At 45.9% G+C, this 144179-nt stretch overlaps 1 protein-coding gene across 1 annotated transcript; it reads right to left on the bottom strand.

Annotated features, from left to right (window-relative positions):
- Nucleotides 1–24805: 24805 nt before the first annotated feature.
- On the bottom strand, nucleotides 24806–92613 carry LOC138300835 (DPY30 domain-containing protein 1-like). Its single transcript, XM_069240644.1, has 5 exons — nucleotides 92500–92613; nucleotides 74727–74918; nucleotides 55129–55257; nucleotides 32185–32295; nucleotides 24806–25925 (listed from the first exon to the last, which is right to left on the bottom strand). The coding sequence occupies exons 2-5, from the start codon at nucleotides 74877–74879 to the stop codon at nucleotides 25743–25745; spliced, it is 576 nt and encodes a 191-aa protein (XP_069096745.1). The 5' UTR covers nucleotides 74880–74918; nucleotides 92500–92613; the 3' UTR covers nucleotides 24806–25742.
- Nucleotides 92614–144179: the final 51566 nt, after the last annotated feature.

The raw sequence follows: 144179 nt of genomic DNA, 5'->3' as shown, positions 1-144179 counted from the left end.
TGGCTAGATTGCTGGCTGTATATTATCTGGAGAAGGCACTGTACGAACGCAAGGGGAAGCACGCCAGGAGGAAAGGGAAGGCAATCTGGGGGTCACTCCAGGACTGGATTCTTGCTCACAATGATCAATGTTTAAACTAATCAGATTATTTCCCCCCCCCCCCCCCATTGTAATTAACTCTTTGTCGGACAAAATGTATGTTTCTCTCTTTTTTCAATGTAAACTGATATTAGGGTATATTGGTATATTTGTTGTATGACTCCTTTCGAATAAAAAAAAAAAAAAAAGAAATTGATATAGGGGTATGATTATCACAGCTAGTGTGGTTAAGGATTGTTGATTTATTATTCAAAAAAATTCTTTACATCATGTGGTTTTAGTTCACCTTTGGGCTTAAAATTGATAATATTTTATTATGATAAAATAGTCCGGTGGATTACCATTGAAGCTACAACTTTTCCTTCCTCTTCTTTAAGTACGATAATTTACCCCTATATTGATTTATTTATATATTTCATTATATTTAATTATATATTTATTTATTTATATGTCTTTTGCAGTATGATAGTTTTGTATAATGGCACAGATTTTACTAGTTACTATTTATAACATTGATGTATATCCAATGAGGGTGTGATTTGATGGTTTCCATCTTTAGTTATGTGGCATCTGCTGTTTTTGTCTCATTTCTATGTTTATGAATGAATAGTATTTAGCAATGCTGGATTGGTTGTGAATATCACGTGACCAAGGCTGCTGTGTCAGCCGAAACGCGTTGTGCTTTGATTAAATATGTTTTTCACTTTCCTTGAATCCTGAGCGTGCAATAATTTTTATTTTGTTTTTTTGGATTATATATATATATATATATATATATATATATATATATATATATATATATATATCAATATAAGTGTTTGTATCCTTGCATGTATATATTTGCTGTTTATAGATTGAAGATTCTTTATACATGGTCTTACCTCATTGTTGCACATTTTAAAAGTACACTTTTTGCTATTCAAGCCTTCCTTCACGAGCCTTGCGAAAACCGATAATAAATGTCTTCTTCAGATTAAGAAGTTCATTCCAGAAAATCTTTTCGACTTCTTTCAGTGTGTATATTTTGGCTCAGTCAAAAGTACAGCAAAACAAGGTATTAGCTCCTTTGAAATATTCTCCCTCCTCTGCACTACCAATTGTCAATGGGATAGTCTGCCACCACAGGAGTGTCTCCAACTTTGAGTGACCCACAATAAAAGACAATGCAGTATCAGACGGCTCACACCTGTCTCTCAGCTTCTGTTGAAATTAGTCCCATAAAGGTTCTAAGGACTAAGCCTTCCTCTATATCTTATTGTCGTAGTTGGACTCTCGCCCCTAGACGAGACTGCTGGTTTAGAGATGACAGAACTTTTGTTTGTAGGTGACTGAGTCACTCCTACAACAAGTCGCAACTGTCCACCCAACCCTCCCAGCTCACAAGCAGTACCTCACCAAAAACCCAGACAATAAAAGGTGATTTCTGGCAGCCTTACACATAGACTCTAGAGTGTGACATCTCAGGGAGGCGTGGTAGAACAAAGTTACCCTTTTCTCACGTTTGTAATAATTCTCAGTCACACCCACAGGCAATGAAGGTGATGCAGGAATGTTTCAATAGCTTTATTGAAAAGACTGCAATCTATGGTAAAATGCATGAGCTGCAATGATTAGGATAACAAATAACAAAAGAAGCATGATTATGAAGATGAGACTCATGAATACAAAGACCCCCACCATCATACAATTACAGGAGATGTAAAAACCCTAACATGGATGAACCTAGTCTCTAACCTAATGAGACCTTGGTGTTATAAACCTAATCTGCCAGTACCATGTCCATGAGAAGCACCCCCAACCCTCGTTACCTTGGAATGAGGTCTCTAGGTCAGACTCTGTGGGGACATGAAGCTGATTTCTGTAGCAAGGTGACATGCAGCATAGATAGCGCTGATGGCATCTGGTAGGAATCCCTCTGATAACCCTGTCTGTGTGAGGCTTATTTATACAGACCATGTTGGACCCCTGACGCAGGTATGTTCCAAAACAATAGATAAGGAGGCATACTTGTGGCGGCAATTATGTAAACAATCCCCGACAAGTGTACATTATGTTCCTGTCACCCATAAGTGAGAAGGGGACAAGATGTGCCTACCTACGTAATCACCTGATTTTGACGCTGATAGTGACGCTTTCACCGAGTGGCATTGATAACGCAAAATCAAAACATTTCTCTAACAATAAACATGGCAGCCATTTTTAAAGAAATAATGAAATAAATGGGCTAAAACAGAAGAAACTAAATAAGTTAAAAGTCACTAGGTGATGGGGGCACAGACCTGCTAGCCTAAAGGCTAAGCTAATCTCCTGAGTCCCAATAAAACTAACAGGATCCACTACACCATCCTGATGGACAGAACAAGGATGACGCCATAAAGATGACGCCAAAGAAGGTGCACACGTCCAAGCTAAAAATGCTCTGCGCTAAAAACATGCTACAATCTAATTAAAAACGAGCTAAAACATACAAAGAGATAAAATGCCGACCATGACAGGCACAGCAGGTCAAAGTTATTCTAATTTAGGAAGGCAATTTGGCATAAACTTTTAAAACTTTTGAATAAAGCCAATAGTCAAATTAGTTAACAATAATCGTGATCTTGAAGAATGCCTCCGAAGTCATTGAATGGGAGCACATCCAGGAATGACTCCACATCATCAGATGTTAGCTCGATTACAGGACTGGCAGACGGATCCATAGAGCATAAGTGGGCGGAAGCCTCAAGCGCAGGACTACAGTGAAGGCAGCATCATCAATAGTGCTTTCTGGAGCCAATTAGTTCACAAGAGGTGGCTCATAGGTGGCCTTGCGAATCAGTCTCAGTCTTGTGGGGCACAACCGTAAATGAATCCTCATCAGGAACATCAGCAGTTCCTTGTCCACAGGAGGCACAGGCGGAACAGCAAGACACACCAAGGGTAGACACTCGAAGAGGCACCGGGTGCAATGAAAGACAGGTTTCACGCATCACAAGACTGGTCGGAATGACTATGACCAATCATGCTCCAATTCTTCCAGCAATGGAGCGCCGCTTAGCTGAGAAGGCACAACCACTGCAAATGATGAACAGCAGCAAAAGTATCCCACTAATTAGTGCCAAAGTCATTGGAAAGCCACCAAACACACTTGAGAAGAGTGAATGGATAGCTGATGGAATGACTCCAAAGACAGTCTGGAAGATGGAAAGGAATCTAGACCCCACAGCGTTAAAGAAATATACAGTACCAGTAGTTTTCGAAGCGCTGAATATTCTGGAAACCAGCTCTCCAAAGTGCTTGGGGAAGTTGGTATTTACTAGGCATTGTGTATCGGCTGATGATATTGCTATCTGGCCAATGTCAACACCACTTGTTTTTGGAACAGTAGCGCCTTTAGTTTGCTCAGCTTGTCATAATTTACATTAGTAGTATCAATGTGAGGCCACATTTCTGCTACTCTTATCTCTTGTGTGAGGGGAATAGAACATGTCCACAACAAGTTACAATTTGAGAGACTGAAAATGCGTAGGCAATGCCTGGCCTCATCCCAAAGCAGCTCTGTTCGTTCAGAGCCACATAACATCCACTCAAAAAGTACATAATTTCTGGACGAATCAGAGGTACAGGAGTAACCTTCAGAAAGCAGGCCAAGTTTGCAACCTCCGCATTGCAAAGGCCGTACAGTGACATCTGTTTGCGGATCATTCAATGACTAACAGTAGACTCACATTCGCTTCTGCTCAGAAAGACCTCTGTTTTGCTGTTCAGACATTTGAACTCAAAATGCAACTTACACTCTTCTTTTATGTAGCTATCTCCTAGCTGCTTATATCTGCCCACAGCAAAATGTTTCAAACATTTTGTGAAACGAAAGGTGGAAACTGGCAGATTCATGACACCATGTATGAGCCACACTGTTGAAGGACTTTCTGCCTCTGTGAAAGGCAGCTTTTCTATGTTAAGCATGGTGTAACCTGCTTCCTTTTTAGCCAGTATCTGTTGTTCCCTGGACAAATTAAAAGCAGAGAACAAGTCACTACTGTCAATGTGTTTCCATTGGACAGGGTCATTTTTCAGAATCTGCACTGCCCAACCCAACTTCATGATGGAACACCACTGACTTTGCCCATGATGTAATAGGGACGTTTTCTGTATGATATCAATTGCAGAAGAAACTATGTTATTAAGTGTGTAAATTCTGTTAGACAGGGTATTCATGCCATTATCATCAATAGCTAAAGCCTTTTCCATATTTTCCTTTTCTATCTGCCTTAAACATGCAGCCGCTTCCATTTGTGAAAGTTTCCATATTGCATATATGGCATACAGAAATTGTTTAGAGCAGGCTTTCTTGCACCTAGCAAGAAATCTTGCAAGTCTACTTCTTCTGATAGGAGATTAAGATGTTCCTTAATTGCTGCTAAGGTGTTAGTCTGTAACCATTTTTTGCACAGTTTTCCCACACTGTGGTAACTATACCCGAGTGCTGACCCAATACATAGTGATGGTCCGGGCGGCTAATCTTGAAACCCCCTGAGGAATTAACACAACATGCCTGACATTCATTTGTGTCTATTGGCCACAATAACCACCCACTGGGACTTGAAAGTGTGGAATTATAGGTATTATCTTGAACCCAATCATTCAGTTCTTCCTCAGTGACATTTAGGAATGATTGCCAATTGGTGAATTTGGCTGGTGTAGGGAAACTGAGCGCATTCATTTCTTTTATTATTGCTAGGCAGGATGTTTGTTAAACTGTGTCATTCAAGAAGATCATTTGGACGGGAATCAGGCATGCTCTAAACAAAGCTTCCCTACCCTGAATTTGCCAATCTTGTTTTCCCCATACACTTATCACATCAATTGTGCTCGTCCAGTATTCTTAACCTTCTACAGCCAGTCGGGAAACTAAGGAATCTGAATAGATTAATTTGGTGTCAGTTAGCACAATTTTCCACCTTTTGGATGGTGGTAATTTGCAATAATATGACTCTGCATTTATAGTGTCATGCCCAGAAAAGTGTGCAAAATTGTCTACATTACTTCTGGGGCTTTCCACAGGTGGAGTAGAACAGTGTTCCCACTGTGGGTAATTAAATACTGATCTTTGTCTAGTTGCTTTGTGTAGATAGTAATATCCCAAATTATTATAGCAGAACATTTCCCCATAATCTGCTATGTTAATATACACATCATCACTTTCAAATACAGTGTAATCCTGCAGCTCAGCAAGCATAAAATCATCCTAGTCATCAGAAACAACACCAGGTGTAATTACATCAGTCATTGAAATTTTGAAGACGGATGGAATTAGAATAACCTCAGAAGGCCCGTGAATATCAAATTGAACTTTACTCCAAACAATCCCATTTGGAATTGGTACTGCTGAAATGTTCACAAGGGACAAGTCTCTTCAGACCTTATGTGAGGAAAGACAGGGTATTATAACTTCATTCACTGGCTCTGCAGAAGAGCATTCAGGAAGAAAATTACCATTTATCAGGAGAAAGAAAAAAGCCACAAAACCAATCCATAACAGAATGGCAAGGCAAGTAATGTCAGAAATATCAACAGATAATGGCATGGATAAACCAAATAGTTATTTTTAAACCATATGTACAGCTTACGTGCCTTTAAAACAGTTTTAGTTGCAGATGTAGTTGAAGTTGTAGAGAAATCATCTTGGTCGCTGAAGTAACCAGAAACAGTCTATGCGAATACAGGAACCGGTGCATTACTTGGTGAGGAGGTTCATAGTTGATGGTGTTGTTTGTTTGCATTGCACTGGAGTAAAAGACAGCACATCTTGGACAGTTCTTGTCGGTGAAGTGGTAACAGGAATCAGCAGAAGCTCATTCTCTGCTCTCCCCATGCTTGAGGAGGCATTTGTAACATCATTGTACATGCTGGTATATTCAGAAGTGTTGTTGTTTCTTCTTTGAAGAGGTATATCCTGTTGGGTAGTCAGAGGGAACCGGGTACTACCCAAGGTACCTCTGAGTCTACTGTGCAGGATCGGCCACTTGATGCAATTTGATGTTGTCGATGGAGAAAAATCTGTTTCCTTTGGAACCTGGCAGCGAAGATAGGATGACAGTTCTGGTGCCTTGTATTCTCAAGACTGGAACCAGTGCTCTAAAAGATAGCCCAAATTCCATCTTCACATCAATCTTCTCATGGACCAGATTCCCAACTTTAGGAATCCAGCCTGTAGAAGTTGTTGGCAAATCCTTTATTTCCAGGGTGGCAGCAGTGGCAGATGAATTAGCATCGTACAAATGCTGAAGCTCCTGTAAGACAGTGAGACATTCTTTTATGTCAAAAGGTGTGTCTGCTGCCACTATACCAGGGCCATCTAGATCTGGGACATACAGAGATATCCCAAAGAGGACCTTGTAAGGAGTGAATCCCCCCACCCCAAGGACTGTTGTGGCAGGATATTCAGTGCTCTCTGGACCCCATATAGGTGATGAAACCAACTGCAGCCTGATCCTAATACTCTAGCTATTAAGGACTGCTTTAGGTCACAATTCCTCCTCCCCCCCAACAGAATTTCCCTCTGGATGATATGGGGAAGAGTGATGGAATTCAACACCCATCGTCCTAATGATGTTCTAGAATGCCCTGGAGGTGAAAGCAGGTCTGTGGTCCAAGTGGAATTCTGCAACCAAATACATATCGATAAAGACCAGCAAGTCTTTTATAACAGTTTGAGTGCCAGCCGACCACTGTGGCCATACCCACAGGAATTTAGAACAAGAACACACATTGTAGTGGCCTGTTAGACACTAAGAGGGATGCCTACAGTGGGTGTCTGATGTCTGAGCCCTTAATTTGCTGGCAAATGTCCCAACAAATGACATATTGCTTGGTCTGTCTGTATAGACCCGGCCACCAGAAGCGTTTCTATAAGAGTGATATTGTGGCCATGACACCAACATGAGCAGATGCAACACCCTCATGCACTGCTTTGATGAAATCTAATCTGTGGTCCTGGTTGGGTATCACTCTATCTTCAACCCCATGAATTGTCACGAAATAAACATTCTGTGCACTGATATAGTATGAAAAGTTTGTAGGGTATTTTTTGGGAAGAGGCTGGCCTTCAGCTGAAGCTTTCACAGCAGCCTGAATTTAATTATCCAATCTTGTGGGAGAATGAGTCACTGCAGCAACAGAAGCCGTAGCTACTATGGATTCATCAGCCAAGGTGTTTTCAATAACGTGTACTCCGACACGTTGGTGGCCCAATGTATGTACAACATGAGCCCCTGGTAGCTTACCCTTAAGATGAGGCCTCCTCGTCCACAGAGTTCTGTGTTTTATGGTGTTCCCCTTTGAGTCTCTGAATCTGTTCAACTGCCAATGATTGAGATAATCACTGTACGACTGGACACAATAGTATGAATCACACACAATCAATGTGAGCTGTTCTGAACCCATATGTTCCCGTGCCAGAATAAGAACTTTAAGCTCAGTCAACTGTGTTATGCAGTCCCCCAGGGTCTGTGTGTAGGTTGAGTATTGATGTTTTGTACCTATAGCTGGCTGTGCTGAACCATCAGTGTAAATGGAAGTTTGGCATCTGTCAAGTGGGAAGATGTTAAGGGGTGCAAGGCACTCCTGTTCATATTGAAAACATTCTTGTGTTTGAAGTTTTGGGTCAAAGATGTAATCAACATCAGTAGCAGTCAGGAAGGTTGCCCATTGAATTAAGCGTGGATGTAGTACTTTAGCGTTAAGAACGTTTGCTTCGGTGACAGACTCTAAAGCCGGCACGGGGGTAATGACAATAATGATTTTCCCTTGGGTAAGTGGCCTCTCCTTTATAACAGCCATCTGTACAGCCGTCAGAATGTTTTCTGTGGCAGCAAAGCATTGTTCTGCATTGGAGTACAAATGAGATTTATATGCTATGGGCACCGTGTTGCCCTCATTAAAGGTGACATAGGTGAACCCAATGGCACCAGCAATTATTCTTATGCCCAAATTTTTTTCTTATCACATGTGTAAGAGTTTTTCTTCTAGCATGTCTTGCTGCAATCCTCTAAGGATGTGCATGTGTTCAACTGTCCGGTGTCTGCTTGAGAAATATGGGCAAATCAAGTCATAGAGGGGTTTGACACGCTGTGCATAATCTGGAATGTAAGTTCTTCCAAAGTTAAAGAAACTAAGTAAAAATTGCAGTTTCTTGATAGTGTTTTGTGGTTGGAACTGAGCAAATTTTTCTAAAAAGTACCAGGCCAGGATCTTGCCCTCATCTGATAGCTCGTATCCCAGGAACAATACACTGAGACAGGCTACATTAGTTTTCCTAAGATTGAATATGTAGCCAAGGGCTGTGATCCCAAAACGATCCGGTCGACCCTGGCAGGATGAATATTGAGGTCGTCATTTTTGAGATAGGTGTCATCCACATAGGACAACGCCGTGGGATTAATATCATGTAATATGGATGTTACACGGGCAGAAAACATCTTTGGGCTGTTCTTTTAGCCCTGGGGCAAACGGCGGAACTGTTTTTTTTTAGCCAAAATAGAATGCACTCAGGTTCCGAATTTCGTGCGCTACGTTTTGGCAGAAAAAAACGTTGGAAATATCCAAGGTTGTTTTGTATTTTTTATGCACTATGTTATTGATTAGTGTGGAGCTGTGTGCATTTTGTATTGCATATATGCGTGTTTAGTTGTTTAAGTGTCTGTAGTCTGAGACTATTCTATATGAATGGTCTTGTTTTGCAATGGGGAATAACGGGTTAATCATTACAGAGAAACAGGGCTCTATTACTCCCTGGTACTAAAGCTGGGGTGAGAATCTCTCTCACAGCTTTAGCCTTGTGTTTAACAGGGTTTTGGGGCTGAGGCTAGGGTGTAGACCTGATAAGTATTTCATGGTAGAATCTCTATCACACCCTATGTGGTTGAGGCATAGCACAGGTGCCTGCGCCAAAGCCCAGTTGACAGCTTGTTTTACCGCTTCCGGAACAAGATCTAAGAAAGAAGGCAAGCATATGTTCGGGTGGCCAGTCTCTTTCTGCCAATAGGCTATCACAATTAAGTTCATCTAAAGAAATTACACTAATGGTGCGCTCATGTCTGCCTCAATTTGGATGTTTAAATCAAAAACATTGTCGGTGGGAGAACGCGCCAGTCCGCATTCTCGACTGCAAGAAAGTTGCTCGTTGCTGTCACATCCAGTTGATCTTTCAGACTCTGGGACATATTGTGACTTCTGCTGCACTGTCCAGCAGGGTCACTGCCCATGTCTTGTTCTTCAGCAATATTCTCAAGTTTGCTGGCATGTTTAATTGAAATTGCTGCCACTTTTTCCTTTTTAAATTGTGGCTTTTGTTGTGGGGATTTGTTTTCTTTCTTGTCTGAAGACTGCTGGAAGTCTTTTATCTGTTTCACGTAGTCAGGACGTTGCTCTGACCGGCCCACTCCCTCACTACGTCTATGCTGTGTGTCCATAAAGGAACGAGAGTGATGTGAATCAGTACATCTGTCAGGAGCTTTTAAATTTTCTCTATTTCTGAGATTATATCTCCATTCAGAGTTCTCCAGATGCAGAGTCTGCTCTCTGACTTTGTTTGTCTTTATTTTCTTTTCGTTTATCCCAGCATTTTTTATAGCCTTCTTGTGCCTGTTTAGTACCGTCCTAAGTGGTGGTACTCTGAATGTCAGTTTTTTTTGGGTTGACTCCCAAACTACCCCGTCCCGTCCTATACTAGTGCAGATGTCGGAAGTAATCTTTGGTAGTTGATGCTCCTGTTCCTACTGTGGAATGTCTCGGAGCAGCTGGGGTATGGCCAACGCTACTACTTTCCTTTTAATGTTTCTGAGGATGATTAAGGAGACTGTGTCGAAGTTGAGCATCAGTTTCATCCCCATATCCAGGGCTGGTGCAGCCCATGCTCATTCTAAATTTGTTGTAACACTTCCAGCAAATTAGCAAGTGTCGGGGTATCATGTTTGGTAGTGTAAATTGCAGCAAAGACTGTACCCCATGTGGTGCAGTCATTCACTGAGGGACCCCCCTGTTGTTTACCCAGGAGCAAGGATAAATATGGCAGAACTGCACTCACACCTCAGATCCCTACAAGGAAGAACATCAGAAGAAGAAGGACTGCCCTGCTAGACCCCACCTGTATCTGGACAATGCACTCTGAAGTACTGCACCAGCTGCACATGAGCTTCACCACAAAAAGAACTTTGCCTGGCTTGAATTGGTTCAAGAAGGGACTCCCTGTTAGCTACAGGTGAAAGATAGCTAACTAGAGTCCCCTGCATTAAATCCTGAAGAACCTGAACATCCGACCACTGTCCAGGGGCCATTTTGGAGTTTAAGCCGGGTGCATTCTGGTAGTCGGAGGCCGCACCCTCAAGGAGCAACTCAGAGCTTCTGGAACTTTGCGGTGAGTTGTGGACTCCTAAAGGACCTTCAAAGACCTTCTGAAAGAAGATCCAGAAGTTTGGAAAAGATTGGTGAACTTTTTGGGAAAAGCTCCATAGAGGGACCTGCCCGCTGGGGTGAGTCTACCCGGCTTGCCTCAAATGCAACCCAGCCTAACTTGCAGGTTTGTCCCGCTGAAGAAAATCTCCAAAAAAGTGACTAAATCCGAATGTAGAAAGTTGACCAGGACCTCCCGCACAGTGTATCCAAAGAGGGCTCCAGGGACGTTGGATCAAGATTCAGTTTTGGCTCGATCGAAGGATTTTCATCTTGAAAAATCATCTAAGTCCAAATGTAGAAATCTTCACTGAGGTCTCCTGCGACGTGTATCCAAGGAAGGGCTCCAGGGAGGTCGGATCGGACTGGTGACTTCGTCCCACAGAAGAAAATCTTCAAAAAAATGACTACGTCCGAAGGTGAACTTTTGACCGAGGTCTTCCACTTGCTGTAGCCGAGCAGGGCTCCATGGCAGTCGGCCTTAAACTTTGACATTGACGGGGTCTAGGTACAACCAGATTACCACATTGGTGCTATTCATTTCTATGCCGTAAAAAACACTAATTCTTTAAAAGTTCATATTTCCGGTTCCCCTTATCCAATTTCATTTGTATTGGTGTGAAATTAAAGACAAAAACTATTTCCTATTTTTTATAAATTGGTTTTGGATTTTTAAACTGTTTCCTGTGTTTTCTTTAATTACTGTTTTGTGATACTTGAATGCTTTACACACTGTCTCCTAAGTTAAGCCTTGTCGCTCATTGCCAAGCTACCAAGGGTTGAGCTGGGGTTAATTTATTCAGACCTAACTGAACCTAGTGGAGGCTAGTGGCCTATTGCTAAGTGTAGGTACTTACCTGCCCTTACCAATAATACACTTTCAAACAGTTTCCAATAAGTTTACTGAAAAGACTGCAATCTATGGTGAAATGCATGAGCTGCAATAATTAGTAAAATATAATTATTAATAAACGAAGCATGATTATGAAGATGAAAGTCATGATTACAAAGACCCCCACCATCCTATAATAACATGAGATGTAAAAACCCTAGCATGGAGAATGTAATCTCTAACCTAATGAGAACTAGGGGTGATAAACCTAATCTGCCAGTACCATGTCCATGAGAAGCACCCTCCCTACCTTTCTTACCTTGGAATGAGGTCTCTAGGTCAGGCACTGTGGGGACATGAAGCTGATTTCTGCAGCAAGGTGATGTGCAGTATAGATGGCATTGATGGCATCTGGTAGGAACCCCTCTGATAACCCTGTCTGTGTGAGGTGTATTTATACGGACCATGTAGGACCCCTGACGCAGGTATGTTCAAAACAATAGATAAGAGGCATACTTGTGGCAGCAATTATGTAAACAATCCCGGCAAGTGTACATTATTTTCCTGTCACCCATAAGTGAGAAGGGGACAGGATGTGCCTACCTACGTATATCACTTGATTATGAGGCTGATAGTGATGCCTTCAAGAAGTGGCACTGATACTGCAAAATCAAAACATTTCTCTAACTATAAACATGGCATATTACCTGGTAGTGTCAACCTTATCACTCCAACTGTCTTTCTGGAATCAAAGAGAATTTAATGTGCACAGATGATGCACTGCTCCTCTCCCTTCAGTGTATGTTAAATATCCCAGTGCCTAGGAATGTCATCAATACACATTTCCTGTCTCATGGTTGTAGTCCTCACCTCCCCAGCCTATGCAAGCCCTGTGCTTCCAAAATGGAACCCGAACCCAGTGGTCCCCATTTTAAGTATTATCCACAGGCACACACATGAAACCCAGCGCACATGTGCAAGGAATATGCGCTGTCCCAGCACGCACACAGAAGTATCAAGTGCTGTCCATCAATGTACACAATCAATACAGGCCAAGTGTGAGTTAAGTACACAGCCACAGAACATTAAAAGAATGGGCTTGTAGGCCACACTCCTATGACAGAGGTAAAAAGTCCTGTTCACCTTACTAATTCTATTGAACACAAAAATGTACTTGCTGACACTACTGTGGCCATATTTAACTCCAGGTAAAGGCAGCAGCGCCCTACCTTCAAAAGTACAGATAGCATTACAGTGAGACAGGCCTTGGACAGGGCACACACGCATATTCTGTGTTCGCCCATGCCCAACAATCAGTACCAGGGACCCACATATTGTTGCAGCTATGGCACTCCGGACAGGGTTGCACATCTATCACCGTGCAGGTGGCAGTTCCGTCCCAACACAACTGTGCCTATATTGTAACTGACTTAGATGTATTACCTGAGTAATATGTTTTTGTTACATATTACATTTTGTTACATATTTACAGTACAAAAACTTTTAAATAAAACGGTACTTAACATGTATATAAACTGTTATATAAGAGACATATGTACATATATACGTATATGATATAAATATAAATGCTGTTGAGAAACTCTGTGGAGGCTTGGTAATATATGAGATACTTTTTTCGGACCAGGATTAATTAATAAGTAGAGTATATACTTTTCCATCACATTACAGTGTTTACTGTTGTACAATCACACACAGAGTGATTCAACTGAGAAAGGTGAGTCATGACTACTTCTGTATGGTTGTAGGTTCAGACAATTGTATTTGCTCTGGGGTACCATTTCAATGACACATACCATTTTACATATTCAATGATAAAACATATCAATTTTGTGGGTAATCCTTAGGCAGTGAGTCTGTGATTAGTTACCAGAGATCTGTCACATCTGAAAGGTTTGGGGTATATACATTACACAAGCTTATTTTAGATGATGTCCAGATCATTGGCCTACGAGCAGTTCATGGAGTTTTTGCTTTTCCTACATTTCTCCGCTCCTTTACATGGTAACCTTCGAGTATTTTGTGTGAAAGTGCTTACCTTGCTTAGCGTTTCCTTGCAAGCGAATAAAAATAAATCGCATACAAAATACTTACAAAAGTCCTGCTTTTCGGGCGAAAGCCCAACTTGCCTGTAACTTTAAATTTTGCATGATATAAAACAGATTGAGGAAAAAATATTGCACTTCCCTTAGGAATATTGCTGTTCTATAGAAACAGCAGCACAGACAAGATGAAACAGAATAACAGATGGATAACAGCGATTAACGGGGATGTTTTTCACCGCGGGCTGTGAGTGACATCAAATAGACAGAGAACGAAATTCGAGTTTTCTATCACGTTCTCAGAATCCCAGTTTAACAACATCTTTTATTCAATAATTATAAAACAACATGAGTGTCCTGACAGACACCATCCTGTCTTCAAATCCTTGCTCTCTCCATGTTCAAACATAGAAATAAAAATACTAATTTCAGGCCTTCTGTCGCCCACCCGCCTTGCTCTTTCCCCGAAGAAGCCATGCTTGCCGCTCTCCGTGGTGCAACGATCCATCACCGCATTGATATTCTCTCTGGAAGGTGTGTAAATGCAAATTTAAAATCCCTGTAAACACGTGTCTGCAGAGACCTGGGGAGGATGTGGGATATGTAATAAGGACCTGGCTGAAGTAGAGTGCCCTTTCCTACTCTCCCACTTCTTTAGGATCAATGGATCTTTACGTGGCTTTGTGGAATGAAGTGTGGCTTTCAAATTACCACCATAAATGATCCCACTATATAAGTCACAGGTGGCTCATGTTGGCAAAAGATAAACATAATTGCGTCTCTGACTCCCCTTCTTCTCAAGTAAGGACACATTCTCTTTTCTCTGATTACTTTATAGTTGAAAGATCAGATGTTAATTTTCTGGATGTTTTAGATGACAGATGCAATTCTCTGTCAATGCTAGTTTCTACCTTTCCAAGTTACTAGCCACTGCCAACATGCTTCATCTTGCCTTTACCAATAGTTGTCGCTGTCAAGGGATTCAGCAGCGACTGCACATAAGGTTGTTGTAGTTATCCACCGAATAAGTAACCTGTCTCTGCAGTCGACAAAGACTACAGAGCTGCATCTCTGATTTTTCTTTGATGCAGGCAAACTGTCTGGTTTTCAGTCTTCAAAACTGAGATTTTGCTTCCATTTGTATGTAACTCGGGCAGCTTCAGGATTACCATGTTCATCGCACTGAAATCCCTCTTTAATAAACAATTGAATTCCATATGTATTTCAAGATACACAAGTTCAAGCAAAGATTTAGCGACCAAGTGGTCAGTGGCAGTTGTCATCCATATCACAGCATATATTGATGGGCTGTGCTATTTCCTTTTAGAGTTATTTTGAAAATAAGATCTGCTTCTGAAATAATTGCAATATATGGAATGGAGCTGGGTCAGATTTTGTCTTATAAACTTCTTTCACTCACTGGTAAGTTAGAGACATTGTAATCCAATCCTTAAACTTTCAACACCATATGCCAGAATGTGGCCATGCTTCACAGTCAAAACTTTGACCAGTTGCGGAGAGAGGACAATGCTATGCTTTCTGTCAAATCTGATGAAAGGGTTTTCTTCTGCTGTAACTTTTGTCAGGGACTTTAGGATGTGATGTTCCATATTTATTTGTTCGTCACTAGAAGGCCCAAACTAGGGTACACTTCACTTCTTCCAAAATGGTATAGGCCATGATGAGCTTAGTTGTAAACGTTTGTTGCTGGAATTGACCAAATAACATCACATTTTATTGTGAAATGTTTGTTTTTCAAACTTTAGTGATGGAATAAGATTCTGCAGCCCTTGGCTATGCCTGTAGTGGAGAAGGAGCGCGACACATCCTCATTTAACAGAAAAGGTACTTCAATTTGTTGGATTTTAGGCACGTCTTGCAAGGCTGCTAGCCCCCAGTATTGATTTGTTGTCAGTTCTTTGAGTCAAACCCATCTGCACTATAGGCATCCGCACTTGCGGTCTTGGAATACTGAGCCGTACTGACATTAATGAGCTTTATTTCCAAATTCATGTCCTTCAGTTTGTTCTACTGTTTGCCTTTTTCACTTAATCAAATGCAAATGAAAATGTGAATTTGAACACAGATTTGATCAATGGTATAAAGGTCTTCAAAGAAGCACCCGGGGCGTGAACATAGCATTTTTATTTTTGATTCACATCGCCAGCTAATTCAGGATTATTCTGGAATAAACCTTATAGCCTATATCAGTCAAACTGATTGTCCCATTTCATATCGAATGTTGTGTTGTGATCTTCTCATACATTGGAACAGTGGTACTATTTTTCCACCAGCTGGGGAATTCCAAAGATCCTGTGACCTTAATATAGAAGGGCTTCAAAATTGGTACCCACCATTGCTGTGAAAGAGATATACATCTGGAGAATTCATGGCAGGTCTGCGTGATTTTTTGGATGTTAGCTGATCTATTGTCTTGTTCACATTGCAATCTGTGAACAAAGTGATGCGGGCCAAAGTCGTTTCTCCAGCTTCTGCATTCAGCGTATATTTCTATAGGGAGGAAGATTCAGGTGTCTGATAGGTTTCAGAAAGGAGACAAGTTAATTATTCAATATCAATTTAAAATAGTCAGTCCACGAGTTTGCAGCTATTTTAGCTTATCGTGGTAAGTCCTTTTTAGGGCATGTTGCTATTCAGTCGTTTTCTTTGCACATTCCTCATTACACCACGTGACTGCATTTCTTAGATTCCAAAAGGCAATTGGTTGTAATGTTCCTAGCAGTGTATTTAAACATCACTGTGGGCTTTAGTCCTTCTAGAGTTGTCTTTAACACACAATCTCTCTACCAAGTCTAAAATTTGGTTGGATTTATGCCAATCCACCAATTCGGTTTGCAAATGAAGACCTCATTTCATTGTGACATGGGTAGAGGTTTTCAAGTGGCAATCCATATTTGAGATAGATAACAGCTGTGTCTCTAACTTAATTCGTCCATTCATCAGTAATGGACTGTGATCTCTTGCTATGAATTTCTTGTTTTTAAAGTTTTCAGAGGTGCTCCTATCCTCAGTTTTGATTAGTATGTAGTTAATTACAGCCGAGGTGCCCCATGTGCAGTACGTTGGAATATCTGCCTGATCTGGGTCAAAAGAGGTTTGGGCAGAATTAAGAGCTTTGATGAAGGAAAACTATTGTAAAAACTGGCCCTTTCCATCTCAAAAAGCAAATTGAAATGCCATGTTAGGAATTACTGATACAAGGTTTTTTTCATTAACCTATTGGTTCACTCCACCATAAAGCCATTTCTTTTATTAACATCACCCCATATGATGTATCAAATTTTATCAATTCAAAATGAGGGCTACAAAACATATTTTCTCACGTTCATGAGCACTTTTTTTTTAAGTTGACATATAGTTTTACAGTTCTTAGTATCCACAAATAGCACAGCATAGCTTCATCAACCACCAGAATACTATCAGTTGTAGTGTCCAGCTGGTCTATTCGTCTGTATATATTAACTGTACACAAAACCTGGAGACTGCATGAACACCTACTCTGCTCTTTGTTGTGGGTTTGCTGAAGGTTGGATTTCCATGGGTCCAGAAGCCTGGTATGTTGTAAGATTTCTGTCTCAAATAACCTAAGAAAGGAAAGTAGGTTAATGTCTCCATATGTTTGTGGTACTCCAGCACTATTTCAGGATACAACCCTGGTTAATCCCACTGGAGCCGATTGGACTCTGTCCCTCCTAATGAATGTATTTGATGATGGGTGCCTTGATGGTTGGAGGGATTGTAATTTGCGTTCAACGTCACATTCGATTGCATGTCCAAGGTCTTCAGCTCACTAAGCCTAGGGGCTTTTGGGTTATTTGGCTTGCTTACATCTTCTGGTGAGGTTTTAATGCTCGTAGAACAGACACTGAGTGACACTTTCTATTTAGATTTTGACCCCCCAAACATATATTGTGCCCATTTGAGGTGGTGCATCTCTGCGCATTTGAGTTGCCACTAAAAGTCCATCCATTCTTAGTCTCTTTTCTGTTTCAGTTGGTAAAGCTATTGGTGTTCTTGGCTGGACGCTTACAAGTGGGGCAATTGTTTTTTCACACAAGAGATCAAATTAGTTAGTCATCTTTCCACCACTATTGCACTTTTGTGGCTTGAACACTTTTTGACATGCAATCTGTTCACATACCTAATTAGGTCACATCATTATTCTATAACTGAATTTTCACGAACATCATTTGTAGATTTTTTTGTCTAAGGAGTCAAGACTCTCCTTACTTAAGTCTTTTGGGATATAGGTAATATGAAATTTGGTTTGTTGTTGAGCACTTTTAACATTATTCTCTCAATAGTCGGTTGTTCAATGACAGAAACAAACAGTTCTGTCTGCACATTCTCCTCAATGGTCAGTCGTTTACTGATAAAAATGCATAGTTCTTTCTGTTCAATCACTTTCTTGAAAGTGACTCTGCTGACTAGCCACGGACCTGACTTTATCTGTGTGTAATTTGAGATGGCTTCGGGCGATTACTCTTTATCAGTTGGGGCGTTCTCAGAAGGCCAGTTCCATATTGGGCTCGAGCTCCTGTGTCACTCCCCTCCAAAACCAAGCTATCCCGCGGAACCCCCCTATAGTATGCAGAAACGTCTAGTTCCTGGTTGAACATCTCAAACAATCGAAGCTCAGTACTCTAACCATTTTAAATAATTTGCTACGGTTGTGGTAAATCCGATGTAATATTTTCAACTGCACTAATCTCAGCTGAAATGTTATGGTAACCTCCCTTGGGTGCATGAGCGCTGCTTCTCAATCTATATCAGCCATGTCCCCTATATCTGCCTCCCATCTGGCGATTAGACCTGGAAGGCCATCTGGGGAATGATTGTCCAATTTTCTAGATGAGAGTGGTCTGTGACTTCACCTCAGTTAAGCTGTTCTGTCTGGAGTGAGTGTGTCAGCTGAATATATTTATGTCTCTGGGTGGCTGCTAATTGATAGTTGCCTTGCAGTGGTTCAAAGGTTTTCACATCTCGTTGATAAAGGATATCGCCCAGGGACTCAATGCCCACCAATTCTCACTTCTCAAAACCTGTGAGTTTATGAAATTCTCTTAAGGTCTTACCCTTCCGCTGTGGGGTGGTCACTGTTAGCTTTCCTTGCCATCTAGTTGCCCTCTGGACATCATACTACACCTTCAAGGTCACTTTCGTTGGCATGGGCAGACACTTCTTCCCTTTCGCTGTATATGTGATGAATATACATGTCTGACTCCATTCGTGCCTGCTAGACACGTGTTGCTGGTGCACTATGATGGGTTAAACCTCCATTCATTAATGACCTACATCTGTGTCGCCCTGTTGTAGGACCGAAGGTCTGCCAAGGTTATTCTCCTGTTGTACCAGGACCTATATAAGGTCCGTAGGGCTATCCTCCGGGTGCTTTCTCCCCATAGGAACCATTTTAACATATTGCCATGTTTGAGGAAGTCATCTGCCAGTATCTCAAAGGGCATGTTTGGCAAAGTTATTTCATAGGAGAGGCTCTTTCCTGAATTGATACTGGCAACAAATCCCACCTCTGATTTTTGTAACCCCTGAGGTCTTTCCCACTTTCAGGAGGTTGCCTGGGCATGCTTCTTTGGCATCGCCCACTTCCTTTGCATTCTTAGTAAACATGCACGTTTCCCCCCCACACAGACAACTTCTAATTTCTTTTGTTAGCTGGGGTATTTCTGAAGAAGTGGCTCCAGCTGAGAGGATAAGTAATATACATTTTAATCAGTTGTCAGCTGTCTCCTCCCGGATCTTCTCTCAGTAACACATCTCAATCTCATCACACCAACATTCAAAACCTTACATTCCATTCCATTTGACATTAGTAGTGAGAACTTTACAACCAGGGGAAAGGGACAGGGGATACAGGTTTGGGGCGTAGTAAAAGAGTAAAACATATTATAACACATCTTTCTCCCTTCAGAACAAAAGATAAATGCAACCGTAAGAGGACTGTTACTATGAGAGGAAAGCATGAGACTGTCAACAGTCCATAAACCACAACCTCTATAGAATTGACAAATCAGTTCATTACATAGTCTTTATACCATGAAGGGCTTTGTTGAATCCTAGAACTCCTTACAGAAGTTATGAGTCTTATTCCAAAACCCTGCTTGGATGGTCTGTTTTTCTCTTTCAGTGAGAAGTGTGGGTCACTCTGCTATTCTGTCCATGCTCCACATGTGATCATCTCCCACAACTACATTCCACATAGGATAAGAAAAAAAAACACTACACTTGTTTGTGTGTGATTTTAGCCTATTGAACTCAAACAAGATCACCCTCATTTAACCAACTTGGTGCACGTATAGGGTCTGGATATATACCCTTAAGTTAGACAAAGGGGTAATATCAGCTACATGATTAGTTGTGGTATGGTGTGGTAGAACCATAACAAGTCCTGAAGGGCATTCTGGGCTAGGTTTCTTGAAATGCTGACCCACTGAAGACATTATTTGATCACACTGTTTGTTCTTTGTACTGAGCCATTGGTTTTAGGACAATACAAGGCACTATTGAGATGGAATATAAACATGCGTAGGGAATTCTCAGATTCTACTGATGTGAATTGAACCCCATTATCCATTATCAGGGTACAGGGGACACCATCAATAAGTAATGTGTTCTTGAGGAAACTGATGAGTAGCTTAGTATTAATAATAGACACCATTTTTGTCCACGCCAAAGAGGAATGGTAATCCACTAATACAAAAATGTACTTCCCCATTGGAGATGGGGGTTTTAAGTGGTCTTATAATGTATAGCACTAAATTGTCCTAAGGTTTTTCAGGGACCTCAACAGGAGATAACAGAACTTTCCTAGCATACGTGGATTCATCATTCATCGCAGATGGAATAGTCTCTAGCTTTCTGTTCAATAATGGAAACCATACCTGGGGACAGGTATTTAGCTCTAGCTTTCCTCTTGGTAAGGTTTCTACTTAAGTGTCCCTCATGACCAAGATTTGCAATCCTTTCCCATAATCCTGTATTCTCTTTACTGTTCTTGCCATATGATTTCCCGCAATACTTAACTCTTTCCTCATCTCCCACAAAGGTTTGACCTCCTCAGGTAAATCACAATGTTTTTCAGGCCAACTTTTAACACGAGTACACTAAAAGTGGGGTGTTTACACAATCGCCAATAGTTTGATGGCACTAATGAAGCAGAAAGCATGATGAATGCGACCGGAAGTCAAGTGATAAGCATGAGAGTGACGTAGCATTAAATGGAGCAGAGTGATATTTGGATTGTATACACAGTTTAGGAATGGCAAAAAGGTGGATGTTGCCAGAATGTAGATGGAGAAGGTGCGTGACAGAAAAATGTTTTGCTATGGGGAGATATTCCATGTGTTGACTTGAAAGCTAAAATGAGACAATTTGAATAGATTTTAATGGTACTAGTAGAAATGAGTGGAGTTAGACTTTGATGGGAATTTACATAAACAAGAATGAGGAATTAAGGGAGAGGATAAAAAAGCAGATTGAAAAATTGATTATTTTGTTGGAGTGGAAGGTAGATGTATTTTGGGAACCCCATGAGAATGCTGCTACAATAATTTGTTTTCCTAACAAGTGTGTTAATAACAGATTGTGGACATTGGTAGTGGCCCATTACAAATCCCCCATGTTATGATGAATCTCCTATGGATTTTCAATAGCTGGGAGCGTGGGTAACTATAACTTGCGCCCTAAGGTATATATAACTCGCAGTTATAGTTACCCCATGCACAGTTTCTTTGTCAAAAATTCTACTGCCAATATTACATTGATATTATCAATGATGTTATCAAAGTTGTCATGAGTGATGCAATTTGTAGGTTAATTAGCAGTGCATGGCAAGGGTGTGAGTTATAGCTATCTCAGGGCACGAGTTATAGTTACTTGAGATAGCGCTAACTATAACAGGTGAATGTCTTTGGTTTTGTACCTTTAAAATGTGAGCCTAACTATAACATCCTTGTAACCTTTAGTTTTTTGAGTGCATGTCTATGTTTAAAAAAAAATCTATTTCCTAACTATAACGTCCCAGTAACCTTTTTTTTTGTGAATTTCTATGTTTTTTTTTTTTACAGTTAAGTAATTTTCATTATTATACATTAATGCAACCGCCGACGCACAAGCTTTTCGGCCATGTGCGGCAGTGGTTGGCAGGAGGGACTGGCCTGCCTCCAACACCCTATAACCACCCAAACTTGTGCCGCGCACAATCTTTGGCTGTGTGCAGTGGGATCGGCCATAGGACCTGGCCCCCAAACCACCCAACCCTGAGAGAGAGAAAGTGACAGATAAAGAGAGAGATAGACATTTAGAGAAACAAATGGACAGAAATAGAGACAGAGTTTTTTTTTAGGGTTTGATGAATTATATACTTAGAAAGAGATATTTCTAGACAAACTGAAGTGACCCTGGTCTGCTGTCCATCAAAATGTAAGTATGACATTTGAGCCAAACATCTTGCTACTTTGACGCTTTGAAGTCATTGCATGGAGTGGCCTTGAATAACAATCTCTCTCTCTTTCTTTCTCTCTCTCTATATATTTATATATATATATACACACACACACACATATACACACATACATACCAAGCAGGCACATACCCGTTCCCAGGCATTCCCATTTCACATTCCTTCTGCATTTTAGTTGCAGATTTATATAGCGTCTATTGAGCATAATCATATCTTATTGGAAATGATTGAATTTTGTTATCAAGGAAATTATTTGTCTTTGATGGGCATTTACATAAACAAGAATGAGGAACAGAGATGGGCACCTGCTTTGCCCCCAGCTATGCAAACTTGGAACTTGCATATGGGCTGGTGGAAGAAGCAGGTACTCCATGAATTCTCAGTTATTAGAAGCCGACAACTATACTATTTGGAGAGGAAGTGAAAAATCAGTCCTGGATTTTGTCCAAGAATTGAACAAGAATAATTTGAACTTAAGTCTGACCTGTGAAATAAGTGCTGAACACAGTAAATTCCTGGATATAACCATTAACATTGAAGATGGTAAATTGGTGACAGATATGCATAGAAAAGAAACATCAGGAAATAGTCTGTTACACGCAGCTAGTTGTCATCCTGAAAGTTTAAAAAAAGAGTATCCACTGCGGGGAATTTTTGAGGGCTAAGAGAATCTGTAATACAGAAGAAGGGTTCAGTAAAACATGTAATCAAATTTTCCAGAGATTCAAGCAAAGGAGATACAGTGAAATATTTTGAGGTCAGCACATGAAAAAGTAAACAGAGAAAGCCATGAGAAATACATTTTTAGAGAGAGCCCAAAAAGAGAGATACAGAAGAAAGATGTGCTCAGATTTGTTACAACTATTGGCAGAGATCTCTGCTCGGTAAGAAGGATATTGAGTAAACATTGACATCTTCTAGATAGAGGATCAGTGATAGAAAATGGGATTCCTACCAAACCACAGATATTGTTTAAAGGGGCTTGACTGGTATCAAGTGATATAAGAAGCAAGCACAATGTCTGGTTCCAACTATATATAGGCTTTTATAAGCGTAGTAAGTGCAAAGCCTGTAGACAAGGAAGAAATGTAACCTCGATTGTGACTCCACATGGACGGAAATTGAAAATTAATAAGCATTTGACCAGTAAAACTGATTATGCCACTTATATGCTCAAATGTGACTGTAATTTGATGTATATTGGTAGCACAATATTGGAACTGCACAAATGTATATTGCAGCATTTAACGGCAATTAAGAACAGGGCTAATACTTATCCTGTAGCAAGACATTTTTGGAAAGAACACGAAGGTGATGTCAATAAATTGCAATAATCGGCATTGGAAGCTATCCCAAGAAGTCCTAGTGGTGGTAATAGGGAAAATGCTTAAGAAAGCTGGAAGCAAGGTATATTCTTGAGTTAGATACATTAGAACAGAAGGAGCTAAACGTGGACAATGTATTGCATGTATTTGTATAAGATTTAGTTATTATGAAACTGCTGGTTTTTAACGTCTTGTCTCTATGCGGTTTAACATTTTTATTTTATTTTAATTTGGTTTGATGATCTTTCATTGTACTTCAGGACCAATATCATTGATAGAGAGAATAGTTAGAAAAAAGATTTTCAAAAAAAAGAAAAAAGAAAATAAGAGAAAGGAAAAAAGAAAGTGAATTACGAACAGTAAAGATGAAAGTACGTAGAAATCGGCAAGAAAGCCCACTGGGGCAAGACTGGATGTGATATTTATTTATTAATTTTCAATTAAGTCTGTAGCTCATATCTGGCTCACAAAAATGACTATGTGCCACAAAGTTTAAAAAAACATTGTAATTATTATGTTTGTAAGATGACGGTTCTCTCTGTTCTGTATGAACTGATAATCATTTTTTTGTTAGAAATCAATCTAAGATGGCTGCGGGGAAAAGCGACAATTGTAAGAATGTATTTGGTCTTTGTTAGTTTTGCTGAAGATTTTCATGTTTAAGAGGAAGTAAGACTGTTGTGATGGTAACCGGGACAAAGATCCCTTGGTGGATCCAAACACGTTGATTTCACTGAGCAATTTAAAATAAAAAATAAATTAAAAAAGAATCAACATTAAAGGTGGGAGTGCTGCTACTTCTTTAACATAAAGGGAGTTTTGTTATATATATATATATATATATATATATATATATATATAAATAAATGTATATACATATATACACACACACACACATACACTAGCGGGCACATCCCAATTTCACATTCCTTCTGCATTTTATTTGCAGATTCATATAGCGTTCCCCACCCTCCCTGCTTCCTTGCACATACACCCGCACCTCTCCCTTCGTCATCGCTTCCCCATCATTGTTTATCTTAAAAAAAAAAAAAACACTATGATGCACTCAACTCTGGCCACATCATAGAGTTTTAAAAAAACAACTTTAAGCCATGTTGCAGCTCGAACGGCTGTGCAACATATCCTAAAACATTGTCAAAGCCAATACACCTCACATGGGTGAGACTTGTTGGTTTTGCCAATGCTTGTTTCTGTGGCACCCCATAGTTGTAAGTTTTAAGCTCTGCTCCAGTCAATTTCCTTGTTACTCTGATGTCTTTCCGCTGCGCAACTATATCACCCCAGGACCCACACAGCTTTATAAACTAAGCTGGTTGGATTGAGGTGCCTACCACCTTGAACTGTTTCCATTATGGATGTGTGTGGACATGGGAGATATAAAGGGTTCCCCACAACATAAAGAAGCAGGCACCTCATAACTAATGTCAAGAAGTGAAAAGATACATGACTGGGGCGGAAGGGAACATCCAAACGTGCAAGCTGCAAGGGGAAACACAGGTTACCCTTGTTTTCTAAGTTCAATGACACATTCTAAATGTTTACAAAACATGCAAGTTTAATTTTATTACATATCACACTGAAAAATAACAAATATGATATCTGAAAGAAAATATCATTTCTAGATTTTACACAGATTTGAAAGATACCATTGATGACAATGAAGGCATACTGTCCATCAGGATGAAATATACAGGCAACAAGAAGTTGTCCAACACGGTGAAAAGCACACAAAATAGGAAGAATATATTTTTGCATTGCTACCGACTAAATTGGTGCATATGTAAATAAACAAGAAAATGCAAAAGAGCAAGCACCTGAAGAGGGAAGGTGTGATGGTGGTAAGTGTACTGTAATCCTCTAATGGGATTCTGTGATCTGAAAGATTACGTGCGGTGACCGGATTAGCACGTAAACCAACATAAATATTCACAATATTTAATTTTAAGTTTACTGTAAGGGCTTTGTACTGTAAGAAATAATTCACATTTCCTGTAACAATTCACATTTCCCACACTTTGCTACATTTTATGAACATAAGTAGGATACAAATCTAGAGCTTTAGAAACTCTGCATAAAGAGATTGGACTAATAATTATGTAAGACACAACACTGTTTTGACTGTTTACAGAACACCAACAAGTTTATTGGCTTTTCTCTAAATTAGAACCATGACAACTCTTAGTACCTGACAGTTCCTAGTTCTGTCAGATGGGATATAAAATTTTCTCTGCATTAAATCATAATATTTTTGGTTGTATTTCAACAGGCATTGCAAGATGGAGCAAACGAAAATATAACAACTAACCCACAATTTGAAAAAACATGCACACAAAAGAAAAAACGTTCTCACTCAAAAAGGTCCCGTTTACAGTACATAAACCCTTTGCTTCAATGGCTTCGCAGTGACTGCAGGTTTTTGGGCCAGCACCTCAAGTTAAAGGGTCCTGTTTAGCATCCATTTCGGTCAGTAGAGTCTACTGATTGGGGTCTTCTACAGAATGGTCCTCAGGGCCAGAAGCCATGTCTTGAACACCTGCGGGATCACTGATAAACTTCACCTTCTGAGTTTCAACTGGCTTCTCGGTATCCTGTACATTTTCTGTATGCACTGCAGGTTCATTGTCTATATCCTCATCTGTTTCATGCTGTTCCTCTCCCTGTTTAACATGAAAAACATTAATTGTACACACAGAAATGGAGTTAGAGCTGTTTAATAAAGTCATATCATACTAAGCAATTCTGATCAAAATGCATCAAATCACAAGCCAATGTACAGTGCTTTAGTGAGAAATGATGAGAAGGAAAGCTTTGTGTCAGGAACTGAGATATTTATTTGGTACGGAGTACGCCTACTAAATTAATATTTCTGGTTAAGACACAATAGCATTTTAAGAGAGTCCCTGCTCAACTCTAGGTAGCAAAGGCAAAAGCTACAGACAACTACCAGGAGAAATGTTTGCTAAGATTAAGCAGTACCAGGCAACATTAAATTTAAGAAAAATACACAATACAATTCCTAATTTAGAAAAAATGAAATAGCAAAAAGACATATACATTTATTAACACTGAAGAAGAGAACTAGATCATAGGATATTTAAGGTTTTAAGGCAAAGTGTCTAGAAAATACCTGTAGGAAAAACTGAGACCTGAAAGTCCATTTCAGACAATGCAAAATGCCCCCAAAACACCACTAGAGAATGCACCAGAAACAAACATTAGGAAAAGTTACCAGACAACTGTTTTGCCTCACAGATGTTGGGAAATCAGCTGCATAGTCAATGTTCACTGCTGGTGCACTCCAATGCTTTCAATTTCCCTGGTGCACTTCCGGTGTACTCCAGTCACATATCCAACAGACCTCATTAACCCTACTTTCTGCTACAACATTAGAGTTTGAAAAGTTTCTTGATGCCGAGAAAGCCACTCCAGAGCTTTCTACAGCCCTAAGGTCAGGCTTCTAGATACCAGGTTTGGTCACTCTAGCCAGGGCTCTCCTGGGGTCCATTCCCAATTGGTCAGTTTGGCCTTCTTTGGCTTTAGAACAGGGAGTAGGTCTGCCTTTGATGTCCCTGTAGTAGCAATAGGAGGAAACCACTTGAACCTTGGAGTACAGTGCCAGACCTTCAGTGCCTGCGGGAGACACAAGCACCTCAATTTTCTTCCTTCAGCAGCCATGTGATATCTTATTTTCTTCCAGATCTTTTTTCTCAGGTTCAGGAAGTGAGAGTTTTTATCCTGTGCACTAACCAGTGATTAGAGAATACCCTACACCCAATCCTCATAACTTTCTAGCAAAATTCTTGCCTATTTTCTGTTTTTGGCACTTCCTCTTCAGTTTACTGCAGGCCACGGTAAAACCCTTCACCAATGACGGCTTTAGCCTTCTTCCACATGCAGAAACCATGTTCTACCTACTAGCCACTCCCCTATAAAAATGAGGTTTCCACCACTCTGCCAGTGCTGAGACTGGTTTTCCTTCCTGATAGGAGTAAAGGCAAGAGAGGGCGGGCTGAGTTGATCCTTTACCTAATAGTTTAAATTCTTTAACACTGTTTACAGGGAACATTAACCAGAGTCACGTTGTATTGTCTAACCAGTAAGCACAAAACAGCTGTTTGCGACCTCTTAATGGAACACTAGGTGTTAGTGTCTCCCTTTCTGGCCTCTCTACTCAACTCTGAATTACAGATGGGGAAAATCTTGCAAACACATAATTTTATACAACAGTAGAGTTGTCTGTAGTGTTACAGATATGGCAGAGGTGTTCCATGAAATAAAAAAAAAGTTTCAGATTTGACCTATGAAATAGTTTGTTTCACCACAATTTGTGCACATTTGCTGCACCTGCAGCTAACCCCGGTTATCCAGGCACACACATAACCAGTGGGCTGTTCTTAGTAATGCTTTTTCCAATATCATCTGCACAGTCTACACTTTTCAGTAGACTATTGGGGACTAAGCAAATGCTCGATGTGTAGTTCATTCACCGTTATAGGTGTAGTAAAAACAAAAACACATGGATATTCTTTCTAAATGTACAATCCTTTGAAGGCGTCTTCAAATTGCCACAGAGGAATAATCAAAGACAGAACTTTAAAAAGCTAAGGACATTGCTGTGTAAATGAATTTCCTTTGTGCTAAATGTGACAGACAGAGCCAACCTGCACAGTTAAAAGAACAATGAACTCTTTTGAGTATATTTTGAATCAGGAAGAAAATTAGGAACATTGGCAAAGTGCGACTGGTCATTGTTCAACTAGCCTCTCTGTTCTTGCTTAGGCTAAATTTGTCAACCAAACTTTAAATAAGATCCTGTTGTTTTATGTGTCGAGAAGTTAAACAAAAAAATAAATAAATGGGATAACAAGCCCTTTCAGACCTCTCCTTTTGATGGATTTAAATGAAAAATGATAAAACAATCAGACAAGCAGCAATCCCATTGAAATCGCATATGAAAATATGTAACTTTACAAAGTAGACAACAGCACCATCCTCAATGCAGTGCTGTGACATTCTGAATCACAAGAGGAAAAATCTCTTGCTTGATATTGCTCCATTATTCTCCATTATACTTGGGAAGTAGGTACACTTTTTAAATATAGATAATAAGATACATTATGAAAAGATTAAATAATTTTAAGGCTTTGACAATGAAAGTGCAAATACAATTTTTTAATTGGTGAAATTGTTGGATGCAGAAGAGGTGTGAAAGGACTAAACAATTACCACAATGGATTTTCTTGGTAGTACTTGGTTGTGATGGACTGTAGACCTTGGCAAATAAAGGCTAGGTTGACCATGCATCCGAATTTGAATTGTTCTAATTTGGCTATTGGTGACTAGTACAAGGCCGATAAGGTAGGAGAGGTATGGTCCATTCTCTCTCAGCCCCTACAGAATTATAGTGGAAGCCTCTTGGAGTCTTAGCCTTTAAATTATGACGAAAGACAAGGCTATATAAATCTGCTGCAGTAGACAAGTCTGGACGAGACTGCAGCATTTACAAAATTACTACAAATGGCAACAGTAGATAAGTAGGCTATTTTAAGGGAAAGGAAAAGGAAGAAACAGTTGCTAATTTTGGGCTTTTCAGGAGCCAGGCAGAGAGTGTTGTCTAGACTGAAGACTAGATCCCTAATGGTGAAGGAAATCCCATTCCTCTATCTGGACTCCTAGCTGTGGCAGGGACCACCCTAGAAGGCCAGCTACATGAAAGCCCCAGTATGTACTGACATTTTTACAAATGTTTTCTCTTTTGTCAGCAAAGAGATTAAGCCAACCCCATTTCACAAAGGCATGATTTGCCACAAGGCATTTGTGCCGCTTCTGGTTGTGTGGCCATAACCTGGAAGTTGTCTGCATTGCATTGAAAGGTTACCACTAAAGAGTGTGGCAGAGAGGCAAAGGGGCATAGGCAACTGATGTTGAAAAAGAGGAAGGAGAGATAAAGAGCACTGCAAACTATAACAAAATAACTTTTAGAGTGTGAATTTGAAGGCATAAAAAAACACTGTTTGACATCTGGACAAACAAAGGTAGAAATTCAGGACAGCAACTGCAGTTTCTTGTCCTCCTGCTCAATAGAAACAGGTGAAGAGAATGTTGTTGATTTGCTCACCAACAGTTTTGAATGCAGCTTATTAGAAGAAAAATAAATATGCTAACTGCACAATCACCAGCTAGTCTTCAGTCAAGGTGGACAGAAAAACATTCACTTCCGTTTCACTTTTAAGACTTGCCTGGTGGTCCTGAAGGAGGCAGTTGGCTCTGAAATAGGATCAGACTTGGTAGGCTTACACTGTGTTTCAGGACTTTGGTGAGACCTGGGAGATTCGAAATTGGACAGTGGTTTTGGGACTGAATGATACGAGGGAGCCTTTACTAAATAGAAGTCATATGAACCCTAGTTGAAGGATGCACTATCAATTTCAAATGTGATAGAGAAATTATGATGTTTAACAGACTGAGGAAGAGGGTAGCCGGACCCTTAAAGAACAAGAGAAAGCAAGGAAACTGAATTGTTAGTGTTATTGAGGACATTTGTGAATTCAAGGTTCAATATGGAAGTTAAATCAAACCGTGGTGTAACCTAGCAGGATGGGTTGTCAATAAAATGGGGAGGGCTGTGGTGGAGCTAGTATTGAATATATCTAGCCCGATCCATTCAATTGTGTCTCTGAAGAAATTGAGAGATGCTCATACAGAGGCTTGAAGGAAGGAGTCTTGACAGCAGATGCTGGAGCTTTGCTGGCATAGACACTTCAATAAGGAACATAAAATATTCTTCGCCGACTCAGACATATAGTAGACCCTGAAGACGTACTTGCCCTTTTTCTGCTAATTTGATTAGTTTTTCATGCGAATGGTGTGCATTCAATGAGTGAGTCTGGTGTAGAGGTAGGAGGTATAACACTACCACACATTTGAGGAAAAGAAGACTGTTTGGATGGCCGCACCAAGCTCTTGGACATCATGTTAAAATACAAATTTGAATGCAGTCCTCAAATCTTTCTTGAACTTAATGGTACAGATAACGTCAAAATTCACCTTTTCAACACTGCATTGTTTCTTTTACCTACTGCACTAGAATACAGAGTTATACCTAACCACAAAAGGAACCCAGGTCCAGCCAAACCTAGCAATAGTAGTATAGCTCTCTCCAGCAGTTTTTGCAAAGTTCCTGTCCAAAGATTTTTCTTGTGCTTACGTTGGGAGCATGCAGCTTTTGGCATGCCCCTCCAACTAATAACTATGGCCCCCAACGACTAATCTGCATAAATTCAGAAAAAAATAAAACCCAGAGATGAGCAAAGATATGCTTTGGAAAATGTCATGCCTATTTATCAAAAGTTAATAGAAACCCGTGATTGGTTTTCCTATGTAAGTTCGAGGTAAACACACACAAATATATATATACACACACTCACACCAGAGTCACTACGGTTAAGTTGTACTATACATAGGAAATGGCTACTTTATTTGCTAATAACTTAGGTGCTGTGGGACCAAACGCTACAAAATTTGCCAGTCACTTGAAGCACCTATTGTATGTGTCTTTATTTCCAAGTCTGTGCACATTAGTCAAAGGGAAAAAAAATTATTAGGGGTGAACTAAATGTAGCATTTTTGATATTAAGTCCAATAGAGAAGACTATTGTACAGAATTTCATAAAACCTGGCATGAAAATAGAGCTTTGCTCATAGTTTGGTGTAAATGCGTTAAGTAGCTTTCAATATATTTTCATTACAAAAAGATGCAGGGTGGACTTCAAAGGGCTACTTTTGTGTATTTGCGTATGGGTTATTTGCAGATTAACCGCAAAGAGACATCTGAAAATTAATTGGGAACAAAATATTTTAATCTTATTGAAGTAGAGAATTTTTTCCTATTAGACTAAATTGACAGATAACAGATAAGCAAGTTGTCAGTGGCATGCAACGTCTAAAATATTTTGTGCGGTACTTGTTACCCTATGCCCAGAGAATGCTGTTTTTTACCTAAGTGGGCACTCAGTGACTCACTTGGCTATTTTATGGGGGGAGAATATATATATATATATATATATATATATCATAAACAAAGATCTGTGCAGATAGTTACGATACAATGCAAAAGAAAAAACGTTTCTTCAGCTTGTTCATGTCACAAAGTTCACTAAATTTGCAGACTACCACAAAACACAATTCGAACTAGAATTTGGTGCTGACAAAGGTCTTGTACCCAGATACATTCATGAAAAAATCTAGGACCTGTACAGAGCAGGAATGTATAGACTACATAAGATATCATGATTGCAGGCAAACGCAACTTGTATACATTGAAGCATGTGTAGTCTAGATGCTATATTCAACAATGGCTAAAACATTAATATAGCTAAAACAGACGGTAGGGCAGATGGTAGAAGTAATGCCTCTCTGTATAATTCCTCTACTCTTGGGCACAGCCTGTTGTGTTACAGTTAAATATTTTTTGTATTGAAGGTTCACTCGCGCAGTTATCTCATTTAAATAGAGAAAGTGTGCTGAACGCATGTCACATTAAACACTCTCTCGCCTGCAGCTGGTTTGTCTGAACCCTGAGGTAAGGATAAGGGATCCTGTTAACCAAAAGGTCTGGACTTATCCGGTATTCTGAACAGAACTCTGAAGCTGCACTAAGAAATGGGGGATTATGCAGTAAATCGGCAATGCTGGGAACAGTTCACCAGGTAATTATGTATTCCTCCCTGCAGATTCCCTAGAGCGGGGGGGGGGGGGTGAAAGGGGGCACAACAAGACATACCTGTAGTATTTCAAGGTCCACATACTCTACGATGGGGCTGGCAATACAGGCACTGACCTCATCGGAAATTCCAGGTCACTCGTAATAAGGCCTTCTGTTACTCACACAACACCTCAGATCCCCTTAATACTTACAGCCGCGCCTGCAATCTCGTCAGTCTCATCAACTGTGGGCAAATTGGGTGCCCCAAACTTGTCAGTGAGTTCAGCAATGGTCTTCTGAGGCACCTGCTCCAATTCAGCCATCTAGGTTTAGAAACAGATATTAACTTTAATAAAGGGCTTAATGATGAGTTTGACTTTACCTGTTAATATCACTTGGTTTGGGCATAGACGAGGGGGAAGCCACTCAGTGGAATGCAGTCATTTAGCACATATCCCACAATAAACACACCTGAAAGCTAAATAGATTGTGTTTTCGAATTAACTGTGAGGCGAAAACAGTCATACCCAGCACTTTAAATCATCGTATTGCTAACCCACTTAAAACGTTCACTAATCTTACCTACTCAGTATACATTCAACTGTTATTAGGACTAACAACCTCGCTTCGGGATGTTGTTTTAACTCCAAAATCAAGGCACACAGCCAATTCTTATCTCCAGAAATTCTTACTCGAAGAAAGTAGCATGCTGTTGAGCCACATAGAAATACATTTTTGAAAGCCTGTATTCTCAAAACGGCATGCCGCTCTGAAAAATCTACAATTTTAGAACTGAAAAGCAGACAAGGAAGAAAAAGGACTCGGGTATATTGAGCAACACTGCATAGAAAAACACGTGATACAGGATTAATGGGTAGAATGGAGCAAAAATAGTGAAAAAGCAACATGCATTTAAGAAAGATTGAGGCGCAAACAACAGCCAGGCAGTGTCAGAGAAAAGAGTGCTTCTGCATGGACCTCAGGCATTGACTCCCTCTAAGATCTTTACTGGTCTTAGATGCACAGTGGTCCTTCCTCTCTACCACAAGGAGTTACGTCGGCATGAAAAGGCATGCATTTATGAAACAAGGTCCTTGGAGAAGTGTGTAACAATTAAGCTTGGACTCTCATTTAGAACAACATGAGGAAATTGGTGACAGAAGCAGCACAGCAGCCTAAGCTTTGGCCTTCTAACTTTACAGACTTCCTTCCAGGGGCCTCCTAACCAGATATTTTTCTTCTGACTCTTGTAATTAATGTATTTCCAGGTGTATTCAAAGGAGGCTAACCATGGCTACATGAAAAGGTGAGTGTTCAAGCATCTTCTGCAGTGGAGTAAGTCATTTTTGAGTCTCACGGTGTGGCTACAGTGTATTCCATACGGAGAAGGCTTGTATGAAGTGCAATCTTCTGATACATTGGCCTACCTCGTGGTAATGATTAGCAGGCTATAGGCATCTTGATAGTTGATTTGAATAGCTATTTTGACAGGAGCAGAGGCAAATACCTTATTCAGCTTTGAAGTCGAGACAGAAAGCTTTGAATTGCAAAACACATTTTAAAAGAAGCATATTGAGAAAATTAATATTGGTGTAATGCATTCTCATTGTTTAAGGCTGAATAAGATACTGGGATACCTTTCCTCTCACCACTTCAGGAAGCCTCAACTCCAAAGGATAAGAAGCCAAGGATGGTGCCTGTTTGAGCTTACTCACACCAGGCTGCACCGCTCCTGCCATCAGTTACACGTTTCCTAATAAGCTCATGTCACAAGTCCTTATGTTTTCCCATCATTACACCACCTTTGTCAGTGAAGCAATCCTTCACTTGCTCTATATAAATACTCCTCTTATATCTACTGCAGGGCAATCATTATGTAGATACAGTGAGAACGTGCAACGAAAATGGTGGCGTATTTAATTACACCCAAGCTGTCCCTCATTTCTTGCCTGTTCAGGAGTGTGTCTATTCCTACTGAAAGAAAACAACAGGACAAGAAGGTGATCTCAGCCATCAGTTGCTGAACAATTAATCTCTCCCCAAACTAAAACTCTAGTTCTATCCTCTTTTCTCCTATATCTTTATGGCAGATCTTACCCTCCAATTAGCAGTCTTTCCTTCTGCAGTCTTCAATTCATTTTCCCACAAGCTTCTTGTGTATATTGGTGATGTGCTCCCAAACTTCATGTCAAGTTTCAAGTTTATTATTTATTATGTTACGGAACTCTACTGGAGGTCCACATAATATGATACATATTTATAAGAACAATAGAAAAAATAATGGATTCATCTTTCCTAGACAGTTGATCAAATTAATACAATGTTAAAAACACTTAAAATAATTAAAATCTCTAAGACAACACATTTCATTTGGAGGAATGAGGAGGGCTTGTAATAACTCAGAAGCACTACTAAAGGAAAAGGTGAAACAAATAGGGCGCAGCCAACTGCGACGATAAAGCAAAAGGCCGGACAAATGAAAACAACATGTTTCAAATCTTGGACGCCGTTATGGCAAAGATTACAAATGGCGGAGGAACCGAACCATCTGGCCTGTATTGTATTAAGGGGAAGCAGCCCCTGTCCCAGCAGGAGCCAGAATCTTCTCACCCCATGGGGCATGTTCCAGATGAGGTATGACTGTGTAACTCTCTGCCTTAAGGTATCGGATATTATGTGAAAGCTCTGTCTATGTATGCAAACCTGGCTGTCCTGGCGGAAACTCGCTGCCCAAGTTGCGTTCCTATGTGTGGATTTGAGCAATGCTGGGGAGAGAGTGAGAATTACAGAAGAATCTAATTGTAGATGATCAATGGCATATAGAAAATTTCTGCAGATGGTATATTTTGCTCTGTGGCCGGCTAATATTTCTTTTTTTAGCAGTGACCACAAGGAGTCATCAACTGCACGTCATTAGGCTAACCGTCCAGCTCAAGTCTTAATGTTGGTGCAGAGAAGGCAGAGTTTACAGATAAGATATTCCTCAAGACATGTCCCTCGAGTTCATTGAAAAAGACCCATTTAGAAACCGTAATACGCTTTATGTCATAGAGTAGAGAAAGGGGTGTAGGAGGCTGGCCTGGCTTGTAGTGGGTACCAGAGGTACTTACACCTTGTGCCAGGTCCAGTTATCCCTTATTAGTGTAGAAGAGGTGCTTCTAGCAGCTTAAGATGATAGAAGGTAGCTATAGCAGAGCAGCTTAGGCTGAACTAGGAGACATGCAAAGCTCCTACTATACCACTGGTGTCATATGCACAATATCATAAGAAAACACAATACACAGATATACTAAAAATAAAGGTACTTTATTTTTATGACAATATGCCAAAAGTATCTGTGAGTACCCTCAGTATGAGGATGCCAAATATACACAAGATATATGTACACAATACCAAAAATATGCAGTAATAGCAAAAGGAAGTAATGCAAGCACTGTAAAGTTACAATAGAATGCAATAGGAGCACATAGGTATAGGGGCAACACAAACCATATACTCCAAAAGTGGAATGCGAACCACAAATGGACCCCAAACCTATGTGAGCTTGTAGAGGGTCGCTGGGACTGTAAGAAAACAGTGAGGGTTAGAAAAATAGCCCACCCCAAGACCCTGATAGGTAGGTGTAAAGTGCACCTACAACCCCCAGAGAGCACAGAAGACGTGATAAGGGGATTCTGCAAGGAAACCCAACACCAGCAAAGCAACAACAGTGGATTTCCGGACCTGAGTACCTGTAAGAGAAGGGGACCAAGTCCAAGAGTCGCGACACTGTCGAGAGTGGGCAGATGCCCAGGAAATGCCGGCTGAGGGTGCAAGGAAGCTGCCACCGGATGGGAGAAGCTTGGTGTTTTGCAAGAACGAAGAGGACTAGGAACTTCCCCTTTGGAGGATGGATGTCCCACGTCGTGAAGAAGCTTGCAGAGGGGTTCCCACGCAGAAAGACCGCAAACAAGCCTTGCTAGCTGCAAGGGTCGCAGTTAGGGTTTTTGGATGCTGCTGTGGCCCAGGAGGGACCAGGATGTTACCACTTGGATGAGGAGACCAGCAAGTCAGGGAGCCCTCACAGAAGCAGGCAGCACCCGCAGAAGTACCGGATCAGGCACTTAGAAGAGGAGTGAACCGGAGTCCACCCGAAGTCACAAAAGGGAGTCCCACAACGCCGGAGGACAACTCAGAAGGTTGTGCACTGCAGATTAGAGTATCGGGGACCCAGGCTTGGTTGTGCGCGAAGGAAATCCTGGAAGAGTGCACAGGAGCCGGAGCAGCTGCAAATCACGCGGTACCCAGCAATGCAGTCTAGCGTGGGGAGGCAAGGACTTACCTCCACCAAACTTGGACTGAAGAGTCACTGGACTGTGGGAGTCACTTGAACAGAGTTGCTGAGTTCCAGGGACCACGCTCGTCGTGCTGAGAGGGGACCCAGAGGACCGGTGATGCAGTCTTTTGTTTCCTGCGGTTGCAGGGGGAAGATTCCGTCAACCCACAGGAGATTTCTTCAGAGCTCCTGGTGCAAGAAGGAGGCAGGCTACCCCCAGAGCATGCACCACCAGGAAAGAGGCGAGAAAACCGGCAGGATGAAGCGATACAAGGTTGCAGTAGTCGTCTTTGATACTTTGTTGCGGTTTTGCAGGCGTCCTGAGCAGTCAGCGGTCGACCCTTTGGCAGAAGGTGAAGAGGAACTCTGGTGAGCTCTTGCATTCGGTATCTGAAGAATTCCCCAAAGCAGAGACCCTAAATAGCCAGAAAAGGAGGTTTGGCTACCTAGGAAGGAGGCTAGGCTAGTAAGAAAGGTAAGAGCCTATCAGAAGGAGTCTCTGACGTCACCTGCTGGCACTGGCCACTCAGAGCAGTCCAGTGTGCCAGCAACACCTCTGTTTCCAATATGGCAGAGGTCTGGGGCACACTGGAGGAGCTCTGGGCACCTCCCCTGGGAGGTGCAGGTCAGGGGAGTGGTCACTCCCCTTTCCTTTGTCCAGTTTCGCGCCAGAGCAGGGCTTGGGGATCCCTAAACCGGTGTAGACTGGCTTATGCAGAGATGGGCAGCATCTGTGCCCATCAAAGCATTTCCAGAGGCTGGGGGAGGCTACTCCTCCCCAGCCTTCACACCTATTTCCAAAGGGAGAGGGTGTGACACCCTCTCTCAGAGGAAATGCTTTGCTCTGCCTTCCTGGGCCAGGGCTGCCTGGACCCCAGGGGGGGGCAGAAACCTGTCTAAGGGGTTGGCAGCAGCTGCAGTGCAAACCCTGAAAAGGCAGTTTGGCAGTACCCGGGTTCTGTGCTAGAGACCCGGGGGATCATGGAATTGTCTCCCCAATGCCAGAAAGGCATTGGGGTGACAATTCCATGATCTTAGACATGTTACGTGGCCATGTTCGGAGTTACCATTGTGACGCTGTACATAGGTAGTGACCTATGTATAGTGCACGCGTGTAATGGTGTCCCCGCACTCACAAAATCCGGGGAATTTGCCCTGAACAATGTGGGGGCACCTTGGCTAGTGCCAGGATGCCCACACACTAAGTAACTTTGCACCCAACCTTCACCAGGTGAAGGTTACACATATAGGTGACTTATAAGTTACTTAAGTGCAGTGGTAAATGGCTGTGAAATAACATGGACGTTATTTCACTCAGGCTGCACTGGCAGGCCTGTGTAAGAATTGTCAGATCTCCCTATGGGTGGCAAAAGAAATGCTGCAGCCCATAGGGATCTCCTGGAACCCCAATACCCTGGGTACCTCAGTACCATATACTAGGAACTTATATGGGTTTACCAGTATATGGGTTATATGGTTATATGGGTTTACCCAAGGGTAGGTCGCTCCCCCTGCCGCTGCAGCTCCTCCAGCTCCTCCAGGTTCCTGAGTTCCTGAGACCCACCTAACAGTAAGTACCCCCCACCTCCCAGCCCCTCGCTCTGCCCCGCGCTACTCACCCTCTCTCCTGCTCCTGCTTCTTTTCTTCTTCTCTGCTCTTCCTCCTCCCTCCTCGTCTGTAATCTTCTGCTGTACTCTTCTTTTCCCCGTCTTCTCTCTTCTTCTCTTCTTCCTCATCTTCTTCTGTGGTCTTCTGCCTTCTGTTCTTCGTTTTCTGTATCTTCTTCTGTGTTCTTCTGTGTTCTTCCGGTCTTCTGTTCCCTGTTCTTCCGGTCTTCTGTTCTTCTGTTCTTCTGTTCTTCCGGTCCTCTGGTCTTCTATCTTCTGCCTTCGGCTCTTCTGCCTCCTCCGTCTTCTTCTCCCCGCGCCTGCCCTCCTGCTCCTACCTCATCCCCCTCCCTCACTCGCATCCCCCTCTCTATCTCCCCTATCTAACCCGTTCACTATCTAACTCCCTCACTCCTCCTATCTACCTATCTCTCTATCCCACTAACTAATCTCCCTCACTCTCCACCTCCTCCTATCTTCCTATCTCTCTATCTTTTTCCCTATCTATCGATTTCTCTATCTATTTTCTCTATCTACTTCTCTATCTTTCCCCCCCTTCCCGCCACCCCCTCTATTACCTATCTTCCTATCCTCTCACTCTACCTCTCACCCTCACCCACCTCTACAACCCCCCCTCCCCTATCCTCACAACCCTACTCCTATCTTTCTCCCTGATCTCCTAAACCTCCTAACACTCACCCCCCTCTACCGTTAAACCCCCCTCCCCCAGCTCTTCTCACTCTACCTGTCACCCCCTCCCTCGCGCTTTCCCGCCGCGACCTCCTGCACGCCCCCGCCCCCCAGCTCCCATTCGCCCCCAGCTGACCCCTCCCCCCCCTCCTACCTCATATGGCGGCCGCTGCGCGACAGTGGTAGCGACCCTTGACCCAAGGGTAGGTCGCTCCCCCTGCCGCTGCAGCTCCTCCAGCTCCTCCATGTTCCTAAGTTCCTGAGACCCACCTAACAGTAAGTACCTCCCAGCCCCTCGCTCTGCCCCGCGCTACTCACCCTCTCTCCTGCTCCTGCTTCTTTTCTTCTTCTCTGCTCTTCCTCCTCGCTCCTCGTCTGTAATCTTCTGCTGTACTCTTCTTTTCCCCGTCTTCTCTCTTCTTCTCTTCTTCCTCATCTTCTTCTGTGGTCTTCTGCCTTCTATTCTTCGTTTTCTGTATCTTCTTCTGTGTTCTTCTGTGTTCTTCTGTGTTCTTCTGTGTTCTTCTGTGTTCTTCCGGTCTTCTGTTCCCTGTTCTTCTGTTCTTCTGTTCTTCCGGTCCTCTGGTCTTCTATCTTCTGCCTTCGGCTCTTCTGCCTCCTCCGTCTTCTTCTCCCCGCGCCTGCCCTCCTGCTCCTACCTCATCCCCCTCCCTCACTCGCATCCCCCTCTCTATCTCCCCTATCTAACTCGTTCACTATCTACCTCCCTCACTCCCCCTATCTACCTATCTCTCTATCTCTCTATCCCACTATCTAATCTCCCTCACTCTCCACCTCCTCCTATCTTCCTATCTCTCTATCTTTTTCCCTATCTATCGATTTCTCTATCTATCTATTTTCTCTATCTACTTCTCTATCTTTCCCCCCCTTCCCGCCACCCCCTCTATTACCTATCTTCCTATCCTCTCACTCTACCTCTCACCCTCACCCACCTCTACAACCCCCCCCTCCCCTATCTTCACAACCCTACTCCTATCTTTCTCCCTAATCTCCTAAACCTAACACTCACCCCCTCCACCCTTAAACCCCCCTCCCCCAGCTCTTCTCACTCTACCTGTCCCCCCCTCGCGCTTTCCCGCCGCGACCTCCTGCACGCCCCCGCCCCCCAGCTCCCATTCACCCCCAGCTGACCCCTCCCCCCCCTCCTACCTCATATGGCGGCCGCTGCGCGATGGCGCAGCGGGCGCACCTCTGGCGCGCCAGAGGCAAGCCCGTCTGCACCCGTCCGCGCCTGGCCCGCACCCAGCGCCACGACCCCTGGTCCCAAGCTCTCCCAAGCCCCGCTGATCCGCTACGACCCCACCACCCTCCACGCCCTCAACCCAGGACGCTCCAACACCTGCTTCCAAGCTCACCCCAAACGCACCCATGGACCCTTCGCCTGCAACTCCTGCAAACGCATCTTCCACCACGCTACTACCACGACCACAAGCCCACCCGCCATCAACCACCTCAAGTGCATCCTAGTCAACGCTCACTCCGTCCACAAACACGCCGTCCAACTCTGGGACCTCCTGGATTCCACAGCACCGGACGTCGCCTTCATCACGGAGACCTGGATGAACGCCTCCTCTGCGCCAGACATCGCCACCGCCATCCCCGAAGGCTACAAGATCTCCAGGAAAGACCGCACCAACCAAGCAGGAGGAGGTATCGCCATCGTCTTCAAAGACTCCATCAGCGTCACCACCTCCACCGAAGACACCCCTCTCGCCGCTGAACACCTGCATTTTCAGATTCGCATCGACCCGAGGACCACCCTCAGAGGATCCCTCGTCTACCGTCCTCCCGGACCACGCGCCCCTTTCAGCGACGCCATCATCTCCCCGCACGCCCTCGCCTCACCGGACTACATCCTCCTAGGCGACCTCAACTTCCATCTGGAACAAAACAACGACCCCAACACCACCACCCTGCTCGACAACCTCGCCAACCTCGGCCTCAAACAACTGGTGAACACCGCCACCCACATCGCCGGACACACGCTCGACCCTATCTTCTCCGCCAGCAAACACGTCTTCTTCAGCCACACCTCCGCCCTACACTGGACCGACCACAGCTGCATCCACTTAACATTCCGACACGAGACCCGCCACCTCCGCACTCAACCCATCCCTCATCGACAGTGGAACAAGATCCCTGAAGAGCAACTCTTCTCCGCACTAGCCGCCAACCAACCCACCCTCACCACCGACCCCAACGACGCAGCCCTCAAACTCACAAACTGGATCTCCAACTGCGCAGACAACCTTGCTCCCCTCAAACGCACGCATCGACAGACCAACACCAAAAAACCTCTCTGGTTCTCTGACACCCTCAAAGAATCAAAGAAAACTTGTCGCGCCCTTGAGAAAGCCTGGCGCAAGGACCACACCGCTGACAACATGAACGCCCTCAAGAACGCTACCCGCGAACACCACCACCTGATCTGCGCTGCCAAAAGGAACTTCTTCACCGACAGACTGGATAAAAATAGCCACAACAGCAGAGAACTCTTCAGCATCGTCAAGGAGTTCTCCAACCCCAGCGCCAACGCCAACGCCGTCACGCCCTCACAGGATCTGTGCGAATCCCTCGCCACTTTCTTCCATCGCAAGATCAGCGACCTCCACGACAGCTTCGGACACCAGACCCAACCAAACACCAACGAACCCGCACCCCCGGCCATCACCCTCAACAACTGGACCCAAATCAACACGGAAGAAACCAAATCCATCATGAACTCTATCCACTCCGGCGCCCCTTCGGACCCTTGCCCGCACTTCATCTTTAACAAAGCCGACGACATCATCGCCCCGCACCTCCAGACCGTCATCAACTCTTCTTTTTCTTCTGCTACCTTCCCCGAATGCTGGAAACACGCCGAAGTCAACGCCCTACTAAAGAAACCTACGGCTGACCCGAGCGACGTGAAAAACTTCCGCCCCATCTCTCTTCTGCCTTTCCCAGCCAAAGTAATAGAGAAGACCGTCAACAAACAGCTGACCACCTTCCTGGAAGACAACAACCTGCTCGACCCCTCACAAACCGGATTCCGAACCAACCACAGCACTGAAACCGCCCTCATCTCAGTCACAGACGACATCAGAACCCTGATGGACAACGGTGAAACAGTCGCCCTCATTCTCCTCGACCTCTCGGCTGCCTTTGACACCGTCTGCCACCGCACCCTAATCACCCGCCTCCGCTCCACCGGGATCCAAGGCCAGGCCCTGGACTGGATCGCCTCCTTCCTCGCAAACCGTTCACAAAGAGTTTACCTCCCTCCCTCCGTTTCGCTCAGAACCCACCAAGATCATCTGCGGCGTACCTCAAGGCTCATCACTCAGCCCGACACTCTTCAATGTCTACATGAGCCCCCTCGCCAACATCGTACGCAAGCATGACATCATCATCACCTCCTACGCCGATGACACCCAACTTATACTCTCCCTCACCAAGGACCCCGCCAGCGCCAAGACCAACCTACAAGAGGGTATGAAGGACGTCGCAGATTGGATGAGGCTCAGCCGCCTAAAGCTGAACTCTGAAAAAACGGAAGTCCTCATCCTCGGCAACACCCCGTCCGCCTGGGACGACTCCTGGTGGCCCACGGCCCTCGGCACCGCACCAACCCCCACAGACCACGCCCGCAACCTCGGCTTCATCTTGGACCCTCTTCTCACCATGACTAAGCAAGTCAACGCTGTGTCCTCCGCCTGCTTCCTCACCCTCCGCATGCTCCGTAAGATCTTCCGCTGGATCCCCGCCGACACCAGAAAAACCGTGACCCACGCCCTCGTCACGAACCGCCTGGACTACGGCAACACCCTCTACGCCGGGACCACAGCCAAACTCCAAAATCGCCTGCAACGCATTCAAAACGCCTCGGCCCGCCTCATCCTAGACGTACCCCGCAACAGCCACATCCCCGCACACCTGAGACACCTGCATTGGCTCCCAGTCAGCAAAAGGATCACCTTCCGACTTCTCACCCACGCACACAAAGCCCTCCACGACAAGGGACTGGAATACCTCAACAGACGCCTCAGCTTCTACGTCCCCACCCGCCACCTGCGCTCCTCTGGCCTCGCACTTGCTGCTGTCCCTCTTATCCGCCGCTCCACGGCGGGCGGGAGATCTTTCTCCTTCCTGGCAGCCAAGACCTGGAACTCCCTCCCCACCAGCCTCAGGACCACCCAGGACCACTCCGCTTTCCGGAGACTCCTAAAGACCTGGCTGTTCGAGCAGCGTTAACCCCCCCTTTTTTTCCCCTAGCGCCTTGAGACCCGCACGGGTGAGTAGCGCGCTTTATAAATGTTAATGATTTGATATGCCAATGTGAATTGGTGAAATTGGTCACTAGCCTGTTAGTGACAATTTGGAAAGCAGGGAGAGCATAACCACTGAGGTTCTGGTTAGCAGAGCCTCAGTGAGACAGTTAGGCATCACACAGGGAACACATACATATAGGCCACAAACTTATGAGCACTGGGGTCCTGGCTAGCAGGGTCCCAGTGACACATAACAAACATACTGACACATAGGGTTTTCATTATGAGCACTGGGCCCTGGCTAGCAGGATCCCAGTGAGACAGTGAAAAACCCTGACATATATTCACAAACAGGCCAAAAGTGGGGGTAACAAGGCTAGAAAGAGGCTACTTTCTCACAAGGGGTACCTTTACCCGGTAAACCTCTAAGAGATGTTTAAAGTGCCTTCTGCCCGTTGCCGTATATAGGGCGTTCAGACCATTAGCTTGGGATTGAGCCTTCCTTTGGTTGTGCTCAATATGCTTTCTATCTTTAAGGTTCCCACAGACTATTTTACCCAAAAAGGCATATGGGGTTACTCTTTGGAGGTGTTGGGCTCCCAAGGTCCAGCCAAAAATTACTGTACTTACGTTTTTTGTTCCAGTGAAAGCACATAATTTTGCTTTTAGAGCAATTTACCTTTAAAAAGTGGGCTTCGGTATATATTGCTCGAGGGCTAGAAGGCAATTATTAAGCCCCTTTGGGGTATGATCTACTATGATTATGTCATCTGCGTAAAGCAGACAGCATAACGGTCTACCTCCTAGTTTAGGGGCAAAACCCTCACACTGAGTTAATTGAGCGGGTAAGTCTGAAAGATACAGAGAAAATAGCAATGGGGCCAACATACACCTTTGTTTAAGGCCATTTTTTGTTGGATAGGCCCCGTTCACCCCCTAACAATACTCTGCACCAGGGGGAGGAGTGAAGGGTTTCCACAAGGTCAAGGAGGATACCAGGCATGCTTAGTATTAGAAGCTTCTTCCACAAAAGGACACAATCTACTTTGTCAAATGCTGTGGAGAGGTCTACAAAGGATGCATAGATCACTTCCCCTCTCAGAGAGACGTATTTCTCATTAATGACTTGCAGGGCTGAGATATTGTCAATTGTGCCATGATTTCTTCTGTAGCCTGTCTGTTCCAAGGAGATAATTGTATTCCTTTCTGCACAATCATTAATCTGCAAGAACAAAAATTTGGCAAACATTTTTCCGACTGCATCCGAAAGTGCAACCTGGCGGTAATTCCCAGGGCATCTTCGATCCCCTTTTTTATACAGGGGACAATGATGCTACCCTTCCAGGATTGAGGTACGTTCTTGGCTTTTTAGACATATTGATACACCGGGATTAAGATCCTACACCAGGAGGATATGTTGTGTTTTATTAACTGTATAGGGATTTCATACGGGCCCATTGCAGCATAACTACACATTCCTCTTATAACAGTCTAAATTTCTTTCAGATCGGGATGCGAGTATGAGGAATCGATTCTGGTTTGGGGGAATTCCACAGTGGTCCCGTTAGAGGCATAAAGGTCAGATGGGAAGGCCGACCTGCTTGATTCATTGATAGACCTTGGAAGGGGCCTGGTTCTAGTACCACATCCCTCTGCGATCAATGACCAAAACCGCCTGGTTTGGCCGGTAGAGACTGCGTCTCTTACTTCAACCCAGAATCTATCTTTAGCATCCTTTTTTAGGCGCACTCTTAACCTCCCCCTCCTTTTTTTTAAAATACCTACCTGGGATTGCCTTGCGGATGTATGTTCCCTATACTATTTACAAATAGGAGCATTGATTTCTCTATTCAATAAAAGTAAGGAGCAGGGGTTTTACTGTGTGGTTTCTCTGAGGCTTCTGCGGTGGAATCAAAATAATCTGTTGCATAAAAGCAGTAAAACTCTCTATTACTTTCCCTAACCAGCTACAGAGATCATTCAGGGTTCTTTCTAGGATACCTTTGAGCCCCTTGAAACTACCAGGGGACCAAAGTGTTCCTCCAAACGTCATGTCCTAATCACATCTTAAGTGGAAGGTAAACATAACTTAAATGGGAATTTAAACATTCATATCAATATCCTAGAAACAAATCCAAGACTAAACTTTCACCTCAAATGTGAATATTCTGCCTCTGGGAGATTGCAGTTAAATTCAATTGGATTGGATACCCCCAATTGGCATGGGCTGACTTATAAGTACCTAGTATATAGTATCGAGGGCCGGTAAGAGAGGGTCTCCACTCAGGACTGCAAAACTGTCTGTGGCATAATTCCGGTGACAAGATACACAAGGCTCCCAGCCTGCCACTGCAGACTGGAAGCACTGTGTTTTTACTGTCAGTTTGACTTTGCCATTCAAATCAATCGCAAAGCCACCTTACCCCTTTACAGTAAATGTCTCCTCTAAATAGGCCCTATAGAGTTCACCCTCAAAGCTGGTTTCATAATGGGATTAGCCCTCAGTAGCCAAACCTTGAGGGTGGGCTACCAAGCTCCTGACGACCGAGGAAGGGTTGTGCCATCGTGAAAGAGCAAGGATGTGGCATTCTGGGACAGCCAGATGCCACACATCACAGAAACCTTGTCACTAGGTAGGAGGGGACGCCAGTAGCTCATTGGCTAGTGACCACATGGTCGCCTCAGGGCATTTTCCTGGGACAAATGTGGAACCCCTCGCACCCTACCCTGGGATCAGAGAGAGGACCAAAGAAGGACTGCCCAGCTGCCCTTGGACCCGCACAAAGAAAGGGTGCACACTCTGAAGGAATGTGCCTGCTGCACTTTGTGTTAGCAAAGATTGGACTGTGCCTATGGCTCCTAACTCAGGGAAAAGTTGATTCCCGACATAAAACAACAGCAGTGACACTCTCCAACTGTCTGTGTTGCTTCTTCTCCCCTCCAACCTCTGTAGTCAGTATTGCTCCTTCCCCCTCCTTTGCCTCGTTTGCTTCTTCCCCTTACACCCCCTATTATCTGCGTTACTTCCTAACCTCCCATCCTCCAGCACACCCTCCCCCTGGTCTGTGTTGCTACTTCCCTCCCCCCCTCTTGCTGTCTGTGATGCCCACACAGCAAGAAAAAAAAAGCGCTATGAAGCGGCCAGCACTAGCGGTATCAAGCATTTTTAAAATACTTTCTTTTGCTTGTCTCTCCCTCTGTTGTTCGTGTTGCTCATTCCTTTCCACCCTCCCTCCCTCTGTCTGTGTTGCCCATACACATCTGCCATAAAACAAAAAGTGCTGTGAAACTGCCGGCACTTTGCCGGGTTATAGCGCTTTTCTTGCTAACTTTTAGCCATGCTCCAGAACAGCTGCGCTACAATAAGACTAAAAGACATCGGCAAAGCCAATAGCTCTTGCAACATCACTGAGTTAAACCTTCTCTAGGTGGGTCGCCCCTACACTCTCCATTATTCAATAATATGTAATGCATCAAATCTTGGTAAAGTTCAGCTAATAAGCTCCCACTTTACATAGAATTTGTCAACAGCATTGTCTGCCAACTATGTAATATGTGCTTTGGCTATTCATGTGGATTTTTGCAAAAGGCTTTGGGTTTATGCCACAGCCCACTTTGAAAAGTGCCTAGGTAATCCACATTAGGTGTGTTCATCCTTTACCTTGTCTAGCATCGAGTATGACTTGCACCCAGACAAGGCTCTAGTGCCCACACTATTTTCATTGTATGCACCAACATGTGTACACACAGGAATTTTCTGCTGGTTCTGACTGTAGGCTCTTTACCACTACCATTCCTTTTTTAAATGATGCAAGAGTTTATGGAGTAGTGAGAGTATCAGTACCATGTACGATGTCATCAACATGTCACGAGTGATGTAATATGTGAGTTCATAGGCAGTACATATCGTGGGAATAAGTTATAGTTTGTTCGCTTATTTATAACTGGCAAATACCAGAGTATTTGTTTTACATTTCTATTAGTTCCTATCTCATTTTAACACCGAACTATAATGTCACTTACATTTTGTCTTCCAGTGAATTACTGTTTTTGTTTTTCAAACGTATGTTAATATCTTATTACATTGGCAAACAATAATGTCACTTTAACCATTGTTTTTTTTTGGTCAATTTCTACAGGTTTTTTTGGTCATATTCTGTGTTCAGCATATGTACAAAACCTTGGGCGAACTGCACCCAAACTCCTGCAAACAGCCAACCCCTACAGTGCACTGCCTTCAGCCATGCATAGTGGTAAGTTTGCTGTTTGGCCTCGCCTCTGGTGAGGCTCTGCCACTGACCTCCCCTCACATTGATGGCCATCCACCTGCTGCACACAGCCTTTATCAATGTGCAGTGGGGTGGTGACGCTGTGCTCAACCCACTTCAGGCGGAAAATGGTGATTGCACAAAGTCTACGCTTGTACAATGGCGGTTGGCTGCAGGGTCCAGTTTAGGACCAGACACTTCTATCTTTAAAAAAAAAAATTGGTAGCACAGCACTGGGTTGAAACCCTGGTGCCACATAGGAGGGCCTTTCTGGGTGTTGCATATTTAGCTGCTGGAACTGTGGTTCCAGTGACCAAAAATAATATCTAAAAAAGTGTTAACCGAAGGGAGGATTACTGCTGGGACCCTCAAACATGGGCTGGAGGTAAGGGTGTACTCACTTTGCTCTTTTATGTGTTCTTTTTTAAATTGTTTTCAAGGCTCGGAAACCAAGTCCCCAAGAGCTGCACCGACGGCTGCAACGTTTCCTCAAATGCTGCGGCCAGCTAAAATGATTGTTTCAGTACCGCGGTTCTCTCAGGTCTGTGGTACTGGAATTGTCAAGGGGAGTAAAAGCTCTGCAGCGACTACATTTTTTAAGCTTTTGGTACTGTGGAAGAAAAGAATTAAAATGCTAATCTCACTTTTGGGACCCCCTTTTTATTGGCCCCCACTTGAAGGATCAGCTCAAAACTTCCCATGAGGGAACCAAAGTGGAATGACTTCACTTTTTTGGATAGTTTTGTGTAGATTTGTTAAATGACGTAAATGAAAGTCTGAACTTACTACAACTACAGTGGGGTTTGTGCCAGCAGTGTAATGTAGGCATCAAAATGTATAGATATACTACCTACTGGCGACTAAGAGATTTTTGTTTTGCTAATAACCTTGGCGCGGTTTTATGAATCTCCACAAAATTTCCATAACTAGTTTGCTACTTACTTTAGGTGATGTGTGGACAGTTTTGGGGTGATACACGAAGCAGAGGCTGAGAAAAATGGGGGTCCCAAACACTTATTCCCCACATAATGTCTAAGGGGATTTTGCAATTTTTAGACACTGCTACAGCCCGAACCGCTGAAAGGAATTATGTCAAATTTGGCAATAAACTAGATCTTGGTCCAGAAAGAGCCCTTTTTGTAATTTGGTGTAAATCTGTTTAGTAGTGTTGGAGTTATTAGAGGAAAAAACTCTGATATCTTCGCAAATCTGTGGGTACATCCGAACCCAGAGGCCATGATTGGCTGGCTGTAACTTGAAAGGAAAGTTGCAACCACCATTTTGTTTCTCGGCTGTTCCTCAGGGAGAAATTATAAATAAAAAAAATCACTTAAGGGATCAGGATAGAAGCATCCTGACCCCAAAGGAAACATGAAGGGGTCTCTGAGGGACCCCTTATGGGCACAAAATTGCCCAAATATTTTTTTGGGGCTGATCCATGGATCTGCGAATCTCCCACACTGCTCAGCCCGACTCCCAGTGTAAAATCGGGAAGGATCCACAGATCTGTAGGCCAATGAAAAAAAAACACCCACCTACTCACATAGCAAACCCCTGCCCCGCACAGTCAAAGGTCATGCACGGTGGTGATTGTATTATCATCTGATAATTATATTTTATTTTATGTTAAAAAACTTAGAAATTCACTGAAAAAAAAACAAAGGTCTCAGGGATGTTATAGTTAGGTTCACTGTTACCCACACAAAACCACAGACATTCCGCAGTTATAGTTATACTTATGGTTAGAGTTATCTCAAACTATAACTTGTGCTGTTATGTAACTTTAGGCCACAAGTTATAGTTTCTTAAAATAAGTATAAATATAACTGCAGAATTTTTATGGTTCTGTGTGGGCAAAATGTTAACCTAACTAGAACATCTCTATAACCTTTGTTTTTTTCCGGATTATATATATGTATATATTACTGTACGTTAAGAAAACCATAGAATTTCAATAAAAACACAAAGTTTTAAGTGACGTTATAGTTAGGAATTGTAAAAATATTTTTCTTTAAATTTAAAGAAAACATCAGAAATTAAATTAAAAAACAAAGTGTAAAAAGTTTAAGGACTTAGGAGATAGATCAAAATGTCAGAGGTGCAACTTATAGTTACTTAAGGGAACAAGTTAAACTTACTTGAGATAGCGATACCTAGTGAATTTAAGTGGTTTTGTTGGTTAAAAATTGTATGTTTTAACTAACATATTGAATTAACTATAATGTCCTGTTGACCTTAGTCTTCAGTGAATATATAAACGCATATATTATATCAAGACAATACCCTTTCAGGCTTAGACAACCGCATAAAAATATAAAACGCAAACAAGGAAGCAGGGAAATTATTATATATCTAAACATATATATACATATATAGATCTATATATCAAATATAATACAATACAATACAAAATAATATATATCCATCCCAGTGGTGGTTGCCACTGGGTAGTTATAGTTAGGATTGTCTTCTTACCATTCCATAGGAATAACACTTTCAACCTGACACCACAACATGGGTATGGCTGCACGTAGGAGTTAGGCCAAAGACCTGGATGCAGGGCCTGGTTACAGGCTAGGTTGTGCACAGCATGGTATAGGCATTATGTATGGTAAAAACATTACTTTATGCTAAAAAAAAAATAGAAATGCACTGAAAAAAACAAAGATTAAAAGAGATGTTATAGTTGGGTGGATATGTCAATTAAAATGTAATTATTCAAAAAAGAAAACCACTGAAATTCACCAGTTCTAGTTATCTCAAGTAACTATCAATCGATCAAAAATGTATAGAGTGCTGCAAATCACCTGTGGGGGTCTGGAGGCGATGGAGCTGTATGTTGCTGCATGGAGGAATAATCATTCGAACATCCAGGACTTTAGTTTTCTTCTGAAGTGCTGGAGTGACAGTGCAGTCCTGAGGTGCAGGGGGAGGTTGTTCCAAGCCTTGGTTGCCAGGTGCGAGAAGGAGCCCCCATTTTAACTGACATTTTTACCTAACTAGAAAATCTCTTTAATCTTTGTTTTTTCGTGAATTTCTATTTAAAAAAAAAAATTAAGTAATGTTATAACCATACATAACGTCTAGTCTGTGCCGGTTCAACTGATTCGTGGGGTGTCTGTGAGGGAGATGGAAGCTGATCGCAAATGTCTGGTCGGTTGGTAAAAGGTCAGACATCTGATGCAAGCTGGTGTTTCTTTGTGCAGGGTATTGTTGCCATGGGTCAGAATCTTGAACTGGCACCTCTTGTGAATCGGAAGCCAGTGTAGTTTTTTGAGAAGGGGTGTGATGTGGGTCTTTCTGGGGCGGTCGAGTACGAGTCTTGCCGCTGAGTTCTGAATTGTCTGGAGTCTCTTCAGGAGGCCTGCCGTTATTCTTATGTAGAGCGTGTTTCCCTAGTTCAGGTTGCTGGTGTTGAGGGCCTGCATGATGGTCCTTTTTGTGTCTGCTGGGAGCCACCTGAAGACATTGCGGTGCATGCAAAAGGTGCGGAAGCAGGCGAATGAGACTGTGTCGACTTTTTTCTTCATGGAGAGTTTGCTATCAAGAATGATTCCGAGGATGTGGGGTTATCTGTTAGGGCCAGGGTGTGCCGAGCTCTGCTGGCCACAATGTCTCAGTCCATGGCAAGGTGTTGTTCCCAAAGATAAGGACTTCCATTTTTTCGGTGTTGAGTTTGAGACAGATGTCCTTCATCCAGTCCGCTACGTTCATCATGCATCTGTGGAAGTTAGCTTTTGTGGTGGAGGGATCTTAAGACAGTCAGAGGATGAGCTGTGTGTCGTCAGCGTAGGAGAGGATGTTGAGTCCGTGTGATCTGATGGTGATGGTCAGGGGGTTCATGTAGGAGTTGAAGAGGGTTGGGCTGAGGGATGATCCTTACGGGACTCCACAGATTATCTTTTTGGGCTCTGGGGTGAAAGGTGGGAAACTGATCTTTTGGGTTCTGCTAGTGAGGTATAAGGCAATGCATGTGAGGGTGTTTCCTTGAATCCTAATATGGTGGAATCTGTTGATCAGGATGTGGTGGGAGACGGTGTCAAATGCAGTGGGCAGGTACAGGAGGATGAGGGCTGCTGTTTCCCCATCGTTGAGGTGGACTCTGACGTCATCTGTGGCTGCAATCAGGGCTGTCTCTGTGCTGTGGTCTGCTCCAAAACCAGATTGGGAGGGGTCCAGGAGGTTGTGTTCTTCTAAGTGATGGGTGAGTTGCTGGTTAATCCCTTTCTCGAGGACTTTTTCTGGGCAGGGGAGCAGAAAAAAGGGTCAGTAATTCTTCAGTTTGGCTGGGTCAGCGGATGGCTTTGATGCAGTTTGCTAGTGCGTTCTTCTTGGCTTCTTTTCAGGTGGCGGTAGTACTGGTTGAGGGCCGGCCTGAAGGCGGTGTGGTCTTTTGTTTTTTTACTGATGCACCACTTCCTTTCATATTGTCGGCAGTTGCATTTGGAGGAGTGAAGTTAATCAGTGAACCAGCTTGCTCTTTTGCTTTGTTGTTTGACGTTGGCTGTCTTGGCAGGGCAATGGCTTTGGTGCATTCTGTGATGTGGGAGCAGAGAGTTTTGTTCCACTGGTCTTCTGATACCTTTTTCCAATTTCTTTGCGTGGATCTGGGGGGCAGGGTGCTGGGGTATGTGGGTCCGAATTTGGTGAAGTGTACGCTGTGGTGGTCGGACCAGATGAGTGGTGTTGTGTGGATATACCCGGCTCTGTTGCTGGAGGTGAAGATGAGGTCAAGCATGTGTCCTGCGATGTGGGTAGGGCCGATGTTGCTCAAACTTTCCAGAAGGTTGGTGGAGTTGGCATAACTGGGGTCGTTGAGGTGGAAGTTTAGGCCCCCTAGGAATATTGTATGCTCGCAGTCAGTTGCTTGGGGGACGATGAGTTCCAGGATGGCAGTGCAGAAGCTGGGGTTTTGTCCAGGTGGTCTGTAGGCAAGAGTGCCTCTGATGGTGCTTTTTCCATCTGTGTGGAGTGGAAGTTGAGGTGTTCCCTTACCGATTTTGGGTTACATGGGGATGTCGTGCAGCGGATGGTGTCCTTGTAGATGACAGCGATTCCGCCTCCGTGCTTGTTGGTTCGTCCTGGTGAGTTATCTTGTAACCTTTGGGAATAGGGGAGGTGATGTCTGGTGCCGAGATGGGGTTGAGCCAGGTTTCTTGGAGGAATATGGCATCGGGGGTCAGGGTGAAGATTGTGTAGCAGACCTCAGTGACATTTTTACCTAGTGAATGTGCTCCGTAAAGATGCACTGGAGTTGTGTCATGGTGGTTTTGGCCGATGTGTCAGGTGTGTTGGCTGCTTTGGTGCTGAAGGTGAAGTGGAAGTGTCTGTAGGAGAATGGTCGTCTGTTCGTATGCAGGGCGGAGCTGCAACAGAGGTTGTTGGTGCGTCTGGAGTCCAGTGTCTGTGGCCGTGTATCTTTGTGGGGTGGAATAGCCAGGGGCCCTTCTACTGGCCATGGTTAATGCATGGACGGGCACAGATGGGCCTGCCTTTGGTGCGTAAGTGGCGCAGTGGCACTGTGACCCCTATTGAATAGGTCCTGGGATGACGGAGGGGTTCTGGGTGGTGGTAGGCGGGCTAGAAGGGTAGCAGGAAAACGAGCAGCAGGCACAAATGGAGAAAATAAGGAATGACCAGAGAAAGAAAGGGAGGCAAAAAGCAGGAGAAAGTACTCAGAAAAACGGGGTAAAGGAGGGCGAAAGCAGCAAAAAAAACAAAGCAAAGAAAGGAGAAAGCACTCAGAAAAACAGGGAAAGGAGGGAGAAAGCAGTGAAACCGAGGCAGAAAACAGGAGAAAGTACACAGAAAAACAAGGGGGAGGGGGAGAAAGCAGTGAAAATAAGGCAGAAAGCACTCAGAAAAACAAGTACAGGGGAGGAGGAGGTAGTGAGAATGAGGCAGCAAACAGGAGAAATTTATGCAGCAGCAGGAGGGAGCTGGCCTGGAACCTGGCTCAATGGAGGTTGCGCTGCAGCCTCCACTAAGTAGGTCCTGGGAGGAGGGAGTGGCCCTGGAAGCCAGTGGACGGGGCTAGGCAGGAGGTGGAAAAATGGGCAACAGGGAGGGAAATGGGGAAAAAAGGAATGAACAGAAAAATAAAGGAGGTAAAAAGCAGGAGAAAGTACTCAGAAAAAAGGGGGAAGGAAGGGTGAAAGCAGTGAAAATTAGGCAGAAAGCGTGAGAAAGCACTCAGAAAAAAGGGATGGGGAGGAGAAGGTAGTGAGAACGAGGCAGCAAACAGGAGACAGCAATGCAGCAGCAGGGGGGAGTTGGCATGGGACCTGCTCCTAAATATATCTATAACTCGTGCCCTCAATATAAATTATAACTGGAGGCTTCACCAGGAGCTGCTCTCTCCCTAAACTTGGAAACTTTCCAGATTTCATTGCCTCCTTTTTTAGCCTAATTCATGCAGCACTCTAAACCTGAAAGGGTACTGTTTTAACTTATACTGGTTGCTCCCTTGTTTCTGCACAAAACTATACCTCCCTGCTGAACTTTAGTTAGAAAGAAACTCATATATCAGGCATTGCTTTTATTCATTCTCGGTTGGCTTGAAAAGTATTTAACCAACCCAGAGCTGTAATACTGTGCCTAGAGTGGTAAAAGGCTTTTGTCATTTTTCATTTAGGGATGGATGGCACAATCTATCCTATGCTTTAAGTCTTTGCTGTAAAAATGGCTAAAGGCTTTATCACTTTGTAGCTAGGGGTAGATGGTACTGTGCTAATCCAATGCATAAACAATCTACTAGAAAAACAGACATTTAAGGTGAGGAGATTCAGAATGTTGCAGGGTTCTCCACATAAAGGATGTATTGTCCACCTAAACTACTCAAAGTTCCCTGTTTCAGTTTTTAAATAGATAGATAGATACACACAATTAAGGCATGAAGTTTATTTTTAAGGTGGCCAACTCCATGCCAGATTTTCCAACTAATTATTGGGTATATAAATGACATACATCTAAATTAATTGTACTAAATTGACCTCAGGTGGATATTCTGTAAAGACGGCATGTATTTGACCCTCTAGGACCACGGTGGACAACACTTATATACAACATACAAGCTGAACAATGTAGGCCATCCATAGAATGTGCTTCAAACGAAATCTGATTAAGCTATGGACCTTCCAACAGAAATGTCTTGATAGCCCCATAGCAATGCCATCTACTTTGAACACCATACAATGACAATACATAAACTTCAAAAAGCCCGGACCACGCTGCCCATGTAATTCTCAACTTGAGATAATCTAGTCTCATTATATCTATCTTGAATAAATAGAAAGAACTTCACGCCAGAGAAAATTTCTCTAAGAAACACTCTACTGTCTGCAAAGTACTGCACAGTGGCAACAATATTTAATTCCTAGCTGTCACCCAGGCATCCAACCTCTACTACCCACAACCTCCTAGCTGCCTGTCTGTGAAAGTCCAAACGTTTGCGGAAGAAAACCTGCCATAACCAAGACTCAATCCACTTCAATTCCTTCCCCCTTCCTGTAAGAGGACTTCATGCCATTCTATACAATTAAGGGACTGCACCGATCCAATGTAACCCATGGCTTCACAAGTTGTAAACACCGCAGAGGCGTCTTCACCGGCGTTCCTTTGATTCCATCATATCCTTTCCTCTGCGCATCCTTGTTTGCTCCAATCTTCCCTCCCTTTCCCATCAAGTGCTCTAATGCAGCTTAAAAAGGGGTATGAGAGCAGTATAAGCAGTCCACGTAAAAAAAGGAAAATATGAAAATATTAAGGAAACAGTTTCTTTTCAACTGGATATTAGATGGGTGATTTGCACTCTCCATGACAGGGAATAGAAAAATACAGTAGGAAAGTCTTTTTTCTGCATGCTTCCTAGCAATGAAGAATACAGAGGGAACCTGTTAGTCTTCAAATAAGGACTTAGAGCCAGATTATCAATGGTTTTTACCCATTCAGTGTCTATGAGAAAATGTTTTCATACATACGGCCTTAATCCAGTGTGCTCACCTGTTGCAACTTCTGCTCTTCGAGTTCCTTTTGGATTCTAATCTCTTCCTCCTTGCGTTTTTCTATCATTTCCAGCTCCGCACGAGCTTCCTCTCGCTCTCGCTTCAACTCCTCCTTCTCCAATTCCCTCTAAGCGTTGCATAAAAGCAAGGGCAGGATTATTAGACTTGGAAATTACCATGATACAATCAGGTCTACTAACAAATGCAAAGCCACAGTAGCTTTGGTAGAGAGGCTGAAAAAAACTAAATCTATAATGAATGGAGGAAAGTTGAGAAATAGTGACAGGCAAAACCAATGCATTTTTCAGGGGATGGATAGGTAATACTACAAGAGGCAAATATTCTTCAAGACGGTTGTTTTCCTATTGTAGTGATTTGAGACTGGTGGAGAAACATTGAAAAGAACAGATGCATTCAAGGAAAGGTTAGTGAATGGAAATATATTCCAGCACAATCATTGAAGAAAATTGATAGTGGATTAGAAAAGAGCCTGCTACAGACACCATGGTTTGATTTAATTCTGGACGGGAAGGAGTCTACGCAAGTATTACCAACAGATTGGTACCTCCTGCCCAGCGGTTCTTGATACTACTGCCCTATAGCGACACTGTAACAGTCACAAAAGAGGCTCCCACATGTCAAGAAATTGTCACCAACAGGCGGAGAGAGGTTCAGAAGAAGTGTTTTTGTAAATTGGGATTTGCATACATCACCACAGGCTTATAAAGCTGAATAAACATTATGTTGCCAATACTAACACGGCACAGTGCCTTTTGCTGGTATATGTTTGTGAAAAACGGCCCTCAAGTCAGAGTTACTGTTTTCTTTCCAAGTTGAGGTACATTTTGTATCCATGTGATGACAATAACAAACCCCACCAATCATTCATGGTTGGTAAGGGTATTGGGCTGCAATAAAGTATTTGAACACCAGCTCCTTTCAGCCTTCATCTACCCCAACAACAATTTCCAGCTCTCCGAGCTGATCTGCTGTGACATTTTTCTCTGATTTTCAGTGTAACAAGTCTGTTAAATAGAAAAATGATCAGGACTAAGAGGGCTTTCACCAAAATTTTAAAAAACATTGCAATGTCCATGCCATCACAAGTGTGAACAACGGAGTTTAAATAACAATGACAAGAGTTTCAAACATCATATATTTACATTACACTAGCATTGAGATTCTTTTGTCCATTTACCCACTTGTGTGGCACATTCTTGTTAAAAGTGAACACAACAAAGTAATCTCAACATCTCTGAAAGATTAATATGGCCTTTCAGAGAAATAGCATTCATCTGTTAACTTCAATGATACATACAATTGAAAATACTAATTTCCCAAGACAGGCTTTGGAATGGCCATTAAACTCATCAGGCAAAGGCCCCATTGGCTAGCAAAATTTAGGCTGCATTGTGTTTTTTAACATTCCTAAAGGCAAAGGAGAGGGTAAGCCTGAAGTGTGCATGACAACTATTATGTGTGAAAACATCACTCAACTCACCTAAGGAGGGGCGGGTCACCCTACAAAGTCTGGTCTACCAAATACCCCCTTACTATTCTCAAATCCTATTGCTATGGATGGATAACGTATCTGGATTGAATTAATAGGATGGAGTTTTGCTTGCTCCCCCTGAAAAACAGATATAACGGCAATGCGGGTGCCTTGGGGGCCCGGAGGTTATCAATAAGGATACCAAATACGGGTAGTACTCAACACCTTAATGATCTCAGGCTGCCCATGTAGGCCCATGTGGGTGTACGTGACAACTAAGACTACAATACACGTTGACAATGATGCAAGCCATATGTAGGAGGCTGGCCTGGTTTGCAGTTGGTACCTAAGGTACTTACACCTTACACCAGGTCCAGTTATCCCTTATTAGTGAAATGTAGGCAGTGTTCTAAGCTTAGGCTGTCTAGAGGTAGCTGTAGCAGAGCAGCTTAGGTTGAACTAGGGGACATGCAAGAATCCTGCAATACCACTATAGCCACACAGTACTTATACACAATAAAAGACAATACCTTAAAGGCAATACTCCTTCTGGAGGTAATTATTAGACACAATATATACACTAGAGACCAAAATCAGGTAAGTAAATAATCATCGAATAGTGAAAACAGTAGAACATACAATAGAATTTAATAGGCCTAGGGGCAACACAAACCATATACTAAGAAAGTGGAATGCGAATCACAAATTCCCCTCTAGCAAGTGTAGTGTGTAGAGGAGTGCTGGGAGTGTAAGTGGGAGTATAAGTGAAAACCAAAGGTAAGTAAAGTACCCCACCCCAGTGCCCAGGAAAGTAGGAGTAAAGTACAGCAAGTTTCCTCAGGACACACTACAAGTCGTGATAAAAGTTATTGCAAGAACCAAGCAAGACTGCCAGCAACAAACACTGGATTCCTGGACCTGAAGACCTGTGAAGAGAGTAGACCAAGTCCTGAAGTCGCAGAAGATTCCAGGAAGGACAGGAGCCGCTGCTAACCTAGAAGATGGTGCAAAAGAGGATTCTCCAGTTAGAAAAAGTCTGCAGAAGAGCACCAAAGAAGATGGCTGTAGGTTCCTGCGAAGTGCAGGAGATGTCCCACGTTGAGATGTTGGATGCAGGCTGTTTGCGTCTCTGGATTCGTCCAACAAGCCTTGGTTCATGCAAGGTCGGGGTTTTCGTAAATATGGAGGTGCATGGACCCAGGAGGGACCTGGGGGCCTCAACTCGGACTGAGGAGGCAGAGGGGGCTTCAAACACTAGAGAGAGCCCACAGATGACCAGCAGCACCCACTGGAGTCCCAGGACATAGGGACAAAGAGGTTGCAAATTGCGGTTCGTGCAGCACAACAAAAGAAGGCCCCACACCACAGGAGAGCAACTCAGCGAGTTGTGCGTCGCAGGATGGAGTGCTGGGGACCTGGGTTACACTGTGCAAGAAGGATTCTCAGAAGAAGTGCACAGAAGCCCAAGGAGCTGAAGATGACGCAGTACACAGGGGTACTGTTGCAAACCAGGAAGGCAAGCACTTACCTCCTCCAGATTTGGACAGCTGGACCTTAAGACTGTCTGGGTTGTGTTGGTCCACCACCTGTGTTCCAGGGAGCTTGCTCTTTGTCAGGAGAGGAGTCCCAGAGAACCGGTCGTCGTCGCAGAATGTGCCTGAAGGAGCAGGGAAGTGATTCCGTCACTCCACAGGAGATTCCTTCGGTTCTTCTGGTGCAGGGTGAAGACAGGGAGTCCTCAGAATGTGCACACCTTGGAAACTGTTGCAGTTGCTGGCTGGAGCTGATGTTGCAGGTCACAAGAGTCATCCTGGATACTTTGTTGCAGTACAGCAGTCTTGCAAGTTGAATTTGAAGAGACATCCACAGGAAAGACCCTGAATAGCCCTGAGAGGGGGATTGGCTACCTACCCAGGTATGCACCTATCAGGAGGGGTCTCTGATGTCACCTGCTGGCACTGGCCACTCAGAGATCTCCAGTGTATCCCCACACTTTGGAAAACAAGATGGCTAACGCCAGAAACACACTGCAGGAGCTGTGGGCATCACCTCTGTGTGGTGATGAACAGGGGAGTCGTCACTCCCCTTTCCTTTGTCCAGTTGCACACCAGAGCAGGGACTGGGGGTCCCTGAACCGGTGTAGACTGGCTTATGCAAGGAGGGCACCATCTGTGCCCTTCAAAACATTTCCAGAGGTTCTGGGAAGGTTACCCCTTCCAAGCCTGTAACACCTATTTCTAAAGGGAGAGGGTGTAACACCCTCCTCCCAAAGGAAATGCATTGTTCTGCCTTCCTGGGACTGAGCTGCTCAGACCCCAGGAGGGCAGAAACTTGTCTGTGAGGTGGCAGCAGCTGTAGCTGCAGTGTAAGTCTCAGAGAGCTGGTTTGGCAGTACCGGGGGTCCATGGTGGAGCCCCCGGGATGCATGGGATTAGCCGCCCAATACCATATTTGGAATGGGGGGGGCAATTCCATGATCTTAGACACCTTACATGGCCATATTCAGAGTTACAAATAGGTATTGACCAATATGTAGTGCACACATGTAATATCCCCGCACTCACGAAGTCCAGGGAATTGGCCTTGGACATCGTGGGGGCATTTTTGCTAGTGCAAGGGTGCCCTCATACTTAGTAACTTGGCACCTAGCCTTCAGCAAATGAAGGTTAGACATATAAGTTTCTTAAGTGCAGTGAAAATGGCTGTGAAATAGTGTGGGCACTGTTTTACTCAGGCTGCAATGGCAGTCCTGAAGAAAGGTTTGTCTGAGCTCTTTATGGGTGGCAGCCCATAAGGATCTCCTGGAACCCTAATGCCCTGGGTACCTAAGTACCAAATACAATGGGACTTATAAGTGGGGTCCAGTGTGCCAACTGGAATTGGAATATGAAGTCACTAAACTATAGTGACTAATTTGGAAGTGGAGACAACATAAGCACTGGAGTTCTGGTTAGCAGAACTTCAGTGACACAGTTAAGCACTACTGAAAACACACACATTAGGCCACAAACTATGAGCACTGGGGTCATGGCTATCAGAATCCCAGTGAGACAGACCAAACATACTGACAAACAGGAAGAAATTGGGGGTAACATGCCAAGAAAGATGGTACTTTCCTACACACCATATTCTGATAGACAATGTAATAACGTTGGTACTGCAGCTGCTGATTAACATAAAGGGCCAAGGGAAGCTTATACTGTGTAACAGAGAATGTGGTCTGTGATTTTGAAAATAGCTAAGAATGGGCAAATACGAGATTTGAAAATCTGCATACACATGGAATAAACGGTATGCAGATATACGCCAGAGATTACATTCGCAGGTTACATGTGGGAAGCCTGGGTAGGTATTTGTGGCATTTGACAGTGTGGTTAGAAGGTTCCTCTCTCTTACGACTATATATTTGTGACGCTCATATTTCCACGTGTGTGAGTACAGGTGAGACTCTACCCTTTAGTAACTGATGGTGCAGGTCTTTCACTGTTGCAGGGTAAGTGAGAGACGATTTAGTGTCTCAGTGTGCAGGCATTTAGTGCAATAGTAGGAGCACGACTATGGTCAATTTGTTTTCTTACAGAATGCTCCTTGTGTTTCACCATGTGATTTGTTTATCATGAAAAGTACAGTGTGATTCACACGGAGGTGCTTTGAGTGAGAGGCTGGTCTTATCCATAATTTCAATCCACTTCTATTTTGTGACTTTTACAGGCGACGTGAAGAGGACAAAGTGAGAGATAGTCTTACATTTTTCAAGTATGTTTGACATGTAGACTAACAGTAGAGACCTCATCGACAATTTAGCCCCAACTAAGGCCCAAAACCCAGGAACTGAAAGGGGGTTAGTACTCCAGGTAGGAGTATCCTAGTAGGGCCTGAAACTTGTTGGTAAAAGGATTAGTGTAGGTGTGAGGTTCTCACTGACGACTCAGATACACCCACCAGCAGCTGCTCTGCATTTTTAAGGCAATGAGGATTTTAACCCTGCCCTGTACAATCCACAATAAAGGAGACATCCCAGATGAGCAGAGAGGTAGTTTTAATGTAAGACTGGTGCCCTACACTACCAGGAGACACTTTGGCCCTCATTCCGACCCTGGCGGTTTGAAACCGCCATAGTGGAGGGCAACGGAAGCACCGCCAACAGGCTGGCGGTGCTTCCAGAGCTATTCTGACCGCGGCGGTAAAGCCGCGGTCAGAAAAGGGGAACCGGCGGTTTCCTGCCGGTTTTCCCCTGGCTCAGGGAATCCTCAATGGCGGCGCTGCTTGCAGCGCCGCCATGGGGATTCCGACTCCCTTCCCGCCAGCCTGTTCCTGGCGGGTTGGAACAGGTGTCGTGGGGCCCCTGGGGGCCCCACCATGATTTTCACTGTCTGCTATGCAGACAGTGAAAATCGTGACGGGTGCTACTGCACCCGTCGCACCCCTGCAACTCCGCCGGCTCCATTCGGAGCCGGCTTCCTCGTTGCAGGGGCTTTCCCGCTGGGCCGGCGGGCGATCTTCTGGAGATCGCCCGCCGGCCCAGCGGGAAAGTCAAAATGACCCCCTGGTCATTTGACCGCGGTGCGGTCTTTGGGCGGTTTCCGCCCGGTGGGCGGCGCCTGCCGCCCACCGGGCTCGGAATGAGCCCCTTTATTTTTAAGTCCCTTATCCAGGAAAAGGGACACTTTTCCTGGGTTTAAGTTGAGGCGGTCGGGTTAGTGATATCTCAACCAGGTGGAACGGACAGGCCGATGATGAAGCATGGCACAATTATGTGGGTTAGGCCTATCTGTCCATAGCAATAGGATCTGGGGGCAGTGAGGGGGTTTATGGTAGACCAGATCCTGTAGGGAGACCCGCCCCTCCTTAGGTGGATTGACCTGAGTGTGTGTTCAGGGGTCTGAAGGACTGCGGGTATTCCCTACCCTACCCCTCTATTTTGTGTAATTTTATTGTGCAGCAAAACATCACTCCCATACATTTCATTACAAAAAAGGGGGGCTTTTTTGCTTGGTAAAATGTGGGCACAGCTGTGCGGGTTGCTGCCCTACCTAATACAAATAATGAAGACTTTCTACAAGCCACTTATGTATCATTTATTGGGTTAAAAGGTACTGGTGGTACAAGAATGAGATAGCATGTCTACTTTGGATATTTCCATATTCCGTCACAGTCTAATCTATCAGCAATAGGTTCTAAAGTTGCCAATGTTTAAGAAGTGTACCGCATATACTCTAATCTAGAGCCATTTTTTAAAGGTACATATTTAAGGCCAACTCAAAGACATGCGCCATTCTCATTAACCATTCTCATTACCATTCTTTCAGAAAGAAATTCTGCATATAGAATTATTTTTCAGTGCAGTTTAAGTTAATTGTGTATATGGTTATCAATCAATCACAATTAGATCAATTATGCACCATCGTTAGGTGTCTGAAGCTGTTTGCACCACTATAATGTCACAATTTTCCTTCAATGGAGTCTATATGCTCTGGCTAGATTGCAACGGTTCCTCCAGGAAGAGGCAATAGTGTATCTAACAAGCCTCACATCTGTGTGCTTTTACCTCATACCCTGCTTTAGAAACAGGCTATTGCACATTTTCCTTTGAATCAAAAATCCAGATACCGATGAAACTTTTTGTGGTGTGCCAGGCCAAGGAAAACCCATCAAAATCCACCTTTCTTTTTGAGAGGATGTTGCCAGAAAGTTCACAATGGGTAGAAAACCTATTTGAGGCTTAACCCCTGTTTGATTCCCCTAAAAAAATCATTATATATTGGGCTCTTCATCAACTACAACAGGAAGCATGTCAGCTTAGTCTTATACTAGTGTCATAAAGATGAGAAACCGCATGTGCGGTCTAAATCCAACAGGGGCAATGATTTTCTGAAGCACTCTCTCTTTCCCAACTGGAGAGCTTGCTGTAGCAACTAAAGCAACTATAGCATGAGGTGTCAGTCCCCCTCCAAAGAATATTGATGATGCGCTAGAGAAGTACAATGGAAGTAGAATATCCAGTAGTCCTTACAACACCAACATTGATAAATGATAATGCCTGTGAGCAGATCTGGAGTACTGGACCCTATCTGGCAGTTGTGCATCACCTGAACCCATTCCTGCAAATCACACCTCAAGTCACCACCCTCCTCCAGCCTACATCCTGCTGGCTATTAACCACAGAAGTCAAGCTCATATCTCTGTTGGGCTAGGTAGATGTTCAAAGACATACAGGTGCCTGAAATACCTCTAGAAGGAAGTTCAAGGCCGATGATGCTTACCAGACGCTAAACTTGTGAATTACTCTGGCCTTTAGATACCTGCATGTTCCCCTACCCCAGGCAGGGCCAATCCAATTTACAGCAGTGCTTTGGATCTGTAGGGATCTGGTATAATATTTTCTAATATTGTGCTGTGGACATTGTTTCCAGGGATCACTGTTTGAGGTTTCGCTGGTAGGTCTCACCATCAGCCAGTCATCTCCATGAAAGTGAAATGTATGAACCACTAAAATCCATTTTGAGGGTGTGTGGCCTGACCACTTAACATTGCGGCTGCTACTTGAAACCATTCCCTGCACCCACCTATGATCCAACAAGATCCTACCTTGCATCGGTGAGGAGCACCATCAGGTGCCAGTACCCTAGCTAACATCAGTAGTGCAGTATAGGTGCCTGGAAAAGGGTAGCCAGAGCCACTTTGCTGGTAATGGGAGGAATGGCGTTGCAACCTTCGGGGACCACTGGAGTGGCATGGGCCGCCATTACAATGAGGCCTGAAATGTAACGGGCCAACCTGGACTGGGTTTGCAGCACTGGCGCAGTCGTGTAGGGACTGCCCAGTTCCGAGCTTCCCCAGCTTCCCCTATCCTCCTGTTTTGGTGCCATCAGGGGTGGGCTCAACATCTCCCAGTGGGAGCCAGTCCATCAGTAGAATCCCTGCCCTGATCTGCGGAGAACTGCTGCTGCTCAGCTGTCCAGGCCGTAACCCCAGGGCCTCTCAGGATGGCCGTTAAGCTCTGTGGTGGGATCCCAGGGGATACCCTCCATTATTCTATGGCCCAGGCCTTCCTGATCCTGGCCCCCAACCACCACTATGCAAAGACCAGGGCTGTGCAGGTGTCTGCGTTGCGGGGTGCTGCGGCCTAGTACACGCGGGGTGTGGCCCCAGGGTCAAGCAATGCTTTGTTACCCTGCTTGCACCCTTATTTTAAGTGTGCTGTCTTGCTGCTATAATCCTGCTGGTGGAGGACCAGGAGGGAGAGTGTGGGCGGCAGTGAGGACCACACTGCCTCGAAGGGGTGAAGAGGCTTAGCCAGCATATTTGTAGCTCCTGATCTACATTTACTACTGACTGGATGCTGCTGATGTACTGCTTATTGTTCCTGACGCAGATCCCCAGGTTGCCTTGGAGATGATGGCTTACCCCTTGATCGCTTTGGGGCTGTGGACCTCTGGAGTGACTCTAAGGCTGTATGAATGAAAGTGCAAACTTGGTCTGAGGACCTGGAGGATTAAACTCTGAGTGCTGACTCCACTGGACATTATTGCCTGTGCCACTTCTGTTCTCCTTGGCAATACTAAGTGTGTCCCCCTCTTCTGAAGGCACGGTCATCTAGGTGCACCTGGACATTGGTTGGTCCTCTCCCCTAGCAGGTTGCACAGGTGGTAGGTACTCCTACTGCGGAAACCGATGGACTAGGTTTGGTGTGGTTTGTGGCAGCGTACCCCCCTATTCCTTCTCCTACTTATGTTGATCCATTTTCTAAACTGTAAGGGGTGGTCTACTCTTGTTGTTCTCCTCAGGGATCCTGACTGCTCCTGCTGCCTACCACACCAGACCACAGTGAGGGTCAGGCGGGTCGACTGCGGTGCCTAGTACATTGTTAGAGGGGTTGATGCACCCGGATCTGCCACCGTCAGCTTGGGCCAAACGGAAGACTATGGATAACTCTATTCAACCAGGGGGGCCCTCTACGCTCCAGGGAGAAAGTGGCCAGGGTGAATCGATCCTGGACAACACTGTGCTCCTAGCAGCCATCGCACAATAACGGGACATGCTTGATCCTAAGATCGATGCGGTGGGCACTGAGGTTAATCTTCTGCCTTAAGACTTGTGGAAAGCCGTTGAGAGGATCACCAAGGTGGAAATTAGGGTCTCTGGGGGTGGGGGACTCAGTTAAGTCTCAGCAACAGACCGTGATTAAGTTCACAGCAGTGACTATGGAATTGTTGACAAGGATTGAGGATGCTGAAGGTAGGGTCTGATGCAAAAACCTATGGTTTGTTGCCTTCCCGAGGGTTGCGAGGGCCCTACGATGGAACACTTCCTGGATAGCTGGCTCCATACATTAATACCCTGCAGGATCTCTCCTCTTTTTTGGTGGCTGAGTGGGCCCACAGGGTCTTGGTGTGGTGTCCCCCTCCAGTGATGACACCCAGACCGGTGATTACAAATCTCCTTAACTATATGGATAGGGACACTATACTTAAGTTCACCTGGCTGCAGGACAAAATCATGCACTACTCTCAGACTATCTTGATCTTTCTGAATTATACCAGAATGGTCGAGCAGTAGTAGCAGTCATTTCAGGTGGCCAGACAAGGACTCAGGGAACTCAACCTTCATTACATGCTTCTTTACCTGGCGAAGCTCAACGTTCTGTATCAATCCCACATATTATTCTTCAAAACGCCAGAAAAGGTTTTCTAATGGACGGACGAGAGGGTGCGTGTGAAACCTCACACTCTCTCGCTGATAGACTTGGACTCATTCCAGGGAGGCAGACGTAGCAGACTGGCGTAGCAATCGATCATGTTTCCCAGGCACTGCCCACGGTGTTTTCTAAGTAACATTGCTGAAACTTTTCAATCCTGGGGGTGCTTTCTCTAAATTCAGATGAAACTCTGGTTAATGTGTGGCCATAAAACTTTGGAGTGGTTGCTTGTTTTCCTCCACTGTTTTTTCTCATGTTGGGTATTGGGAATCATTGGGTCGGATCTAACTTGGCTCCCCATTGCAGTCCGGGCTGATCTGCCTTGCAACAGATAGTTCAAGTTTCTGAAGTATGACGTGGCAGGGTGTTTGGGAGTTTTCTGTTCTTAAAAGATCGAGTATCTGTTTTAAGAGGTTCTGAATGTTTTGTTTTTTTCATTGTGTTATATGTCTGCCACATTCCTTGACTATCCACACTCTACAGCTGTTGACATACACATTCTCCTCCTTTATGAGTGACTGTTTACCTAATGGTCATATAGACCATCTGCGGGTTTTATCATGGAAATTAAATGGCCTACTTGACAAAGTTAACAGAGGGGCGGTACTGCAACATGCCAGATGGGTGGGTGCAGATGTCCTCCTCCTACAAGAGACACACCTACCCGACAAAAAAGTACCATGCCTAACTAGATTTGGTTACTCTCAGGCCTTCCGCTCTAGATTAGGAATACTGTTCCATACCAGTTTATGAAAATATGGTCAGATCACCAGGGCCGCTAGCTTTCAGTTACAGGAGCACTCTATGGCGACTATATTATGTTTATATATGTATACGCCCCTCCTCCCCTTAGTCCCACCTTCTTAGAGCAAAATATGAAGTTATGGGGAGACCTTCCTGAAGGACAGTGTTGGGTGGGGACTGGTGAACCCTACTGTGGATTGGTGGTGCCCTAGTGGAGAGCTCCGGGAGTTGAGTGTGATGCCCCTTTCATTTCCACTTTGGGCTTGGTGGACGTGTGGAGAGCCCATCACATTACTGATGGTGTTGTACATTCTTCTCAGCTCCCCATGGCTTATTTTCCAGACTGGTTATATCCTGGTCCTATAGTCTAACCAACGTAGAGTTTCCAACATCACGGTTTTGGCCAGAGGGCTGTCGAACCACTGTCCGATAGCCATGCATCTCCAAATGGGTCACTGCTGCCCAGCCTTCCTGAGATGTTGTAGGAAGCCTTGAAATCCATATTGGGGGCATCAACATTAGCTATTGCGTAGAGGTAAGGCAGCGTAAGACACGCACCTTTGTAGATCTTGAAACTCGGATGACAGTGCTTGATGAGCGCAGTCATCAGGCAGATGAACAAGTAGCTCCTAGGCAACTGGGTCTCCTGCAGCTCCAATACCAGTAAGTAATGCTAGACGAGGCCAAATAAACATAGCAGGCATCCGGGTCCCCATTTTTTAATGGGGGATAAATCTAGTAAAATGCTCCATAGACTGTGCCAGAATAATCCTCATTCCTCTCCTGTTCTGCTGGTTCGAGGTTCATTGGGTGTATTGCTCATGGAACCGCAGAAGGAAGCTAATAGGTTTGCTGCTCACTTTCAGGAAGTGTATGTCCACCATGAGGTCCTATCTTGGTAGAAGATTGTGGAGTTTGTGCAGGCCCTACCCCTCAAGTCTCTTTCTGTCATTGACCATGAGTTGCTTGACTGTGCAATAGCCGGGGATGAGTTCTCATTGGCCAAAGTGGGTTTGAACACAGGAAAGGCCCCATGACCCAATGGGTTCCCATGCAAATTTTAAAAAGACTATGGGGGTGATTCTAACTTTGGAGGAGGTGTTAATCCGTCCCAAAAGTGACGGAAAAGTGACGGATTTACCACCAGCCGTATTACGAGTCCATTATATCCTATGGAACTCGTAATACGGCTGGTGGTATATCCGTCACTTTACCGTCACTTTTGGGACGGATGAACACTCCTCCAAAGTTAGAATAACCCCCTATATGAGGGACAGCATGCTAGGAGTGATCCTCTTTGCAGACAATTCTGCAGTACTCCAACCTGACTGGTGCCACATGGAGATTGTTGTATTTCCCAAACAAGCGCCGGCTGACTGATGAGTATTCTTCATATTGCCCAATTTCTCTGCTGAACCTGGAGGTAAAGATCATGGTTAAGGCACTTGCAAACCAACTGATGCTCTTGATCCCCGGTGGGGGCGTGGTTTATGCCTCATCACCCCACTCACCACAATATTCGATGCCTCACTAATGCGCTGGCGCTCGCCGACAGACTGGGGCCCCAGTGGTGGTCCTTTGGGCTGACACTGACAAGGCCTTTGACTCCGTCAACTGAGACAACCTCTTTGCCTTACTTCAACATCTTAACTCTGGCCCTCAATTTTTCTCTTACCTCAAAATATTGTATATTGATATAACTGGATCAGTCTGAGCGGCTTTGTTCCCTGTGCAGCGGGGGACACAACAAGGTTGACCCCAGATGCCCTTGCCATTTGCTCTAGCTATAGAGCCTTTGTCCATATGGGTAAGATTGGATACCCAGGTGCAGGGCTTTGAATGGGAACAGGGGCTATCAGATGCAATAGCGTTATATGCGGACAAAATCCTTTTCTTTCTCTTTTCCCCGGCAGAATCTGGACCCCAGGTGCCGCTAATCATGCATATTTTTTCAGGAGACCTTGGGTCTGTAATCAATTTATCGAAGTCCACGGTGTTCCCAGTGGTTGGTGGGGGGGCAGGTTCTTGACTGGGCTTCTGGCCTACAGGTGGCAGTGGACAGCTTTATATATCTTGGTGTATTCATATTCCCTTATGACACCCTAGCGTGGTCACGTTATCTTGAGCCGGCTCTGGCTCATCTATGGGAGGATGTTCAAATATGGTACGTCTTGCCGCTGTCACTGACAAGCTGCTTAGCTCTTTAAGATAATGTCCCTGCCTCGGTTTCTATATCAACTACAGAACTTCCCCAACGATATTCCACAACAATGGTTCTTTTGCTTGCACGCCATCCTAACTCCTTTCCTTCGGGACTGGGGGAATCACACGTACTGCGCGGAGTAAATGCTTCCAGACCACCTGCTGTGGGCGAATCACGGCAGCGGACATAAAGTCATACTATCATGCATCACATCTTTTGACTATCAGTGAGTGGTGGTATGGTGTTCAGGGCAACCCTGCATCCAAGAGATGGGCAATGGAAGACTCACATATCCTTTCGGATCTTTATGGTAGTGGCAACAAAAATAATCTTCTCCCAGTGACGAGAGCGAGCTTTACCGTGTGGCGCTCCTCCCTCTGACAGATGGGTGGTGTAACAAATTGACGGAATTGATGCCTCTATGGAGAGGTGGCCAACTTTTGCAGGTGACCTCCCTTGGAGGGTTTCCACAAGTGGGACCTCATTGGGATTTCTACACTGGGGGGACATGATGCATGGGACAGTCTTAAAGTCATTCCAAACTCTACAAACAGAATATCAACTTCATCGTAGTCAGTTCCATCTCCAACTCTGCCATTCTCTGACTCCTTGTATATCAGACCTAATGGCCCTGCCAGAAATCAATCTACTAGTAAACTACTGATGGGTGACCTGGAGGACCATAAGGTTGCACAGATATATCAAACACTCATAAGGCATCAACCCAATGAATTTTGGGCCCTCAAAACTGCATGGGAGGCAGATGTTGGGTTTCTCAAAAATGAGGTATGGGCGGAGGCACTGGGCGGAGCCATGTATGGCTGTGATAGCTGCCAAGGCCAAATAATTCAGCCAAATAAGTCAGCTTAAATATCTTCACAGCATTTACTTTACACAACATAGACTTTGGCTCATGGGAGTGATTGCGTCACCAAAGGCACATTTATTCACACTTTTATTCACACAGTCAGAAGCTGTCCGGCACTACAGGAATATTAGTGCGGGGCAGCAGTCTGTCTGGGCTAAGTTCCCACCTGGTCGATGCCCATGGATCTAAAACTGACCCTGCTACATCTCACCAGTGATTTAGGTGGTAATAGATATTGCTTATTTATTTTGTACCTGGGCCTGAAGTTAGCAAAACGGGTCATAGCACAGGAGTGGAAGGCTGCGACCCCTCCTTCCTTAGCCGTGTGGAAGAATAGTATAGACCACTGAAGGGGGAGAGAAGTGGCAGTATATAAAGCAAGAGGGTTCCCCCAGGAGCACCCCAATATATAGCAGACATGGGCGGATTACCAGGGTATTGGATTGGAACCTGTTCGACCATTGTGCTCATTGATGGAGGATGAGACCAAAGCGTTTACAGGTTAAGGGTGGCTGGGGGGTTTGTGGGACATTGATTATTATCTGTAGATTTACATCCTGCTCAATTGATGGTTGCTGGGTTGGGTGGGGGGGGTATGTACATGCAGACATTTTTACTTTTATTTGTATTTCTGTCATTATTTGGTATACTGTTGGCCTTATTGGCTTTGTTTCCTGTTTAAAAGCATACTTAATAAAATATATCTAAAACAAAATCAATTTTGAGATATAACCTTTGAAGACTTCAATCCACGGGGGAACCCAGCTAAAAACATTATCACAACCAAGCGCTTGGCATCAACTAACCCTAATTAGGTTGCAACTGTTAAGGGTGAATCCAGGGAGCTGCTGTGGCACAGGCATCCCTTTCAAAATAATTTACAGATAAACCAGTGTGGAAAAAGCTCAACCCCTCACCCAATTTTTACTTTTCATCACCAGCTTATGGCAAACATGCTGAGCTACCATGAAAGTTTGACTAATGTGCTAAACAGGACTAGGACCTTATGCTACTGTGCAAGCCCTCCATTGATATATACTTTGAGAAGTACTCGGAAATTAGCCTTAGAGCCTTACACTATAGTATATTTTTCCTCGAGAGTGTAAAGTATGATCTTGTCTAAGGTCATAACACTATAACTGTTATTTTATAGGCCTTGTGTGATTTTATCACGGTGTTCCATTTTTTTTTAAACTCTGTTACTACTATTAGATTTGTTTCAAAGAAATACGTCTGACAGGACAATAATATTTAGTGAGAGTAACAACTAACAAGTTAGATTGCATCTGGGTGCAGTCCTCTAACCATTTCTAGAGTAAGCCTCTGCTCCTCAACCACGGCAACCACTAGAGATTCAAGGTAACTAAAGAAGTCTTGGCTAAACATTACAAGCAGTGGTAACTAGGATAAGGGATGGTGAGGAGGAATAACCATAGTAAACACTGATTCTGCTTAGTAGTCTCCATTAGCCTCATGACCGAAAGAAAAGGCCTAATATCTTCTTTATTGAACCAAATTGATCCAGGCTGTAAATAGAATATGATAATCTTCTGTTCCATGTCCCAAACTTTAACTATAAAACAAAATGATTTCACACATTGTCACTGAGTCCTTTGACAGGCAATAATCACATTCATGTGACTATGTCAGAGACTACATGTCCCTTGTTCTGCTCGATGGTAAAAGTATCTCTGGTAGCCTGATTTAGAGTTTCGTAGTAATTTAAAATTCTTAGATTTCTGGAGAAAATGCTAAATTGGAGAAACCGCCAATGGAATTTCTTACATTGAAAAATTAGTATGGTAAAGGAAATTCAAACAGTGGATTGTCCTCTAGATTCTGCCCTGTTTACAGAAATCAGAGTTTTTCATTACGAAATGACACTAAACAGTTTAAAATCTTGGCTTCTTTGTAACTTTTTAACTTATCTTTCTACCAGGCTTATAAGAGATCATTGTTAGAGTGAGGAGCTTTCCCAGCACCATCATAAGTTACTACACCCATCAATTCAAGATCATGAGAAAAAGCTGAATTGCCCTTCCACAAATGGCTAAATTTAAGAAGTTAAACATAATCTGCTATGGGGAAAGCATACAAGAATATTGTCTGTGGTACAGGTAAGGAAGAGCTCAGCTTTGTAATGCGCCGAAGCAGAGATAAGTGTAGTATGCTTCTTCAAAGGGACTGTATTATGACATATGTATGCGTTCTAATGGAATGCTAGGATTTGAGCTGGTTGTTGGTCCTGGAGATCAGTTGAGACTCCGAGGAGCTGAGGGTTACAGTAAATAAATGAGCTTATCGCTTACCTCCAGTGGTTGTAGCACTGAAGAAAAACGGGGCTTTAAGGATATGTGTGGATTTACGTAGCCCGACTAAGAAATATAGATAGGTTCCCATCCCTTATAGAGAATTGATGATATTATAATTATATTTTCAGTTGGCAACATATTTTCAAAAATAGACTTAGCTTCAGCATATCACCAAGTGGAGTTAGATATCAATTTTTGACACCTGATTGCCTTTGTGTCCTCGGTTGGCACTTTTCAATTGAAAAGAATGACATTTGGATTAGCCTCATTGGCTTCAGTATTTCAACATGTAATGGAGAATATTCTGAAAGGGCTTTGGAGGCACTGTAGTTTTTTAGGATGACATTTTAGTGTCAGGTAAAACAAAAATGGAGCATGATCAAAATCTAAATGTGGTTCAGACAAAGTTGCAGGGAGAAGATATAGTAGTTAGCAAACAGATATGTGCTTTGCAACTAGCTCCATTGAGTATTTGGGGCATGTAATTTCTCAAGATAGGGTGGAGACACACCCTGGGTTAATTTAAGCTATTATCCAAGCACCTAGTCCTACTAACAAAGACCAGGTCTTGTAGTTTTTAGGATTATGTGAATTTTATTCGAAGCTTGTACAGAATGTTACAGCTAACGAATGTTTAAGATCTTTGTTAAGAAAGGCAACGCCTATCTTATTGGATGATCAAGAATGTCAAAAAGAATTTGAACAAGTTAAGAAAGAACTTGCTTCACAGAAGATGCTAACTTTATTTGATGCTATCAAAGAGTGCATTGTGTCAGTTGTTGCACGATTGTGTGGTTTGGGAAGAATGATTACCTAAATGTGTCAAGGCAAAGAATGTACTGTAGGTTTCACTTCTTGTGATGTACGCACAGTGAAAATAATTATTCAGTGATTGAAGGAAAGCTACTAGCTTGCTGTGGGCAGTCGAAAGATTTAAGAGGTTCTTGTGGGGCATGTCATTTAGATTGAGGGCAGACCATAAGCCCCTCATCTATATCCCTAGTGGCAATGTTATTGAAAATCATACCCCAGGAAGCTCTAAATTACTATAGTACAATTTTAAGGCAGAGTATATACTGGTGGGAAAAATATTAGATCAGACATGTTGTCAAGATCAAAAATGCCCATAGTGATTGATGAAGTTGATAGGCCAGAGGAATACGAAGAGTGTTTGATTGTGGCTGTAGATGTATGTTCACGAGGAGGACTCTCTGATGAGGAATGGTTTAAAGAATCCAAATGAGTGTTGAGTGCATTGGTTGAATACATACATAGTGAAGGGATGGCCCAAGGAGTTAAGTCTTCCTAGTGAAATGCAACCTTATGTTAAAATATCTGTGGAATTATCCTTAGAAGAAAAGGACATGAAAATGCGAGGTGACAAGTTCATCCCTCCAGAGGGTTTGAGGACATGTATGATCGAATTGGGCCATGAAGGCCATCTTGACCAAACCAATACAAAAAGGATAATCCAATGGATGTTCAAATATCTGAGGTGGTTAAAAGGTGTGTAATTTTTTATATGAGTGATAAGGTGATCAACACATATACCCCTCCATGTCAACTAGTGGAATTACCGGAGGGACCATGGATGAAACTAGCAGTGGATTTCGTTGGGCCGTTCTATGTTTTGACAAGCAAATACAAATTTGCTGCTGTGGTAGTAGACTATTATAGTAAATAGTGGGAGGTTCAGTTAATGACAGAACCTAACACAGTGAGGTTGTGAAGTTTTTTCAAAACATTGCCAAGGGACGGTTTTCTAAGGGAAATAGTCTTGGATAATTTAGCACAATTTGTTTCAAAGGAAATTAGTGAATTTCTCCGGCAACCCAATATCGTTCATCAAAGAGATGCTCTTTATCATCCTCAAACAAGTGGTTTTGTAGAACGGATGAATTGTAGGTCGGTGGAGTGCATACAATGGGCAGTGAGTCGTAGAATGGATGTCATGAAGGTGATACAAAGTATGTAATGGGCACACCGCACCGCATCCATCCGCATTTCTAGAGTCTGTTTGAGATGTTGAGAGGGAGAATAGAAGCATTCAAAACATGTCCTGCTTGGCTGAAGAAGTGGGGTTTATGAGTTGCTCCTGAGGAAAATAAACACTTCAAGATCAAGCCCAAAGAGGTTTTGGACAGAAAGAAAAGGTATGATTATAGAAAAAGGTAGAGGAACAAATGACAAGTGGGTGAATGGATTAGTTCTACACACACACACACATGTAAACTATCTAAAGGTTTATTGAAATTTGGTCCTCCTATGAGAGTGAACGCTGTATCTTGCAACGCTGTCAGAGTCAAAAAGAAAGATTGGTGGAATATATTGAGTATATAAATTGCCAGAACAGGATACACTCAGATTGGAGGGTCAAGAAGGGGCCTTGGAAGATAACTGTAGTCACCAGAAAACGCCACACAGAAAAGATAGAATGGTGAAAGCTCCACAAAGGTTTGAACTGTGATTTTCGTGTCTTCTGTATTATCTCTGGACATTTGGGTGGATTGGATGCAACATGTTATAAACTTAGGTGGTAATTTTCTATATTGTTATATATATATATACTGTATACACATATTCGTTTACTATTCGTTTATAATTGTATTTGTAATGCATGTTTATATTTTTTCATGGACTGAGGCATCTATCTGTTAAATTGTTAAATAGTATTTTCTATAATGCTTTAGAGTACTACATGTTTTATGTTTGATAACTATGCATATGTTAAAAATTATTTTGTTTTGTAAAAAAAAAGGAGGTGTTGTAGTATGCTTCTTCCACAGGCCTGTAATATGACATATGTAGAGTTCCAATGGAATCTTAGAATTTGAACTGAAGATCAGCCAAAAAAACAATGAACCAATGAGCTACTTGTCCTGTTTGCAGCATTATTACCACAATAAGACATCTTCCCTAGCTTAAGATTGTACTAAAATCATTTCCTCTTTCACAGGTAGATGATATACCTAAAGCTTTCCCTTTATCTTTAAAAGGAAAGTTAGCATTGCTTAGAAACCCCCACCCGCCCCCTGCCCAGGGTATTCAGTGTTGTGCATGGATCAATTGACAAACGGTCTCAAAATCAGCTTAGAAATACTGTGTAGTGCTTTAGAAACTCTTCCATACAATCATAATAAAAATGCATGCATGTATTAATGTTTATTACCAAATATGTCAAGCAGATGGGAGAAGGCATTCACATGAATAAGTACAAGTAGTGCAATTTGTAATTTACAATCAAAGCAACACACTATTATACTGCTTACAGTTTTGTACCTGCTCTCGTTCATTTAAGTTCTTCCTGTATTTGAACAGCCAGTGTGCCAGATACTCAATGGGATCCATTGGGCGATCCTCAGCCACCTCAGCCAATCCTTCTGCCAGACATTTCCCAAGGCACTTCTTTAGGTACTCCGAATCCATCCCCATCTTTGCACCTCTACAGCAACAGCAGCACTGGAAAGGGATCTGTGAATATCAGCACACTGTGAGTGTGTGCCCTTGGCTTTTAACAAACAACAAGTTCCCTTGCCCAGACCTTGCACATTTGAGTTTCAAGCCATTCCCTGGACCAGGTGTGTAATGCAAGCCTCTGCAGCACATGAGCGCACCAGCTCCAAACCCTTCAGGGGCTGCCTGTTCAACCACAGGCCAATGAATATCTGTGAGACTCAGGAGCCCATTATCCATATTGCAGGTGGGGGGGTTACATAATTTTGCATTACCCCACTGCTCTTATCTGGGTCCTTCTGAATGCAGAAAGAGCTTCTTTTTCACTGCAGTGGCATTTTTATACACTATCCTTCAAATAACCATCGTAGGCGCTACTTCATCTCTTTCACCAAACTCTTATACATACGGCTCTGCAGGATTGTGCATCAATCACTGCCTCCCTGAAGCGTTTGTCATAAGCTGGTGTACTAGGCAGGTTTTCCTCCATCTTCTTCCCCAGTTTTCACTTGATTTTTGCTATTGCTATGGAGTCCTTGGCCTGCTTCCTATAAAATCACTATTTCCTTAAAGGCATTCCTTCCCATATAAACATTTAATTTTGTCATTGTATGAGGTCTTTATAGAGGGATGAGTTATGCTCTCCTAAAAGACAGGCCATCCATTCTAATGGCTGTTTTAGATAAGGTCTCTAGATAAACTGGGCAAGATCTCAAATCCTACTATTAACAGCACAGGCATGGGTTCAAGATTAGACATTCCACCTCAGATGGCGGAACAATTGAACTCACTACTAGGGCGATGTGTGTGAGTTCTTAGTTAGAGTTTCTGTTACTTCCTAAAGAAACGAACTTGTACGATACACAGCTTAAGAAGGATTTGCAGTCTCTTCCTAAATAATGGGCCCACTGTATAGAATGTCAGCCCCACCTTATCAACCGCCATTCCACACTGTGGAATAAAAAGCAAAACATAAGTTCCTTTAAATGGGTGCTCCCTTTTCGTGAAGACATATGGATGGTTTATATTCCCAAATAGAACTTTCCTAAATAAACTCCAGATATAGTGAGGGGAATAGACAAGCATGGTGTATGTGCCTCACAAGGGGCAACCGTTACAACTAATACAGCTAAGCAGGGTTAAGTGTGGAATTTGATTTCCATTAAGATATTACTAAATATTGGCAATGCCCACAGACAATAATTTACCTTCACCCCACTTTACCAATTTCCAGGCAGCTTCGGTATCACCACTTTAAGCAGCGGTTGCCTAGATAGAGGCACATGTGTCAATTCTCTGACTGCCTTTAGATCTGCAGAACATACATTTTCAACATATACTGGTTCTGACATAGTTCTTGCAAGTTGGAAGCCACTGGCCTGCCTTGCGGTGTTACTAAACACCACTGCTTCTACTTGGTAATAATACATGTGGGTCATTTATTTTCTGACAGACCAACACGTTTGGCAAGGCAGAGCATCTGGGTGCCAGTTTCATGAGAACCATTCATAACTGTGGATGATCTGTTATCTGGGATACGCACTTGTAGTGTTAGCATGCAGCTCAGTAAATATCTGTCATGCCAACCTGTTCCATGCCACAAAGGGCCATATGTACGAAAGCTTTTTCCCATAGACACAGAATGGGTAAAATCCTTTGGTACATCTGGCCCAAAGTTCGCTATTCCTGTTTTGTATTCCTTGTCTAGTGACTATCTTTGAACAGATCAGTTGAGTTTTAATCTGGAGAGGTTGCACTGCACTTACTTATGGCTGCAGTAAATCACTAATTTACTCTGGAGATTTGAGGGATTCGTTACAAATTTGGCCACAGGCACAGCCCTGACGATATTCCAAAAAGAACCACTTGTGCCACATCAATACCGTATTTAACAGCTACTATAACAAATTCTAGTAAGACTTTTAAAAAGATCTCCGAACTAATCGAGGATCTTAGGTCTAGCTTGGATCTGAGACAACAAAAAAAGTTTGTGATTCCGGAAAGCAAACTTTACAAGCTGATTATCTAATAGATTAACCCGTGTCGCACAGCACTGCTCACGCGCTCAAGCCTCGAGCATGGGTCTTTAACGGCCTAAGGTCCATCACGATGAGCTGCAATGGCTTGCGACATATAGGTAATAATATAGCAGCGCAGGAAATAAAGAAGAGCTGCGCAAGATCGCCTGCTTAGTGCAGCGCAAAATTACGAAGCTCATGGACCGGCAGGCAGGCTGAAGCATTTCGCAAGGCTACGAATGGATGGCCTTGCGCTTCGGCAATATTAGAAACAACATTAACAACCCCAAACATCAGACAAATGATGGGAACAACAGTATCTAGGAAAAAAACGAAACTTTACCTTAACCTATCTAAGGTGGAAACTTTATATTAGCAGTTTTCACAGAATTACACAGAAGACATATCAGCTCAATTTTTTTCAACGAGCGATCATTGGAGTACAATGTTGTCAATTGTTGGATATATTTTTAGACATTTTTTGGGGCATCCCTAACAAAACAACACAAAGGGACAAAGAGAACGTATTATACAAGTGGGGTCACCAGTAACAGACCTATAGCATCGTTTTACAAGCTGAATCATTTTACTTACCTTCATTTAACAGGAACCCTTAAATATGGTCTATGTTTAACTGAAGAGTAGTTGTGATGACTTTGAAATAATCAATCACTTGGCGAAGGTTGGATTTATAACAATCCCTCTACTAAGACTATGGCTCCGATGTTTACCTTACTATCACTACTCAAGTGTTTCTTCCTGTGCAGGGATAACCCCCTTATGGGATTGCGGTAAAGAACAAATATTTCCTGAACTATACATCAACTATGAAAAGTGAGGATATACTCCCAGATAAAAAGAAAAGCGTTCTCCTTCACTTTCTGGGCATAGAAGGGATACAGGTTTACAAGCAAGTAAAAAGCACAAACTAACAGAAGGTGGAAGTATATTTGTAAATGTGTTACCAGATATATATGCATATTGTTCACGACGGTTTGTGTTATTATTGACAGGTGCAAAATATTCCAACAAAAACAGGGAAGTACTGAAGGAAACTGAATTGGCTAACAATTTCCTTTTTGGGGTCAGCATGATGAGCTGACTCTTTAAAGATTGTTTTGAGTGTTGTATTCTTCCAGAATAGCATCATATTCCTGAGTAAAAACAAAACAGAGCCTGATATATGATTAAATGATTTAAGTTTTCGTCAAAGGAAGGTTCTAATTGCACAGTACAGCAAATGCAAATTTGAACTGTAAAGTGTGAATATCTGGGACATAAAGTAAGTACAGAGGGAATAAAACCCGAAGAAGCGTTAAAGGAAGTCATACAAGATGCACCAGTCTTCAAAAATAAGGATCGTATAAGGTCATTTCCAGGAACAGCATACTTTTACTCAAAGTATGATAAAAATGTTGCTAAAAAAACGATTCAGTGAGACACCTCTTGAAAAACAAGGTAAAATTCAAATGGACGGAAAAAAATGTCAAGAGTACTTTACAAACTTTAAGAATATCTGCAGTGCTCCACCCTTACAACAATAGAGCATGGTGCCAGGATCATATTCACTACACACTAGCTAGAAAAGGCTGGGCGCCATACTCATATAGTTGAATCTCATGGGAGCCAAGTAGAAATAGCTTATGCATCTCGTTCCTTAGAGGAATGGTATTCAGTAATGGCAAAAGAACCCTTGGCATGTGTGACGGCTTGGAACATTTCCACAGAAACATCTGGGGAACTAAATTTGTTTTAAGATGTGATCATAAGCCATTAACAGGCCATCACTACGAGTGGCTTAGTAATGCATCAGCACATACTACCAAACGATCAATTACATTATAACAATATGCAGCAGTTCGTTCTACAGGTCAAAAATAAAGTTGCAGTGTTTATAGGATGCTATTACCCGAGAGGGAACGGGCAAAGAATAAATGGGAAAAGTACCAAGTTTGTTGGCCATACAGCAAGCAAATACAAGAAATTAATAAGGAGGAATGGGATGAAGGGTATGGCAAAGACGATGTTCTTAAAGAAATCAAGAAGTATATAAAGGATGCTTGGCCAGACAAGAAGGGAATGGTATTAAGGAAAAATAACAGGTGCATTTGGAAGTAAAGAACCTGTTAACTGAAGAAATCCAGAAGGATTAATAAAATGTTTTTATACAATTGAATAACGAGGGTAACTCTGGGCCTGATTTAGATGTTGGAGGTAACAGTCCCGCCGTCTGTTTTTCGACTGAAGATCAGTTTGCTGCCATGACTGTCCATCCCCCGTATTTAGATGTTGGTGGTCCCATAGACTTTATCTCACCTGAGTCGGCTGACTCCCCCAAGGATTCCCATCTGCCGCCATTGTGTCACAGTAAAGCATACCTGACGGCGTGACTCCAGCCCCACTTATCACAGAGCAGATTCGGATGTGCCATACCCCCAAGCAAAAAGTGGCAGTCTGACCTCCACTTCTGACATGGCAGATTGGGGAAGAAAGGTGGAAGAAAACTCAACTTTTCTTCCTATTCTAGTTTCCGGCTGGGCAGGACCAGAAATGGGACCCCGCCACTGCCACAGTACCCTGGAGGAGACATTACCCGCCCTGTCACAGGACACAAAGGTAGGCAACCCGCATTGGCTGGGCACTGCACATGGCCACTGGACCATTGCCAACCTTATACATGTTACAGCAATTTTATTTAAATTACTGTGACGTGCATATGTCAGGGACACGGGTGGGTCAGACATGGATGGGGACACACTGGTACACAACACATATCGAACAGATACACAACTGTCATTATGGCATCAGTATTCATTGCCAAATTAATGCTGGCACCACAATGACGGTACATTAACATTTGTCAACTGTGCTGATGTGTGCATATTGCATGGGTATCTGTATCTGTCATGCTGTGCTTCAGCTGTGTCTGTATGAGTAAGTGTATATGAGTGGGATGTGATAACGTGAGGTAGGTGGATTTGGTGTAGATGTTTTTGTGCATGTTGTGCTGCTGCATGCAGTGTGGCGGTTACTGTCATGATGTGTGTAGTTGTGCTTGTGTGTGTGTGTGTTTGTGTAGATGGGTGCATAGCTGTTGTGGCTGTGTCGTGTGCGATGCAGGGTGATGCATGTGTGAAGGGTAGAGTGTGTGTGTGTGCTTGAGAGAGAGACTTACCTGTATTCTGCGGTCACTGGCATTGTCCGATGTCCATTGGGTCCAACGATGTCCGCTCACCATGAGAAAACCGCTGCCAGTACACTGCCTGTCCAACTGTAACATCTAAATACAGCTGGCGGAAAATCACCTAACTGACGGCTAGGAAGAGCACACTGTTGTGGTGGTCTTCAGCTCAGCCAAAATACATCTAAATACGGCGGGCAGAAGACCGTCGACTTGGTGGTCTTCTCTGGACCACCAACGCAGCTGGCGATGCGACCGTCAAGATCTAAATCAGGCCCTCAGTAAACATTAAGACCAAAAAAAGAGATAAAGAACTGTACTGGTAGTCTGGGACGCTTTTAGAAGTAAAGAATTACATGAGGAATACATTTTTGGGGGAATATGAGTAATCTGATAAATCGAAAGTCACTCAGGCCAACTTTGTGTCGTGACTAAGTATGCCGAGGGAGGTATCAGGTAATGACATCATGGTTCTAATTTGTGAAACTGAAGGAAATTAAAATACATTATCCCATTGAAGGATCATATTTTGAAATGGGCAGATGTAGAAATTATATGAAAAGCTGATGTTAAAGCAGTAGTGACATTTTTAGACTAGATATTTATAAGGGAAGGACTGCTGAAAAGAATAATAAGTGACGATTGCGCACACTTTAAATAAAATTATACACAAGGTTTCTTCTGACGTAACTTTATTATCCACATACCTACTTCCCTATATTACTTTAGTTGGAATGCAGCCACAGAGAGAATTTAGATAGCGATAAAGGGAGTGATGCAATTAGCAAACAAGAGTGGATAAGAAAAGAAGTGCAAAGTTAGATGGTTTAGGCCTTTAGGATTACTCCTAATAGAGTGACTGTTTATAGTCTGTTTAGTACTATAAGACAAAGGATCCCATTTACTAAGGACAATTTAGGATTAATGTATAAAGTGGAGCAGAAACAGTGGTCTCCTGAAGCTGTTAGAAAAAGTATAAGAAAAGTATGATCAGTGAACAAAAAGTAATATTATGAAATGCCGGAGTAAAAAAAAAAAAAATACGGTGCAGGAAGGGCAATGGGATTGAGTAATTAAGGGCACCAAAATAAGTAAGAGAGAAATGATTCCACCCCCAAGTTGTAATGGTTTTAACCAATCATGCTATGCTCAGCGATAGAAAAGTCTGGCATGCAAGACATTTACCACCATATAGTTGTGGTAACAAGAATGATGTTTGTAATGAACCTCTTTTGGGAAGGAGTTTTTGATGGTGATGTAGTTCAGGGTTAAAATAAGATGATAGTAGTGTTCTGGATCGCAGTACCATACATGAAGAAAATAAGGAATAAGTGAACTATGATACCACTATAGAGAATTCTATGAGTACCGTACCAACGTAGAGAGAGATCGATGATCACAGTTACAATACCAGAGTGAATTCAGGGGTAAAATCAGATTAACATGGCCAACCAAGAATAGTGTTCTAATGTCATTCAGAGAAGATTTGGCCAGAGGATTATTTCCTAAAGGAATTTCGATGACTACTTTTGCAAGTTAAAATATATTTAAGACTTATTCTGCAATCATATTAAATCTAGCAACAGGTATCACAACCCCTTTATTGTTGCTTTGTACAAAGTGTTCCATAATGTAAATATATAATGTCATCATTGGTCAATAATGTGGGGGGAGGGGTGTATAAGGTCAGCATGTAGTTATGTAATTCTTTCCTCTCATTACACGTGTAATGTGTCATGTTCCTTACCATGGTGCCCCCTATTGTCGTTGTGCATTTAATTAGAGAATTTAAATATTTGAATATGTCAGTTGGTTTTAGACTCGAAGAGGGACTACTGCACTTACTTATGGCTGCAATAAAGAGCTATCTTACTCTGAAGAATTGAATGATTCTTTACACCACTCCTTGGCAAATAGCCACTCTCTCATACACATGTCTAGAGGGTCCTTTGCTTCAAAGGGTTGTAGGCAGGATTATGTAAGTGCCACTCCCTTCATGTTATCTGTGTTCTCAACTTTTCAAATAACCAGGCACAAGTCCAATTTCATCCATCCAACTCAGTGCCTTATTCTTGTGCACACTCTTGTCTAACTTTTTGCCGTTGGCATACCCACAACTATCTCAAGCCTTATCCAGGGGCGATTTCTCTGTTATGGTGGAGGAGCATCGTCCCACTGCTGAGAGCCAGCAGATGAAAAATAAAATGATGATAAAACAGATTTATTATCACTATATTTTTCACTGACTGAGCCAGGTCTGGGCCAATCTAGGGTGAGACTGGGCCATCCTCTAAGGACAACAGCATGGAGGAGGAGTGGGGGGCACTGCAAGTGCGCATGTCGGTTTGGCCAGCCATCTTAGGATGGACAAACCAACATGCACACTTAGATTTCTCTAGGTTGTAATGCACAGGCAGGTTGACATAAGGCATGTGCTCCTGGCCCCTGAGCATCAGACCAGCCTGCACAGACCAATCCCGGCACTTCTCACTTGCTAGGTGATAGCATTACCAGTATGACAGCAGCATCTGGATTGAGTGGTGAGTCTGAGAGCCTGTGCAATGTGGCCCATGGACTGCCAGGAGCAGAGAAGCACTGAGGCAGTGAGTGGCAGTGAAGTCCTTTTTTTCTTTAAATTATTATCACCTGTGCTGCCCCACCACTTTTTATTAGCAGGAGCCGCCACTGGCCTTTTCACTGCACACTCTGCCACCTTATCCCTTTGAATGTATTAATTTATATGGCACTATGAACCTTGAACCAAAATCAGTAAACAAAACTGACTCTATAGCACTGGGAGCCCTCGTGGGGCAGCACCAGAAGCAAGTGCAGCACTATTTCAAGAGAGGGTCACAGGCAGGTTCTTGGGAAGAGATGTGCCAGCAATTTGTTTTTCCTTTCTTAGTGTCTCTGCTGCTTGCATTGTTCTGAAAAACAATATCTTCAACTTTTGCTGCCCCGAGTGTTAATGCCAGACCATTAGCAGTGAGATGTTCTTATTTGTACCTAAAAGTCTATTTCTGCTCTCTCGCTCACTGGGCCCTTTAACCCTCAAAGAAAATGACTAGTCAGGAACAAATTCTTTTTTACCCATTTCACTAGTCTGTCAAGTGCACAGTAACACATCTGCCTTTTCTTGCTTTGCAGCCTACAGCATCTTGCATAGTAGGACTTGTGTTTTTGCCTTAAGATTTGTAATGGGTTCAAAGCCCCAAAATGCAAAGTGAATTTGCCTAAAATGCCAGATCTAAGGTGTTATGCATGACATGGAACCACTTGTCAGGTATGTTTTAAAATGTTACTAAGTCACCCAGTCCTTTTCAAAATCTGCTTGTTTCACACATGAAACCAAAAAAAAAAAAAAAAAAACTTTGCTCTGATAGTGTCTGAGTGTTCATGCTCTCTTCCATATCATGCACTAAAAAGAGCATTGGTAATACAAATTGTTTGTCTTTTTGTAGTGAAAAGTTTTATGCCGACCTTCACAACACAACAAAGGTACAACCTGGAAAGTAGCAGCACCTCTTTCCCTAATGCAAAGAATAAGTAAAGGACAGGTGGTAGAAGCAGGAGAAACATCACACGATTCTCTCACACATATAGGACAGGTATAACACAGGTTGCTAACACACTAAACAGGGAGTGAGATGAGTTAAAGAACTGTTGTTGCTTTCTGTAAATATACATAGACATACAAGAAGAACAACACACCTGAGAAAAGAGCCATACCTCTAACAGAATTACCACAGATGTATGTACTCACACAGGCTAATGAATCCCACCTACCAACCTTGATAAACCTAATCAGTTGGCTTTGCGTCTATCACTGTAAACATCCAATTGCACTACTACACCAGCACTGTACAGCAAAACAAACAGCCGTCACCAAAGAAACAGGTACAGAATAACTGAAAAGATCTTTCACACATTGCTTGACAAACTGGAGGACTTTAGTATAGCCCCACACTGCAGGTCCCAAATATCTATACTATCTAAAGTTTAAAAACAGAGGGTAGAGCCATGGCCCCTGCTTCTCTTTTCTGTTAACATGTTTTGACAATTGAACATTGCTTCTTTTTTTGGCAGGAACTTCTTCTGGACTACATGATTGTCACATCAATAAATGTGAAAAGTTCCCATTCATACGGCATGCTATGAAAGTGTATTCTATATATCAGTTCTTAACTCATAAACAGTGGGAACACCTTCGGCCTGCAGTGGAAATACCCCTTCTTCATACAACAGATACACTTAAGGTAGACACAGTGCAAGCATCCCTCCTTCAGAGGACGGATATAAGTAGGGCAGAAACAGTGCAATCATTTCCCATCACATGACACATACAAATCAGGCGGGAGCAGTGCACGTTTTGTTTCCACATAGAATTGGTACAGGATGCCAGTAGCAAAGCAAGCTTCCCATTCTCACAGAAGGTAACAAGTGAAATCTTCAATTCCCAACAGAACAGATTCAGCAGGGCAGACTTGTACACGCTTCCATTGGTCAGAGAACATGTACAGTTAAGGCATAAGTGACATGCAGGTTAGAGGTAAATCTCTGGAGGTAGTACTTAACTCACTGAGAGGAATGTATAAGTGGATGAGTGAGTGAATTTGGAAGTTCAGTCACCATTCTCACTTAGGCGATATTACATGTCAACTTCCTGAAAGTCCCAAATTTTCCACATAACAAGAAGTAGCTGTTAAATTGTCCGCAGGTTTTATTTGGTAGAGCCCAGCCACAGGCTAGGAAACATAAGTTTCCCCTAAGGATATAGGGTCAAACAGTTCCACAATCTTGGTACTAATACTGTAAACTGTGGTGCCCTTATATCGAAGTCGGTCTCGCAAAACCAACTGTAACCACTCTTTCTCCTATTTCTCCCACTAACTAATGATCTTTCTTAGCTCTAGTGCTCCCCTTACATCTTCCGTTCTGCAAAGAGCATTTTCTACTTTCAGTTACCTCACGTGTTCCTCTTGTTGGTTACATCATCATACTTCACAATGGTAGCTTGGGGACAGATGGGCTTACCCGGTTTTCCCCACGGGCTAGTCGGGCATGGTGGTGCATTCCATTGTGCTCCAGGGTTGCTATTGGGTCATCCATCATTGTAGGTGGGACATAATAAGGGTTTTTAAGGGGGTGGAGGGTGTGGGAGACCTCTTTGGCCATTGTCACACCCAGGTGCAGGGAGTGGTTAGTCACTGTCATCACAGCTAGGCCAGAGTATTGATTACTATTAGTGGCTTCAGTGGTAATTGCAGTCCTTTACTATAATTATGGCTGCTGTCAACAGAGTGTTGCAAGCCCTTAAGTTGTTACGTGAAGAAGGTAGGGAGGACTTATTGCAGGAGGGAGTGCTGAAACAGGCATGGGTGGCACTGAAACGACCCAAAAGGACATCTGCCGAAGGAATGACTGCAGCGGTTTTTGCATGTACTTCCCCCTCACTGAAACAGAAAACATTTAGGCAGAAGAGCGCGACTGAGGTGGGCAGGTTCATTACCTGTTCAAAATGATGCCTGGGAAGCTGTTGCCGAACCCGCTCTGTCGCCTGTAGTCAGGAGCGGTCGGCTGTTGTGAGGGGAGGCCCAAGGTTGGTGCAGTGAATGGGAGCACTGCTGAGTCAGCCCGTCAAGGGCGGGGAAGGGCTCCATCGAGGTTGCCGTGACGCACGATTCCCAGTAAGGGCAGTAAAGGGGATTCTCTTCATGAAGAGATTGCTCCCAGGGAAGATGATGGAGCACGTAATAGGGGCCCTTGTGGCGTGTCGGCAGCTGACTGGAATCAGCGCCACACATTAGAGGAAAGAAAATAAGGGGCGCCCGCAAAGACGGTGGTGCCCACTGTTTTTACCTATCCAATTGCAATAATTGAATCGGATGAAGAGGAAGGAACATGGCCATTGACAGAAGTGGTCCAAGGCGTATTTTTTAGTAATGTGCCTGCCAGTTCAAGCTGGGGGTTGACCTAACCCTGTCCAGCAGATGGTCCTCAGCTGGGTCAGCCCCATGCTAAATAAAGTACAGAGGTGGGCAGTGGCAACTGGAGCTCTTCATAAGGCCAATAGTCAGCTAGGGGTGCTAGGTAAGGTGGTCAGCATAGGCTGCAGTGGTGGAAGCTGGGATTTTAATGGTATGGATTTGCCTTATATGGTGAGAGGAAGTATTGGGTGTCAGGTAGAGGCTACTGAAGTGGAGTCTCGGGAGAGGGCAGTTTCCCAAAATGGGTCATGCTGGTCCTTTAACAGAGGGGCATGTACACACCTCCAATGTAAATATAGGCATGACTGCTCCAACTGGGGGGAACCATCCACTGGTCCAGGGTTTTGTGGGGTGGGCTCAGAGGGGATGGCAGGGAAATACAGAGGGGGTATAGGAGAAGAGGTCAAATGCAACAGGTGGTGGGAAAAGGGTCCTATTCCTATTAAGTTTCAAAAAATGTAAGTTATTGGTTGCAGTTCTATCCAAAGCATAAAGAAGTTAAGAGTTTGTAATGTTTTTTTTTTCAGTTGGTTTTCGTTTGTGTTATCGAGGGCCCCGAGGTCAGAGATAGGCAAAAGATTTGAGGTCGGCATTGGAGAGTCCAGAGTTAGTGAGGGCCAAGCTCAATAAGGAATTGTCGCAGGGGAATATTGTTGGGCCTTTTACCTTTTGGCCCCTGCCGGATTTGACCATTTCCCCTTAGGGTGTGGTCCCCAAGAAACAGCAGGGTGAATTTAGACGGATTCATCACTTGTCCTGGTCCATGGGACAGTCTGTGTATTATTTCATAGCGCAAGAAGATTTTGTAGTGCATTATGTTTCTGTTGCTGAGGCTATTGCTTTGGTTAAGTCTAGTGAGGTTGGAGCAGAGATGGTGAAATCTGATATTCAATCTGTCTTCCAGCTTTTGCCAGTGCATCTGGAAAAATGTCCATTGTTGGGTTTGCAGTTGATGGCTTTATTTACATAGAGAGGATGTTATAGATGGGTTGCACAGTATTGTGTTCATTGTTTGAGACTTTTAGCTCTTTCTTGCAGTGGTTTTTCCAATTCCGGAGCGGGTGCATCACGTCACACACTATGTTAATGATATTCTTTTGGTACGAAGATGGCTCAGATGAATGTTGGAGAGGTTTGGATCTTTTTAGAGCATCTATGGCAGAGCTGGGTGTTCCTTTAGCTCCGGAAAAGACGGTGGGTCCTAGCACATGCATTCATTTCTTAGGGATTGAGTTGGATTCCCACAGGATTGAGGTGTGCTTACCTGAGGTCAAATTACAAAAGGTTAATTTCTTTGTTGGAGGAGGCTTTGACTAAGTTCAAGTTTGACTTGAGACACTTTCAATTTCTTTTGGGTCATTTAAACTTTGCTCGTTTTTTGGTGAGAGTTGGACATGCTTTTTTGCAGGCGGCTTGGTTTCACAGTGAAGGTAGCTGTTTTGCCACACCACAGGATAAGATTCCGTGCCAGTATTCGGGCAGATGTCAGGATGTGGATTTCCTTCCCTAAGGAGTTCAATAGTGTGACTATGTGGAGAAACAATGTGGATTGGTTGTGGCAAAAGCAAGTTTTTTCTGATGCATCAGGAGGGTATGGTTTTGGAGTCTTTTGGGATGGCCACTGGGCAGCAGAGGTTTGGCCTACAGCATGGAAATCAGCCATATATAGTATATTGGCTTTTTGGAGTTTTTTCAATTGGTAGTAGCTCTGGTGTTTTGGGGTAAAACATTGTCTAATAGGCATGTAGGCTTCCATGTGGATAATCAAACTGTGGTCAATAAGTGAATTTGCCCTGTGTTATGGATGCTAGGTGCATGTTCTTTAGGTAATTTTCCTTTTCTTTTCAGGTTGTGTGGCAGGTCCCGGCAGCGGCACTTCCACAGTTTGGATAGTTGGGCACTGGTTTGTACATTGAGCAGCAAAACATGCGGAATTGAGGTATTCTGTTCGACAGTTGAGATTGGACAGAGCTCAAATTTTGGTTTGGTGTGGGAGGAGCGGGAGTGGCATGAGATGGGGTGAGCTGCTGGGTGTACTATCTAACATATTAGTAACTGTTTTTTGTTCAGACTTGGTGGTGCATCTAGGAGAGATTGATTTGGTCTCTTTATCAGGAATAGGGTTGTTGAACGCAATGTAGGTAGATATTGCAAGGATTAAAGAGAAGTGGGATGGCACACATATTTTCTGGATAGAGTTGGTGCCCAGAAGGTATTGGTGAGGTGTGAGGAATCCTGGGGCCATAGAAAAACAATTGAAGGTCAATAGAGAGATGAGGATTTTTTGCAAAGAATTGAATATTTCAGTTGTAGCACATAAGGAGATAGTTCAGGATGATGTTTCCCTTTTTAGACAGGCTCGTCTGTCTCTCTTAGGCAATGTGTTTTGCTTGTTGGAATTGAGGCTTAAGATTGCTGACCTTTTGATGGAGGGGCTCTGGGACTAGTGCTACAGTTGAGGAGAAGTTTCTTGATGGTGGGGCGGGAAAAAGCCTGCGGGTTTTCCTGCTCGGCTGGTTAAAAGGCATTTCTTGGTTAGGACGGGGCCCGAAAGCAGAGCAATGAGAGGTCATGGATTTTGAGCAAGTATCAAAGGGATGGAAGTCCAAGGGTAACAACGCAAGGGTAGAGGGGTAATGGATTTTGGCTATAGGTTTGGGAGGCGAAGAGTCATCTCTGGGGGTAAGCTTTATTAGAGGAGAGTGGGTGGTGTTTAGGAGGTTGTGATGTGTTAGTGAGGATGGTTAGTTTTTACGGCTTGTTGCAGAGGTTATTATAAATTTGACAGACCTAATCTATAATAGCGGCCCTTTAACCCTTACATGGTGTAAGCGTTGTGGTTTAAACACTGGTTCGCCGGATACCCTCAAGTCACCTTCCTACTCCATGCCTCATAAGCTCAATTACACGTGCCAACTAGCTTATTAGAGGCCGGTTCCCTCCTTTACAGTGCCCCTGGCCTCTCCTTTTACCCACTGTCCCAGTTTCAGACCCCCTTTCATGTGGTCCACATTGGCGCAGTTTGACAAATCTTCACAAACTTTTCCAAAATAAGTGTGCCTATGATTCTAGCTGCGCATGGAAAGTTTTGCGATGATCTGTCAAGCAGGGGCTGAGAAAACAGGGGGAATCAAAAAAGTATGTTTAGGGAGAGGGTGAGGCGTAACAGCCTGAGCTGCCACCTTTGGAGCTGGGGGAACCAGGTTCGAGCCTCAGCGTCGGACCCAACTCAACATCCTGTGATTCTGGCCAAATTACTAAATCTCCCCATGCCTACAATTCAACGGCTTGAGACCCTCACAGATGATTTGCCGCACTTTACAAATCCTGAATCATCATCATTATTATGTTAATTCCCATCTGGAGTTTTGAACATGACTACAGTTCGAAGCGCTGGACAGAATTATACCAAGTTTGGCAGAAAGCTAGATTTTGTTCCGCAGATTGTGCTTGTTGTTATTTGGTGTAAATCAGTTCAGTAGTTTTTGAGATAATAAAGGGAAAATACGTTTGTATATCTAGATGCACGGATCCATCACAACATTTTTGCGATTATCGCAGTGAATTCGCGAATGCACACGCCAACAGGAATGCTGTGAATGGCTGGCCGCAATCTGATCAGAAAGTTGCGACTGCCATTTTAGGTTATGAGACACGGGCCCTTGGACTGAAAAATAAAATTAAAAAAAAGGTATAAGGGGTCAGGATGGAGGTTCCCTGACCCCAGGGGTGTGCTCTATCGGTCTTTGAGGGTCAAATTATTCATTTTAAATGATTTTTTCCACGACACGCGATATTAGCTAATACATCGCGATGCTCAAGGAGGACCCCTTGTGTAACATTGTAACGAATTTGCGAATATCGGCTTAAACATTAAAAAAAACAAAAACACATTCTCAGACTCATTCATACACAAAGGGCCAGATGTACAACCTTTTGTTTTGCAACTCGCAGTTTGCGATCCGTTTCGAATCGCAAATTGCGAGTCACAAAACAAAATGTACAACAGTGTTAAGTACACTGTTTGCGATTCCAAACAGGGTTGCATATGATCTACCTCATCAATATTAATGTGGTAGGTTGCAGTTTGCGGCTCTATTGGGAATGGCTGCACTCACAAGGATGGTGGCCTTCTGGGTACAGCAGACCACCATGTCTGTGACTGCTTTTTTTAAAAAGCAGTTTTATTTTTATTTTTTATGCAGCTAGTAGGAAGTGGTCCACATGACCACTGCCTGCTCTGGAAAAATACTTTTGCTTCCATTCACAAAGGGGAAGGAGTCCCCTGGGGACTCCTTCTTGTCTGTAAATGGGTTAGCACCAATTTGAAATTGGTGTTAACTGCGATTGTTTTGCCACAGCATTCATGGTCACAAAACAATCATACATACCACTCAGAATCTGTATATGGAAGAGACACCCTAAACACTCCTCTTCCAAATACCAAAACGCAAAACCCAAATTGTGATTTGATAACATGTTACCGAATCGCAATTTGGACTTTGTACATCCCCAAAAACATTTTTCTAGTCGCAAACGGGACGATTCTGCGAATCGGACAGTTTGCGACTAGAAAAATGCTTTGACATGTGGCCCTTAATCATTCACTCATAGAAGCACTCACAAACTTATGCACTCACTCACAGACCCACTCAGAGTCATACACCCACTTTCAGACCCACTCAGACACTGACGTACCCACTCACAGACCCTCTCAGACCCTCACTCACCCACACACAGACCCACTCAGACACAAATGCACCTGCTCACAGATCCACTCAGGCACTGATGCACCCACTCACAGACCCATTCAGTCGCTGACTCATCCACTCACAGACCCACTCAGTCACTGACTCACCCACTCATAGACCCACTAAGAAACAAATGCACCCACTCAGACACTGACGCACTCACTCACAGACCCACTCATACTCTAATTCACCCATTCAAAGATCCACTCAGACACTGACAAACCAACTCACAAAGACCCACTCAGACACTGACGCACCCACTCAGACACACTCAAGCAGCCATTAACAGAGACACTCTCACACCCACTCTTACACCCAGAGACCCTCTTACACCTTCACTCACACCCAGACACACTCACACCCACACCCACATAAACCCTATCACACCGAGACACTCTCTTGACCTGAAACACCCTCTCACACCTATTCTCACACCCAGAGACAGACCATGCGGCAAAGGCCATGCATGGCCAGGGTTGGGTGGTTATGGGGGTTGGCCTGGGGCCTGGCCATGCAGCCAACCCCTGCTGCACACGGGCGAAGGCCGTGCTTGGCGGTGGTTGGATTCACGTATAGTAATTAAAATTACTTTACGTTAAAAAAGACCAAAGACATTCACTAAAAAAAACAAAGGTTCCAGGGGCGTTATGGTTAGGAAATTGAATTTAGAAAAACATACAAATTCACTTGAAAAACCAAAGGTTACAGGAACACAGTAAGTTCAGAATTTACTTGTAAAAAAACATAGAAATTCAGCAGTTATAGTTTCAGTTATTTGAAGTAACTATAAGTCCTGCCCTATTAGTCGCGCCCTTGCCATGCACTGCTAATTGCCCCTGATAATACAGAACTCATTACAACTTTTACATCAATAAAAATATCAATGAAACATTTTTGGAAAAAACTGTGCATGTTACTTGAAATAACTCTAGCTGCTGAATTTCTATGGTTTGTACGAGTAAATTTAGAACCTACCTATAACTTCTGTCTAACCTTTGTTTTTTTAAGTAAATATGTACATCTAGCAATTAAGCTTTAACTGTAATATCAGCTTATTCCCTTTTGCATGATAATATTAGGCAGTGCTTTAAATGGGCAGGTACTGTTCGGCACTGAGTACCTGCCCTTCTTTCATTTGAAAGGGAAATAGTACCTGCACATAGCACTGCAGCAGTGAATATAATGGGATAGTACTTCACAGGAATACACAGCTACTCTAAATAACGAGATTCTGCGCTTCCATATTTCCATTTAAAGCACTGATATTAGGGGTGAGACCACTTCTGGGAATCTACGTCATGTGACGTCACCACAAGTGATGTCACATCGAAGTGGACATGATAGTTAAATTACGCTCCTCCCACCAAACTATTTTTTTACTTGTGTCCTCATAATAATAACGTTCGGTCTTTATATGGCTGATTTAGAAACTTCTGAAACGCCATTCAAAGCGCTGTACTTGAAAAAAACAGTTATGAGAGCTTCAAATTCACGCTCTTCTCATGCCTCTGAGTCTCTGCCTAATACACCGTCTCTGTGGAAAAGCCTCCAACATTTAGGATCGGTGCGCCCATGACCCTCTTTTCTCTGTTTCGCATGCTTTTCTCCGTATCTAAGCGTAGCTGTGCTAGCAGAGCAAGAGTTAGTGCTCCTGTTTCTTACCCTTCTCTTCTTCTGCCCGTTTCGCGGCCACTGAAAGTGTACAATCGCCTAGCAACGGACCGGAAGTCTCCTGCTCCTGCGCTGCTCTTTTTAGTGCCTGGCCAGAAACATGAACTCGAAGTAAACCAGTAGAGGCGGTATTCTGCTGTATTACCTTCGAAAACAACTTCCGTTGCTAGACGCGGAAAGAAAGACCTGCCGCGTAATGAGCAGGATGATATGAGAGAGCGATGACCATGACCTAGAATTGTGCACCAGTGAAAACCATCTTTCATCAACAATTGTTCTACCACCAAACATACATTGGATTTATATATTTTTTTTAATGGATCGGACTTTTCAATGTATGTGTAGGACAGATGCATTCGCGGCCATTTATGACAGTGTGTGCAAATTGCTAATTTGTATCATAAATTGAATAGATTTAAAACCCGTAGAACTGTCATTTGATATTTTTAAATTGATTTTAAGTGAATACGCAAGCATTACAAAATAGTTTCCACGTGTTAGGCAGTCCCATGAGAGTAAATGATCAGATATAAAAAAGTGAACAGTTCTATAGATACCTTGCGGAACCATCGTAGTTTTCTTTTAGCATGTTGTTTTAAGAAAACAAAAAGAGGAAATTAAGAGACAAATTAATATTAACAGGGAACAAAAGTGTCAAAATTCAGACATCTCAATTTCTGAAAATTCTTAGGATTGACACTGCTAGGTTGTTTGATGATTAAAATTCAGCAAAGCAGTACTCCGTGGTGTTAGACCTGGCAGCTTTTTGCCGTCTCCTATGTCTTTTAGCCTACTGACCTCATATTTCTATGGTATACTGGAATCAGTTTCTGCTGGTTTATTGTCTCTGCACACTTTACTACTGCTGATCAATGTTAAAGTGCAAGTGTTCCCCATATAAATGGTATTGGTGATTGGTTTATCCATGATTGACATATTTTATTTATTAGTAACTCCCTATTAAAGTGCACTAGAGGTGCCTAAGTCCTGTAAATCAAATGCTACTAGTGGGCCTAAAGCACTGATTGTGCCACTCACACAAGTAGCCCTGTAAACAGGACTTAGACCTTATACTGCAGTGTATGTGTGTGCAGTTTTAAACTACCAATTTGACCTGGCACGTGTCCCCACTTGCCAGGCCCAAACCTTTCCTTTTACTGCATGTAATGCACCCCTAAGGTAGGCATTAGGTATCCCCAAGGGCAGGGTGCAGTGTATGTTGAAGGTGGGACATGTACTGGTGTGTTTTACATGTCCTAACAGTGAAATGCTGCCAAATTTGTTTTTCATTGTTGCAAGGCCTATCCCTCTCATATGTTAACATGGGCTGCCTTTAACTATGCTTGAAATGCAGTTTCCCTATGAGATCAGATGAAGATATGGAGTCTGGGGTCTCTAAACTCACAATTTAAAAATACATCTTTTGGTAAAGTTGGTCTTTAAATTGTTTGAAAATTGTACTTTTAAAAAGTGGTCATTTTCTTGCTTAAACCATTCTGTACCTCTGCCTGTTTGTTCATTCCACATCTGGGTCAAACAGACAGATGGACTGTTGTGAATTCCCTCTAAACAGTGTTACAAAGGAAGCTGGGGTGTAGCCTGCATATCCTGTTGGGCAATCTGGGCTAGAGGGGAGGGAGGAGTGGTCACTTAAACCTGAAAGGGATGTGCCTTCCCTCACACAATGCAGTCTCCACCGCCTCTGGAGTGTGTCTGGGGCCAGGGCTGGGCAAGGCAGGATCTTGTGAATAACAGAGACTTTCCTTTGACGTATGCCTACTTCAAAGGCAGAAAGGGGTATAAGTAGTGGACCCAAAAACCTAGACTTTTAGAATCTTTCTGGATCAAGAGGAACCTCTGCCAAGGAGAAGAGCTGGATCTGCCTACAGCACTGGGAACTGTGTGTTTTGTGTTGTTTGGGGGGGAAAAAACCACAGCGACGCCACCAACGTCACTGCTGGCCCGCACCGTGACCTGCTGATGCCGCACGGAGCCGCATTGCCCCGCTTCCCTACACAACCCTGGTCTCACCGCCGCTGCCATCTGACACCACCACTGAGCCGCTGCTTGTACCGTGACCTGTGAGCCCCACACTCTGGCATCGCCTTGCTCAGACTGCTGCCTGGGCATCCCAGACGACGATGCTCCTGCTGAAACTGGCGCCGCTGCCTGCACTGTGGCATGTGGACAGCGTTCATGAGGTACACAAAGCACTGTTCCATCCCCTACCCCAGCCCTGGTCCATCGACGCCAGTGCCTTTGACTCCAGTGTAGTCACCAGGCGTCCCTGCCAGCACCGTGACCCGTTCCATGACGGAGCCCGTTCCGTGCTGCACTGCCGACTTGGGCATACCGATAACAGCGCTTCAGCAACAATGATGACGCTGCCTGCCCTGTGACCTGGTGACCGCACATCGTACCATCCCACTTCACACCGCAGCCCTGGTCTAACCTATGCCACTAGAGGCCGTCACCGAGCTGCTTCCTGCACCTTGACCTGTGGGCACCGCACGTCGCATTGTCCAACATCGCACTGCAGCCCGACGCCATCGACGCTGTGCTTCTGACTTCATCAGCCCGGAGTTCGATCTGCAATGTGTGTGACTTCAAGGGCCCGATGACCCCCCAACCAACATCCGGAACTGACACCGAGACTCCAGCGACACCACTCTCCGGATCTCATTGTGAGGATCACAACACCCTACAATTCCAAAGGTGCTGTTGGCAGGTCTTCCCGACACCGTAGCTGGCCCGCGACACCGCGGCCAGCCTCACCTGTTGGTTTTGTTGATCACGATGCCATGATAGCCCCAGGAGGGGCTATTGACTTAAAGAAACTGTCTTTTTAAGTAACTTTTGCAAAATTAATATATTTATTACTGTATGTTGGATTATCATATTTGGTCATGTTAGATAAATATTGGCTATTTTTCTAAAAACCGGTTTGGTGTTCTTTTGTAGTGTTTTCACTTATTACTGTGTGTTATGCACAAATGCGTTACACATTGGTTCTGAAATAAGCCTGACTGCTTGTGCCAAGCTACCAAGGGGGTGAGCAGTGTTTATCTGAGCGGGTATCTCCCTTATCCTGACTACAATGAGGGTTCCTACTTGGACAGGGTGCAAACCATCTTCCAACAAGAGAACCCATTTCTAACATGAGATGTCCAAACTAGGTCCTCTGTTCAAACAAATGGCCCTGTGGGAGTACTGCTACTGTAGCTAGATGGCTTCCTGGAGCCTCAGCTGTTCACAAAAGTTGTTCGGTCACATAGTAGAACTCTGAACAGATTAGCATTTAAAGTTCAGGCTCTAGCTTTCTCAGCAGGCACAACATTTATGGCCTGATTTAGATCCTAACGTTATTACTGCCATGCCGCTTCGTCAGGGGTGCTGAAAAGATACTCACATCGGCAGTCTCCCACTTGCTGTATTTAGATGTATTGCAGCTGAGCCGGAGACCGACATGACAGAGTGTACTCCGTTGCGCCAGCTTCATCCCACAGCTGAGGGAGTGGACTACAATGTCGATGATTAGCACTCCGTCGCCATCTTGACGGCGGCACCTGCCAAGCCTATTTAGATTCCACAGTCATGCTGGCTGTGTGTAAGCGGCATGCCCATGAAAGCAGGAGTCCATGGCAGGACCCTTTCAGAGTAGCACCATGGCTGTGGACATTGGTTGAATGCTAGTAGCCCACACCTGTTGCAAATCTGACAATTGTAAACACCAACAAAACACTCTATAAAACACACTCCATTTCAGACCATGATCTTTTCCCATTATACTCCAGGAGAAGATTTGGATGCAAATATTTTCACACAGGAACCAGGTTTTTTATTTTCTGTGTTACTTTCCTTTTTTTTGTTCCTTCATCATCTTTTTGGGTACTCTTTTTTCATATTTAAGTACAGTGGCAGGGAGAAGAAATACATATTTTACAGAGGGAGAGAGTAAAACCACAATTGTTTGGAGCACAAGTCCAAAACAGTACTATTTCCCAGAAAAGGCAAATGTGGTCCAGAATAGTTGACAGGGTAAATGCAGTGGCCAACAACCTGTGCACACAGGAGGAGATAAGAAGAGGTGGAACGATCGGCGGGGGAAGGTGCATTGACTGGCCTCCAAGCATCAACTGGAGAACCAGAGGGCTGGTCGTGGTTCTCATCTCCCCCCATTACATCATTTTCCCTGGGAGGAGAAGGTTTTGCAAATACTCCATCCTGAAGACTTGAATCCCTGGTGGAGTGCAGACTGGTATGTCAGACCTGTGTATGTCTCACTAATCACCAATGGAGCCTGCTCTTAAGGTAGACCTTTAGAATGCTGCAACAACCTTAGCAACATAAAATATATTGTCATACAAATTACTAGCAGCATGGGTGTAGCTGTACTCCTCAAAGAATGCTGCATAGATAGTCATATTGTATGTAGTTCACCATGGATCATCCCTTGCATGGGCTCTGCCCATTACTGTCTATCAATGTATGTTGTTGTGCAACCAAAAACTGGTCCAAAACTACATACATTTTCACAGGAAAGTACAGTGTCCCTAAGTTGTTTTTTCTCCTATTATATCCATATCTTAGTACCAGTTGCAAATGTGTTTTCATCTCTAATACAGTAATTGAAAGTGGTATGTGGAAGCTTTTTTTTAAACAAGTATTATCCATGGTGTCAACAGATGACTACAGCTACCATGATGCTTTGTTTCTGGATCTGTCAATCAAACGTGGAATGTAATGTTGGAACATTGTTCTTTACTTCCATATACACACATCTTAAAAAGTAATGTATTTGTCAGTCCCCGTGCCATGTTTAGGAATAAAATATCACCTCTTGTGCATCTCAACCACTTTGACACCTGCTCATAGCTACATGCAATTGACAAAAATGCTTACATAAGTCATTGTCTGTTGAATCCAAGACATCTATCAAATCACGTGCAAGGCTTTTCCTGATAAATCTGCTCCTGTCTGTCCTCCCTCAACATCTGGGCAAACTATAACTCTGCCAGCCTCAGACAAGGAGGCCCTTCCACAGGAGGAGCCTGCTCCTACCACCCCAGTCCTTACACCTGTAGTCCCATCCTCCTCAGAAAAGGTACATGTGTCCATGGAAAAGCCTACAGGCCATCTGGACTAGCAGAAGAGGATGGCAAGCCCAACACCACCACCTCCAAGAGACGCCAAACCCAATCTCCTCTTTGTATGTGTACCATTCATCCTGTGGACTGTTCCATGGACACATGTACCTTTTTTGAGGGCTGTAGTATGTTGGACATTGGACTTCAAGACTGTTTTAGGCTGTACTACAATGTTTCCATCCACCATGATAGACTCTTTTTTTTGTTCAATTCACATGATTTGCTTCACATCACACTTGTTTTTGTTTCTTCACAATAAATGTATTGGACACTGAGTACAAGACTCTTGTTTTATTATATGTGGCATTTCCTTTGTCATGTCCAGCTTCCAACATCATGTTGGGAACACTATGGAACAAGCATGTCAGAAAAAAAGTTGCAATTACAAAGAGGAAAAGTGTCAACGAATGTATTAAAAACTAACAAACTCTATTGAGAATGTATATGGAATATACCAATTTTGAAAACAAGTCCATGTAGAAATAGAGCCTGGGCAACAAAAAATAGTCCTAACCTCAATATGTGTGCCATTCAGGGTTATACACTCCACTACCTCCACTACCTTGATACCATGGAGGAAATATACAATGGGAGCAGAATAAATAGGCAAACTATCACTGATGCATGAACTCAGTTGGAGACATACATCATGCACTCACAACAGGAATTCTAGACCAATAACACCATTAGCCTTTATCATGGCACTATGGAAATATATGGTGCAATTCACTAGTGTGCTAACAAAAAAGTTCTATCACAAGTGATGAAGCACTTCAACAGTTACCTCCATGGCCACAAATTAAAGATGTAGCCAATGTGAAGGGATAACAGTATGCCAGGGCCTCGCTGCACATGGTTTGAGCAACTCAAGTGGCACATATTGCCTTAGATGGTAACATCACACCGTAAACAGGTCAGATACAGTTTTCAGAACTTCCATGCCATCAGAATGAGAGTTGTCTTTGGAAGAGGTTTGTCCATCTCAAATGGCTGTCCCTCCCAGGATCAACCCACACGTTGAAATGTCCAAATGATGGCATTGTGAAGGACTCTGAAACAGAATAACAAGGGAACATAATTTTTACCATATAGAAAAAAATAAGTAAATTGACACTTCATGTGGACACACATACTTAGCACAAGCACATCTCATCTATTTCAATAACCACATAACCCAATGTAAGGAAACCCTGATCCACTAGCATCTTTGCCTTGAAATTTCCTGCACTGACCATTCCTAACAATATACCATAGCAGAGAGATAAGTACCCTAGCTCACAAGTTGTACTGACATTGTAGGTAAACTCACTCAGGTGAAGAAGTTGGCAATCACATCTTGACGTACGTCAACTCCGTCTTCTTCACCACTGTCATCTTCTTAGGACATTTTAACAGCCTCACCTGGGGGCTCATCACAGTCTCACTCCTCTGCAATTATAGGTAGTCTCTCCTCAAGGTGATGCTATGGAGAAAGCAGCAGGCAACCGTGAATTGGCACACCATATTGAGTGAGCAGAGGAAGGCTCCACTAGTCTTATCCAGGCACCGAAACGTAGCCTTCAAGTGCCCGAAAGCCCGCTCCACTGGCCTCATTGAAGCAGACTCCCCCTGGTGTTGTTGGATTCCTCAGCAGTGCCAATAACCACAGTCGGTTAGGATACGCTGCGTCACCCTCACAGAAATAACACATCAACAGATTACTATCATATCAAACCATTGTCTCTTCCTAAACTAGAATTCAGGCAAAAAAATCTACAAGTCATGTGGTACTTACCAACAAGTCAGGCCCTCTCTGGTCCAAGTTGTGACATCTGCGTGGGTATATTGCTGTTCCGTAGTATGAATGAATCATCTGTTGACCCAGGGAAGAGGGCACATACACTTGAGATGTATAAGTTTGGTAAGCAGACAACTTGCACATTGATGGAATGGAAGTTTTTATGATTGTGGTAGACTTGTTTTCTTTATTTTTTTTTGGTCCTGATAGTGATGTCACCATAAGCTTCAACTAGAAAACCGACAACCTCATGGGCACATGAAGGACACGTCCCTCTAGGTCCTGGGATGTGGTGGATTTCCAGCCAACCAGTCAGGGGTGACTAATCATTGGACCTGTTAGCACGCTGAGCACATCAAAACTTTAAGAGGTCCCAGAGCCCTTTCCCATTCCTCTTTACTTCTTTTTTATCTACTTCCCTGAAAAAGAGTACAGATCTTTTCCATGCATGCTAACTTGGGGCGGAAGTTTGACCCCAGCTTCTACAAATTTCTCTCCTTGTCACTAATATCAAGTAAAACGCCAGGTCTCTATGGTACAACTTGGGAGGAGGGTAACCAATATTCTGAGACAAAATCCCAATGATAATTTAGCAGGGGCTCACCTCGATTATAAGGTCCAAGGAGTCTGAGATTGTCTTTCCAACGCAGACCAAAATCCAGCAAACATGTGGACGTCGTCTGCCTCACAGCTGCCACACCACTTACAATTGGAGGTCGCACTACCTCTTATCTTTGCCAATTATAGGGGAGTCGAGTACGCTCTATGTAGGGTAAAAAATGATTTTCCCTAGGGCAACAGATTTAACCACTGAATATAAAGTAGCAAAGGATACTTGCCATAACTGCTCCAGCTCCTCGTCAGGTAGGAATCCACTCCATCCGTAATACAATGGTTGCATCAAGTTCTCCTCTGCTGCTAAAAGGTGCTGGTACCATTGTGCAGCTTCCTTCTTAATGACCCCGAATGTCTGTAGATCTAGCTCCATTTGAGTTGATTCAGGGTCCAGTCCCCCTTGACTCTTAAGCCATCCATTAACCTGGAAAATCTTGAATCTAGATATAGGCCCTCATTATGATCCTGGCGGTAGGTGATAAAGTGGCGGTAATACCGCCAACAGGCTGGCGGTAACTACCGCCAAATTAATGACCTTGGCGGCGATATCTCCGAAAGACAGACAATGTACCACATCGACCGCCAGGGCAGAAACAACAGTCGCCACAGCGGTAGCCGCCTACAGCCAGGCGAAAGACAAAGTACCGGCCACCCTATTTTGACCCTTTAATCTGCCACTTGTTCTAGGGCGGGACTTACGCCATCAAAAGCCTGGGGGAAACAGAACACAAAAGTCAAAAGACTCACCATTTGAGACACAGGGAAGAACCACGCCCCCATGGAACACGAACTGCATGTTTTTCCGATGATCTTCTACGTCTCTCCACCACGAACACCAACGTCAGCGAAGACGATAACGGTGAGTACAGCCGCCTAGCACACAAGGGGGGAGGAAAACGACAGTGACACACACACACGCACAGCACACACACCACACACACACACACCATACACACAGCCAGCTGCACAAGATAATCAATTTGTCCACGATAATCGGCAAAATAATGCAAGGACAACATGAATTTACTACAGTGATTGTAATAATATCAATATAAAAGATCATAAGTCGATGTGGCAATGCTACAAATATGTACACATGTACAAAAAAGGGATTTTGCCCAGTCCATAGTTCACAGAGGCCACATGGCAAAGTCCAAGGCCCCACTTGATTCCTGCACAAATACGGAGAGAACACTGCAGGGGAATCAGATGTCAAATTGGCAGACACCTCAGGGGGAGGGGGGCACCTCAGCTGGATGCAGAAACAAGACCACTGGTTCTGGAAGGGGCAACATGACCATTGCTTTGTCCTGGGGAGTGCAAGGCCGCAGTCTCTCAGGTGGGTGACTTGCCCACAGGTTCTAAAGGGGGCAACATGCCCTGTGCTTGGTCCTGGGGAGTGCAAGGCCACAGTCTCTCAGGTGGGTGACTTGCCCACTGGTTCTGCAGGGGGCAACACACCCCGTGCTTGGTCCTGGCGAGTGCAAGGCCACAGTCTCTCAGGTGGGTGACTTGCCCACTGGTTCTGGAGGGGGCAACATGCCCATTGCTTTGTCCTGGGGAGTGCAAGGCCAGTCTCTCAGGTGGCTGACTTGCCCACTGGTTCTGGAGAGGGCAACATGCCCTGTGCTTGGTCCTGGGGAGTGCAAGGCCAAAGTCTCTCAGGATGATGACTTGCCCACTGGTTCTGGTGGGGGCAGGCCGCACAGCTGTCCATGGAGGGTGGATTATATAGTGGATGCCGGCCGTGACTGCTACACTGTGGTGGTGGTTGTGTTGAGGCTCCTGCTCAGCCCTGCACCCTCTGATGGCTGCACTGTGGTGGTGGCTGTGGGAGGCTCCTGCTCAGCCCCTGCACCCTCCGATGGCTGCACTGTGGTGGTGGTTGTGGCAGGCTCTTGCTCAGCCCCTGAACACCCAGATGGCTGCACTGTGGTGGTGGTTGTGGGAGGCTCCTGCTCAGCCCCTGCATTCTCTGATGGCTGCACAACCACGGCTGGAGGTGGGGGCTCTGTGACAGCTAATGGTGCAGGCACCTTCCCCTTCTTAGTAATGGTGCAGACTCCTTTCCCTTCTTGGTGGATGGCGCAGGCTCCTTCCTCTTCTTGGTGGCTGGTGCAGGCTCCTTCCCCTTATTGGTGGCTGGTGCAGGCTCCTTCCCCTTCTTGGTGGCTGGTGCAGGCTCCTTCCCCTTCAGTATTTGTGGCCTGGAATCCTTTCCACCATGAGTAGGTGCTGCTGAAACTGGGCCCGTGGACTGTTTGGATAAGGTGCTTGGCTGGGTCCTTGATACCCTGGCCATATGTGCAGGACGGGGGGGTAGGGAAGAGGTTAATCTGGGAATGGAAAAGCTTTTTAGGAACATTGGGGCAGGAAGAGGGAGAAGTAGTGGGAGTGGAGGATGAGGGAGTGGTTGTTGGAGGTGTTTGCTGGATTTGGGTGCATGGGTTGTATGCTGTTGTGAGGTGGATGGCTGTTGGGTGTCTGAATGCTTGCGTTTGTGTACTTTAGGAGTGGGGACATACATGGTGGGAGAGGACACAGGGGACGTGTGCATGGATGTTGTTTAGGTGTCTGCAGTGAGGTGTGTGTTCTGCTTGGTGTGGTGATAATGCTGGTAGTAGATGATGATGTAGTGCATGCAGGTGTGAGTGTGGATGTTACTGGGTGGGAGGTGGAGGAGGATAAGGAGGGGGACACAGTGGAAATAATGGATGTTGTGACTGCAACTGGATGGTGTTTGTGTGAGTGCCTGTGGGATGAAGTTTGGTGCTTGTGTTTGCCTGTGACACTCATGGGTGTTGCCTTGTGTGCATGCTTGTCTGCCTGTGTGCTTGGGATGGGTTGGGATTGCAAAGAACAGGACTGGGAAGTGGTAGTTGGAGGGGGGATGGTAGAAACAGGAACAATGGCTGCCAACAGAGAGGAGGCCAGAGCCTTGATCGATCTCTGTTGGGCTGCCAGTCCAGTTTGAATGCCCTCCAGAAATGCATTAGATTGCTGCATCTGGCTGCCAGCCCCTGGATGACATTCACAATGGTTGACTGCGCTACAGAGATGGATCTCAGGAGGTCACTAGCCTCCTCACTCTAGGCAGCAGGGCTCACTGGGGCAGGGCCTGAGGTGCCTAGGGTGAAGGAGATGCCCACCCTCCTGGGTGAGCGGGACCGGGCAACCCGTTGAGGGGCTGCTGGGAGGGCAGTGCTGGTACGGGTTGGGTGGAGGCTGTACCTGTATCTGGGGTGGTTACAGAAGTATCCTCTAGCACTAGAGAGCTCCCATCGGAGGAGGTATCAGAGTCTGTTTTGTCCCATCCATTCTCCACCGTGGTGCTCCCCTCACCCTCCATCCCACTGGTGCCCTCAGTGTTGGTGGACTCTACCCCGAGGGTCCTGTGGGATACGGCTCCCTCTGTCGCTGGTGCCTCTGCTCCTCTGCCAGATGATGCTAATGAACATAAGGACAAGATGACAAAACAAGAAAGGGGGGGAGAGAGACAAAGGATACACTGGGTCAATGACTGCACTAACACCACTGTTGGCGTACACAGCACCCTCACACACAGGGTACAGGCCTAAGCACTATGCATTGCACTACCAGTGATATTGCTAGCCACCAAAGGCATGAGGAGAAGCACACACCGCCAACTGCAGCACACCTGGGACCCACGCAGCCCTGACCAGTAGTGGATGCTAACAAGCTAGGTAGCCAGTATCTCCCCTTCAGACCCTTAGCCACCAGAGGACCTACGCTGCTATGTTTGGCCTGGCCTAGGGGCACCCACTGACAAACAACCACCACCCCTCCAGCTGTGAACTTTAATGATAGCCACTGTACTCACCCCCTAGTTGCTGCTGTGATTCCCTCAAACACCCATCCAGCTCTGGATAGGCCAGGCCGGTATGTGGGCCATCAGGGGGGGTCAGGGTCCGACGGGCACTCCTTCCTCGTTGGGAGACCTTCCCCAGCTGGGCCTCCACGGTGTTCCGTGCCCAGCGTCCCAGGTCCTCCCACTGTTTCCGACAGTGGCTGCTCCACCTGCCATAGACCCCCAGGGTCCGCACCTCCTTGGCAATGGCACGCCATATAGCCTTCTTTTGATGGGCACTGACCTGCAGAGGGAATATAGACAGGAGTACACCATTAGACAAACAGTCCAGCCAGTAACACGAATGGCCCACCATACCCGTTTACATCACCATTGGCACACACATAGCCCAGCACACAATGTGTACCCAGCCAAGAGAATATCCCTCCCCTCTCACACGATGGCTTCACACACAACTCCATACATTCATGCCACATGCATCGTGCCCACAGTGTACTCACCTCTTGGTCTGGAGGCCCATACAGCAGTCCGTACTGGGGTGGGACCCCATCCACCAGTCTCTCCAACTCCTCAGAAGTGAAGGCTGGGGCTCTTTCCCCGGTCACACGGGCCATGGTAGGTTCCAGACACAGGTCACAGCAGCACATGCAGTGTAAGTCCTCTCCTATGGAAGGTCAGGAAACATGTGAGGAATATGATAGAAAATGGCGGTCACGTCCACGGCGGAGCATACCGTCAGATGAATAGAAGATGGAGACATACCCCCATGTACAGACCCCTGGTGGGCTTGGCTACACTGGAGGACAGGCACATTATCCTCACCTATAGACTGGGCAGGGACACAATCACAGAGCTGTGTGCCCAATTGGAGCCTGACCTTATCTCTGCTATCCGTCAGCCCACTGGGATCCCCCCTCTTGTGCAAGTGCTATCAGTTCACCATTTCCAGGCAACTGGTTCTTTCCAAATGACAGTGGGCTTGGCAGCAGGACTGTCACAGCCAATGTTCTCAGTAGTGCTGACAAGAGTGTTGTCTACCCTGATAAAACACATGCGCAGCTACATTACATTCCCCCAGGTTGAGGATTTGGCCACTGTGAAGGCCGGGTTTTATGCAATGGGACATATGCCCAATATAATTGGGGCAATTGACGGAACACATATTGCATTTGTCCCCCCCCCCGCCAGAATGAACAGGTGTTCAGGAATCGTAAGAGTTTCCACTCCATGAATGTGCAGATGGTGTGCTTGGCGGACCAGTACATCTGCCACGTCAATGCTAAGTATCCTGGGTCATTGCATGATGCCTTTATCCTGGGGAATAGCAGCATCCCAAATGTGATGGCCCAACTAGAGAGGCACAGGGTGTGGCTCATAGGTGAGCCCTGGTTCCCACACAGTATATGTTGGTGTATGCCTATGGTGTGGGCCATATAGGATAGTGTTTGGCTAAATGTTGTCCCTCAATATTTGCAGGTGACTCTGGTTACCCAAACCTATCATGGCTGCTGACCCCTGTGAGGAATGTCAGGACAAGGGCAGAAGAACGTTAAAATGAGGCACATGAATGAACCAGAATGATCATTGAAAGGACCTTTGGCCTCCTGAAGGCCAGGTTCCGGTGTCTCCATCTGACAGGTGGATCCCTGTGCTACTCACCCAAGAAGGTCTGGCAGATAGTCATGGCATGCTGCATGTTGCACAATCTGGCCCTCAGATGCCATGTACCTTTTTTGCAGGAGGAGGAGGAGACTGGAGATGTTCCTGTGCCAGGAGTGGACCCCGTGGACAGTGAGGATGAGAAGGCAGAGGATGAGGATGTGGACAACAGAACATCTTTGATCTGTCAGTACTTCCAATGACACACAGGTAAGACAGTGCAACTTTACATTTTGGTTGTATTCTGTGTGGCATTGTCATGCTGGTATTTCCCACTTCTATGCCCACTTACTGTTACCTCTGGCTATTCATTTTGCAGATGTTGGGGATTTCACAAATACTCCTGGTGTGATCACAACAGCCAGCTACAGGTCATTGATTCAATGCTCATTCTATGAACAGTTCCTTTGCAATGCTTGTACCTGTTTCAATAAATACATATTTGAAATACATGACATGCTCAAAATCGATTTATATCAAAGGGTGTTTATTGTAGTACTAATATATAGAGGGGTAAGTGCAATAGGATGGGGTGATGATGGAGGAAAGTCCAGGGTATTGTTCCAGTCTGTTTGTAGCACAGGTGCATTGTCCAAGGAGAAATAGGAAGGGGAGTTATGGCAGTTCAAGGTGGACAGGATGACTGAGTGGGATACAAGGGGGAGAATCAGGAGAGTCTCATTTCCTGGCAGGGGTCTTGGCAAGTGTCTCTGGCTTCTGTCTGGATTGCAAGGAACGTTTGCGGGTGGTTCACCTTCTGCAGGGGGAGGGGTGCTGGTGGCCTGTGGGTCCTGTGGCGGGGACCTCTGGCCACTACCGGCAGCAGAAGTGGAAGGATGTTCAGATGTCCAGAATTCACAAAAGAGTACTTGGAGAGCAGGAGCTACTACCCACCCAGCGGTGGTTGCAGGAGTTGGTCAACGATAGGACGAAGACGGTCTGGAATGCAGCCCTGGAGCAGGTGCAGAGTTCCTGGAGGATGCAGTTGACGTCTCACGTCAGATAGAAGATTGCAGGCAGTCAGTGGCATGGAAAAAACACCAAAAAGCCTTGGCAAAGGCAGAAGTCACGATGGAGCTGCCGAGGACCAGCAAGATCCAGGAGGACTCAACTCACAAGGCAGAGAATCCAAAGAAGAAGAGGCAGCCCCCACAGGAGACCCACTAGGCGAGGAACCAGGAGTCGCAGAGGAGCCCACGCAGCACAACTAGAGAAGGGTTTCACACTGGCATGCAGAGGGCTGTACATCGCAGGAAGGAGTGCTGGGGGCTAGGGCTACATGGAGCCTGAAGATCCCTTGAAGGAGATACAAACAAGCCTTGGTAGCTGCAAGAGATGCTGCGGATGGGGGGTACTGTCCTGTGTGGGAAGGCAAGGGCTTACCTGCACCAAAGTGGGACAGCTGGCAGAGAGGATCAAGAGGACTACTGCAGACCATCACCCGTGATACAAGATCCACGCAGCTCAGGTTGAGAGGAGATCCACGCAGCTGGTCGTCATTGCAGTTGGTGCCTGCGGCTGTAGGGGAGCAACTCCTTCCCTCCAAGGGAGATTCCTTCTTCCTTCTCATACAGACAGAAGACTTGCCACCCTTAGAGGATGTACAGCTGGGGAAATGCTGCAGAAGCTGAAAGGAGCCGTGGAAACAATGTTGCAAGCAGAGTCTTTATCGTGGATGCAGAGTGTCACTTCCTGGAGAATCCAGTCGCGATTCCAGTGGTTAGAAGTCAAACTAGGGGTTGCAATGGAGTCCTGCTGGAACGTTGCAAGCCAAATCTGAGGACTCATCCAAGAGAGAAACCCTAAATAGCCCTGAAAGCGGGATTGGTCACCTAGCCAGGTGACCATCTATCAGGAGGGGGCTCTGACGTCACCTGCCTGATCTGGCCACTCAGATACTCCCAGAGGTCCCTGCCAACCTTGGATCCAAGATGGCAAAACCCAGGGACCCTCTGGTGGAGCTCCCGGCACCACCCCTGGGGTGGTGATGGACAGGGGAGTGCTCCCCTTTCCATTGTCCAGTTTCGTGCCAGAGCAAGGACTGGAGTTCCCTGAACCAGTGTAGACTGGATTATGCATGGATGGCACCAAATATGCCCTTCGAAGCATAGTAGTGGACATGGGGAGGCTACCCCTCCCCAGCCATGTAACACCTATTTCCAAAGGGAGAGGGTGCTACCCCCAATCCCAAAGGAAATCCTTTATTCTGCCTTCCTGGGCTTGAGTTGTTCAAGCAGCAGGATGGTAGAAACATGTCTGAGAGGTGGCCACAGCTTGGGCAGCCTGGAAAACCCCAGAAGGCTGGTAGGAGCAATGCTGGGGGTCCTCTAAGGAGCCCCCAGAGTGCATGGACTATACTTCCAAAACTGGCAACAGTATTGGGTTATGATTCCGACATGTTTGATACTAAACATGCCTAGGTTTGGAGGTACCATTACGTAGCTGGACATAGGTAGTGACCTATGTCCAGTATACGCATAAAATGGTGGCCCTGCACTCACGAAGTCCAGGAAAAAGGAACTGGAGTTTGAGGGGCCACCTCTGCTAGTGCAGGGGTACCCTCACACACAGGTACTTGTACCCTGCCCTCTGGGCTGGGAGAACCTGCCATGGGGGTAACTTACAGTAACCTGGTGCAGTGACCTGTACTGAAAAAGGGTGCATGCACACTTTCACTCAGGCTGCAATGGCAGGCCTGCAGATATACTTTGCATGGGCTCCCCATGGGTGGCATAATACATGCTGCAGCCCATTGGGATCTCCTGGTACCCTCAACGCCCTGGGTACCTGGGTACCATATACTAGGGACTTACATGGGGGCACCAGTATGCCAAATGTGGGGTGTAAGAAACAAAGTCACCAAGTTTGAAGGGAGAGAGCATAATCACTGGGGTCCTGGTTAGCAGGATCCCAGTGAACACAGTCAAACATACTGACAACAAGCAGAAAAGGGGGTAACCATGCCAAGAAAGAGGGTACTTTCCTACACAACCCCCCAAAACGAAGGACAATAAGGCTAACCTTGTCCAGTTGCGTCTTCATCGTCTACGTGGAAATATCTGGAGAGTCCATTTGCTTTGGAGTGGTTACTCCCAGTCTATGTTTCACTGTATAGTCCATTCCCTGTAGGGATATGGACCACCTTAACAGTTTGGGATTTTCACCTTTCATCTGTTTGAGCCACAAAAGGGGCTTGTGGTCTGTCTGATCTAAGAAGTGAGTGCCAAACAATTATGGCCTCAGCTTCTTCAAGGCCCAGACCACAGCAAAGGCCTCCCTTTCTATGGCTGACCAACGCTTTTCCCTGGGGGTCAAACTTCTGCTTATAAAAGCTACAGGTTGGTCCTGGCCCTCAGTGCTAAGTTGAGATAACACTGCCCCAACCCCTACCTCAGAAGCATGAACCGCTTGGAGTAGTCAGGGCTTCTTAAAATAGGTGCAGAGCACATGGCCTGTTTAAGATCCTCAAAAGATATTTGACAGCTAACTGTCCATAAGACTCTCTTGGACATTCTAATTGAGGTGAGGTCATTAAGAGGGGATTACAATGGAGTCATAGTTCTTAATGAACCTCCTGTAATACCCAACAAGGCCTAAAAAGGCTCTCATCTGAGTTTGTGTAGTACGTGGAGTCCAATACAAAATGGGTTGAATCTTCCCCTGCAGTGGTTGAATCTGGCCTGCACCTACCAAGTGGCCCAGATACACAACCTTTCCCTGCCCATCTGGCACTTAGAGGCCTTCATAGTGAGGCCTGCTTTCTGCAGAGCCTCCAAAACACAGGTGGACCAGGTGATCCTCCTAGGTGGAGCTAAGGACAGCTATATCATCTAGATAAGCTGCACTATAGGCTTCTATTCCTTGGAGGACTGTATTCACCAGCCTCTGAAATGTGGCAGGTGCAAATTTTCAGACCAAAGGGCATCACTGTAAGGTGATAATACCCTCCAATGGTAGCAAATGCTGTCTTTTGTTTAGCATAATCTGATAATGATAATTTGATCCGGCAATATCCTGCAGTCATATCAAATGTGCTTAGATACTTGGCAGGTACCAGTGTATCTAACAGTTGATCTGCCCTACGGATAGGATATGCATCTGTCTTTGTGACAGTGCTGAGCCATTTATAGTCAACACAAAACCTAATTTCTCTTTTCCCAATCTGAGAGTGAGGTTTTGGGACCAACACCACTAGGATAGCCCAGGGGTTGTCAGAGTGCTAAATGACTCCTAGGTCCGCCATCCTTTCACTTCTGCTTTGATGCAGTCTTTAACATGGTCTGGGTGCCTATACATTTTGCTTTTCATGGGCAAACTTTCCCCTGTATCAGTGGTGTGCTCACATCATGTTGTCTGACCAGGTGTTTGAGAGAACAATTCTGAGAACTGCCCTAGGAGATTCCTACAGTCTTCTTTCTGTGACTCAGAAAGGCAGTCAGCAAAGACTACCCCATCAACTGATCCATCAGCTGTAGTGTAGGCGAAGAGGTCAGGGAGAGGGTCACTCTCTTCTTCCTTTCCCTCTCAGTGGCCATGAGCAGGGCAATGTCAGCCCTGTCATAGTAGGGCTTCAGGTGGGTCACATGAAGTACCCAGGGGGGGCTTCCTGGAGTACCTAGGTCCACTTAGTAGGTGACCTCCCCCTTCTTTTCCACACCTTCTGCCCTGGCTGATAAACAGTTAGGACAGACATCTGGTCATGCCACTGCTTCTGCCATTTCTGGCTGGCCTGAAGGTTTTTGTGGCCTTTTTCATGTACTCAGCCATCCTGGATTTGAGGCCAAGTACATAGTCCAATATGTCATGTTTAGGGCGCTTGAGAGGTTGCTCTCAGCCCTCCCTTACAAAAGCAAGAGAACCCAAACAGGGTGCCCAAACAAAAGTTCAAAGAGGCTGTAGCCCACGTCCTTCTGAGAGACCTCCCTGTAGGCAAACAGGAGGCATTGCAGTAAGACATCCCATCTCCTGCTGAGTTTTTCAGATAGTCCCATGAACATGCCTTTGAGAGTCTTATTAAATCTCATTTTATTACATCTCTCTATCAAAACATTAGTTTGGAGGTGGTAAGGGGTGGTGAACTTGTAAGTAACACCATATTTCTTCCACATTGCCTTTAGGTATGCAGACATGAAGTTGGTACCTCTGTCTGATACCATCTTGTTTGGAAAGCCCACTCTTGCGGAAATTCCCAGGAGGGGTTTTGCGACTCCAGGAGCTGTAGTGGTCCTTAGAGGACCTGCCAGGGGAATATCATGTGCAAGGCTCAACAAAAATTCTCTGTATTGCAGCAGTACTACCAATCTCCTAGTGGCACCAGGTTGAGGTTCCCTTGGCTCTGAATACAAGAGGTTGTCTTCTCAGTACACCTTCTGGGTGCCACTGACATCCCCTGCTTCTTGAAGGACAGCTTGCTGCTTCAAGCCCTCCAGCCTGGGACAAGTCTTTTGTGCCATACTGAATTCCTCCCTGGCAGCCCTCCCTGCACCTAAGAGCTCAGTTGTATCAGCTTTCAGCTCCTCAGGTGTAGGTTCTGTCAAGGGAGTAGATTCTTCCTCTTCGAAGGGGTAATCTTCACTGGAGAGAGGGGTAGGGGGCACTATTTTCACCCTTTCTGCCCTTGGTTTTTGGAAGTTCTTGGGCCATGGTTCCAGGCTTTAAGTTTCCTTGATATTTTTTGCCTCTTGGCCTGTGCTCTGGTCAGGGCAAAACTATGCCTTGGGATGCCCAGCATTGCTGTATGGGCCTGTAACTTCACTTCAACCCAAGCTGAAGTCTCCAAGTCATTCCCTAGTAGACATTCCTCAGGTGGGTCTTTTCTTTGGACTAGTAACCCCCGCTACCCCAACCCCCAAACCCAGCTGAAATCAACAACTGCGATGGGGTGACTAAAGTGTTGTTATAAGCATCAGTCATTTGGTACTTGTGACCAAGTAGGTGTTGCTCAGGGGGCACCAGTTTTTTCAGTCACCATAGTGACACTGGCCCCTGTGCCCCTGTAGGCCTCTGTTTGAACACCTGTACTTATCCATATTAAGGGGACAGGCAGCAAGGGTGGCAAGATCAATGCCCCCATAAGAAACTAAAACAGCTTCTGTTATCTCTCTAACCAAACCAGCCCCAACTACACTTCCTAAAGTGAGCCCAGCTACATAATTGGATGGGTTATTGCTACCAGACCCACCATTACTGCTGGTACTAGGGGCACTAGAAGTAGAAGTAGGGTTTATAGTGGAGGCTGGCTTAGTGCTTTTCTTAGGTCAGGGACTGTCTCGTGGCCTATGACCTTTGTCTTTACCCATATAGCACCAAGGGTTTTTAACATGGGAAGAAGAGGAAGAGGTTTTAGACCCACCCCCCAAAGAGTTTTGTGGGCCTGATGAAGCCTCCTTGTTTTTATCTTTGTCCCCACATTTGTCCTGAGGCTTACCTGCTTCCTTTTTCTTGTTGTCACCCCGCGTATGAGCTTTTCAGCTCACCCTAGTTCTGACCCATCTGTCTGCCTTCTTTCCCAAAGCTTGGGGAGAGCTCAGATCTGAGTCTACCAAATATTGGTGCAACAAATCAGACACACAGTTGTTCAAAATATGCTCTCTCAAGAGAAGATTGTATAAGCCCTGATAGTCACTGACATTGCTGCCATGTAACCAGCCTTCCAAAGCTTTAACATAATAGTCCACAAAGTTACCCAATCTTGGGAGGACACTTTTTCCTGGTCTCCCTGAGCTCGATCCTATATTGTTCAGTGGTGAGACCAAATCCATCCAAGACTGCAGATTTCAAAACTGTATAGTTGTCAGCATCTTCCTCCCTGACAGTGAGGAGTCTATGGCGGTCATAATGAACATGGTGGGAAAGACCGCTGACCGCCATGGCGGCGGTGAACAGAATACCGCATTTGGCGGTGAATGGAAACCCGCCATATAATGAATGAAAATCCCTACCCTGCCAAAAATCACCAGTCCACCACTCCCCGCCATGACTCTGTCAGCGGGAATCCCGGACCTCCCCACCCCGCCACCGCCAAAGCACACCCACATCCCGCCCTCCAAATAATGATGCACAAATCACCTCGGCGGACAGTGGAGACCGGACGACCATTGGCAGCTGCGACCACCACGGGCAGCAAGTGGACTAAACAGCAAGAAGTGCACACATTGGCTAGGCGTATGACCCACACACCTGACACACATCCAGAACCCCATAAGACACCCCCAGACACACCCCACAATCCCTTGCAATGAAAGCAGGATGAAAGAAGACAGAGAGCACCAGAGCCAGACAGCGAACGGCAGCATACAGGACACGCACACCAACCCACAGAAGAGCACCCCTACCTCCTTCCCAGGGCCGACACCATTTCCGGCACTCACCATGTCCCCCCCAAACATCCACGCTTCACCGAAAGGGAGTTAAGGACCATGGTGGACGAGATCTTGAAGGTGGAGCCACAAATATTCGGGGCCTAGGTGCAGCACACACCCATCGCAATGAAAATGGAGCTGTGGCAAACCATTGTGAACAAGGTCAATGCAGTGGGACACCATCCACGCACCAGGGACGACATCTGGAAGAGATGAAACGACCTGCGGGGGAAGGTCCGGGGCATGGCATCAAGGCACCACATCGCAGTACAGAAGACTGGGGGAGGACCGCCACCAACACCACCCGACTACACTGACGGGAGGAAAAGGTACTGGCCATCGTGCACCCAGAGGGACTCACTGGACTCACTGGGGGAATGGACTATGGTAAGTGATCTACAATCATCCCATATTCACCACACCTGTAATGCATGCACAACCCCACCCATACCCACCTGGACCTACACCTCACCCAGTCATTAGCCACTACATCTAGCCCCCTGCATGACCACAAACCCACTAATAGGCCAACATCCCTCCCCCTGTGCACAGTCGCCCACCCCTGCACGTACCCACAATGGAACGACACCCCCCACCACAATGCATCCCGACACTGGCGCAAAATGCAATGTCAACCTCACAAAGGCACCCTGGCAGGCCACTGAAAGTAACACCAGCACAAAATAGCCCAGTCCTGTACACCTCAAACGTTCATGCAGATGTAACAGACATGTCTATGTCCCCCAACAGGCACCACCACCCATGCCACCCTCACGGACGGGACAAGGAGTGCCAGTGCCTCCCCTGAAGACAGAGGCACCTCACAGGACACTGGTGAAGCATCCCTGGACACCGATGAGCAGGCAAGCCCCTCACACAGTCCTGGACTCACACCATGCAGCAGCCCCACCCAGGAAACCACTGTCACCCCTACCACCCATTCAAGACCAGCAGCCCAGGGCAGGCGTACCCACACCAGTTTACCCAGGGCACGGACTGGTGGAACACAGGTACAGAGGCCACAGTCTCCCACTCCCAACATGCAGGAAGGCGAGGGTCCCAGTACAAGTGGTACTGCCAGCCCTGTGCAGGGGACGCAGGCACAGGGGCCTATGGCAAGTGCAAAGGTCACAGTGGGCCAATGGGGAGGCCACAGGATGGATGCAGCAGCCCAGGACGTGATCTCTGAGGTAATGGGGCCTACCAACATACCCATGACAGGTTGGAACAGATTGTGTCCACCCTGGAACACAGTCAGAGGATGCAGCAGGAACAACACCAACAGGCCATGGAGCAATGGAAAGAGCACAATGCCACAATGGCCACCATAGCAGGAGCACTGCTGCAGCTGATCAAAAACCAGTCTGACACCCACACAGGACAAGAGGCCCCCACAACAACACCGGACAACCAGCATCAGATCACCCCAGCAGCAGAAACAACCCAGGAACTACCCACACAGGAAACACAAGGTCCTACCATGTCATCCCATTAAGCTCAACAGCAGGCGCCCAAATGGACCCTCAGGCCACGTTATGGGACTGGAACCCCAACTAAGAACAAGGCCCCCTCCAACAATTAACTCTGCAACAAATTTAAAATGTCTGCCCACTGTAGATTTGCCCTTTCGTTGTGGAAGTGACCTCATACCACTACAGGTTGATGTCACAGCGTAAGGTAGTGTTTACGCTTTTCGCACCCTCATTGGCTAACATGGATGCCAATGGGGAATCCTGGCGTATCATGATTGCCGCCGGTGGTGACGGTGCACACCACTGCGGAACGTATGCGCGTTTGTCATCGTTTGATCACTTGACTCCCTGATTTCGTGCGGACAGGGACTCCACTCTGTGTACTGCTGTGGCCTGCCTCTGGCTATGGATGTGCCTGGTGTTGCAGGGGAAAGGGCCCCGGCCTTCACCCAGGAGGAGCTGGAGAAGCTAGTGGACGGGGTTCTGCCCCTGCACGCGAAACTGTACGGACGGCCAGAGGTACAGGTGAGCCTGGGTTTGGGGCACTGTGGCCCTCATTCTGACCTCGGCGGTAAAAGGCGCCTACCGCCGGTCAGAAATCCTCCATAATCCCGCCGCGGTCGCGGAAACCCGCCACGGTCATTCTGACCCGCAGAAGGCAAACCTCCGAAAATCCGACCGCCACAACAGACCGCCAGACCAGCGGTCGGCGGAAAGGTGGAGGTGACCAAACCTCCACCGCCACGCCAACAGAAATACGCCCATGCCATTACGACCCACGAATCCACGCGGCGGTCATTCAAACGCGGTATTCCATTGGCGGGACACACCGGCGCGGTCAGAATACACACAAACGAACAAAACTCAGCCACATTGGACGATTTGAATCCCACACACCTGATACACATACACACACCACTCCCACACACACAATACAATATAAAACACACACCCACATCACCCACAAACCCCTACGCTTAAAAATTCGTAAAGAAGACAAGAGCGAGACACCAGCATCCAAAACATAACAGCCACAGCCACTCAACACCATCACCCACACACTATCCACACACAAAACAACACACACCACCACACTCAACTCACTTAAATACACATACTCCACCCCACACATCATACACACCACCCCATGGCACCCCAAAGACAACCCCGCTTCACAGACGAAGAACTCAGGGTCATGGTGGAGGAAATCGTTCGGGTAGAGCCCCAGCTGTTCGGCACACAGATACAATACACCAGTATTGCCCGGAGGACGGAGCTATGGCAGAGGATTGTCGACAGGGTGAACGCAGTGGGACAGCACCCCAGAAATCGGGAAGACATCAGGAAGCGATGGAACGACCTACGGGGGAAGGTGCGTTCCATGGTATCCAGGCACAACATCGCCGTGCAGAAGACTGGCGGAGGACCCCCACCTCAACCCCCACAATTCACATCATGGGAGGAGGAAGTCTTGAACATCCTGCATCCTGACGGCCTCGCAGGAGTCGGCGGAGGAATGGATACTGGTAAGTTGAAGCTTCAATACTGCTTCCCCCCCACCTGCATGCCAAATCAGACCCCAACCCTCACCCCCATCCTCGAACCCCACCCTCACCCCCACCCCCATCCTCACCCCCACCCTCACCCCCACCACCATCCTCACCCCCACCACCATCCTCACCCCCACCCCCAGCACACCTATTCCCCGCCAATGTCTCACCATCACAACCCACACATCCCAAAACCTAGGCCTGCATGCGTCCACTAAGCATGGACACCCATCACCAAAGCATGCCCAATGCATATACACATCCCCCCCACAAGCCACCCTCACCAAAGCCCCCACACACGAATGCCAGCACTTGGGGACACGAGAACCCACAGATACACCCATATGCCACACATTGAAACTATAACCATACCTCTATACCCCTGCAGGACCCGACCGTCAACACACCGCGGCGGAGGGGCCAGAATTATCTACACCCCCCACCCAAGAGGCCGTCAGCGATGACAGCAGCTCTGTCGATCTGGACACCGATGACCAGCCCGGACCATCGGGGACCTCTGGACAGTCGGTTCCCCTCACACAGGCACAGGCCACTACAGACCCTAACCCCTCTGGGAACACCAGCACAGCTCCCACCCAGCGGGCCCATGCCTCTGTCTCCAGGGCGCGTCAATCTGCGGTGTGTCTACCACTACAGGGCACCCAGGATAACCCACCACCCCAACAACAACAGGGACCTGGGGGCAGTGGTAGTGGGCACACCGGCCAGGGGGCAGAGGCCCAGGGAAACAGGGCAACTCGGCGGGCAGCTGTGCGACAGGGAGGGGAAGGAGAGGCCCAGGGAACCCACTCTCCACGAGGTCCTCACCACCATCATGGGAGCATACAACCGCTCCCAGGAGACGATGGCGACGGTACTGGCCCGGTTCCAGGAGATCCAGGTGCTGCAGGAGGAACACTATCGGGGGTACAGGGAGGACATCATAGCCATCAACACCACCCTGGTTACCATGGTAGGGCTGCTGCAGGACCTCGTAAACAGCAGGGCGGACACTGAACAACACCCAAGGGCCCCTGCCACTAGCCTGGACCAAGAACAGCCATCCACCTCCGCCAGCGCTAGTGGACAGGAGGCCCCCGCACAGCAGCAGCCCACCAGACCCCCACCTCCTGCAGGAGAAGAACCACCCCGCAAGAGGGCCCTGAGATCTCGCAAGAAGACAGAGTAGGATGTCAAGACCCCCGCCAGCAATGGATACCACCTGATGTCATCCCACTGTCCCACATTGTCACCCTGTCCATCCTTGAACTGCCCATGCTCCATCTCTCCACAGGCCTCTGGACAATGCACCTGTGTGACTGTTACTCTGGACTCTGCCATGGACATTCCTTCACCATAGCCCCCACCCACTTGAAACCACCCATCCCATTTTGAGCACTTCAATAAACACCTATTTTGCACCAAAATATCAGGAGTCTGGCTGTGATTTCAATAGATTGTAATTGACATGACAGTGCAAATATGTCCTTGTACATGGTGAAGTCAACAAACAGCTGCCACAAAGCTGTAGTCCATGGGGAAACGAAGCACAGGACTCGTAGTGGGGACCCCAGATCTGAAATAGGGAGGGAAAAGCCAAAACTCAGTCATCATACACTGGGGCAAATAGACAGGCAGCAGAGATGCTGCAGAGTAGTTAACATTTACTAAATTATCTTTGAAATGTTACCTGTGTCCTATTGGAAGTACTGTTCAATGATTCTGTCCCTGTTGTCTGTTTCAGCCCCGTCGTCTTCCTCCTCGTCACTCTCCTCAGGTTCCACCGCTGCCACAACACCACCGTCTCGACCATCCTCCTGCAGGAAAGGCACCTGGCGGCGCAAAGCCAGGTTGTGAAGCATGCAGCAGGCCACGATGATGTGACACACCTTCTTAGGTGAGTACATTAGGGATCCACCGGTCATATGCAGGCAGCGAAACCTGGCCTTTAGGAGGCCAAAGGTGCTTTCGATCACCCTCCTAGTACGCCCATGGGCCTCATTGTACCGTTCCTCTGCCCTGGTCCGGGGATTCCTTACTGGGGTCAGTAGCCACGACAGGTTGGGGTACCCAGAGTCCCCCACTAGCCATACACGGTGTCTCTGTAGCTGTTCCATCACGTAAGGGATGCTGCTATTCCTGAGGATGTAGGCGTCATGCACTGACCCTGGGAATTTGGCATTTACATGCGAGATGTACTGGTCAGCCAAACACACCACCTGGATGTTCATTGAATGGTAATTTTTCCTGTTCCTGTACACCTGCTCCCTGTCTCTTGGGGGAACCAAAGCCACATGGGTCCCATCAATGGCACCAATTACGTTGGGAATATGTCCAAGGGCGTAGAAATCACCCTTCACTGTAGCCAATTCGCCCACCTCAGGGAAAATGATGTAGTTCCTCACGGATTTCATCAGGGCAGACAACACTCTGGATAACACCTTCGAAAACATGGGCTGAGACATCCCGGAAGCAATTCCCACGGTTGTCTGAAATGACCCACTTGCCAAGAAATGGAGTACTGACATGACCTGCACCAGAGGGGGAATCCCTGTGGGTTGGCGGATGGGGGACATCAGGTCGGGCTCCAGCCGGGCACACAGTTCATGGATAGTGGCACGGTTAAGACGGTAGGTCAGGATAATGTGGCGTTCTTCCATTGTCGACAGGTCCACCAGCGGTCGGTACACGGGAGGATTCATCCGTCTCCTCGCCCAACCCAGCGGACGGTGCCTAGGAAGGACAACATGGAGCACACAGTCAAGCTACCCACAGGTACGTACTCACAGCTAGCACAGTATACGATTCTCTATGCAGTGAATGGCGTGTCTGAGTGGCTATGCAAGGCCTAGGCCTGTGTGACGCAGTTGAAATTGAGCCATGTGGGCCCTGGAAATGGCGGCTGCCTGACCTGTGAAGTGTGACAATGGGATGTGAGGTCAATGCGCTGGCGTGGCACACCGCGGCGGGCGGCGGGCGAAGACCGCGGCGCGAAGCCGCATTGGTTAACATTGAAGCCTATGGGTTTCAGGAGCCAATGGCGAAGGGCGCCGGCGGTGGCGGGACGCACCGCCGCGGTACGCACCGCCGCGGACGTGACCGCCATTTTCTATCTACTTATCCACTTGTGACTTGAACTTTCACAGGAGAGGACCTATACTGCAAGTGTTGCTGTGACCTCGGTCTGGAAGGGACAATGGCTGCTGCGACTGGGGAAAGGGCCCCTGCCTTCACTAGAGAGGAGTTGGAGAAACTTGTGGATGGGGTCCTCCCCCAGTATGCGCTACTCTACGGTCCTCCAGACCAACAAGTGAGTTTAATTCAATATGGATTTGGGGCCACTGGCTGGCTTGGGGGCCTGGCGGGGATGGGGGGCATGTTGGGGCTGGCGGGGGGCCTGGCGGGGGGCCTGGCGGGGATGGGGGGCATGTTGGGCATGGCGGGGGGCATGGCGGGGGGCCTGGCGGGGATGGGGGGCATGTTGGGGCTGGCGGGGGGCCTGGCGGGGATGGGGGGCATGTTGGGGCTGGCGGGGGGCCTGGCGGGGGGCCTGGCGGGGATGGGGGGCATGTTGGGCATGGCGGGGGGCCTGGCGGGGATGGGGGGCGTTGGGCCACTGGAAAGGAAAATGCTGAGAAACTTGAACGTGGTATTTCTCCCTCCCTGTACGTGTCACATAGGTCCGCGCCCATGAGAAGATCGGGATTTGGCGTGCCATCGCCAAGGAAGTCCGGGCCCTGGGGGTCCACCATCGACGGGGCACCCACTGCCGCAAGAGGTGGGAGGACATCCACCGCGGGACCAAGAAGACCGCCGAGTCTCTGCTGGGGATGGCCTCCCAACGTAGGCGGGGTGCCTGCCGTCAACTGAGCCCCCTGATGTTCCGGATCCTGGCGGTGGCCTACCCTGAATTGGATGGGCGCGTGAGGGCAGCACAGCAGACACAAGGGGGTGAGTACAAGCATTATCTACTCTGTTGTCGCACAGTGGAGGTGTCTGGGTGGGGGAGGAGGGCTGGGGGTCCCCCTAGGCCAGGGCGATATCTGTAGGCTGGGCACCCCCGTAAGCCCCTGTGTCCCCAGCCACCACCCTCAGTAGTTTGTCAGTACAGCCATCCCTGGGCCGTGTCATCCATGGGTGCAGTTGTCAACTCTAGGCGTGTAGGCCATGTTCCACGGAATGCGTAGCGTACCCCAAGTGCGCAACTTAGTGCAGGGGGCATCTGTGTCTGTCATGTCCGCTAACTGTACCGGTGATCCATGTACTCAATATCCCTTTATTTCTCTCTCCCCCCCCCTTTTTGTTTGTCTTTCTGTGCTTGTGTGCATCAGCATCATCAGGCGGAGGAGAAGTGGCATCGGGGCAGGAGGGAGCTGCATCTCACATGGCCCAGGAGGGCCATGCCACAGAGTCAGACTGGACCAGTGAGACGGAGGGCGAGGGGAGCTCCACGACGGGGATGACTGGAGCCTGCAGCGACACGGACACGTCCTCGGAAGGGGGCTCCCTTGCGGGGGTGGCACCATCCGTGCCCCCCGCCATTACAGGTACAGCCGCCACCCAGCGCACCATCTCCGCCCTCCCAGCAGCCCCTCCGCGTTCGCCCCGTGCCCGCTCTGCCAGGAAGCCGGGCATCTCCTTCGCCCCAGGCACCTCAGGCCCTGCCCCTGTTACCCCCGCTGCCCTCAGTGAGGAGGTCATTGACCTCCTCCGAACGCTCATTGTTGGGCAGACTACCCTTTTGAATGCCATCCAGGGGGTGGAGAGGGAGGTTCATCGCAGCAATGCGTACCTGGAGGGCATTCATTCGGGTCAGGCTGCCCATCAGCGATCGTTCCAGGCTCTGGCCTCAGCACTGACGGCAGCCATTGTCCCTGTCTCCTGCCTGCCTCTACTAACTCCCTCCTCCCAGTCTCCTGTTCCTCTGCCTGTCCCACCCACACCATCAGACCAGCCTGCACACACCTCAACACCCAAGAGAAGCTCATCCAAACATAAGCACCACAGATCACGCAGACATTCACACACGCAGCATTCCGATGCAGACATGCCAACAGTCACTACCACCTCTGTGACCCCCACCTCCTCGTCTCCCTCCTCCCTCCCTGTGACGTCTACACTCACACCTCCATTCACCTCACCATCAGCCAGTGTTTCCATCACCAGCACACCCTCCACTCCAGTCCGCACACGTGCAGTCACCACCCCCACTGCCATTTACACGTCCCCTGTGTCCTCTCCCACTGTGTCTGTCACCCCCTCTTCCACACCACACAAACGCAGCCACCCACCCACCCAACAGCCATCCACCTCACGACAGCCTATCCCTCCTGCACCTGCACCCAAAGACAGCAAACGTGACTCACCTACAACCACATCCTCTCCCTCCACTCCCATTCCCACTGTACCTACCACTCTCCATTGTCCCAAGAAGCTCTTCCTCGCCACTACTAACTTCTTTCCTGACCCTGAGCCCCCCCCTCCTTCTCGTCGGGGTAAGAAGAGCACCTCAGCCACCACCAGCCCTGCAGCCCCCTTGACAAGGGTGCAGGGGTATTGGAGCCCGCCAGCCCGCATGTCTGGATCTTCGCCCAGCAGCAAGGGGACAGCCAGCCCACCCCCTGGGAAGAGGAGCAGAAGGCGGAAGGGGCGCCGCAGGAGCCCGCCTTCTACATCCCCCCCGGACACCACCCAGAGACAGTCACCAGCCACAGCTCCAAAGGGAGGAAAGGGCCACAGGCCGACGACTAAGGAGGGCAAGGGCAGCAAGTTGGAGAGGTCAGGCAGCAGGCCTGCTGCCCAGGAGGAGCCCACAACCCCCATAGCCGCTGCCCCGGGAGGAACCGGCACAGCTGCCCCGGGAGAGCCCACCACCCCCATAGCCGCTGCCCAGGGAGGACCCAGCCCAGCTGGCCAGGAGGGCCCCACCACCCACAGCCCAGGTGGGCAGTGAAGGAGCACCATCCCCGCTGCCCAGGAGGGCACCACCAGGCAATTAGCAGTTGGCCATAGACCGTCCGCCGTCTCAAGAACCACTGAACTGGGCCCCGCCGTCTCAAGAACCGCTGAACTGGGCCCCGCCGTCTCAAGAACCGCTGAACTGGGCCCTTCAAGGCAAGAAGCGCTGAACTGGGCCCCGCCGTCTCAAGAACCGCTGAACTGGGCCCTTCAAGGCAAGAACCGCTGAACTGGGCCCCGCCGTCTCAAGAACCGCTGAACTGGGCCCCGCCGTCTCAAGAACCGCTGAACTGGGCCCTTCAAGGCAAGAACCGCTGAACTGGGCCCCGCCGTCTCAAGAACCGCTGAACTGGGCCCCGCCGTCTCAAGAACCGCTGAACTGGGCCCTTCAAGGCAAGAACCGCTGAACTGGGCCCCGCCGTCTCAAGAACCGCTGAACTGGGCCCCGCCGTCTCAAGAACCGCTGAACTGGGCCCTTCAAGGCAAGAACCGCTGAACTGGGCCCCGCCGTCTCAAGAACCGCTGAACTGGGCCCCGCCGTCTCAAGAACCGCTGAACTGGGCCCTTCAAGGCAAGAACCGCTGAACTGGGCCCCGCCGTCTCAAGAACCGCTGAACTGGGCCCCGCCGTCTCAAGAACCGCTGAACTGGGCCCTTCAAGGCAAGAACCGCTGAACTGGGCCCCGCCGTCTCAAGAACCGCTGAACTGGGCCCCGCCGTCTCAAGAACCGCTGAACTGGGCCCTTCAAGGCAAGAACCGCTGAACTGGGCCCCGCCGTCTCAAGAACCGCTGAACTGGGCCCCGCCGTCTCAAGAACCGCTGAACTGGGCCCTTCAAGGCAAGAACCGCTGAACTGGGCCCCGCCGTCTCAAGAACTGCTGAACTGGGCCCTTCAGGGCAAGAACCGCTGGCCCTTTGGCAGACGTGGCAGGGCAGGATCTATCTCGGGCAGGGCTGCAGGATGTCCTCTGGCCAACTTGCCTCCTCCAGTGGCAGTGGGGTCTGTTATGGACTGTATGGACTGTGGCTTTGCTCTCCCCAGGATGGCCCAGTGGGCAGGCCACCCACTGTATGGACTGTATGGACTGTGGCTTTGCTCTCCCCAGGATGGCCCAGTGGGCAGGCCACCCACTGTATGGACTGTATGGACTGTGGCTTTGCTCTCCCCAGGATGGCCCAGTGGGCAGGCCACCCACTGTATGGACTGTTTGGACTGTGGCTTTGCTCTCCCCAGGATGGCCCAGTGGGCAGGCCACCCACTGTATGGACTGTATGGACTGTGGCTTTGCTCTCCCCAGGATGGCCCAGTGGGCAGGCCACCCACTGTATGGACTGTGGCTTTGCTCTCCCCAGGATGGCCCAGTGGGCAGGCCACCCACTGTATGGACTGTATGGACTGTGGCTTTGCTCTCCCCAGGATGGCCCAGTGGGCAGGCCACCCACTGTATGGACTGTTTGGACTGTGGCTTTGCTCTCCCCAGGATGGCCCAGTGGGCAGGCCACCCACTGTATGGACTGTATGGACTGTGGCTTTGCTCTCCCCAGGATGGCCCAGTGGGCAGGCCACCCACTGTATGGACTGTTTGGACTGTGGCTTTGCTCTCCCCAGGATGGCCCAGTGGGCAGGCCACCCACTGTATGGACTGTATGGACTGTGGCTTTGCTCTCCCCAGGATGGCCCAGTGGGCAGGCCACCCACTGTATGGACTGTATGGACTGTGGCTTTGCTCTCCCCAGGATGGGCCAGTGGGCAGGCCACCCACTGTATGGACTGTATGGACTGTGGCTTTGCTCTCCCCAGGATGGGCCAGTGGTCATGGAGTCCCCTCGTGGATCTGGCGTCGTGTACTCAAGTGGCTGAGGTGCCCCCCCTTCACTTCCCCCTGAGGTGCCTGTCCTATTTTCTTTCTGATGCCCCTGCAGTGTTCTCTCCGTGGAGTTCTTGTCGTGGGACTGGGCCTTGCCCCTTTGCACAGGACCCCTGTGATCCACGGACAGTGGTTGGACTACATTTAGTAGCTGTATATATTTTGTACATAGTTTATTTATTTATTGGGATTAATGGTGTACATATTTCAATATATCTGCCCGTTTATGATCTCTTCTTTTGGTCTTTGCATTATTTCGGAGGGGGGTGGTTTGTGGGTTGTGACAGTGATCTGTGGGAATGCATTGATGTGTGTGTTGTAGTGGGTGTGGGTGGGTGGGTGTGTGCCGGTAATCTTTTCCCTCCCCTGTGTCGTAGGTGCCGTACTCACCGATGTCTTCCGCGCCGCCGGGCGTGCTCCTGGTATATGAGGAGGAATAGGAGTGCGGGGATGACCTGCAACTCTGGCTCCATACTGCCGGAATCTCGCGTGGAGTGCGTAGAGGTGAGCGTTTTCCTGTTCGTAGTCTGTTTCCGCCGTGTTCTTATCGGCGGTGCTCCCGCCCCGGAAAAGGTGGCAGATTGGTGGGTCGTAATAGGGTGGGCGGTACTTTGTCTGCCGCCGGCCTGTTGGCGGGAACCGCCGCGCTGTTTGTTTGTACCGCTGTGGCGGTCGGAGTGTTAAGTTGGCGGGCTGTGTTGGCGGTTCCCGCCAGGGTCAGAATTGCATATTTTAGACCGCCGGCCTGTTGGCGGCTTGGCCGCCGCTTTATCACCGACCGCCAGGGTCAGAATGAGGGCCTGTGTGTGTAATGGATGGTGATGATTGGACACATGTGTGCACCTCTGAGCCTGCATGGGCCAGGATGCATGGCATGCTGCGTGCAACTGTCCTGTAAGTCTGAGAGTACTGTCCGTCCCATAGTGGATGATTAGCCAGCTGTTCCTATCGTGCAAGTGCCTGACCTCTGTGTTCCATTTCTGTGTCGCCCTTTTAGGTCAGCGCCCACCAGAAGAGGGCACATTGGCATGCCATCGCCAAGGAGGTGCGGACATTGGGGGTCTACAACCAGCAGAGCACCCACTGTAGAAAGAGGTGGAAGGACCTGCGGCGCTGGGTGCGAAAGATCAGTGAAGCCCAGCTGGGGAAGTCCTCCCAACGTGGAAGGGGTGCCCGTCGGGCACTGACCCCCCCCCCCCCCCCCTCATGTGACGGATCCTGGCAGTGGCGTACCCAGACTTGGTCTCAAGGGGTAAGTACTCTTTTCACATACTTCAGTCTGGAAGGAAGGATGTCTGAGTGTGCATTAGGGTTCATGCTGCTTAGAGGCATGGACTTTCCCTGGTGCCCATCTACTTATGCTCCCCAAGAGGTGTAGGGGTGTCTTTGTCAGGGCTCCCATACGTCGCCTCCTTAGGTAGTCTAGGGGATAGGTGTAGAGCAGTATTCTGGTCAGTAGTGAGGGGCATGGGCATAGTGAACAGTGCTGCCTGTTTGGTGTGTCTTCTGTGTGTGTGTGTGTGTAAGTCTGGCCATTGTGTACCTGCATTCAGCTATTTACAAGTGTCTCTCCTGTTTTGTCTCCCCATCCCTGTTCTCTTGTGTTGGTTTGGTACAGCATCAACATCAGGCGAGGGAGCTGAGGCACCAGCAAGTGGGGAGGTAGCGGCCCACGGATCCTCTGAGGAAGAGACAATGGACGCCCAGGGGACCAGTGGGTGGGAGGACGAGGGGAGTTCCACGGGGAGGCTACTACCATAGGAGGTAGTGACTCTGATACCTCTTCCGATGGGGGCTCTAGTGCACGCACCACTACCATGAAATCTTCCGCCACCCCCCATTCCATCACCGCCCTCCCTTCTGCTCCCCACCGAGTTGCTCGTGCCCGCCCACCCAGAAAAGTGGGCTTCTCCTTCGCCCCAGGCACCCCCTCCCCTGCCCCAGTCAGCCCTGCTGCCCTCACAGAGGAGGCTATTGACCTCCTGAGAACCATCTCTGTAGGGCAGACAACCATTGTCAATGCCATCCAGGATCTAGCATCAGAGGTGCAGCAGACTAATGCCTATCTGGGTGGCATTCACGGTGACGTGTCAGCCCTACAGAGATCTTTTCAGGCTCTGGACTCCTCTCGGACGGCAGCCAGTTTCCCTAGCCATTCACTGTTGCTGCTCCTCTTCCTGCACTCACCACAATAGCAGACAGCCATACATGCATCCTATACACCACACCTACACTCACCACCACTACTGTAGTCAACACACAACATAGATCCACACTAGCTGTCTGCCTTCTCCCACTGTCCACCCCCCTCCTCCAAAAACACACAAACGCACTAAGACGCCCACCCATCAGACATCTACCACACAACAGTATACTGAGGAGTCACCTGCACCCACTACATGCACCCCTACACCACTCCCTCTGCCTCCACTCCCACGCCCTCATCCACGCCCACCCCAATTGCTCCAAAGAAATTATTCCTCTCCCATGCTGACCTCTTCCAACCCATTGGCCCACCCCATCTTGTCCCCAAACGTGCCCACCTCTTTGCCCTTTCCGCTCCTTCCACATCACAGCCCACCCCTGTCCACCCTTCAGATTCCCATGCCCCCTTCCCCAGATAAGAAAAAGGCCTGGACTGAGCCTAGGTCATCTAGCTCCACCCGTTCCAAACAGCCCCCACCCCCTTTAAAGGACAAACCCACCCCCCTCCACTTTCCAAACGAAAGTCGAAGGCCCACCCCGTCCAAAATCCCCACCACCACCACCCCCTGCCCTCCTTCCGTGAGGTGCCTGGATGTCCATATGGTACCCTATGAGGTGGAGTACCAAGCACTTGTGGGAGTCAGGTTGGGCCCATTGTGGCCCATTGCAATTGTCGAGATTCGGACTGGCCATTGGCCCTGTTTAGACTGTTTGGCTCATTGGGCTTCATATTAAAGTTTCTGTGTGTCCTCTGTTTGGGTTGCACGCCGTTGAACTCTGGTCTTTTGTTTCATTTGTTATGGGTGTGGGGCATTTGTATGTACTATGGTCATGTTGGATTGGCCTTGTGTCGGGTAAGTACCTCTTGATGTGGGGGGTATGGGTTGTGCTGCTGTGAAGGGTTGGGGGGGCGTTGCAGGGTGGGTGGCGTGGGTGGGTATGTGACTGTGCCCATTTTTCCCTTGTTCAGAAGGTTGCAGTACTTACCGTCATCGTCTTCGTCAGCCGTCTCGGTAGTGGATGTATATGGCAAAGAGCAGGGCTGGAATGATCTGCAGCTCTCTATCCATGTCTGCCGCAGCGCGTCCTGAGGGACTCCGGTGAGTGTTTCCTTATATTTGGTTAGTTCCCGCATGGCTTTGTGTGGCGGTGGTTCCCGCCCCGGAACTGGCGGCGGAATGGTGGTTCATAATTTGGTGGGTGGGTTGGGCCTTTCCGACGGCCTGTGGGTGGACTCTGCCGTCGTCGGTGACACTCCTCTGCGGGTGGTGGGTGGTTCGCAGGGATGCCTGACTTTCGTTTGGTTCATTATTTGGCGGTCGGCCCGCTCCTCTGTTGGTGGTTTCTGCCGCCACTGCCGGAGGAGCGGAACGGACCGCCATGTTCATAATGACTACCTATGTCTCCCCTTGTCAGAGAAGGAGAGCCAAAAGATAGCAGCCCCCTTTCTGAGGGACCATTGGTATTTTACAGGCTATATCCAGAGCAGTGAACAACTATATGTCATCCCCCACCTTGTAGGGGGGAAAACTTTGTTTAGATTTCTGGAGTCAAAAGAGCCTTCCCTGACCCTAGGCTCCCTGAAACTAAAGCTGCTGCCACCATGGGGTACTAACCCCAAACCCTGTCTCTCTCTCTCTCCACTGCCAAGGCCTCCCTAGCTAAGGCTATCTGTTGCAGCCTCAGCTTGGCCTCCTCCTTTTCCAACTGTCTGAGTTCCCTATCTAGGGAATCTACACCTGGAGTTGAACAGTGTGTCCCCTCAGAGACTGGGGTGACATGAGAGTGAGCGGAGGAGGATCTGTCCTATTCTTAGTGACCCTTTCAACTAACCCTCTGAGCACAAAGGGTGTGTTACTGTTATGGCTTCCCTTCCCACTACCTGAAGTGCTTCCAGCTAGGCTAGAGGGTTTACTAGGGACCCTGTGATCATCTGAGGGACCCCGCTGACCCTCTTCACTGTCTAGGCCCTGTCTTTCTTACACTGGGGGGGGTAGGGTCTACATCTCCCCCCCCTCCTAATTACCAGTATGGTCCTTACCATCCTGGCAGAGCAGGCCCAGAAGCAGACTTTTGTCAGGGTTCCTCCCTGCCTTCAGTTTTTTCTCAGCACACATTTCTCTCAATTCCTGGAAGGTCAGGTTCTCATAGGAAAAATCCATAGTCTCAGATGTGTACTCTGCTGAAGACATGTTATGTTGTTAGGGTGGTGTAGGTGTACCTAAATACCCTAATTCCTAGTCTCTCCAAGGCAGTTTAGAGCAAGGGCTATGCCTAGACCCCTAGCTTACCTAAACTTCAGAGACTAGTTCCCTGACAACTAAGCACAGTGTGTACCCCTAGTCAGTAAGTGTTTTTTTCCCTGTGAAAGTACCAAATGACAGAATGGTAAGGCAATTGCAAGTGCTGATCCCACTGCTGCACCACCAGTGTGGGAAGCTGGCCTTGAGTGTGGTGGGTACCTGAGGCACTTACATCTTATACCAGGTCCAGGTAGCCCCTATTAGTGTAGTGTAGGCAGTGTCTAGAAGCCAGGCTCTCTAGAGGCAGCTGTGGATGAGCAACCAAGGCTTATCTAGGAGACATGCGAAGCTCATGCAATACCAGTATAGTCAACCAGCACTTAAACATATGCAAGAAAACACCCAGGGATTTGAGGGTCACAGTGGCAGTTGGACCGCCGCGGTTGTGGTGGTCCAACAGCCAACACCGCAGGCTGCCACCAGGTTGCAGCCTGGCACCCCCGGTGGTTGTAATCTGTCAGGGCAGTGCTGCAAGCAGCGCTGTCCTGGGGGTTACGAGTCCCCATCCGCCAGCCTGATAATGCAGTTAACAGTGCCATGGAAAGGCTGGTGGAATGGGGGACTAGGAAGGGGCCCCCATGCACAGCCCCATCGTGTATTCTGCTGCCCAGATCACGGGCAGTGTAATGCGCGACGTGTGCTGCTGCACCTGCTGCACTGTCACATTGCAGACAGTTCTATTAGGAGCCGGCTGCAATGTAAAGGCCCTGTTTCCCACTGGGCCAGCAGGCGAAAACACTGTTTATGCCCGCTGGCCCAGTGGGTAACTCAAAATAGGGCCGGCGGGTTCAGGCAGCCCATGTAGCCTGATGGTGGTAAGACATTGGCGAGTGGCCTCCGCCGCCCACCAAGGTCATAATGAGGGCCTCAGTGTTACAAAAATAAAGGGTCCTTATTACAGTAACACAGTACCAAAACACTAGATAGACAATCCTACAATATGAGGTAAATAAACACACTAAAAATGTACACTAGTTATCAGTAACAGGCATAAAAAGTGAGAGAAAACAGTGCAAATGTAAATAGATAATAGTGACTGTAGGGGGAGCCCAAACCATATACTAAAAAAATGGAATGCGAATACAGGACCCCCACCTACATAAGTGGAATGTGTAGAAGGGCGTGGGAAACTAGGAAACCCCAAAGGTGAGAACCTCATTGCCCCCCAGCGACCAGGTAGAAAGGAGTAAGTTATTGGATTTTCCCCAAACCATTCATAAGGAAGAAAATGAAGGAAATGCAACACCCAGACAAGATTGCAAGAAACCAGCGGTGGAGTCCTGAAGAGGAACACCTGTGGAAGAAGAGGACAAAGTCCAGAAGTCACAAAAGAGTCCAGGGGGAGCAGGAGCTGCTATCCACCCAGCTGTGGTTGCAGGAGTTGGTTGATGTCGGTAGAATGAAGATGGTCACAAATGCAGCCCTGGAGCAGGTGAAGAGTTCCTGGGGGATGCAGTCAACGTCCCATGCCAAATAGAAGATTGCAGTTGGTCAGTGGTGTGGAAAAACCACCAACAAGCCTTGGCAAAGGCAGAAGTTGCAGTAAAGCAAAAGTGGAGCTGCAAATGACCAACAAGGTCCAGGAGGTCTCAACCCACAGGGAGTATCCTAGGGGGGACCCTCAGCAAGGCAGAGAGTCCAAAGAAGAAGAGGCAGCCCCCACAGGAGACCCACTGGACGAGGAACCAGGATTCGCAGATGAGCCCACGTAGCACAACTGGAGAAGGGTCCCACGCCGCAGGAGAAGCACACAGAGGGCTGTGTGTTGCAGGAAGGAGTGCTGGGGCTACACAGAGCCTGATAATCCCTTGGAGGAGATACAAACAGGTCTTGGTGGTTGCAAGAGATGCGGTGCATGGGGGTACCGTCCTGTGTGGGAAGGCTAGGGCTTACCTCCACCAAAGTTGGACAGGTGGCAAGACTACCCTGGACCACCACCCGTGATGCAGGATCCATGCAGCTCAGGATGAGAGGAGATCCACGCAGCTGGTCATTGTTGCAGTTGGTGCCTGCAGATGCAGGGGAGTGACTTCTTCAATCCAAGGTAGATTCCTTCTTCGTTCTTGTGAAGACTGAAGACTTGCCGCCCTCAGAGGATGCTCAGTTGTGGAAATGTTGCAGAAGCTGGAAGGAGCCATGGAAACAATGTTGCAAGCAGAGTCTTCGTCATGGATGCAGATTGTCGGTTCCTGCAGGGTTCAGTCGCGGTTCCAGTGGCTAGAAGTCAAAGCAGAGGTTGCAGAGGAGTCCTATTGGAATCTTGCAAGCCGGATCTGAGGACCCACCCAAGAAAGAGACCCTAAATAGCCATGAAAGGGGGATTTGTCATCTAGCCAGGTGACCACCTATCAGGAGGGGGCTCTGACATCACCTGCCTGACCTGGCCACTCAGATGCTCCCAGAGGTCCCTGCCAACCTTGGATTCAAGATGGCAGAACCCAGGGACCCTCTGGAGGATCTTGGGGCACCACCCCTGGGTTGCTGACGGACAAGGGAGTGGTCACTCCCCTTTCCATTGTCCAGTTTTGCACCATACCAGGGACTGGAGGTCCCTGAACAGGTGTAGACTGGTTTATGCACAGAAGGCACCAAATGTGCCCGTCGAAGATACCAGCAGCTTGGGGACACCACCCTTCCCAAGCCATGTAACACCTATTTCCAAAGGGAGAGGGTGTTAGCCCCCTCTCCTAAAGGAAATTGTTCTGCCTTCTAGGGCTTGAGCTGTTCAAGCAGCAAGAGGGCAAAAACCTGTCTGAGAGGTGGCAGCAGCTTGGGCTGCCCGGAAAACCACAGAAGGCTGGTAGGTACAATGCTGGGGGTCCTTCAAAGATCCCCCAGAGTGCGTGGAATCATACTTCCAATACTGGCAACAGTATTGGGGTATAATTCTGACATGTTTGATACTAAAGATGCCTAGGTTCAGAGTTACCATTATGTAGCTGGACATAGTTAGAGACCTATGTCCAGTACACGCATAATATGGCTTCCCCGTACTAACAAATTCCTGGAAAGTGGAACTTGAGTTTGTGGGGGCAACTCTGCTAGTGCAGGGGTGCCCTCACACACAGGTATTTGCACCCTGCCCTCTGGGCTAGGAGGGCCTGGCACAGAGGTGACAGAGTGATCTGGTGCAGTGACCTGTAGAGAAAAAGGGTGCATGCACCCTTTCATGCAAGCTGCAATGGGAGTCCTGCAGATACACTTTGCATGAGCTCCCCATGGGTGGCATAACACATGCTGCAGCCCATGGGGATCCCTTGGTACCCCAATGCCCTGGGTACCTGGGTACCAAAGACTAGGGACTTACATGGGGGCACCATTATGCCATATGTGGGGTGTAAGAAACCAAGTTACCAAGTTTGAAGGGAGAGAGCATAATCACTGGGGTCGTGGTTAGCAGGATCCCAGAGAACACAGTCAAACATACTGGCAACAGGCAGAAAATGGGGGTAACTATTCCAGGAAAGAGTGTACTTTCCTACAGGGGTAAGTTCTGAAGAACCCACTTGTGGTTAAGGTTGTGTGGGTCTCAGGACCAAGCTGCAACAGTCAGAACAAATTTACCTGGATCGTAGTGCATGGGTGCAGAGCTGTCCTGGCTGTCCTTGGTGCTGAACGCGGGAGCCGTGGGTGGTGAAAAATGGTACTTGTGGCTCTCGGCCACTTGCTGGTCGAGTTCGTGGGAGTCCACTGGTGGTTAAGTTTGTGTGGTCCCTTGGACCAAGGTTCCCCAGGCAGAATGACTCCACCTAGCTTGGACATCTTGAGTGCAAATATGTGCTTTGCAGTCCTTGGTGCTGAACGGGAGCTGAGGTTGCCTGCTTTATCACTGTGATGATGGTGCAGGTGAGGAAATAGATGCAAAAACCTGACAACTGAGCCACTGGTGACATTGGATGCAGGTGTTGCCATGTGCCCTTGTGTTGCAGCTCTGAGTAAAGGTGGTAATGACCGGACTTGCCACCAAACACGCCTTGGATGTGGTAGGCTGGAGGAGAAGCTACCTCCCCTTTCGGGGGTCCTGGGGAAAATAGTAGTCAGCTGTAACTTGGTGGAGCGCTTTCCACAGTGCACTGGACCACCTGTTTTGGACAGTCCCTCTGCCCAGTGCCCATCACTTCTTTGGTTCTGGTAGGTGCTTTTTACCTGCAATGGGCAGAGGACTACTACCACTACTACAAAGGAGTCTGGTCTTGCCTTTGGCTCACAACGTTTTCCCCCTTGCAGATGAATTGGGTCTTTTGTACAGGGCGAGCCACAGTCGAATAGTTCCAGGAAGGTTGCCACAGATTCAAGTTGTCACACTTTAGGTGTGTGCAGGTTTCTGTTTTCTTTGATGTGGGTCTTCTCTTTTCCTTTCTTTGCAAGTTGTTGCAGATCTATGGTTCTGGTGCCAGGGGTGCCCTTTAAATCCTAGATTTAGGGGCATTAGGGGTGCAGATGCAAGTAGCAAGTAACCCCAGTGGTTATTCTGCTCCTGAGGTGACCACATCTGAAGGGTGGATTGTAGCATCCTTTCTACCCAGAACCCTTTACTTTGCCACTTTTCAAGATGGCAGAAGTCTGGGAGAGGAGAGAGGAGAGAGGTGTGACTTCCTTACCATCCAGGACTTGGTCCTGACTGCTGGGAGTGTTCACACTTCTGTCCAGGGGGTCAGAATCCTGACTTGGCGGCAGCAGCTGCGACCTGGCAGCCAGAATGCAGGAAAACTGGGGCAACTCAGTGGGCAACCTCTAAGGCTGCTATCTGGGTCCATGGCACATTGCCCTTGACACAAGTTTCATGTCAGGGATGAGGTGTCAAGTTATTTGATACCAAACATCACCCATTTTGTCAACCATAATGGAGTAGGTGAGCTCAGGTTTGCCCAGGTGCAAGCCCGAGCTATCCTATGGACTGTCGTTCTTTAATAGAAGCGTGTATTGGAAAAGGCCACTATAGGGGCATATGAACTTGCATTTATTTGTCCACACCTTCAATATAATGCACCGTTCCTCTGGGGGTACAGGAAGCCTTCCTTAAGGGTGACTGACATATATTAAAGATAGTGCTATGGCTGTGCCACACATGATGACACAGTCAAGTTCAAGCAGTTTATACTACTCCTTCAGTCTGCAATGTCAGGCCTGCTGTGAGTAGTTTACTTGGGTCACTTAGGGTGGCACAAATAGTGCTTCAGGACCTGGTGACCCCTTTAACACCCATGCCTTGGATCCCCCTGGTACTGTATACTAGGGACTTAAAAGGGGGATTAAAATGCTTGCCTATTGGGAGTGTGAATTCACATGAAGGAGAATTAAGGGAAAGATGCACTGGGGCCTGGTTATCAGGCTCCAGTGCACTTTCATGGTCATAACCAACAGCATCTAGAGCAAAGTGCAGGGGTGACCATCCAAAAGGGGACTTTCCTACATCATCTTTCGCCCAAATAGCAAATCAGCAAGGGGCTTTCCTTTGGTGTCATGCTGAGTAACACAAGAATTTCGGTCAGCCTAGCAATATTCTTGCCTTTCTTTATAATAATCATGAGTCGCACAACCATATAATTTGCCTGTGGCTACCGGAGTGTTATCTCCCAGTGACGGAAACCCCTTTAATCAGTAAACTCTTTAAATTATTTTCTTATAGTCAGACTTAATGACACTAGGTATAACCTACACGAGAAAGTCCTTCTGAGTGAAGACAACCTCAATAGCTGTACTTGTATAAGCATGACCCCAGACTATTGAAAGTTCTTGTAAGCGTTCTGGCATGGAAATATCGGAAGCGCTCAGAAGCACTGCTGATTCCTAAGCTTTCTCATATTTAACAGTTTTCAAGCATCCTTTCTATTAACTCATCTACAATAGAGAACCATACCTTTTCAGGAAAAAATCTTCTCATGGCTAAAATCCACCCGTGATCTTCACATGCAAATTGAAATACTGTCTGTCAAAAGGCTTTGTTAATGATTAAGGGGGTCATTCTGACCCTGGCGGTAAAATCCGCCAGGGCCAACGACCGCGGGAGTACCGCCAACAGGCTGGCGGTGCTCCCTTGGGCATTCTGACCGCGGCGGTACAGCCGCGGTCAGAAATGGAAAACCGGCGGTGTACCGCCGGTTTTCCGCTGCCCTGGGGAATCCTCCATGGCGGCGCAGCTTGCTGCGCCGCCATGGGGATTCCGACCCCCATACCGCCATCCTGTTCCTGGCGGTTTTGGCCGCCAGGAAGAGAATGGCGGTATGGGGTGTCGTGGGGCCCCTGGGGGCCCCTGCAGTGCCCATGCCAATGGCATGGGCACTGCAGGGGCCCCCGTAACAGGGCCCCACAAAGATTTTCAGTGTCTGCCATGCAGACACTGAAAATCGCGACGGGTGCAACTGCACCCGTCGCACCCCTTCCACTCCGCCGGCTCCATTCGGAGCCGGCATCCTCATGGAAGGGTGTTTCCCGCTGGGCTGGCGGGCGGCCTTCTGGCGGTCGCCCGCCAGCCCAGCGGGAAACCCAGAATACCCGCGGCGGTCTATTGACCGCGCAGCGGTATTCTGGCGGGCCCAGCCAGGCCGGCGGCTACCGCCGTCGGCCGGGGTCAGAATGACCCCCTAAATGTGCACTCCACTAATGCAACCCCTTTGGGCGTTGTGCCAGCTCACCATCTACATTAAGGAAAGCTTTCAGCTATTTAAGATCATAATATTTATGAGCTTTATGATGCTTTCAAAATCCCCCATCACTGCATTTCAATGTATTGTGTGACGTTTTTAGGCAGGGCTTAGAGACCGTCATTATGAGTAACTGCTTCAGGAAGTGTTTGTTTCACTATTGTTCAGCAATCAACTGCCTTTTAGTTTGTGCTTTCTACGGAAAACGGGAACGAAAGTCTGCAGGATTGTGATCTTTTCCAGGCTTGCGGAGTACTTGAAAACTGTAGTTTATAGCATCTTCGCCTCGGGGTAGACAAATATGGTGTTAAGTGTCTAATGATCAGTGGCAGTGGAGATGTTCACATGCCCATATCATCCCCACGTTCTCCTGTTAGGCTTGTGAACAAGTGGTTACAGGTTGGTCAGAATACGGCTGACATTGGCAGTGATTTTGGCCAGTTCCTCAGCGCCATGTCTTTGTTGATCGAGGGCGGCACTCAGCCATATGTGTTGGCATTCATAATGATTTTTTGTGTTGAACATCTCAAAATAGGCCAAGTTAGCGGTGATGAAGCAGAAAAAGAAAGACTAACAAACATTTATATATCATGTAACACAATCGTATAAGCCAATGTGATTTTAGCAAAGAAAAATAATGTATGTAGAAAAATGTGCCCACGAAGTAGTTCGCCATTAGTATAAACAAGCTTAATTAATCATGAAAACCGACAAATGTATGAATATGTCATAATTGAAGCTATATTCTACGATTTTCTTGTTAAACTGTTATATGCTTAGCCTAAATTTAGCAGAGGCGTTGGCCTAGTTGCCTGGTCTCAATTTTAACTGTGTAGTATTCACTTGTATTAACAAAGACGTGTTTTGAATCTTTAAAAGCTGTATTTTTCCAGTAGAATGACTAATACTCTTATCTCAAAGGTGCGTGCTAGGCAACTTTCATCCCCTTTGAAGCTCAAGGTCAGTTTCTGCAGGTGCAGACGATGAAGACACTGATGCAGAATTAATTAGCAACTTTGTTGCTACTTATGTTCCAAAACTCCAAGGACACCTTATGCGTAGATGAGTATTAAGAGAAAAGACACTATTCATTGGTCAAAGAGAAATCACCCCATGGACCCTCCAATGGAAGAACCTGAAGAATTTGGAACTTTCTTACTTAATCCCATCGGACGAAGAGAAGCCAGCCATTTTCTTTGATGCCATTTTGAAGCCAGATTTGAGAAGCCATTTTGATGACACTCTGATGCTTTTTCTCTATCCCAGAGAGAGAGAGACTTTAACGAATTCTCACCCTAGAGACTTTAACTTTAACTTTACTTTGCCTTGCCCATACAATAACTTTTGCCCCCCCCCATTTTCCTTGCTGCTGCAAGGAAAACTTGACTTAAGCTTTGCCCCTTTGAAGTCAGCCCCATGCTGATCGAACCGGTAACTGAAGGACGAAGACTTACCTTGAATGCTGATTGTATCTGGTAATTATGAAAGGATAAAAGTACTAATCATTGTGGTTTCCTTCTTAGGTACCAACTGCTTATTTTGACAGAGCCTAAGCTAGAAGTTTTCTAAATTTATGTTGATTAAATTCATTTTGCATGAAGCCCTACATGCCAATGCTAATCAGAAGTTAGTTGAGGTATTCATTTGATGCACCGTGCTGAATTGAAATCTTGTTATGCTGACCGATGTATGCAATTAGTCAAATTCAGTTACTCTTATTAGTGATTTGCATAGCTATATCTGAGTGTATAATTATTCTAGTTTTACGTAGGTTGCGTTTCTTCCGTCGTTATGGACAGCCAGTAATGTTCGTATATGTGTATCATTTCATTTTGAGACTTACTTACATTGTGTTAGCTTTGTTAATATAGGGAAATAAAAACATTAACTTTTAATAAACAGGTGTGGTTATTCATGACTGAAAGGTCATGGTGTGTCAAATTACTGATTTCTGTTTAACTAAATTGTTAATTGATTACTAATTGAGTATTGGTTATTGATTATAAATGAGTATTGATAACTGATTTGAGGGATCCGACGATTTCTTTGGATGAGGAGAATCTCAACCCGGTCAAAAGGTTCACTGACCTCCGGCGTGTCCAATTATAAGTAATTTACAAGGACTGGAGGCGCTATCAGTAGATGGTAGCAGAGCTTGATGGTTTGGCCCTTTGGGACCCCATCTGAACAATAGACGGATCCAAGTTAGAATTTTCCTTAATAAAACAAGTTGGAGAGATGATGATGCCCTAAATCCCCAATGACTTTCCTGGAATCTCGGAGCTTGCGAATGGAAGAAATGGAGGTGTGAAAATATTTTCGGCGTTTCTAGTGAAGTTTTGAGTGAAGTTATGGTTTTGCGCTTGCATAGCTTATGCCGCAGATGAATTGTGAAGCTTGTGAGGATTTTTAGGGGGTTACGAACTCCAATCAAATTTTTAGAGGAGTGGTACTCCAAAGTGTGAAAGTAGAGAAGTCGTTGAACTTCATATGTGTGTAGCGCTTTGTGCAGGAAAAATTGTCCACGTGGTTGTTGATGTTGATACGGGCCCTGCGAGGTCAAGAGACTCCGGAGTATGTTGAAAAGTGTATGAGACACTTGATTGATGTTGTAATTTGTTCGGTTTAATAGGTTGATCGGGCGTGGTCAACGAGTCAGTACGAATATTGAGGAATGAAAGAAAATTTTCGACTTTGAAATTTGACGAATTCTAAGGTGCACTAGAATAGTTCATTGATCAGTTGAGAGTAAAGTTTGCAGGTCAAATTTTGCTTGCGAAAGTGGGAAACCGAGAAAGATGGAATAACTGCCGAGGCTAGTGAAAAATCCCTAAGGTTTCTGAAGCGATTGCATTACCTTGCCTGTAGTAAACCGAAAGATTTGTTTTCTTCTTTTTAATTAGTGCTCGCAATATATTGCAGAAATTAGTTTTTAGTGAAGCTGAATGAAGGAGGACATGCCGCAAGACTTTGTCAGCCGCAGTGTGTGAGTGTGACGTCACTGGAGCCGCGCTGGGATCAGTTGGTTGGTGAGAAGGGTCCGCGCACGGATTGGACGCAGTCCGTGAAGGGCAATTGGTGGGGAACGGCAAGCGAAGAGTATTCTGGGAATTAAAGTCACTTATTGATTACATTTTGAGAAAATAAAAGACGGGAAAAATGACATTTTTCAAAGCATTTAAGAGTGCCTTGAGGGGAGATGTATATATTAAAGCAAATGTAGGAGAAGAAACACCGCCTGAGGGTACACCAGGAGCATCGTAATTGAAGAAAAGGGTGTCGCACCATGTCTTTGGTTAAAACAATGGTTTAAATCAACAGAAAATCATGGAAGTGTAGCATTTCCTATCCATGGGACGTTTAATCTAAGAATTTTGGCGAATTTAAGATTTGCGCTATATGACATGAAAATACCTCCAAGACCAGCACAGTTTGAAGCATTAGCAATTTGGGAACAAATGCCTAGAAGGCAACTAGAAAAGAAATTTGAGACAAGAGTGAGAAAAGTAGAAAAGACACTAGCGGATGCTAGATGGGATAGTGCTCAAAAGGTTTGGAGATCAGATATATTGCAGGGAGTTAAATTGTTTCCAGTAATTACTGACGAAGCAGAGATGGAAGGAAAGAAAGCTACTCATAAAACAAACAGGAGTCAGTCCAAAGATAGAGAAAACAAGAGAGCCTCGAAAAGGTCAGACGAATCAGACGATGAGGAATTCATTCTGCAATTGCTAAATGACCGTCCACCACCATATGTGGAAAACGAAAATGGCCCAAGCACTAGTACTGCCCCTCCAGAACCAATACAGGGTACTGTAACACCAAATTTGAGAAAATTGCACGTGCAAAGTAGTCCTAATATGCCTTTTACACAAGAAATACCACAAGTTCAGAGAATATATCTTGACATGACTAGACTGGAACCTGTTAATGATTATCAGCCACAGGTCCAAAGACGCTATTATGATGAGCATAATTTGGAAATGACTTCTAATTTAATGGTGCAGAGAGGACAGAATTACCAAAGACCGACATTGATTCAAACCGAACCAACACAAATTTTGATGCCTCAAAAGCAGATGCAAGAAATGCCAAAATATATTCAAACAGCAGAAACACAGCTAGACATGTCAGCAATGAGGAACCATAATGTGGGAATTAACATGCCACAGAATTTGGGTAACAGACAGAATCCGGATGCAATATCTTTGCCTATCACTGTAGATCCGCCAGTACCATTATACATACAAGCAAAACCAAGTGTATGTGATCAAGGTGTAATGACACAAAATGAGACAGGAAAAAGATATGTAGAAAATACCTAAGAAGTGACTCCTGTAGGAACACTCTCAAACAGATCTGGGTCTTTGTTGGAATTTAGTCCAATTCCAATTTGTGTTCCGTCAACTGTGGTAAGGTAAAATCCACCACTAATAATACCGCAAACTACAAAAACAGAAATACTACAGAAACCATCAGTAGCAGTAGACGTAGATGATACATTAATGGGACTAAATGCACAACAGTTAACACAATGGTTGAACAGTCTGAATACCCCACAGAGTACACCCAAAGGGAAAGGAGAAGAATATTTGAATCAAATAAGATTGGGCATGGAACCAGGTGAACTCGTAGATGGAACGATGGGTCTGAACAGGTTAGAATCATACACAGAAGAAGAGCTGAGATACATTTGCCCTAGAATTACAAGAGAAGTAAGCAGCATACATAAGAGGTTACAAGAAATTGCAGACAGACACAAAATAGACATAAATAAAACCAAGCACTTGAGCAGAAGTTACAGGTTAGACTTTGAAACAAAAGATTTTGAACACATGAGGTCTGCAGGAATGAAAACGCACCTTAAAGAAATATTGCAAAGCGCGCAGGTCTGGAGATGTTTAGAAAAAGTGGGAGAGTAGGTGGGTTAAGAAAAAGGATAAGAAGAAAGAAAGAACCCCAGATCAAAATGTTAAAATACAACAGAATGATGATCTTATAACCATGTTACCGATGAGAGAAACAGCAGGAGGAAAACTTATCCTTGTACCATGGCACAGGTGTGACATTCAATCTTTTACGGATGATTACCCTAAGTTAAGAGAGAAACCGATCAAATGGTATCAACAAACAGATAGATTCGTGAAACTCGCAAAATGTCTTTGGGAAGACCTGAATACTTTATTCGAAATTGTAGTTCCAGCAGATTTGTGGGAAGATTGTAAAAGGGCTGTTGATTGGCCAACAAGTGAACCGGAAAGAGATAAGGACACAGGTGCATCATCGCCTAGGGTAATGTGCTTATACCATACAGTGACTGAGTATCTGAAAACATAAGTTGCGTCGAAAAATGTAGATTGGCAGAAAATTGACAGGACAGCACAGGAAGTTAAAGAGTCGATACATGCATACTATGAGAGATTGTTGAAAGCATTTAAACATTATAGTGGCACGGAAACGATTGAGGCAAAGGACATGCTCCATTTTGTATTCAGATTTGTGGAAGGATTGAGACCCGAAATTAGCCAGATGATTAAAATGCATTTGATTTGTTGGCAGTCAAAATCGATCGATGAAGTGTTGAACTATGCAAAATACTGCAGTGATGAGATTGAGACAAAGCAGAAAAGGTTGAAAGAAAAAGTGATGGTGATGCAGATTAGAGCAGCTCAGACAGGTTTGCAAGGTTTCCAACAACAGTTGCAGCAGCAGCAACAGCAGGGAAATGCCATGTTTCAGCCACAGATGAGAGGCAGAGGCTGAGGAGGTTTTGTGAATAATGGTCCTTATTTAAATACTGTTGTGATTCCTAATGGTATACAGGCAATGAAGAAAGTAATGCCATGTCACACGTGTGGACTCGTCGGACATTGGAAACGGGAGTGCCCAATGTTGGTGCAGGAAGGTGTAGGTCAGCAAAACAATGATGTCAATACATTTCAGAATATGAGAGGACCAAAATTCAGAGGTCCAAACCCAAATTTCCAAAATAATGTAAATCAGATGTAAGGTCTACAACCTATACAACAACAGCAGGTGCAAATGCCCCGTGTACAAATGGTACAATCACAGCCAATGCAACAGCAGTTTCCTATGGTACCTAATCAGCAAATGCAAGTACCCTTAGCACCAATGAATCAGCAACAAGTAATGCTTCCTCAACAGGTTACAGGTCAAGGAATGAATCAAAGTAACGCAGTACACCAATTCCCGTTACACAGTGAGAATGGAATAAACAATGAATGGGAGAGTGAAAGTTCGGATGAGGAGGGCAATTGTATGCTTGCAGAATCTTTGGAAGTTGATCAAAAGGGACCACATGTGGAAGGAAGAGTTATGGGTCACAACGTTTCATTTTTGGTTGACACAGGAGCTACACGCTCTTTAGTTAGAAGTATTGAAGTACCAAATTTGCCACTTTCAGGGAGAACAGTTCAAGTAGTGGGAGTAGCAAATCGGTATCTGACAAACCCAATTACAGATCCAGCGCAAGTCAAAATTGGTAACTTTCAAGGGTTACATAAATTTGTGGTGTGTGACTCAAGTCCAATATCCTTATTAGGAAGAGATCTATTATGCAAACTAGGATGCTCGATTATGTGCTCACATAATGGAATTAAAATTCAGACAAACAGTGATGACGAAGAAGAGGACAGTTTAGAAGAAGAAGAAGAAATGGAAACTGTTGATGAAGAGTATCCCCTGATTACTCTTTATCCTATGCTCACTGAAGCAGATATTCCAGCTGATTTACAAGAAACTGTTGAGAAGGAAGTGTGGCATATGACAGGGAAAGAAGTAGGATTGATCAAAGGAGCAGAACCAGTGAAAGTGACTGTAAAACCTAATGTACATTTTCCTCACACTCCACAATACCATATGCCACAAGATACTCTTATGAAAGTCGCCCAACTCATTGACGAATTTGTGAAACAGGGAGTACTGAAAGAAGTACTAAGTAGTCCATGTAATTCACCAATTATGGGAGTAATAAAACCAAGTGGAAAGGTCCGAATTGTTCAATATTTGAGAAAAATAAGTGACATAATAGTCAAATGTTGTCCTGTAGTACCAAATCCAGCTGTAATAATGTTTCAAATTCCCTGTGATGCAGAGTGGTTCACAGTTGTCAATCTGTCACAAGCATTCTCTTCTGTGCCTCTTCAAGAGGACAGACAATTTCTCTTTTGCTTCAAATTCCTGGACAGAGTCTACAGTTGGTGTTGAATTCCTCAAGGGTTTTCGGAGTCACCATCAATTTTCAATCAGATTCTAAAGAAAAATCTGGAATCATTGGAATTACCTTTTGAATCAACCCTAGTACAGTACATTGACGATTTACTGATTGCATCCAAAATAGAAAATGACTGTACAGTTGACACTATTGCCCTACTGAATCATTTGGGAAGGAATGGACACAAAGTGTCTCCTTCGAAATTGCAATACTGCCAAAAGAAAGTGAAATATTTGGGTCACCAAATAGAAAAAGGGTTGAGAAAAATCATGAAGGAAAGAATAACGACTGTACTTCAAATGAGTCCACCCAAAACAAGAAAAGAGGTGAGAAAGTTTTTGGGAATGGTGGGCTACTGTCGCCAATGGATTCCCAATTTCTCAACTCTAGCCAAACCTTTACTGAAACTGACCCAGAAAGATGTGCAGGATGAAATAATGTTGAAAAGAGATGAACAAGGATGCCTTTATTGAATTAAAGGAATGCATGTGCAGAGCTCCAGCTTTAGGTATGCCTGATTACACAAAGCCTTTCACATTGTTTTGTCATGAACGTGATGCATGTTCCTTGTCTGTCTTGACTCAAGCCCATGGCGGCGTAAACAGACCAGTAGCATATTTTTCAGCTACTTTGGATCCAGTCACAGCAGCCTTACCAGGATGCTTGCGTGCTGTTGCAGCAGTTGGTATGAGCCTGAATCAAAGTGAAGGAATAGTGATGGGACATCCTTTAACAGTTATGGTCCCTCACTCAGTCGAAATACTTTTGACACGTTCCCGAACACAGCACATGACTGGTGCTAGGCTTACAAGGTACGAGACAATAATTTTGGGATAACCTAATGTGCAGTTAAAAAGATGCACTACATTAAATCCAGCAACTTTGTTTCCCAGTGAAAATGTTGAAATTGAAAACGCAGAAGACATCGAGCATGACTGTCTTCAAGTGACTGAATTTTGTACCAAACCAAGACCTGATATCAAAGATACCCGATTGGAAGAAAATGATCAGATTATTTTTGTTAATGGCTCATGTTTAAGATATGCACTAGAAATATTGAAAGCAGGATATGCTGTATGTACAATAACTGGTGTTCTAGAAGCATCTTGGCTTCAAGGAATTTAGGGGGTCATTACAACATTGGCGGTAAAAGCCGCTTACTGCCGTGCAGAAGACTGCCAATACACCGCGGCGGCGGTGGAATTCCGCCACCGCTATTATGACCCACATCTCGGAATCCGCCGAAATTCAGACACCCACACAAGTCCGCCACATCAAAGGTCAGTGATAAACTGGCAAAAACAAATCCTCCACCGTCACGCCAACAGAAACACGCCCATGCTATTACGACCTACGAATCCACGCGGCGGTCTTTCAACCGCGGTATTCCATTGGCGGTACACACCGCCGCACTCAAAATACACACACATCTCCAAAACACCGCCACATTGGACAATTCAAAATACACACACCTGACACACATACAAACACCACTCCCACACACCCAACACAATGTAAAACACACACCCACATCACCCACAAACCAAAAATTTGAGACGAAGGCGACAGAGAGAGCACAGCAATAGACAACCCCACCACACAGAGGCACACGACACCATCACCCACACAACATCCACGCACAAAACACCCCACACCACTACACATCACCACACTCATCACCACATACACCACCCCACACATCACTTACACCACCCCATGGCACGCCAAAGACACCCCAGGTTTTCGGAGGAGGAGCTCAGGGTTATGGTGGAGGAAATCGTACGGGTAGAGCCACAGATATTTGGATCACAGGTGCAGCACACCTCTATAGCTAGGAAAATGGAGCTATGGCGAAGAATCGTAGACAGGGTCAGCGCAATGGGACAGCACCCAAGAAATCGGGAGGACATCAGGAAAAGGTGGAATGACCTACGGGGGAAGGTGCGTTCCGTGGTCTCCAGGCACAACATCGCGGTTCAGTGGACTGGCGGCGGACCCCCACCTCCTCCCCCACAACTAACAACATGGGAGGAGCAGGTCTTGACCATT

The sequence above is a fragment of the Pleurodeles waltl genome, chromosome 6 (genome assembly GCF_031143425.1).
Source record: "Pleurodeles waltl isolate 20211129_DDA chromosome 6, aPleWal1.hap1.20221129, whole genome shotgun sequence".
In the NCBI taxonomy this organism is placed as follows: domain Eukaryota; kingdom Metazoa; phylum Chordata; class Amphibia; order Caudata; family Salamandridae; genus Pleurodeles; species Pleurodeles waltl.
This window is presented reverse-complemented; position numbering and strand designations above follow the sequence as displayed.

What these genes read in the sequence shown, in the direction of transcription:
- LOC138300835 (XM_069240644.1), bottom strand. Translation starts at nt 74,879, where the DNA reads ATGGGGATGGATTCGGAGTACCTAAAGAAGTGCCTTGGGAAATGTCTG. An exon ending in ACTTAAATGAACGAGAGCAG is followed by an intron (nt 55,258 to 74,726) that starts GTACAAAACTGT and finishes TGCAACGCTTAG; the next exon opens with AGGGAATTGGAGAAGGAGGA. An exon ending in ACGAGATTGCAGGCGCGGCT is followed by an intron (nt 25,926 to 32,184) that starts GTAAGTATTAAG and finishes CATGTTAAACAG; the next exon opens with GGAGAGGAACAGCATGAAAC.